At 40.9% G+C, this 144,179-nt stretch overlaps 4 protein-coding genes and 1 pseudogene across 5 annotated transcripts; all 5 read left to right on the top strand.

Annotated features, from left to right (window-relative positions):
- The first annotated feature begins 12,172 nt into the window (after positions 1-12,172).
- On the top strand, positions 12,173-14,712 carry CXCL10 (C-X-C motif chemokine ligand 10). Its single transcript, XM_081242908.1, has 4 exons — positions 12,173-12,288; positions 12,802-12,928; positions 13,159-13,248; positions 13,913-14,712. The coding sequence occupies exons 1-4, from the start codon at positions 12,228-12,230 to the stop codon at positions 13,944-13,946; spliced, it is 312 nt and encodes a 103-aa protein (XP_081099034.1). The 5' UTR covers positions 12,173-12,227; the 3' UTR covers positions 13,947-14,712.
- Positions 14,713-36,092: 21,380 nt separating this feature from the next.
- On the top strand, positions 36,093-42,380 carry CXCL9 (C-X-C motif chemokine ligand 9). Its single transcript, XM_081238777.1, has 4 exons — positions 36,093-36,304; positions 37,412-37,538; positions 38,806-38,890; positions 40,133-42,380. Exons 1-4 carry the CDS (start codon positions 36,241-36,243, stop codon positions 40,235-40,237), a joined length of 381 nt encoding a protein of 126 aa, XP_081094903.1. The 5' UTR covers positions 36,093-36,240; the 3' UTR covers positions 40,238-42,380.
- A 14,051-nt stretch (positions 42,381-56,431) lies between these two features.
- SDAD1 (SDA1 domain containing 1) lies at positions 56,432-83,026 on the top strand. The gene is made up of 22 exons (XM_081245106.1): positions 56,432-56,631; positions 60,021-60,125; positions 60,592-60,690; positions 62,692-62,802; positions 64,991-65,062; positions 65,151-65,251; positions 66,221-66,278; positions 66,811-66,885; positions 68,300-68,401; positions 69,987-70,056; positions 71,058-71,161; positions 72,784-72,841; positions 73,960-74,018; positions 74,631-74,707; positions 75,948-76,045; positions 76,152-76,228; positions 76,800-76,929; positions 78,414-78,508; positions 78,600-78,790; positions 78,898-78,982; positions 80,173-80,334; positions 82,146-83,026. The coding sequence occupies exons 1-22, from the start codon at positions 56,542-56,544 to the stop codon at positions 82,191-82,193; spliced, it is 2,067 nt and encodes a 688-aa protein (XP_081101232.1). The 5' UTR covers positions 56,432-56,541; the 3' UTR covers positions 82,194-83,026.
- Positions 83,027-87,641: 4,615 nt separating this feature from the next.
- LOC308622200 (mitochondrial import inner membrane translocase subunit Tim17-B-like) lies at positions 87,642-88,149 on the top strand (annotated as a pseudogene). The gene has a single exon. The product of its transcript is annotated as a mitochondrial import inner membrane translocase subunit Tim17-B-like (transcript).
- Positions 88,150-93,272: 5,123 nt separating this feature from the next.
- On the top strand, positions 93,273-115,459 carry NAAA (N-acylethanolamine acid amidase). The gene is made up of 10 exons (XM_081227852.1): positions 93,273-93,567; positions 94,215-94,379; positions 96,862-96,988; positions 100,196-100,286; positions 104,850-104,926; positions 109,268-109,440; positions 109,594-109,656; positions 110,406-110,472; positions 111,808-111,836; positions 115,352-115,459. Exons 1-10 carry the CDS (start codon positions 93,368-93,370, stop codon positions 115,425-115,427), a joined length of 1,068 nt encoding a protein of 355 aa, XP_081083978.1. The 5' UTR covers positions 93,273-93,367; the 3' UTR covers positions 115,428-115,459.
- Positions 115,460-144,179: the final 28,720 nt, after the last annotated feature.

Genomic DNA, 144,179 nt, shown 5'->3' with positions numbered 1-144,179 from the left:
AAAAGTCATCTGCATATTCTGCAAATAAGTCTCGCCTTTTGTTAGTTTCGTTCCTTCCTAAGTATTTTGTTTTTAAGTACTTATTGTTGCTTCTGTACATTTTTTATAAAATAACGTTAAAATTATTTTGTTATTGATGTAGAAAGCATAGTACATTGATCTTCTAGGTATCCACTTTGATAAATTCTATTATTTCTAAAACTTAGTAAATTGGGGGTGGGTGGTTTCTATGCAGAAAATCTTCTATGCAAAATTTTATTTCTTCCCTTCCAATTCTTATGGCTTGAATTTCTTTCTTTCTTCTTTTCTTTGTTTTTTTTTTTTCCAGGCTAGGACCTATATAGCTCAAAGAAGAGAAGTGAAAAATGGGCATGTGTGTCTTGTTTTGTAAATTCAGTGTACTCTTATTCATCAGAGATAAAACAGGTTACCTAAATAAGCCCTTTCCTAAGAGGGAAATGCTGCATGATTCCAGCCCTCAGTTCCACCAGGAGAGGCATGCTATGGCTGGTCAATGCTATAAACTAACAGACACATCTGATCACATGAATAACTACATCATCCAGAGAGAAAATACTATCTGTTGCACCTAGGAGATAAGCTGATACTTGGCCAGAGAGCTGGCTATATTTTTGAAATGTTGGCCAGTGAAAACTTCATTTAGACTTTTTAATAATAATTAATTATTTTTTAAATAATCTGTCATCTTTAGAATTCTGTCATACTTTAGAATTAGAGTATCTAATGTAGGTTAGATACCACAGTGCATATTTGAAAATAGGAAAACTGAAGCATAGATAGACCTAACAGTTTGTCCAAGACCATAGAGCAAGTGAGACACAAAACTATATACTGTTATCTGTAGATTCCCAGCCCATCTCATCATGCCATCAAGTGTGAGAAAAGCAAAATGCTGCAGGGTCTCAATATGCATACAAACAGAAGCTATTCTCAGGCTTTCCCAAGCATGATGATTTTAAGTATGCATCACCAGCTTTGCCCTGGTTGTGAATATTGAGACACATCAGTAACTCACAAGCATGTAGCCAGTATTACCACACTGTTAGCTAAGAGAATCTTTTTGCAACTCAGTCAAAACTATGAAAAGCAAAGCTTTGCCCTCCTCTCCCAGACTTTCCAAGGTGTAATGTAAATCAGCTGAGGGGATTCCCAGTCTACAGAAATCACTGAACTCCTCCAGCTCGCATTTTAGGAAATTTCTTCTAAGCACATTAGTTTCTCGGAAAAGCTTTTTTTCTGGGTCTGCAACAAGTCTGTTAGGGCAGACTGTTTCTTTTGGCCTGATGCCATAGTTAGAGTCTTAAACCAACAGCAAATGAAACTGAAACTAAAGATGGACTATTTCCTTGATTCTTGTTTTCTTTCAAAACTAGACTCAGATCAGTGAACACTAAAAAGTGAATATGGGCTTCCCTGGTGGTGCAGTGGTTAAGAATCCGCCTGCCAATGCAGGGGACGCGGGTTCGAGCCCTGGCCCGGGAAGATCCCACATGCCTTAGAGCAACTAAGCCCGTGTGCCACAACTACTGAGCCTGTGCTCTAGAGCCCGCGAGCCACAACTACTGAAGCCTGCGCGCCTAGAGCCCGTGCTCTGCAACAAGAGAAGTCACCACGATGAGAAGCCGGCGCACCGCAATGAAGAGTAGCCCCTGCTCACCGCAACTAGAGAAAGCCGGCGCACAGCAACTAAGACCCAGTGCAGCCAAAAATAAATAAATATATTTATTTATTTTTTAAAAAGTGAATATATCAAAAGCCTGGCAAAAATTAAAATATAAATTTTAAAAGAGTTAGAATTTAATTTTTATTCAAGTGGTTCAGGTAAGGTTGGCTGTGGATATAACAAGTAATAGTTGGCTTCCTGTTGTCTCTAAAGTTTGATTGTTTTCTGAATTCTTCTCCACATTGATCACACTTATAAGGTTTCTCTCCTGAGCAGATCCCTATTCAAAATAAGAGGAGAATGGTCCTTTGTTTTGATTCTGTTTTCACCAGAAAACAATCTGATAACTAATTCAACTTCCCAGGTACTCTGTTACTAGAAAAGTGTGACTTGGTTATCAGACCCAATCATTCCAGACACTGGAAGGTCCTCGTTATAAATGAATAAACTGGGACTTCCCTGGCAGTCCAGTGGTTAAGACTTCGCCTTCTGATGCAGGGGGTGTGGGTTCAACCCCGGGTCGGGGAGCTAAGATGCCACATACCTCATGGCCAAAAAACCAAAACATAAAACAGAAGCAATATTGTAACAAATTCAATAAGACTTTAAAATGGTCCACATTAAAAAAAAAGAATGAATAAACTGTCTTTTCAATTTGCATCTTAGATTCTTGTAGATTTGGTTAGCAGAATTAACTCTTTGAGAACATGTTTACCCTGGATGATTAGAATGTCATATTTTACATTTTCATGCTTATCCCTTAACTGTTTAGTGTAGTTATAGCTGCTTTTACAATTTTCTTTGTCTTTTTATCTACATACTGGCTTATTTAAGTAATCTTAAATCCTTCCTATATATTTGCCTTTCATTTTTTTTAAACCTTTTTTAAAAATTAATTTTATTTATGTATTTTTGGCTGCACTGGGTCTTCGCTGCTGTGCACAGGCCCTCCCCAGCTGCAGCGAGCAGAAGTCACTCCCCATTGCAGCCCGCAGGCCTCTCACTGTGGTGGGCCCCCTGCTGCGGAGCATGGGCTCCAGGCACACAGGCTCAGTAGTTGTGGCTTGCGGGCTCTAGAGCACAGGCTCAGTAGTTGTGGCGCACGGGCTTAGTTGCTCCGCAGCATGTGGGATCTTCCCGGGCCAAGGCTTGAACCCGTGTCCCCTGCATTGGCAGGCGGATTCTTAACCACTGAGCTTCCAGGGAAGCCCTATATTTGCCTTTCTTATTGGCATTCTCTCTTTCCCTTAGATTCTACTTCTTTTCCATTTAGAGAAGACCCTTCAACATTTCTTGTAGGGTATGTTTAGTATTGACGAATTCTTTCAGTTTCTGCTTGTCTGAGAAATTTTTTTATTTCTCCTTCTATCCTAAACGGTACTCTTGCTCAGTAGAGTATCCTGGGTTGCAGGTTTTCCATTTCAGCAGTTTCTGGACCTGTAAAACTGAGGACCAGATACTACAGAACCCTAACAAGGTATTACCATCCCTATGAGACTGTGCCAACCTGCCTGACTGGTTGGCTGGCATTGCTCAATACCATTTTTGGTGACACTTCTCTAATTGCATATGCTTTCCCTTCCTGGCCACTTGTCTTAAGTACAATCCATACTTTAAGGTTCATCTGAGCACTCCTGGTCTTAATGAATATAATCTCCTATGAACCCCCATAGTATTTATTGTCTATACCATTCATTTGTCACTGATCATAGAGTTTCTTTTGTTGATATTTATTGTTTCATATTTGTTGATCTTTCCAATTAGAATGCAAGTCCCATCAAGGACAGACAATGGATCTTATCCCTCCCAGTATCCCCTGAGATTAGCTTGGTTCCCTACACAAAGTACAGACATAATAATGAGAACAAGTACAACCCTCCTCATTCTTCTGCTTCCAAAACCACCCACAAACATATATGCAATATTCACTGAAGCGACTTGCATTCCTTCATTCATTCAATGCATAATTGCAGAGAACTTCCAATGAATAATTTAAAAGTTTTTAGGTGTACCACCCTTTATATATTTACCCCATAGTCCTAGGAATAAAGATTTTGACCTATGGCTAGCTGAGAATGCCTATATTGATTCTACCTATCTGAATCTGTGCTAACTTCTGGGGAAACTGTAGTTTTCTTAGGTTAAACTTGGTTCCTAAAGCTAGAGGAAACAGTAATACCCATGTCCTAATGTAAAAATGTGATGAGTCAATGGAAATTCTTTTTGAAGATGTATAACTCTTATTTGTGCCGCTGCTTAAAGTCTGGAAGAAATTTATACATCTATCCATCCATCCAATATTTACTGAATACCTTCCATATGCCCGGTGATGCTCTAGTTGCTGGGGATAAGCTCTGAGTAAGACTGATAAGGTCCCTGCTCTTTGGGGGCTTATATTTGAATGTGAAGAAATAGACATTAAAAAAATAAAAAGTAAACTAAGCAAATATCAGAGAGTGAGAAATGCCAGAGAATTAAAATAAGGTCATGGCTGCTCTAGATTGTTTGGTAAGAGAAAGTACTATAATATTTAGCTAATATCCAAACATCCAGAAGGAACCACCAAAACAAAGAACGGGGGAAAAGCATTCCAGATACAGAAAATTGCTAGTATAAAAGGCCTCTGTGACTGGAGTATAGTGGTTAAGAGGGAACAGTGTGAGATGAAGCTGGAGAAACCAGTAGCAGCTAGATCATAGAGGACCTAGTAAAACAGCATACAAAATTGGATTTAATTCTAAATATAACTGTAAGTTATTGGAGGGTCTTAAGCAGAGGAGTGACATGATGACTATGGGCTTTTAAATTTTATACTGGAGCATAGTTGATTAACGATGTTGTGTTAGTTTCAGGTGTACAGCAAAGTGATTCAGTTATACATATACATGTATCTACCATTTTTCAAATTCTTTTCCCATTTATGTTATTACAGAACATTGAGCCCTGTTCCCTGTGCTATACAGTAGGTCCTTGCTGGTTATCTATTTTAAATACAGCAGTGTGGAGATGTCCCTGGCAGTCCAATGGTTAAGACTCCCACACTTCCACTGCAGAGGACACAGGTTTGATCCCTGGTCAGGGAACTAAGATTCTGCGTGCCGCGTGGGCACGGCCAAAAACAAATAACTAGATGTGTGTGTGTATATATATAAATACATATATATATATATATATATATATATATATATATATGGCAGTTTGTACATGTCAATCCCGAACTCCAAATCTATCCCTTCCCCACAACCCTTCCCCCCTGGTAACCATAAGTTCGTTCTCTAAGTCTGTGAGTCTGTTTCTGTTTGGTAAATAAATTCATGCATATCTTTTTTTTTTTTAGATTCCCCATATAAGCGATAGCATATGACATTTGTCTTTCTCTGTCTGATGAACATCACTTAATACGATTATCTCCAGGTCCATCCATGTTGCTGCAAATAGCATTATTTCATTCTTTTATATGGCTGAGTAATATTCCATTGTATATATGCACCACATCTATTTTTTTTATTTTATTGGAGCATAGTTGCTTTACAATGTTATGTTAGTTTCTGCTATACAGTAAAGTGAATCAGCTTTACATATACATATATCCCCTCTTTTTTTGGATTTCCTTCCCCTTTACATCACCACACAGCACTGAGTAGAGTTCCCAGTGCTATACAATCGGTTCTCATTAGTTAGCTATTTTATACATAGTAGTGTATATATGTCAATCCCAATCTCCCAATCCACTCCACCTCCTCCTTCCCCACCTTGTTATCCACACATTTGTTCTCTATGTTTTTGTCTCTATTTCTGCTTTGCAAATAATTTCATCTACACCATTTTTCCAGATTCCACATATATGCGTTAATATGCAATATTTGTTTTTCTCTTTCTGACTTACTTCACTCTGTATGGCAGTCTCTAGGTCCATCCACATCTCTGCAGATGGCACAATTTCGTTCCTTTTTATGGCTGAGTAATATTCCACTGTATATATGCACCACATCTTCTTTATCCATTCCTCTGTTGATGGGCATTTAGGTTGCTTCCATGTCCTGGCTATTGTAAACAGTGTTGCAGTGAACACTGGGGTGCATGTATCTTTTTGAATTATGGTTTTCTCAGGAAATATGCCCAGGAGTGGGATTGCTGGATCATATGGTAGTTCTATTTTTAGTTTTTTAAGGAACCTCCATACTGTTCTCCATAATGGCTGTATCAATTTACATTCCCACCAACAGTGCAAGAGGGTTCCCTTTTCTCCACACCCTCTCCAGAATTTATTGTTTGCAGATTTTTTGATGATGGCCATTCTGATTGGTGTGAGGTATTACCTCATTATTGTTTTGATCTGCATTTCTCTAATAATTAGTGATGCTGAGAATCTTTTCATGCATTTGTTGGCCATCTGTATGTCTTCTTTGGAGAAATGTCTGCTTAGGTCTTCTGCCCATTTTTCTGATTGGGTTGTTTGTTTTTTTGATATTTAGCTGCATGAGCTGTTTGCATATTTTGGAGATTAATCCCTTGTCAGTTGCTTCATTTGCAAATATTTTCTCCCATTCTGAGGGTTGTCTTTTCATCTTGTTTATGGTTTCCTTTGCTGTGCAAAAGCTTGTAAGTTTAATTGGCCCCATTTGTTTATTTTTGTTTTTATTTTCATTACTCTAGGAGGTGGGTCAAAAAAAGATCTTGCTGCGATTTATGTCAAAGAGTGTTTTTCCTATGTTTTCCTCTAAGAGTTTTATAGTGTCTGGATTTACATTCAGGTCTTTAAGGCATTTTGAGTTTATTTTTGTGTATGTTGTTACAGAGTGTTCTAATTTCATTCTTTTAGATGTAGCTGTCCAGTTTTCCCAGTACCACTTATTGAAGAGACTGTCTTTTCTCCACTGTATATTCTTGCCCCCTTTGTCATAGATTAAATGACCATAGGTGCAAGGGTTTATCTCTGTGCTTTCTATCCTATACCATTGATCTATATGTCTGTTTTTGTGCCAGTACCATACTGTCTTGATTGCTGTAGCTTTGTAGTATAGTCTGAAGTCAGGAAGCCTGATTCCTCCAGCTCCATTTTTCTTTCTCAAGTTTGCTTTGCTATTCGGGATCTTTTGTGTCTCCATACAAATTCTAAGATTTTTTTGCTCTAGTTCTGTGAAAAATGCCATTGGTAATTTGATAGGGATTGCACTGAATCTGTAGATTGCCTTGGGTGTTACAGTCATTTTGACAATACTGATTCTTCCAATCCAAGAACATGGTATATCTTTCCATCTGTTTGTGTCATCTTCAATTTCTTTCATCAGTGTTTTATAGTTTTCAGAGTATAGGTCGTTTATCTCCTTAGGTAGGTTTATTCCTAGGTATCTTATTCTTTTTGATGTGATGGTAAATGGAATTGTTTCTTTAATTTCTCTTTCTGATCTTTCCTTGCTAGTGTATAGAAATGCAATAGATTTCTATGCATTAATTTTGTATCCTGCAACTTTACTAAATTCATTGCTGAGCTCTAGTAGTTTTCTGGTAGCATCCTTAGGATTTTCTATGTATAGTAGCATGTCATCTGCAAACAGTGACAGTTTTACTTCTTCTTTTCCAGTTTGGATTCCTTTTTTTTTTTTTTCTTGTCTGACTGGCCAGGCCCTGTCATATGCAGAAGCTGCTGGCTGCTCTTTAGCAGGGCCTGGCCACAAGACAGCTGGCTGCAGAACCCTAGAGAGTCCCAGCTCTAGCAGTGGCTCACTGGTAGGCAGAGTCAGATCCCAAAGACTGACTGTTGCCCAGCCACTGGCAAATGAAACCAGGTCCTGGGGTTAGTGCCTGACTACCGACAGGCAGAGCTGGTTCCTGGAGTCTGGCTGCAGGGCCCAGGGATCCCAGAGCTCATTTCAGATCATTGGTTGGAGGCCCAGTTTCTGACACAGTTTGGGGTCGAGGGTATCCTGAAGCTTGTGTTGGCCTGCTAGTGGACAGAGCCAGGACCCAGCTGTCAGGGTAGGATCTGGCCTGCTGTGGACAGGCTGGGTCTATAGGCTGTGGGATTCTAGTTTTCTTGTGTCTGGTGTCTGTTCCTTGGTTGGTGAGCCTTGTCTAGAAGTTAGTGCAGGTTTACTGGAGGGGAGGGCCAGTGCCTGCCCACTGGTAAAGCTAGGTATTGGCCCTCTGGTGGGCAGGGCCATATCTAGAGGCACGTCTAAAGGTGGCTGTGGACTCAGAAAGTCCTTAGGCAGCCTGTCTGCTGATGGTTAGGACTCTCCAAGACCAGAGGGTAGGTCTGGCCCAGGCTCCTATCAAATCACTGCTTTTTCCCTGGGTCCCAGTGCACATGAGATTTTGTGTGCACCCTTTAAGAGTAAACTCTCTACTTTCCCCAGTCCTGTGGGGCTCCTGAAATTAAGACCCACTGGCCTTCAATGCCAAATGCTCTAGCAGTTCGTCTTCCTGGTGCAAGACCCCCAGGCTGGGGAGCCTGACATGGAGCTCAGAACTCTCACTTGTATGGGAGAACTTCTGCAATATAATTATTCTCCAGTTTGTGGGTTGCACTCCAAGAGGTATGGGATTTGATTTTATCGTAAGTCCGCCCCTCCTACTCATCTCATTGTGGTCCCTTCTTTATATCTTTGTTGTATAAGATCTTTTCTGGTAGGTTCCAGTCTTTTTCATCGATGGTCGTTTTGCAGATAGTTGTGATCTTAGTGTGCTCATGAAAGGAGGTGAGCTCAGAGTCTTTCTACTCTGTTATATTGACTGCTCTCCAGAAAATGGATTTTTAAAAAGTATGATCCAACTGTACAGTTTTTACAAGAGGCATAGTTTATATTCACTGACATAAACAGGTTAAAAGTTAAATAACAGAAAAAGATATATCATGCTGACAATAACCAGAAGAGAGCTGAATTAGCTATATTTAATAGACCAGACAAAAAATTGTTAGTAGAGACAAAGGAAGGTAATTTATAATGATTCAGAAAGTCACAGCAGCTAAAAATAAGAATATAAAAACAATTTGGGAGGGGCTTCCCTGGTGGCGCAGTGGTTGAGAGTCCGCCTGCCGATGCAGGGGACACGGGTTCGTGCCCCTATCCCGGAAGATCCCACATGCCGCGGAGCGGCTGGGCCCGCGAGCCATGGCCGCGGAGCCTGTGTGTCCGGAGCCTGTGCTCCGCAACGGGAGAGGCCACAGCAGTGAGAGGCCCGCGTACAGCAAAAAAAAAAAAAAAAAAAAAAACAATTTGGGAGACATCTATATTTCTGATGAAAGAAAAGTTGAGTAGGCTGATGAATATAATCGAGGAATTGTCTAATTGCAGAAATAACAAGGTGCTGAATGATTAAATCTATTTGCAGTGTTTTAAAAATTGCAATAAAACCCAACCCTTAAAGAAACAAAATTTACATATTTTAACACAATTAGAATACAAATATCAGAACTAGGAAGAAATAAATGTCTTTTTCCCCCAGTCACAAAAATCTCAGGATCACAATGTTCAATATAATCTAAACTGGGACTTCCCTTGTGACGCAGTGGTTAAGAATCCGCCTGCCAATGCGTGGAACACGGGTTCGAGCCCTGGTCCGGGAAGATCCCACATGCCACAGAGCAACTAAGCCCCTGCGCTCTAAAGCCCATGCGCCACAACTACTGAAGCCCATGTGCCTAGAGCTCGTGCTCTGCAACAAGAGAAGCCACCACAGTGAGAAGCCCACACACCACAACAAAGAGTAGCCCCCACTCGCCACAACTAGAGAAAGCCCATGAGCAGAAATGCAGACCAATGCAGCCAAAAATTAATTAATTAATTAAAATAATTAATTAATAAAATGAATCCAACTGAACATCGTCTGTTTTAGGCAAGGAAACTACCTTTTAAAAATACGATAAGTAAATAAATGTGTATCTATATGAATGTTTACTAACACGTGTATATCTGTATACATGGGTTTAACATATATATACTACAGCATTTTTAATTTCAGTATGAATTCAGTGTAAGATCGATACATCTTAAACCTTTTCTAGGTGTTTAATTACTGAGGCATCAAAATAACATTAAAGATGGCTTCAGCCAATCAAGACAGAATGGAAATCAGAAATCCAAACCAAGAACAATGTTCTCTCTGAGAGGCAGCATAACAAAGTTGTTGAGAAAATGGACTCTAGCGTGGGTTACTGAGTAACAGGAGTCACTATTTAAGGAGTAAATAAGTCAATATTCATAAAGCACTTCAAACAATGCCTAGCATACAGTTAATGCTATGTAATACTTAATTAAAAATCAATTAAACAAATAAGAAATATTTTCTCATTAATAACAATCCACTAGCAGGCACCTACCTCAACTCTCCTTTTACTTTGCTATATAGACAGCATCTTAGCTGAGAACTGAGACACTAACAAAAGTAAAATTATCACCATGTATCTTTTTATTGTTTAATGTTGAACTGTTCAGTGCCTCTTCCATCCATGATGTCAGACATTTCCCCAAAAAATGTTTGGCATTTTTACTCACAGTCCAATTTTTATGCTGCACAAACAGCCGTGGGAGGGCCCTTCCATGTCACTGTCTCGCACAAACCTTTCCCTCATCAGAAGAAGGCCTTTTTACTGAGTGAAAGTCTTCTCGGCTCTATCAGTCTCTGCCTCACTTCCCCTCCTTCTGAGCTTCCAGTTTCCCCACAGTTAAGTCCACTCACTGACTTACCCACTGGGAAGCTTAGCTCTATCCAGTCCCTGGAACAGACCAACCTGGGATCCAGCAATTTCCACCTCCCCAAGCAACACCTCACTGCTCTGATGACAGATCTCCTGTACCTGAGGTTCCAAGTCTTATGTGTGTCCAGTTTTCAGATACGGGCTTTTATCTTGGCCTCTATGCCAAGCTGTAGGCCCGTCTCTGCCAGGTACACTAGTCTAACCCTAGGATGGCAGACCTACCTTTCCCTGGACTATCTCTACATTGCTGCAGCCTAGCTGACTATGAAAAGACCTCCCAAATACTTTCTTAGGTTCCAAGTATCACCGGCATCTGATGCCTGCATTTAGAATAGTATTTCATTTTGTATCCCCTGTTGCCAATCACTTGCAAAGAACACAACCAGACTATGTAACCCTTGGATATTGGTGACCTTCCAACATATGTTATACTACATGAGTATCACCTACTTCTTACTGATGGTGTCAGCCAAGTACTACTGAATGCTAAGATAAGAGGCCAAGTTTTGACCCTATTTGCCCAGTTGAAACTATGCTTATTTCAGTTATCAATGTTACCAGCTCAAAGGCTAACACTTTTTTGTCTTTGCTTTGCATGCGACATTCTCTTAGAGCTGTACCCATCTTAAATCAACCTCTCTATTTCCATTCTGTTATCCCATCTCTATTTATGCCCCTCTTTTAAGTTTATTTCCTCAAAAAGCATCTTTTGTTTTTTTGCAATAACCCTACTATAGCTACAAATCCTTTCCTTACTCCATTCTGGATATTGTCTTACGATGTTTTCATTCAGGGACTGATTATAATACATGAAACTTGTTTAATAACATACCAGAAATCAGATATCCAAATGAGTAGTGTTTTCCCTAGAAATAATTATGTTGGAATCTATTCACTTATCCTAATGATGTTATGAATAATCAGAGCACTTCTGGAATTCCTTGAACCTTGCCAGTTCTATATCTTTGACCTTGTCCAAGAAGACCAAACCTATTACTCTGTAATACTGATCAAACACTGCAGTGCTTGGCTAAACCACTGTTTCCAAAAATTAGATTTACCTCCAAAGGTTGAAAAATTGCTATTACTGTGGAATTTTAAAAAATTATCTAGCCTCTGAAAGTATTACCAAAATTTAAAATAAATGTTGGAAGAAAAGCATCACAGTTAGAATAAATGGGTGGCAACCTTTGTATGACCTAACATAGTTATCTAACCTTGAAGATTATTCTTCCACTTATAAAATAATTTCCTACCTTCTTACAGGATTACTGTAGAAATAAAATGAGAAAGTATACAACATCTCTGAAACACATAAAAAGTGAATAAATGTAAGATATTCCTATTCATGCCTTACTGCTGCAAATTTAAATGGATTCAAAACAAAATATTAAGGCTTACTTGTTTTAAAACTGTGTTTAAGACTTTAACTTGAGTTTAAGTTGACATTTGCATTTTTCAGGAGGTGCGAGATGAGAATCCAAGTTCCATTTTTTTAAAAACTATTTATATTTGCAGTAAAGTTATGTTTTTCTAGAAATAGTTCATGATTTAGAAAGTGAAACGTAGCTCACTCTTATTGAAACAGAGGAGGTGGAGGGAAATTCCATAACTCAGAAGCCACAATAAATACAAATAATATCTTTGATTCTGCAACATGGGACTTCCCCAAGGAAGAGACACAGGTTTTCTCAAGTCAACTGTAATGTTATCCAATCAGAGTTAGAGAGGGAACGTGCCTTTGCAAATAAATACTGCAACCTAGCCCGACGTTTTCAGAGACACTCCTCAACTGTTCAGGCAGTCTGAGCCTACTACAGAAGAACCTTCAGTTGCAGCACCATGAACCAAAGTGCCGTTCTTATTTTCTGCCTTATCCTTCTGACTCTGAGAGGAACTCAAGGTGAGGAACATCCAGGGATATTTAATTTGTAAGATCAGAAATAGGACTGGGTATAAACTCTTTAAGTGCAGAAATAATGTATTTGCAAAAGTTTTACAGCCTGCCTTTTAAATGAAGGGTAAATGAGCAGGGATTCCTTCTGGTCAGAGTTTATAGTCAGAGAAGTAAGTGGAATAAAAGAAAGAGAGAAGGAGGAAGGTGGGAGTGGAAGAGGAAGAGGGACAAGACAGAAAGTGTGAGGGAAGGAGGAGAAAGAGGATGAGACAGGTATCTCCTTAGTTAACTTAAGTAACTATATGACCTGGGCTCAAGGGTATGATCTCACAATCAACAAGCTGCAATTCCATTCTTTCAGAGAATCAACTAATTAATCATACAGAGCTATATGATCACAAATTGAGTATGTTATTACACAGAGGTCCAGGTTCAGCTAAGTACTACCCAATCCACATTAAATGCCTAAAATGAAAACTACGCTAACGTCGTCTGCTGTACCTGTTTCTTTTCCTGCAGAAATACCGCTCTCTAGGACTACACGCTGTACGTGTATCGAGATCAGTGATCGACCTGTTAATCCAAGGTCCTTAGAAAAACTTGAAGTGATTCCTGCAAGTCAATCTTGCCCACGTGTTGAGATCATGTGAGTAAAATCCCACCTAATGATCACCTCTCTGGTGGTAATCATACAACTAAATACATGATGATGATTACAAAAATCAGTAAAGGGTTTGTGATGATTCTAGGGCCTCTGTACAGCAAAGGGAAACATCTAAAGTGAAACCTAAATGTCTGACTTTAAAACTGTATATTCCATCTGTTTTATTGGCCCAATATTGTTTTAAATATTTTCACTCCTATTTACTTCTATAGTGCCACAATGAAAAAGAACAGGGAGAAAAGATGTCTTAATCCGGAGTCTAAGACCATCAAGAATTTACTGAAAGCAATTAGCAAGGAAAGGTAGGTTTGCTACTGCTTGCAGAAGAACTGCTCTTTAAGAAATGTTGATCTTGTGAAGTTAGAAATATCTGCATAAGGCTTTCCTGTGGAATTCTTGGCTTAAAACGGTGTACCACCATGCTTCCACTACCTCCATCTATTTATATACTGAGGTGTCATCTTGTGTGGTATCAAAAGTTACCCTGATTGGGCTTCCCTGGTGGCGCAGTGGTTGAGAGTCCGCCTGCCGATGCAGGGGACACGGGTTCGTGCCCCGGTCTGGGAAGATCCCACATGCCGCGGAGCGGTTGGGCCCGTGAGCCATGGCCGTTGAGCCTGCGCTCCGCAACGGGAGAGGCCACAACAGTGAGAGGCCCACGTACAGCAAAAAAAAAAAAAAAAAAAAAAAAAAAAAAAGTTACCCTGATTACTGTCTAGAAGTGTCAATAGGTCACTTTAACCTTAAAGCAGAGCTATAACTATCCAAGCAAAGATGCCGAATTTACCCCCAAGCTTTTCCTGGCCTTAAAAAAGCATCCCGTGTAACCCACAATCATTGCGTAGCATCAGGAAAGCTAACCACACACTTCACCTGAAGACTTAGGATTATCTATGAATTCAGCATGTTCCAAGCAGAATTCAGACTGAAGTCAGAGTCATTTACACTCTCCTTCTCTTCTTACAGGTCTAAAAGATCTCAAACAAAGAAAGAGGCATAATCACTGCACTACCGATAAGGATGGACCACAGAGAAGCTATCTCTGCCGTCATTTCCCTACACACAGTATATGTCAAGCCCTAATTGTCCGTGGATTGCAGTTCTCCTAAAAGGTGACCAACCACAGTCACCAAATTAGCTGCTGCTGCTACTGCTCCTGCACGGCGGTGGATGGCTCATCATCCTGAGCTGTTTGGGAGTAACTCTGCCCTGGCACTAGACTATAAGCTATGCTGAGGCGCTACATTCTTAATGAGTGTGCCAAGCCCTAGCCCTGCTACTGACAGCTTCCTCACCTTTTCTATCTTCTAAAGGGGGTTATGAAGGGGTCTTCCCCCTCTGGGCTTATCAGGGATCTTAGAATCTCAAATAACTAAAAGGTATTCAAAGCAACAAGACAATCTGCCTTTTAAAGAAAGATCTTTACTCCATGGGCTTCTACTGCCATCCCTCCAAGGGGCCCATATTCTTCCGGGTGTTATATACATAATTCCAAATACACAGAAGCAGCTAGAAATATCTGGAAATGTATATGAAAACAGTATTATTTAGTCAAAGACTACACAAAGTAGAATTCTTAGATGTATATGTTTCTTATATTGTTTTCAGTGTTTATGGAATAATTTGTGTAATTAAGTACTGCAATGGAAGAAATTTTTAAATTTAAATACATGTTCTGCGTGTTATGTAAGACAAATATGCTGAATGCTTTTCAAAATAAAAGTAATGTTCTCTCCTAGAAATATTAAGAAAGATTATTTAACTGTTTAGAGACCAAAACATAATAAAGTAATTATAACTAAGATGAAGTGTCTGGTGGGTCATTTGGGACATTCATTTCATAAAAAGCTTAGATTGGAGAATCCATAGCCTAGAGAAGAAGTAAGGATGGGTAGAGGACAAATGAGTTTAAGAATTACCATATTCCTTCCAACTATAGTCTCCTGGAAGGCCCATCATACAGGAGTCCTTCAGGACTTATGTGGCATAACAGACCTTGGCCTGAGCTTCAGATCATTAGAGCCAACTTTCTATGAGACATTTGCAACTCAACATCCCATGGAAACATCAAACTCCAAAATGTCTTAAATTAATTCCTCCCTCCCCCAGATCTATTTCTCCTCCTCTATTCTATATACTAGTTTAACAGCACCATCATCCATTCAGTTCCCCAAATGAGAATTCTAGGAGTAATTCTACACTCCTTCTTCTCCCTTGCCTCATATCCAATTTGTCATCAAGAAGGTATTTGCAATGCATTTAGTTGGCAAATTATTAGTATCTAAAACATATAGAGGGGACTTCCCTGGTGGTCCAGCGGTTAAGATGCCACGCTTCTAATGCAGGGGGCCCAGGTTCAATCCCTGGTCAGGGAAGCAGATCCAACACGCCGCATAAGGCAACTAAGACCCAGCACAGCCAAAATAAATAAATAAATAAAATATTTTAAAAAAATAAAACATATAGAGAACTCCTATGAATAAAAAAGGAAAAGATAGCTAGCTGAAAAACAGGAAACAAATGAATAGGAATTTCACAAAAGAAGAAAACACAAGCCCTTGACATATGAAAACATGCTCAATTTCATTAGTAATCAGGGACATGTACTTTCTTTTTTTTTTAACGTTTTTATTGGAGTATAATTGCTTTACAATGGTGTATTAGTTTCTGCTTTATAACAAAGTGAATCAGTTATACGTACACATATATCCCCATATCTCTTCCCTCTTGCATCTCCCTCCCTCCCACCCTCCCTATCCCACCCTTCTAGCTGGTCACAAAGCACAGAGCTGATCTCCCTGTGCTATGTGACTGCTTCCCACTAGCTATCTATTTCACATTTGGTAGTGTATATATGTCCATATATACACTACCACTCTCTCACTTTGTCCCAACTTACCCTTCCCCCTCCCAGTGTGCTCAACTCCATTCTCTAGTAGCTCTGTGCCTTTCTTCCTGTCTTGCCCCTAGGGTCTTCATGACCTTTTTTTTTTTTAGATTCCATATATATGTGTTAGCATATGATATTTGTTTTTCTCTCTCTGACTTACTTCACTCTGTATGACAGACTCTAGGTCCATCCACCTCACTACAAATACTTAATTTCATTTCTTTTTATGGCTGTGTAATATTCCATTGTATATATGTACCACATCTTCTTTATCCATTCATGTTTCGATGGACACTTAGGTTGCTTCCATGTCCTGGCTACTGTAAACAGAGCTGCAATGAACATTGTGGTACATGATGCTTTTTTTTCTTTGCGGTACGCGGGCCTCTCACTGCTGTGGTCTCTCCCGTTTCGGAGCACAGGCTCAGCGGCCATGACTCACGGGCCTAGCCGCTCCGTGGCACGTGGGATCTTCCTGGACCGGGGCATGAACCTGTGTCCCCTGCATCGGCAGGCAGACTCTCAACCAGTGCGCCACCAGGGAAGCCCACATGACGCTGTTTGAATTATGGTTTTCTCAGGGTATATGCCCAGTAGTGGGATTGCTGGGTCGTATGGTAGTTCTATTTTTAGTTTTTTAAGGAACCTCCATACTGTTCTCCATAGTGGCTGTATCAACTTACATTCCCACCAACAGTGCAAGAGTGTTCCCTTTTCTCCACATCCTCTCCAGCGTTTGTAGATTTTTTTTTTTTTTTTTGCGGTATGCGGGCCTCTCACTGTTGTGGCCTCTCCTGCTGTGGAGCACAGGCTCCGGACACGCAGGCTCAGCAGCCGTGGCTCACGGGCCCAGCCGCTCCACGGCATGTGGGATCCTCCCGGAATGGGGCACGAACCCGCGTCCCCTGCATCGGCAGGCGGACTCCCAACCACTGCACCACCAGGGAAACCCTGTTTGTAGATTTTTTGATGATGGCCATTCTGACCGGTGTGAGATGATATCTCATTGTAGTTTTGATTTGCATCTCTCTAATGATTAATGATGTCGAGCCCCCTTTCATGTGTTTGTTGGCAATCTGTATATCTTCTTTGGAGAAATGTCTATTTAGGTCTTCTGCCCATTTTTGGATTGGGTTGCTTTTTTGATATTGAGCTGCATGAGCTGCTTGTAAATTTTGGAGATTAATCCTTTGTCAGTTGCTTCATTTGCAAATATTTCCTCCCATTCTGAGGGTTGTCTTTTGGTCTTGTTTATGGTCTCCTTTGCTGTGCAAAACCCTTAAAGTTTCATTAGGTACCATTTGTTTATTTTTGTTTTTATTTCCATTTCTCTGGGAGGTAGGTCCAAAAGGATCTTGCTGTGATTTATGTCATAGAGTGTTCTGCCTATGTTTTCCTCTAAGAGTTTGATAGTTTCTGGCCTTACATTTAGGTCTTTAATCCATTTGGAGTTTATTTTTGTGTATGGTGTTAGGGAGGGTTCTAATTTCATTCTTTTACATGTAGCTGTCCAGTTTTCCCAGCACCACTTATTGAAGAGGCTGTCTTTTCTCCATTGTATACTCTTGCCTCCTTTATCAAAGATAAGGTGACCATACGTGCGTGGGTTTATCTCCGGGCTTTCTATACTGTTCCATTGATCTATATTTCTGTTTTTGTGCCAGTACCATAGTGTCTTGATTACTGTAGCTTTGAAGTATAGTCTGAAGTCCAGGAGCCTGATTCCTCCAGCTCTGTTCTTCTTTCTCAAGATTGCTTTGGCTATTTGGGGTCTTTTGTGTTTCAATACAAATTGTGAAATTTTTTGTTCTAGTTCTGTGAAAAATGCCAGTGGTAGTTTGATAGGGATTGCATTGAATCTGTAGATTGCTTTGGGTAGTAGAGTCACTTTCACAATGTTGATTCTTCCAATCCAAGAACATGGTATATATATCCATCTGTTCGTATCATCTTTAATTTCTTCATCTATGTCATAATTTTCTGCATACAGGTCTTTTGTCTCCTTAGGTAGGTTTATTCCTAGGTATTTTATTATTTTTGTTGCAGTGATAAATGGGAGTGTTTTCTTAATTTCACTTTCAGATTTTTCATCATTAGTGTATAGGAATGCAAGAGGTTTCTGTGCATTAATTTTGTATCCTGCAACTCTACCAAATTCATTGATTAGCTCTAGTAGTTTTCTGGTGGCATCTTTAGGATTCTCAGTGTATAGTATCATGTCATCTGCAAACAGTGACAGCTTTACTTCTTCTTTTCCAATTTGTATTCCTTTTATTTCTTTTTCTTCTCTGATTACCATGGCTAGGACTTCCAAAACTATGTTGAATAATAGTGGTGAGAGTGGACATCCTTGTCTTGTTCCTGATCTTAGAGGAATTGCTTTCAGTTTTTCACCATTGAGAATGATGTTTGCTGTGGGTTTGTTGCATATGGCCTTTATTATCTTGAGGTAGGTTCGCTCTATGCCCACTTTCTGGAGAGTTTTTATCATAAATGGGTGTTGAATTTTGTCAAAAGCTTTTTCTGCATCTATTGAGATGATCATATGGTTTTTATTCTTCTATTTGTTAATATGGTTTATCACATTGATTGATTTACATATATTGAACAATCTTTGCATCCCTGGGATAAATCCCACTCAATCATGGTGTATGATCCTTTTAATGTGCTGTTGGATTCTGTTTGCTAGTATTTTGTTGAGGATTTTTGCATCTATATTCATGAGTGATATTGGTCTGTAATTTTCTGTTTTTGTAGTATCTTTGCCTGGTTTTGGTATCAGGGTGATGGTGGCCTCATACAATGAGTTTGGGAGTGTTCCTTTTTCTGCAATTTTTTGGAAGAGTTTGAGAAGGATGGGTGTTAGCTCTTCTCTAAATGTTTGATAGAATTCACCTTTGAAGCCACCTGGTCCTGGACTTTTGTTTGTTGGAAGATTTTTCATCACACTTTCAATTTCAGTGCTTCTTATTGGTCTGTTCATATTTTCTATCTCTTCCTGGTTCAGTCGTGGAAGGTTATACCTTTCTAAGAATTTGTCCATTTCTTCCAGGTTGTCCATTTTACTGGCATAGAGTTGCTTATAGTAGTCTCTTAGGATGCTTTGTATTTCTGCGGTGTCTGTTGTAACTTCTCCTTTTTCATTTCTAATTTTATTGATTTGAGTCCTCTCCGTCTTTTTCTCAATGAGTCTGGCTAATGGTTTATCAATTTTGTTTATCTTCTCAAAGAACCAGCTTTAATTTTATTGATCTTTACTATTGTTTTATTGTTTCTATTTCATTTATTTCTGCTCTGATCTTTATGATTTCTTTCCTTCTGCTAACTTTGGGTTTTGTTTGTTCTTTCTGTAGTTCCTATAGCTGTAAGGTTAGATTGTTTATGTGAGATTTTTCTTGTTTCTTGAGGTAGGCTTGTATAACTATAAACTTCCCTCTTAGAACTGCTTTTGCTGCATCCCATAGGTTTTGGATCCTCGTGTTTTCATTGTCATTTGTCTCTAGGTATTTTTTGGTTTCCTCTTTGATTTCTTCAGTGATCTCTTGGTTATTTATTAACGTATTGTTTAGCCTCCATCTATTTCTGTTTTTTACGTTTTTTTCCCTGTAAGTCATTTCTAATCTCATAGTGTTGTGGTCAGAAAAGATGCTTGATATGATTTCAATTTTCTTAAATTTACTGAGGCTTGATTTGTGACCCAAGATGTGATCTATCCTGGAGAATGTCCTATGCACACTTGAGAAGAAAGTGTAATCTGCTGTTTTGCAATGGAATGTTCTATAAATATCAATTAAGTCCATCTTGCTTAATGTATCATTTAAAGCTTGTGTGTCCTTATTTTCATTTTGGATGATCTGTCCATTGGTGAAAGTGAGGTGTTAAAGTCCCGTACTATGATTGTGTTACTGTCAATTTCCCCTTTTATGGCTGTTAGTATTTGCCTTATGTATTGAGGTGCTCCTATGTTGGGTGCATAAATATTTACAATTGTTATATCTTCTTGGATTGATCCCTTGATCATTATGTAGTGTCCTTCTTTGTCTCTTGAAATAGTCTGTTTTAAAGTCTATTTTGTCTGATATGAGAATTGCTACTTCAGCTTTCTTTTGATTTCCATTTGCATGGAATATCTTTTTCCATTCCCTCACTTTCAGCCTGTATGTGTCCCTAGGTCTGAAGTGGGTCTCTTGTAGACAGCATATATATGGGTCTTGTTTTTGTATCCATTCAGCCAGTCAATGTCTTTTGGTTGGAGCATTTAATCCATTTACATTTAAGATAACTATCAGTATGTATGTTCCTATTCCCATTTTCTTAATTGTTTTGGGTTATTGCAGGTCTTTTCCTTCTCTTGTGTTTCTTGCCTAGAAAAGTTCCTTTAGCATTTGTTGTAAAACTGGTTTGGTTGTGCTGAATTCTCTTAGCTTTTGCTTGTCTGTAAAGATTTTAATTTCTCCGTCAAATCTGAATGAGATCCTTGCTGGATAGAGTAATCTTGGTTTTAAGTTTTTCCCTTTCATCACTTTAAGTATGTCCTGCCACTCCCTTCTGGCTTGCAGAGTTTCTGCTCAAAGATCAGCTGTTAACCTTATGGGGATTCCCTTATGTGTTATTTGTTGTTTTTCCCTTGCTACTTTTAATATTTTTCTTTTATTTAATTTTTGATAGTTTGATTAATATGTGTCTTGGCGTGTTTCTCCTTGGATTTATCCTGTATGGGACTCTCTGTGCTTCCTGGACTTGATTAACTTTTTCCTTTCCCATATTAGAGAAGTTTTCAACTATAATCATTTCAAATATTTTCTCAGTCCGTTTCTTTTTCTCTTCTTCTTCTGGGACCCCTGTAATTCGAATGTTGGTGCGTTTAATGTTGTCCCAGAGGTCTCTGAGACTGTCCTCAATTCTTTTCATTCTTTTTTCTTTATTCTGCTCTGCAGTAGTTATTTCCACTATTTTATCTTCCAGGTCATTTATCCGTTCTTCTGCCTCAGTTATTCTGCTACTTATCTGTTCTAGAGAATTTTTAATTTCACTTATTGTGTTGTTCATCATTGTTTGTTTTCTCTTTAGTTCTTCTAGGTCCTTGTTAAACGTTTCTTGTATTTTCTCCATTCTATTTCCAAGATTTTGGATCATCTCTACTATCATTATTCTGAATTCTTTTTCAGGTAGACTGCCTATTTCCTCTTCATTTGTTATGTCTGGTGGGTTTTTACCTTGCTCATTCATCTGCTGTTTCTTTGTCTTCTCATTTTGCTTAACTTACTGTGTTTGGGGTCTCCTTTTCTCAGGCTGCAAGTTCGTAGTTCCCATTTTTTTTGGTGTCTGCCCCCAGTGGCTAAGGTTGGTTCAGTAGGTTGTATAGGCTTCCTGGTGGAGGGGACTAGTGCCTGTGTTCTGGTGGATGAGGCTGGATCTTGTCTTTCTGGTGGGCAGGCCCACGTCTGGTGGTGGTTTTTGGGGTGTCTGTGACCTTATTTTGATTTTAGGCAGCCTCTCTGCTAATGGGTTGAGTTGTGTTCCTGTCTTGCTAGTTGTTTGGCATAGGGTGTCCGGCACTGTAGCTTGCTGGTCATTGAGTGGAGCTGGGTCTTGGCCTTGAGATGGAGATCTCTAGATTTTTGCTGTTTGATATTACGTGGAGCTGGGAAGTCTCTTATGGACCAATGCCCTGAACTTGGGTCTCCCACCTAAGAGGCACAGGCCTGACACCTGGCTGGAGCAACAAGAGCCTGTCATCCACATGGCACAGAATAAAAGGGAGGAAAAAAGAAAGAAAGAAAGAAAAAGAGAAAATAGTATAAAACAAAAAAGTTATTAAAGTAAAAAACAAAAAATAATTATTAAAAAAAATTTTTAAGTAAGTAAAAAGAAAGAAAGAACAACCAAACCAAAACACAAATCCACTAATGATAACAAGTGCTGAAAACTATACTAAAACAAAACAAAACAAAAAAACGGACAGACAGAACCCTAGAACAAATGGTAAAAGCAAAACTATGCAGACAAAATCACACACAGAAGCATACGCATACACACCCACAAAAAGAGAAAAAGGGGGAAAAAAAAATATATATATAGTTGCTCCCAAAGTCCACCTCCTCAATTTGGGATGATTCGCTGTCTATTCAGGTATTCCACAGATGCAGGGTACATCAAGTTGATTGTGGAGATTTAATCCACTGCTCCTGAGGCTGCTGGGATAGATTTTCCTTTCTCTTCTTTGTTCGCACAGCTCCTGGGGTTCAGCTTTGGATTTGGACCTGCCTCTGCATGTAGGTCGCCTGAGGGTGTCTGTTCTTCCCTCAGACAGGACGGGGTTAAAGGAGCAGCTGATTTGGGGGCTCTGGCTCACTCAGGGTGGGTGGAGGGAGGGGTACGGAATTCAAGGCGAGCCTGCAGTGTCAGAGGCTGGCATGATGGTGCACCAGCCTGAGGTGTGCCGTGCGTCCTCCCGGGGAAGTTGTCCCTGGATCATGGGACCCTGGCAATGGCGGGCTGCACAGGCTCCCGGGAGGGGATGTGTGGACAGTGACCTGCACTTGCACACTGGCTTCTTGGTGGCTGCAGTAGCAGCCTTAGCGTCTCATGCCCGTCTCTGGGGTCCACGTTGATAGCCGCGGCTCCCGCCCATCTCTGGAACTCCTTTAAGCAGCGCTCTTAATCCCCTCTGCTCGCGCACCAGGAAACAAAAAGGCAAGAAAAAGTCTCTTGCCTCTTCGGTAGCTCCAGACTTTTTCCCGGACTCCCTCCTGGCTAGCTGTGGTGCACTAGCCCCCTTCAGGCTGTGTTCACGCAACCAACCCCAGTCCTCTCCCTGGGATCCGATAGAAGCCCGAGCCTCAGCTCCCAGCCCCCGCCCGCCCCGGTGGGTGAGCAGACAAGCTTCTCGGGCTGGTGAGTGCTGGTCAGCAGCTATCCTCTGTGCGGGAATCTCCCCGCTTTGCCCTCCTCACCCCTGTTGCTGTGCTCTCCCCTGTGGCTCCGAAGCTTCCCCCCAGCCACCGCAGAGGAACATGTACTTTGGAATCATTATAATACACCATTTCATACCACCAGACTAGAAAAATGTTTTAAGTTGGGTAATAGCAAGTGTCAGGAAGGTATCTAGAAAATGAGGTACCTCTACTTCTGATGAAAGAGAAAATAGCTATAACTACCTTGAAAACCCATCTGGTATTATCTTATACAATTTAACATGTGCACACTCTATGCCTTAGCAATTATACTACTATGTAGACACCACAGATAAATTCTTGTATAGGATATTTATGAGAGAATGTTATAGCAACATTGTTTATAGTAGTAAAACTCTGGATATAAAGCCAAATGTTCATAAATAGAATGGTAAGTAAATTAGGGTATTTTAATTCAATGGAATATTATACAGCATGGAAATAAATGAAGTACAACTATATACATCAACATGGATGAATTTCAAAAATAATTTTGCACAAAAGAAGCATGTCACAGAAAAGTGCATGCAGCATGATTCCATTTACTATAAAGTTTTAAAATAGGCAAAGTTAACATTGTACAAAGACCCTTGAACACACAAGTTTGAATTATGTGGGTCCACTTACATGGGGATTTTTTTCAATACATACTATAGTACCACACGATCTGCAGTTGGCTGAATCCACAGATGTGGAACCACAGATATGGAGAGCTGACTGTAAAGTTATACATGGATTTTTGACTTAGGGGGAGAGGTCAGTACCCCAACCCCTACTTTGTTCAAGGGTCAAATGTTATTTAGCAGTAAAGACACATCTGATAAAAACAAAAAACAGAAGGAATGATAAAGTTCAGGATGGTGATTATTTCAGGAGGTGAGAAGGATATATAATCAGGGAAGAGCACATAAGGGGCTTCTGGACTACAGTAAAGTTCTATTTTTTACCTAGATAGTGGGTACATAAGAATTTGTTCTTTAATCTTTACCTATACACTTTTAATTTTTAAACACATGCTCTATTTTACATTAAAAAGGCAAAACAAACTAGCAAAGAAACAAAAAACTCCAGAATGTTACCAACTGTGAGATGTCTTCATGTATGTCAAACAACTTCACCCAGCAAAAATGAAAGAATAAGAGAGCTATCACTGGGGATGTGATGTGCAGCATGGTGACTATAGTTAATAATGCTGTACTGCACATTGGAAACTTGCTCAGAGAGTAAATCTTAAAAGTTCTCATCACAAGGAAAAAAACTGTAACTATGTGACAGATGTTAACTAGACTTACTGTGGTGATCATTTCACAATATACACAAATACTGAATCATTAGGTTCTAAATCTGAAGCTAATATTATATGTCAATTATACCTCAATAGGGGAAACTGAAAAAATAAATAAATAAAAATCTAATGCAATGTCAAAAAAGAGAGAGAAAGCGCGAATAGTAACACATTCTGGCATGTAACAAAGGAATACAGTATATGACCATTACTATGAAAACCTTAACTGGATTACAGCAAAACTGAAGAGGCAGAATTTCTCCTTCCTGCCCTCTCATTTTCTTTTTCTTTCTGACCCCATGAATCTATACAAAAGTTCCCTCTCTTATTCTCAACTGACTGTGAACTAATTTTCAGGAGGCATTAACCAATAGAGATTTAAATTGCTCTCTGTTCAAAAGCAGGGCATTCATTTAACAAACATTTATTTATCCTCATTATATACCAGGTTAAAAGAAATTACTACACTGTGAGTTTATAATTTACTATTAATGACAAAGACAAAGGTAAATAAATTTGAACTGAAAAAACTCCATGGACTGAAAAACTTCCAAATGTACAAAGAAAGCACAGAAAATCAGGGAAGCCTTTCCTGGGAAAGTGATGGCAAATCTGGAATTTGAAAGACGCATATATATCTGATAGGTAGAAGGATAAAAGTGAATTCTAGTAGAGGAAAGAGCATGTACAAAGACACAGGTGTGAATCAGCATATTCAATCTGGAAGAATGTAAGCTTAAAGTTAGAGGTATGGATATTGTGGGAAATGACATTGGAGAGACAGACAGGAATTAGATCATGAGAGCCTTTCTATTCTTAGTATGCCATCACCATCATTACTATTTATAAGCTATACACATATTATAAAACATACCCCCCAAAATGTACAATATTGCTAGACTATGCTGTAGTAACAAAGTTCTCAAAATATTAAAGACCTAACACAATGAAAGTTTATTTCTTGCTCACTCAAAGTTCCATGCAGGTTGGCAGGGCCTCTATGCTAACTCAAGAATATAGTCTCCCTCTATCTCAATCAAGGGTTGCCATGTCAGGAAGAGAAGGATGGAAGTGGCATACTGGCTCTTAAATACTATAGTCTACACTGCCTTGTCCAGAACAAGGTATTGCCTTACTTAATTGCCACGAGGGATATAAACTTGGAAGGGAAAGTGTACTTGTCTCCTCCACAAATAGAAAAAAAATTTTTTATGAGATTTTTTAAAATTATAATATAAGCCAGAAAACAAGGCTCATGCAGAAATCTAGTTCAGAAAGAGAAGTCTAGGCAGATATTTAAAAAAATAAAAGTCTCTATTCCTAAGGAAGTTAGATAAGAGGTGAAGAAGAAGGTCTTTTCTGAGCAAAAAGCTCTCTGTTTGATGTACACAAATAAAATTTGATGTAACAGTGAACAAAAGGGACATATCTACTGTATTACGGTCATGTTGTAAATCTCAGGGGGAGAACCTCTTTTTCTGGGGAAATAAATGGCCCACAGTGATCAATATGTTGCAAGCTGATTTAGGAACATTGGCCTCTTACAAGGAAGGGGAAATGGGAAAGAGAAAAATGATTGTAATTTTATCTCTCAATTTTCTTTGTCAGACCATACATAGTTAATTCACTGTCCCATATCTAGACGTTGATAACTGACTAACACTGTTCTTCCTCCATTCAGAGGCTTGCTGAGAACCTCAATAGAGCAGTAAGAATACAATACTTAATAAGTCATTAAGGCTTGTGTGGGCCTCTGTTTTCTCAAATAAAAGTGAAGTAGAAATAGAAATCTTCCAGAAATGTTGCTAAGAGAAATAACTGTCAAGAGTTAATTTAAATACTATTTCTATGGGATAGGATTATATATGATTTTATTTCTTTTTGATTCTATTTTCTAAGTTTTCTAAACAGAATACTTTTACTGTTTTTAATTAGAAGAAAAAAATTTAAGCAATTTTCAAAGACACTGAATTTTAAGTGTCAAGCTTAAAGGGCTAGGATTTATGTTCTCAGTGATCTTCATAAAACTAATCATCTCTGAAGAAAGATCTGAATTGAAAACAGTCATATACATACTAGAACTTCTCCATGCTAGGCTAAAACTTAATACCTTGTGTTGTAAATCATTGAACTATTAGTGAATGTATTTCAGGTCACCAGATAATAATGTGTATGTCGTCAGTCTCCCTGTTTACCCTCTTGCCTGCTACAGTTTATTCACTATACAACAGTAATTGCAATATTTATGAAACATAAATAAGATTATGTTTCTCCCCTGGTTTTATCCTTCCAATAGAATTCCACCACACTTCACATGAAATCCAAAATCCATCATAGTCTGTAAGGCTCTACATAAATCTCCCACCTCATTCCTACCACTCTCCACCCCTGCCTTTCTACTCCCTCCATACTGGCCTCCTACTGCTTCTCAAGTACAGCAAACATATACTCATCACTTCCAAAGCTTTCTTTATTCCTTATCTCTGCTCAAATATCACCTTCTCAGAGGCTTTCCTCACCAATCTATTGAAAATAGCACCATTTCTATCACTCTCTATCTCGTTACCCTCCTTTATAGCCTTTATCACTACATGTAAATACAGTTGACCCTTGACCATTGCAGGAGTTAGGCATGCCGACCTCCCTCCAGGCAGACAAAAATCCAAGTATAATTTTCTAGTTGGCCCTCCAGTTCCGAGGTTCCTCTGTACCCACAGTTCCACATCTCTGGTTTCAACCAACCACGGATCAGCATAATACTGTAGTGTTACTGAAAAAAATCTGCTTATAAGTGGGCTCATGCAGTTCAAACCTATGTTGTTCAAGGGTCAACTGTATATATTTAATTATCTGTTTATTCTCTATCCCCACAAAGTTGTATAAGAGCAGGGACTATACCTGCCTAACTTACCACTGTATCCTTGGTATCTACAAGAGTACTGGACCCACAGTCATGCTCAATAAATACTTGTTAACCAAATAAATAAATGAGTTACTGACATTTGCCATAGCTAGAATCCTTTGGAAATCAGTGTTCCCTCCAAGGACAGGACAACCTTCCAAAGACATTAGATAGTTCTTAAACCTTAGGAGAAAGTAAACTTGGAAATTAAGAGAAGCTTACTAGTTTTTTTGAATCATCAGATAGACACAGAAGGAATGGTGAGCTTCTCCCATTAAAATATACAATATGTGTACTGGCAAACTGTTTACTAGATGACAAGAGGTCCCTATTGGGAATGGAATTAAGGTTTTAAGCAGGAGTTTATATAACTTTCAAAAATAAAAGTGCTTTAAAACTAAGTCTAATGCTTTAATAGCAGCAATAGCTATTAAGAGAAGGGGAAATCCATGCCCCTCAGGGTTTCATTCTGAGAGATACTTCTTTCAAAATAAAAAATAACTTGTCTTATTTTCCTTGTGATACAGACAAGCATGTTGTTTACATATTATGCAACATTTTCCCAGGACACTCAAATCTAACTGGAGCCAGAATAACATGGCCATCTCATTTCCTAGGCTCAGATGCAAGAGAGAAACTCCCTCAGTTAACTTTAGAATGGGAAAAGAGGAGAAAAAAAGAAGGAGAAACTGAAAAAAGTTTAACATCAATCTGACCTTAAGGAGAGTTACAGAGTCTTTGCAGTGCCATCATTCCCAGAACAGAACACTTTTACCTTGGTCTGTGTGATTTTCAGGGCTCAACAATTCCCTAAAATTATAAGCAAATTGTACAAATGTGCACATATCTGTAGCCTTTACCAGATTCTCATAGAGCTCTGTAATCTCCAAATGGCTAAAAACCATGAGTCTGTCCTAATTCATCACAGACCTTGAACAGACCATATCAGTTTGCAGAGCATTCACTTCACGCCATAGGGACATCAGTATACGCACGTCATGTCTGGGTAAACTTACATGCAAATGACACTGGAAATCTTGGGCTACCTTGGGGATTTATTTAAGAAACCTGAGCTGACTTCAAGAGCTGGGCCCTAAAGGAGATATTAATAGTCATTATGTCAAAGGTATTCCTAGAATTTCAAGACTATCTGAACTATTTTATTAACCATAATACCACCCTTTTTTTTTTTCTTTTTTTTACTTCTAGAACCACTGAGGGCACAAACTTGCTCTGTTGTTAGAAATTAAAGACCTGGGACTTCCCCGGTGGCACAGTGGTTAAGAATCTGCCTGCCAATGCAGTCAACACAGGTTCAAGCCCTGGTCTGGGAAGATCCCACAGCCATGGAGCAACTAAGCCTGTGCACCGCAACTACTGAGCCTGCACTCTAGAGCCCACGAGCCACAACTACTGTGCCCGCATACCACAACTACTGAAGCCCATGCACCTAGAGTCCATGCTGTGCAACAGGAGAAGCCACCACAATAAGCCCACGCACCACAACAAAGAGTAACCCCCACTCACTGCAACTAGAGAAAGCCTGTGTGCAGCAACAAAGACCCAATGCAGCCAAAAATAAATAAATAAATATAAATAAATTTATTAAAAAGAAAAAGAGGAATCTAAGTCTGGAATAAATTATTAAAAAAAGAAATTAAAGACCTCCTTCAAATTATTATATGAGATGAAAGGGAAAGATTCTTGGAGGATTCTCAATTCAATCAAATTCAACTTAGTGAATACTTACTGTGCACCTACTACCTTCAACATCCAATGAGGCAAACAAAGACAACATGGTACCTCACCTTAAAATTATTATAATCTACAGGAAACAAAGCACATATATAAAGAAAATGTCACCAGCAACCAAAGGTAGGAAGCACTAATATTTAAATAACTGGTATTTTAAGTAATGCTGATCAATAAAGAAATCTATTATGTTGGAAGTGATAAACATCTTAGATGTAGTTAGTAGAAATACAATGTATTAAATTCAAAGGAATATATAAATATCACTAAAACCCTACAGAGATACAAATTAACTTTTTTCAAGATAAAATTAAAGAATGCTTATATTCTTGCAATCATGTGAGATGAACAGAGATCAAAGTCACATTTTGACTAAATGGAATAGGGATAAAATTAAGACTAAATCATAAATGTGCCACTCTAAATTGTGTAGATAATAGGACTTCTCATCTTATCAATGGTATTTTATTAAGAAAAGCCCACATAGGGCTTCCCTGGTGGCGCAGTGGTTGAGAGTCCGCCTGCCGATGCAGGGGACACGGGTTCGTGCCCCGGTCCGGGAAGATCCCACATGCCGCGGAGCAGCTGGGCCCGTGAGCCATGGCCGCTAAGCCTGCGCGTCCGGAGCCTGTGCTCCACAACGGGAGAGGCCACAATGGTGATAGGCCCGCGTACCGCAAAAAAAAAAAAAAATCCTATCTTTAAGTAAAGTCACATTCTGAGGTACTGGCAGTTAGAATTTCAACATATGAATTTGGGGCGACACTATTCAGCACATATAACGTGTTATACTTCAAAAAATTGTGTAAGAAACATGCAAGAAATGAAGGCAACAAAATAGAAAAAGCAGGTATTTTAACTGAAAATGGATTAAATCTTCCTATTCAAAATCTGTAAAGAAATGACATGGATTTATAAAGTCAACACCCTGACTCCACTTGACAAGTCATCCTGAAAAGGTTGAAGATGGAGATATTAAGCCAACACAAACTGTCAATAAGTAAAAAAACTGAAATAAGTACTGATCTCAGGCGTCCAGTTTCACATATTAAATGAATGAAAGTAAATACAAATGACAAGAGAATTGGGAAACTGGTATATCTATATACTGATGAAGGCATTACAAAATTAGTCCAATCTTTCTGACAAGCGAACTGTTAAAATGTTACAAAAGAGATAAAAATGTTTTTAACCTCTGTCTCTAAACTTCCAAAGAAGGAAAATATCCCAAGAAAGTAAAATCTCTAAAAAAATAAGAGTACTTGTTGTACTACTGAACCAAGGGAAACAACTACAATGCCCAGCACTGAGAAAAAACAGACTACAAATACCAAGAACCATTTTTAAAATGTATAAACTACACAGATACCGGGAAATGTTTATGTAAAATAAGATAAATTAAATGATGTTTTTTAGTGACAAGAGTCAGATTAGATACAGGTGTATATGTGTGGGTATGTGTTTGTGAATGTTCTCATGTCACTCCCTTGGGTAAAATCCTTCAATGTCTCCTCACCACACAGGGATTTACAAGGCCCTTCATCCTCTGGATCCTGCTACATTTCTAGCCTCATTTCTCACCACTCCCCCATTATCACTCTACCCTTCGCCCTTACCAAAGTTCTTGCAGTTTTTGCAGTTTCTAAAACTTAGCAGCACACTTTTTCATGCCTCCTGCTCAGAATGCTTCCCTGCCGCCCACCTTCCCCTAGTAACTAATTCCAACCAAATCTCCTTCCAGAACTAACTCAAACTGTTTGAGGCCATGAGCCAAAGTTGTGACCTTTCCTGCACCTCCAATCATTGTGTACAGTCCTTTATCATACCACTTCTTCTACAGTAATTGCTAATTTACATGCTGCTCTCTTTCACTCAACTATGAGCTCTTTGAGGGCAGAGACTGATGATTGTTCATATTTGTGTCCTAGAACGATCATAATAAAAGCCTGATGAATGAAATAATGATAAACAGTAAATGGAGGGTTTCAAGAACATGGATTTTTTTCCTTGTAAAGTTACTTAAAGTTACTTAGATAAGCAATCTGAACGTAAATCGCTTTAACGTGGATATGTTAAACAAAAATATGTTCTTCCTTTTCAGGATAACTTCTTTTCAAGTTAGGCAGCAGCTTCTTAATAACTATGGTTACATTTTATCAGACTATAAGCTGACTTGCCAAAAGTCATAGAGCAGAAACGTGTTACTGCCAGCATTCAGCTGCAGCTGTCCTTTAAATGATGTACTGACATTCCCTCTCAGGACAGTTTCTTCACATATTTTATCCACTCCATAAACTTTAGATAAGAAATTATAAACCAGGAGGCCAGATATTAAGATCAGTAAAGGAAGAACTTGCTCTTTTCTCTTCGTTACCTGAGACACAGACAGGACATGAACCCCACTCCACCCCTCACCCCCCTCCAGCTATGATGTGCTTCTAGGCAACTTCCCATACTGTAATACTTTGGAAGGAAGGAATGACTCCCTGCATGGGGAGAAAAGAGCAAAGAAGAAAAATCAGAATGCTAAGTAGGGGCTTCTGAGGCTTTCAAGAAATAAAGTCTTTTCAAGTCAGCATCCTTTAATACTAGCAATAGCTGCTGAGAGGAGGGGAAGTCCACGCGGCAAGAAATTCAAACAGGCCTGGGGGTTTCACTATGAGAGAAATTTACTTCCCCTTTCAAAGTAAAAGGGAAGACTCAGATTTTCACCGCAACAGGGTCACGCTGTGTATATAATCAAACAGACAGCACTGGCCCCATAACCAAACAGACGAAAGAGGGAGGCGGGCGAGCGCATGTGAAAACAGAACCCTGCTCTGCCCGGGAGGGTGACATCAGCATTTAGTGCCTCGGGGACAGGAGGCAAATGAGGTTAAAACTCCATCCAAAGGGAAACTGGCAATTATCTGTTAGTTTCGCGGGGCTTCTAATCCTTGGCTTCCTTCCCAGGGCTGTGAGAACTGCCCGCAGTGTCCTCTCCCCAGGTTTCTGTTTCCCCTAAATGCCCCATCTAGTCATAAACGCCCCTTCGGTGGGGTTTTCAGTCGTAAACGTGTTTCCTCTCAGCCTTGTCTGGACAATTTCCAATAGGAGGCCTGGGAAACAAGCGAGGAACGCGCCTCATCTGAGGGCGGCGGCTCCAGCCTTCAGGCCCAAGGGCCAAACCTGCTCCGCGCCGCCGCATGAGGAGCAGCCCGACCACTCGGCGGGGCCTCCGTCCTGCAGGCAACCGGAGAAAGTTCTCCACCTCCGGATAAAAAAAATAAGACTGGTCCTCGAGTGACTCCTAAATGACCCCAGCACCTCCTCCTCTCGTTCGGTAGACTTCCGTCCCAGTCACCGCGACCCAAGGCCGAACGACCCTCCTAGACCTGGCCCGGCGGCCTCCGCCGCAATGACCGGGCCCCTCCGAGGCCAAGAGCCCCGCCGGCCTCAGCCCAAGCCTCGCGTGGAAGCTGCAAACCGGACCCGCTCCCGGCGTCCTTCGGGGAAGCGCCACCCCCTCGGGTTGGGAGGTGAGGGTCGAGGGGACACGCAGGAGGCAGAGGGGAGAGATCCCGAGGCGCACAGCCACTACCTTTCTTCTCGACGTGCTTCACGGTGGGAGCGGCGCAGGGAGCGGAAACACCAGCAGGGCCACCAGCGGAGCAAGATGCCCCGGCTGCGACGGCAGCTTCCCCACCTATGGTTCTGTAAACTGACTGGCTGGGCATGAGCCGTGTGCTTACCCCTGCTGAGCCCGGAAGCGCCTCGCAAGCGCAGTGCGGAGCCAGGCCGGGGGCCTCGCTTCCCTCACTGGTTCCCTGCGCACGTGTTAACTGTGCGCCTACTGATGCGCACGTGTTAACTGTGCGCCTACTGAGTGCCAGGAACTGCGCTCGGCACTGCGCGCCGGCGTGGACCTTCACAAGCCTTCCCTGTTCTAGTGGTGGAAGGAGATGTTCACCGTAAGATAGCAGATAACGTAACATTGCCTTGCATGTCCTTTGAATGAGGAGAGGCGCATAGTGCCGTGAAATCACATGGTGGGGGACCTGACCAAGTCTGGGGATCAGGGAAGGCTCCGCAGGGGAAATGCTAACCTGGAAATCTTAAGGTGGGTAAATTACTAAGCAGTAGGATAGGGAGGCAGATTAGGCACAGCATTCCAGGCAGGGAACAGCATGAGCAAAAAGAGTGTGATGGGAAGAAGCATTGCCCCTCTGAGGAACTGAAGGAGGGAAAGCAGAGAGTTATGCAAGAAGAGACTTGAAAGGTGGGCACGGGCAGACCATTCTAGGCCTTGTTCTTTATCCTAAGAAGGTTCCATCTAACTTTCTTTGCTAGAAAAAATGGTCACTAGCTCTATGGTGTTTTGCAGTTGAAATTCCTTGTTACCATTAATTTCACCAACCTGTGAGGTTAGTAATAGTTTTCTCAGCTGAGGGAACTGAGGCTCATAGAAGTTAAGTATTTGGCACACAGATGTTAAGTAGCAAGGCTGGGACCTGAACCCAGCTCCACCCTACCCATGGTCACAGTCATTACCAAAAATTAAACATAACCAAATGAATAAGCTGTGTCAAAGATCACCACAAGTTTTCTTCAAAAAGAATTCTTAATATTGTATTTAAGCATAATAATCCATCTAGAAACCAGTCCAAAAATGTGCATTGTGTAACAGAAAATGCTAGTATCTGTTCCCCTCCTACTCTACGGCGTGCATTCTCAATGCGGGGGAGGAAGGATTGCCCTCAAGGAGACAGAAAATTGGTTCCTTGGGGGGCTAAAAAATCTTAGATATTACAATGACTTATGGTCCACCAAAGTTCAACCCTACCCAACAAAATTTTATTTCTTAATATTTAATTTTTCTCTTTAGGAAGAAATTAAATTAAATTTAGATTTTTGTTAATTTAAATTTGATCTAATTTATCTCAGGAGAAGCAATTATGAAAAAAAAAGGTTGAGAAACACTGTTCTACAGTAATGGAACCCTCAAATTTTAGTGGATGAACCAGAATAAAGATCACATTTCTTAACTTTCCCTGCAGCTAGCTGTGGCCATGTGAATAAATTCTTGTCCAGGGTATGGTTAAGTGATGTGAAGAAATGAGAGGCATGCCCTTTTTCTGCCTTCCCACCAAGCTGTACTTTGAAAGTGGACATGGTGGCAAGCCCCCGTTGGCCACTTGCATGAGGGCAGCAATGTAGAGATGGTGATAAAGCAACAAGATAGAAGGAGCCCGGGAGACCTCATGGAGACCTCAGAACCACCGTACAAGCCCTAGTCACCTGCCTCTGTTTGGGGAAACACAGTTTTATCTAGTTAGCCACTATTAATTTGGATTTTCATCACATGCAACTGATCCCTTACTCTTATTTTATTTTATTGTGGTAAAAAAACATGTAGTATCAAATTTACCATCTGAACCATTTCTAAATATGCAGTTCAGTAGTGTTAAGTATATTCACATTATTGTACAACAGATCTCTAGAACTTTTTCATCTTGCAACACTGAAACCCTAAACCCACTAAAGATTAATTTCATCTCACCCTTTCCCCCAGCCCTTGACACCCACCTTTCTACTTTCTGTTTCTAAGATTTGACTTTAGATACTTCCTATGACTATTTGTTCTTTTGTGACTGGTTTATTTTGCTGAGCTTAATATTCTCAAGGTTCATCCATGTTGTAGCATGTGACAAGATTTCCTTCTTTTTTAGGCTGCATAATATTACATTGCATGTATATACAACGTTTTCTTTATCCATTCATCTGTCAATGGACATTTGGGTTGCTTCATTTCTTAGCTATTGTGAATAATGCTGCGATGAGCATGGGTGTGCAAATATCTCTTTGAGATCCTGCTTTGAATTCTTTTGAACATATTCCCAGAAGTGGGATTGTTGGATCATATGGTAATTCTATTTTTAATTTTTGAGAAGCCTCTAATTTTTTTAAGGAACCTCTATATTGTTTTCCATAATGACTGCATCATTTTACATTCCCACCAACAGTGCACAAGGGTTCCAACTTTTCCACATCCTCACCAACACTTGTTATTTTCTGTTTTTTGATAGTGGCATCCTGGTGTGTATGAGGTGATAACTTGTGGGAAGCAGTCAGCCATGAGAGCAGGCTGTGGACGTGCCAGGCATGCCGCCGCTGCTCGAAGGGACTGTCCCTACTTGTTCCCCTCCTTGTTCCATTCCATGGGAGATAAATTACCAGGGCCCAGAGATCAAAAAGAATGTAAAATGAGACAAGCAAAGCTGTCTCCCCCCTGCACGTGCAGGTTATTTTTGATGATTCTGGGTTTATGGGTTTTCTCCCAGGGAAGTTAACCTTGAGCCGAGGCAGTCTTCAGATAATGTAAACCACCGTCTGGCAACCTTCCCTTTTCTAGTCTATATAATCTGCAACTGTAACGCAATAAAATTTGCCTTGCAACCAGCAGTTGTCTTGGTCCTTCTGACCCCATTCATCAATGCTATTTCAGTTCCTTACCCCTTCCCTTCTGGCTCTGATCGGTTTGGTCTTCTTCCGGCTGGTCCGCAGCAATAACTCATTGTGGTTTTGATTTGCATTTCCCTAACAATTAGTGACGTTGAACCTTTTTCATGTGCTTATTGCCCATTTGTATATCTTCTTTAGAGGAATATGTATTCGAGTCTGCCCATTTTTTAATCAGGTTATTTGGATTTTGTTGTAGAAGTTCCATATAATATTAACTCCTTATCAGATATATGTTTTGCAATTATTTGCTCCCATTCCATAGGTTGCTTTTTCACTCTGTTGATTGTTTTCTTTGATACACAGAAGTTTTTAAGTTTGATGTAGTACCCATTGTCTATTTTCAACTGATCCATTATTCTATCTATTTAAAAAAATAATAATCTGTAGCAGCAATGACATAAAAAACAAAAAGAGCCTACCACAGTAGAAAATGACCTAGTCCCTGAATTAATTAAGATGCCTTTAAATGTATTTTGATTGTTTAAGATTGTTGGGTAAGCAATATAAGAAAAAATAAATGTGGCCATATATTATACATAAAGATATTCTACAAATGGTAAGAAAATTTGAAGAGTGTTTTACTTATCTGGACTTTAATATTTCCCAACTGGAAACCACATCTCCAGCCCTTCTTGTATGATGTTATTATATTCATTATATAACTTATTCTTCATCAAGGTGAGCAGCTGTGAGTGTGCTAAAGACTGCCAGTGATGATGGTTTCACATCTCTTATGATAAACTACCCATTATTGTGAAATGGAAAGATATAAAGCATGCAGAAATTCCCTTGGATCAGAGAGTAGGGTTTCCCCCAGCACAATTAAGTTTGTGGTCAGTTTAGCTGGATCAGCTAAGACAACCAGCCAATCAGATTTTAGGAGGGAAATGGATTTCCTAAATAAATATGATTTCCAAGAGCATGTTCTCTAAAGAATTTCTCAGGCTTAAAATCTAATACAGGAGTGACTCAGTAGAACAAATACAGGAGCGACTCCATTCTACCACTATGAAGAAAAGTGGTGTTCCTCTCCTTTTGGGTATCATCTTCCTGACTCTGACTGGAGTTCAAGGTAAGGGATTCTGAGTTATATTGGGTTAGTAAACTCAGAGATGTGAACTGCTAGAAAAGTCTCTTGATTTGCCAGTAAAGGTAACTGCTTTGTGTGCATCAGAAAGTGATGTGAGTCAGTTGTGGTCAATTATCCAAAGTTCATATCTTGGACCTGCCAAGTCAAATACAAGTCTTCTCAGTCCATGTGTGTGAATTCCTGGCACAGAGTAAGTGTTCAATAAATGTTTGTTGAACTGGGTGATAATGAGATGGAAGACTTTGTCTCCTAAATTATTTTTGTCACCCTGACAGTGTTTCTTGATAAGTATGTCTGTGGTTAACCAATTAAGTATCCAATAATCAGAGAGGTTGTCCCTAATCTGTTTACTAACTACCTTTGTTATTTGGGGCAAATTAATGAACTTTTCTAGACTTCAGTTTCCTCAGCTGTAAAATGGAAATTTTATAGTTATGCTTTTTCTACCTACTGTACAATGTATGGCATATAGGAAGTACTGAGTAAATGTATGTTGAATAAATGAAAAAATTAAGGAATGAAGATAGTGTATTTTAAAGAATTTTCAAAAGTTTAAAGTGCTACTGAAAACCAAGGCAGTGGGAAAGATCAGGTTGGTGGTGGTAATTAGTTATTGTAAGTGGAGCTTTTTGTTGAAACGAGTACCAACTCCATTTCACTAAGGTCAGATAAAAAATGGCTTTGGGAGTTGCTTGAGATACTATCGTCTGCATAGCACACATGAATTAGGTATCTGTGTATCTGACCTGTGATAGACATTTATTGAATATTATAAAAATCCCTTTTCCTAAGGTTGTAAAATATGGTAGTTAAGAGTAATGCCTTTGGACCCAAAGAAACCTGAGCTGAGACCCTGCACTTGTCCCCTAAAAGCTGAAAGGCTTTGTTTTTTACTTAACTTCTCTGAACCTTGGATTGTTTATCTATGAAACGGAGATAACACCTACTCAAAATCTCGTGGTAATGATTAACAGACACTCAGTAAATGATAGTAATAATCATGACTAAGTCAAATGTATCATTTGGGTGGATCGCCTAAATTGAGACATTGCTCTAAATCGATGTTGTCTACCTCTCTTTTTCCCTTAGGAATTCCAACAATGAGGAATGGACGCTGTTCCTGCATCAACACCAGCCCGGGAAGGATCCATTCAAAATCCTTAAAGGACCTTAAACAATTTGCCCCAAGCCCTTCTTGTGAGAAAACTGAAATCATGTAAGTAAAAACTCATCCAACACATATGCTCCAGCAATAAGTTTAGTGTGAGTATTACCCTCAGAATACTTGCCCATTCAGACACTTAAAATGCAGATAGTTGCCCCTCCATAAATCCGGTCTACTTCTTCCTTTTCTTCTAAAAAAAACAAGAAATTTCTGGTAGAGATTAGGAACCAAAGATGACATGTTCATTGTAGAAAATGTTTAATGTAAATAACCCAAAAGAAGAAATTAAAAATCGTCTACAATCCTACCATTTAGTGATAGGTAGTGTTAAGCTCTCTGCATATAGTCTTCCAAATCTCTGTCATTGGCTTTGTGTGTACATATATAGACACTATATATATATATTTATACACACAATATATGTACACAAAAATAAAATCATACACTACATACTGTTTTGTAATCTGCTTTTACATTAACACTATATAATGAACATTTCCTGTCAGTAAATCTTCTGTAATAACATCATTTTTTCCTAATAATGTCTATTTTAATGGCCAAGTTTTATTCTGTCATGTGGACGTACCATAACTATATGACCAACACCTAAATGTAGGTTATTTCCAATTATTTTTGCTATTGAAAACAAACTGCTATTGTAGCAATATTGTATCTTTAATTCTTTCCTATTAGTAATACCTTTCTAGAGATTAGAATTGCTAGATTAAAGGATATGCCTATTGTAAGTTTTTTGAAACCTAAATCAAGGATGATGTATAGAATGACTACTCTTATTCTTAGATTAGACAGAAATTAAAGAAAAAAGTCTTTAAATGTTCCTGGAGAGTCTGATGTAATTTTAAAAATTCAACCAGTCTGTTAATCTTGTCTTAGGAAAACATTTTATTTATGTTTTAAGTTGTTTCACAAGAAAATTTAGCAAAATTCATGCTCATTTTCATTGTTTTGGGGGAAAAGAAAGTAGATATATTGGCAACTTTTCTATTTTATATTTTCACTTAAACATAAATAGCTTTTTCCAGCATAACAGAACCAATATTATCCTTAGATTTAAGTTTCTCCTATTGCATATACTGTTGGATTTTTTTAAATTTAGAGTTATGTGCTATCCTAGAAATGTATCTAAGTCCCCTCAGTCACTTAAAAAATGAAAAGGCAGGAAAAAGACTGGAAGTCTCAGATGCTTATGGTGATGACACAAATACATTTTTAATTGGGGAATTGAATTCTGTGGATAAGATGAAGCATTTAAATTATTAAAAGTAAAAAAAAAATCTTGTTGCTATTTCTTTGGTAGTGCTACAATGAAGAACGGGGATCAAACCTGTCTAAACCCAGATTCAACAGATGTGAAAGAATTGATTAAAGAGTGGGAGAAACAGGTTGGTGAAAAAAAGGAACAAAATTTTCTTTCTTTGAGAAATTAACTTTGGAAGACAAAGAATCATGTGGTTCCTTTAAGGATACATTCTTCATTCATGTTATTGTGCTCCTATTTCTTTCATAGAATGATGTCATCACCTTGAGGTGTAATGGTAGTCCTGCTTACAGTATCCCTTGTCTATCTCTCCCACTAGAATGTGTGTTCCATGAGGGTAGGGAGCTTGTCTTTCTTATCCAATACAATAAATGTGTATTGAATGGTAGACAGTGAGGATAGAAAGGAAATAAGGTAGGGAATTCCATGGTGGTCCAGTGGTTAAGACTTGGCACTTTCACTGCCAGGGCCCGGGTTCAATCCCTGGTTGGAGAACTACCACATGGCACAACCAAAAAAAAAAAAAAAAAAGGGTAATAAGATAAAGTCCCTTCCTGCTGTAGCAAATTTGCTAACAACTAATTATAGTACAATGTGAAAAATATAAAATAAATATATGTACAAGAATCTTGAAGATAATAGAAGAAGGAGTAATTAACTTTGCCAGAAGTGAGGGAACAGGAAGAAAGGGTTAAGGAAGACTTTTCATATCAGGTGACATTTGATTTGGGTCTTGAAGGATAAGTAGTTCACCAGGAGGGTAAGGACAGCATGAAAAACAAGACTAGAATCATGAGAGAGCTCACTGTGCTCCAGGAACCCCGGGTAATGTGGCTGGAGTTTGTGTGGAGGGAGTGAAGGGATTGAGATAGAAAAGTAGACCAGGCAAGGGGGAAGAACCCTGCATGGTGTGCTAAGGGGTTAAGTGTGAAGAGGGCCACAGAATATGTAGTTGGGCGCTTGGTTCTGGACTCTGACAGACTAGCAGTTCTGCCACATACTAGTTGTGCAACTTTGGGCAAGTCACCCGCTCCGAGCCTCAGTCTCCTCATCGGTAAACATTGGATGATAATAGTACCAACCTCAGAAAACTATAGTTGGGACAGGTGGGTCATAAGCAAGATTGGAGTGGGGGTAGTAATGAGCCCAGAAAATGGACAAAAGAGAACCAGTCAGAAGGCTACTGCCTCCGCATCAAAGTGAGTGAGATAGAATCAAAAAGAGCCCCTCTGAGACTGAAGCGACTTTAAACTGGTTCTGAGGATAAAGAAAGACCACAGTCTGGAGAGTCCAAATATAATATATAAGGAAGGAAAAATGGTAAGATAGAGAAACATTACCCTTTTTTTTTTCTGTCTCCTCACAGGTCAACCAAAAGAAAAAGCAAAAGAAAGGGAAAAAATATAAAAAAAACAAGAAAGTTCCAAAAGTTAAAAAATCTCTACATCCTCCTCAAAAGAAGACTACATGAGCTACCATTTTACCAGCAAGTATTTTGTGTTAAGAAGTTTCTTTTTAACTATACTGAAATAATTCCAAAAAGGAATGGCATCTTAATACATACCTTGTTGATTTGAACTAGAAAATTTAAAGCATTATTTTGAAATTTTAATTAAAGGTAGAAAGTTGCTTTTAAAATCCAAATGTGAAGAATTGTTAGAGGCTAGAGTTTGTCTTTGTTCTCCCATCTCTGACCAACTGAATTTCATCATGCTTAAGCCCACAATCTCAGTAACGCCCACATCTGAACAAATGTCCTCACAACCACATCCCACACACAAGAGCTGCCTGGGAGAACAGCTGTAGGCTTCCCAGGACTCCAGAGAATATCCTGAGGCACACGTCAGCAGGCCCCAGCCCGGCAGCATGCTGGTAAGCGGAGCAGTTTGGAATCGAGCTGGACCTCACCAAGCTGCCATAGCCATAAGTACCTGTATTTGAATCTGCCTGTGGGCCTCTCATACAATGCATCTGAGATATTCGTGCTTGTTGTTTCTGGGGATCACCACTGGAGAACACTAGCAATTGGCTTTCAGAACCTTCTGTCTGGTTTTGAGGCCATGTGACTCCATCTTGCCCGCCAGGGTAACCGCTTTATTCCTCACTGTTGCCTCTGCTTCAGTCAAGCCAGTTCCTCACCGTCCTACCACAATTCAGTGCCTGCCCCCTCTGCTATACAGGTCACGCTCTCACTCACCTGCGTCTACTGCTTTCTCACTCTTTCCCCAACACCCCACAGAAATACCTCCTTCTCTTCACTCATCCTCACTTGATTCAGTCTTTGAAGCTCATTTTAATCCTGCCTCTTAAATAAAATCTGGATACTTGGATTATTTTAAAACTCCTATTTCACTTGTGTTCAGTACCATACAGGTGAGCACTTAGTTGTTTTCTAATTATTTTTTGTCTGTTAATTTTAACTCTCCAACAAGATTGTCAGCTCCTTGAGGGCAGGGGACACAGTTTATTCCCCCGAATCTGCCACTGTGCCTAATATACTGTGGAACTAGGTTTCAAATAATTTGTTGATTGCAGTTGTTACAGGTAGGAGGGCAACCAGACCATCTCCTCAAAGCAGGAGCTGGCTATTTATTGGCTACTCCATTTATCTAACCCCTGGTAACATCTTCTACTCATTATCCTCAGGCCATTATCACTTTGGGGACTGGGGGTGATGCAACATCCTTGTTTTCTTCTGACAGGATGTTAACTTGGCCTCTCCAAAAGATAAAAAGGAAATGTTTAAATCACTTATGGATATTCTAAACTGTTGTCATTAAGCATACAGGATACTTAGAATCATAGAATCTTACAATGGGAAGGGGCTTTAGAGATCACCCAGTGCCCAGCCTTTCCCCACCCAATACAAAAATTCCTTCAATACCATTCCTGACAAGCCTCACTTTTCTATGATCTTATGAGAAAGCCACCAAGATCCTTTCAATAACTCATTTTAGGTAGATATGAATTTCACTATCAGTTTAACTTGTTTCAAAGTTTGTAAAGTATTGTCGTTATCGATTACCACACCAGCTCTCATGAAGAAAGGGGGCATTAAGTTACCAAGAGCTAGAGGGAGCAGTAAATCCTGTTATTGGAAGCATGGCTGGTGCCCAGTTAGCCTCTGCAGGGCTTGAAAACCCTCTTAAAGAGGAGATTCTGAGAACTGTGTAAGAGAGAATGTCTTTGGCCAGCATTTAAATCTATGCCTACTTTCCCAATTTTTGTCACTCCTTACACTGCAGATGATTTTCAGTGCTTTCCAGTGGTGATCCCAAACAACAGCTTAACTAATCACAAAACTCTTTAGCTCCTTTCATGTACCTCCCCCTGAAAAATCTAAATGTTTCATAGTCTGAGAGTCTGACCTAGTTACCTTGCATCTCACTGGTAAAGTGGACAGTGTATAACTGATACCCAAAGACCACATGTTTTGACTAAGTAGCTATGGCATATATATACATGATAATCATTCATCATTTATATATACATGTACACTATCTAAGCAAATAATTAAGTGCAAAGCCGTATTGACATATATACCCTGTACTTTGAAATAGTTTCTTTGTTAAAAGACAATGCTATCAATAAATGCACCACTGATCAGAAAACAAGTCTTGATTTTTTAACGTCTCAGACATGTACCTCAACTACTGCACGAGTAACAGTAATTCTCATGTGTCCTTATTCATTTGGTTTCATCTCAAATAAAGTGTAATTGAGATAAAGACATGGAAGCTCTTTAAAGTGCTCTTTGGAGACATAAAAAAACTTCAGCATAAAATTTGACAATACCTTATAACAACATTGACTTAACAAGAGTTTATGCGGAATGCAATTTATTTCCTAATCCTCAAGGGCAATGCTATTCCAATAAGAAATATACCCAGGAGACCAAAAATGTCCTGACTCTTTTCCATAACCTAAAACTATATATGTTTAAATATTATAAAGCCTCAAGGAGTTATGGAGACCCAAACATAGGATAAGTTATTCCAGAGTCCAGAAAACTTGGGCTGGAGGTATTATGCAGTATGGAGTCTCTAAGAAGGTTGGGAGTGGACAGAGACTACCAGCCTTGTACGTTTGAGATACACTGAGAGGCCAGATATGTGTGATATTTGGGCAGGTAGCAGCTGCTGATGGTGAACATGACAGAGCCCACAAGGACCTTAACCTGAGACACAGCAGTATGCTGTGGAGAGAGCTAAGATTCTGGCTTCTGAGATATCTGAGTTAAGATCAATCCCCCCACCCCTTATTAGCTGTGTGACCTTGGTACAAGCACACTTTTTAACCTCCCTGTACGCCAAGTTCCTCCTCCATGATTGTTGTGAGGAACAGGCCCAGCATAGATCTTGGTGCATAGCAAGTCCTCAGGGTCAGTCCCAGCCTCCCCCGACCATTTACCTCTGCTGCACTTTCTTCGCAATAGAGGGTGTTTCACATCTCATACACACAGAGAGATGTTTCCAGGACTGAAAAAAGAGGTTGGAGAAATGAGATCAAAAGCCTGCCTGACCAGTTCTCTGTATCTATATTTTTATACCCATAGTCCAGGCCATCAATGTCTCTTTCCTAGGCTACCTCAAGAGCTTACTCTTTTCTCTGCTGCTTCTTTTTCTCAACTTTTCTCTTGCTTCCTTACCATTCATGACAGCCAGAATGATCCTTTCAAAGCATCATTCACAGAAGACTGCCACCTTACTTAAAATCCTGTAATTTAGGATTGAGTCATACATACCAAGGCCTACCAAGCCCTACACGAGTTAGGCTCTGCCTGCTTCCCTGACCACGCTGCCTTCACTCTTCCCATCACTTATTGAGCCTCAGCCTCACCTCCTTTCTAACTCTGAAGTACACTGAGTTCATTTCCTTCTCAGGGCCTCTGCATATGCTGTTCCCTGCTAGGCTGGGTTGTGCTGTATCAAGTTGGTTAAGCTGGGAGCTCTGTTTCCCAAAATCCTCTTCCCTGTGAGGTTCTAGGTTAGAGTTAGCCAAAGAGGTATGTGTGTAAGATTTTGGAAGGCAGAAGTGAAGGAGTGGCCATTACACTTTTTTTTTTTTTTTTTTTTTTTTTTTTTTTTTGCGGTACGCGGGCCTCTCACTGTTGTGGCCTCTCCTGTTGCGGAGCACAGGCTCCAGATGCGCAGGCTCAGCGGCCATGGCTCACGGGCCTAGCCGCTCCGCGGCATGTGGGATCTTCCCGGACGGGGGCACGAACCCGTGTCCCCTGCATCAGCAGGCAGACTCTCAACCACTGCGCCACCAGGGAAGCCCGGCCATTACTCTTGATTAGATATAGTGACAGACACGGTGGATCCTGTGGATCCCAGCTTGCACTTGCTCTCCTCTGAGTTCACTTTGTCTTCATGACTGGTGGCCTTTTGACCAACAACGGTCCCAGGTCCTCCACCAGATGCTTGGAAGTGGACCTAGAGAGGCACTAGTTACATAGGAGCAATAGCTTCCCATAGGTTCCTAGCAATCCCAGTTTGGCAGCTGGACAGTCTTAGCTTCTTGGATTTTTCTCACAAACTCTTATGTGTATAAATGTCCCGGTGCTTCTGAAAGTTTGGTCAGTGAATCTTTCTCCAGTCCCTTGACTATCCTCCCAGACTTTCATTTCCCAAGATCCTCCCTCATCTGTGTAACATCTGACTCCTATAGTAAATCCTCTAATCCCTTAATATTCAGAGCAACTCTGCTTCCCTAACTGATACACCTGTGCCCGAAGCACTCTTCTTTGCACAGCTGTTCCTGCCTCTTCATTTGAATTTCAGCTTCAGTGTCACTTCAGTCTCCTTCCCTTATCACCCTTAGTGAAATAACCATCCTCTCCCCAGACCCTGTCTGTTGTAGTGCTTTCCAAAGTGGGATGTGTACACCCTATGGGGTAGATAAAATTAGAGTATTTATAACATATTTTGTCTGAAAAATAAGAAAGAAGTGAAGATTTACTATAAATCTGAAGTCAGCAATTGATACTGGCAGTTTCACTCAATGCATTTGTCAGGTGAGCCTGTGTCACATACTGATTTCCCGTGGAAAAAGTGAGACTTCCTTACCTGAGAGGTATTGACACGTGCCCTCATTCAGTCACTTTCTTCACTTTGCAACAATGGGTTGCCACTTATGTGGGCACAGTCCTCTATGGCTAACTCTAAACTAAGAACCAGGATCATGAGGATAATAAGACAGACTGCTAACTAAGCCAATCTTGACAAAATGGGCAAGTGGCTTTAAAAGATTCCTAAGCGGATTTCCCTGGTGGTCCAGTGGTTAAGACTCCACGCTCCCAATGCTTGGGGCCCGGGGTCAATCCCTGGTCAGGGAACTAGAACCCACATGCATGCCGCAACTAAGACCTGATGCAGCCAAATAAATAAATAAATATTTCTTAAAAAAGAAAAAGATTCCTACTAAGAAATTCACGTGGAAGGTAATAATAATAATGCAAACAAACTAACAAAAGAATAAAACATCCATACAGGGGATGCCTGTTCCAATTTTACCTAGAAGGCATACGATTTTTAAAAATCTGGTAGCTATGGTCTGTTTCATTCTCTTTTATCAGATAAATCAATCTAACTTCATAACAATCTAAAATTATCTTTTAAAAATATTTATATAGCTATTTCCTGTCCCCCACCCCACAACAAACAATAATTTTCTTGACTGCAGAAAAGTTTATTCTCTTCACCACTGCATCTATAGTGTCTAGAGCAGTGCCTGGCACTTAGGAAGCACTTAATATGTATTTTTTCAGTTGATTGACATATGCTTTACCTTAAATTTTCTTTCATGTCTTTTCCAAATCAATCTGAACTACTCTTGTCATGACATCTAAACTTACCATGCTCACTTCTGCCTTCAGCTTTGCTCATGCTCTTTTATTCACCTGCTCCACTCACCTCCCACCCCCATCTAACTGATTCCCACCTATATATGATTCAACTCTTGCTTTTCCATCCCAGAATGCTCCCAGTCACACTGAATTCCTCTCCCTGTGACTGCCCTGTTGTAAAGCGACCCTAACTCTTAGGAATTGTTCTCTGATTTAAAATTTAAATTATTTTGCTATACCAGAAAGCAGTTTGTATCAGAAGAAAATTTATATATTAGAGCAATGGGTATTCAGTGAAAATATTAAATCTGTAAGCTATATGTTTAAACTGAAATGCCAATGATCTCTCGGTCAGTTAATTAGGAGAAAGCTATTTGAGGTTCCTTTATCCCTCCTAGGAAGGTGCAAAGTTGCTTTCTTATTAGAAAGGAAGATAAAGAAAGAAACTGCAATCATAGGTGCTTTAGAATATGGTCACTGTATTTTGGCTGGTATAGAGAGGATGAAATTAGGTGAGAAGGGAACACAAGCAACCTTTCTTACATATAAGGAGTTAATTAGCTTCTAGGCCATCACCTGAGGCATTTTGAGGCAAGTTAATTTAAAGTTCCCAGGAGAGTTTTTGATCCTACATTTTAAGGAAGTAAGTAAATCACAAATGAGTAATCAAACCTAAGTCTGTGAATGAGAGTGTGAACTGGGGCAAATTGGTAAAAGATTACAGGGAAAGGTGTCAAGTTCTATAATACATAACTATTTGCTTTCTTTAAAAGTTTGCTATATAATGGACTTCCCTGGTGGCACAGTGGTTTACAATCCACCTGCCAATGCAGGGGACACGGGTTCGAGCCCTAGCCTGGGAAGATCACACATGCCACGGAGCAACTAAGCCCGTGCGCCACCACTACTGAGCCTTCGCTCTAGAGCCCGTGAGCCACAACTACTGAGCCTGCGTGCCACAACTACTGCAGCCTGTGCACCTAGAGCCCACGCTGTGCAACAAGAGAAGCCACTGCAATGAGAAGCCTGCGCACTGCAATGAAGAGTAGCCCCTGCTCACTACAACTAGAGAAAGCCTGCATGCAGCAATGAAGACCCGACACAGCCAAATTAATTAATTAATTAATTAATTAAAAAAGAAAAGTTTGCTATACAAATTTTAAAATCTCATCCTTTAAATATACTATTTCACTTTACTGTTTCAAGTTGACTATTTTCATAAGGAATTTTTTTGCTTAAAAAAAAGAAAAAAGTTGCTGGGACCTCTATCTTCAGGGAATGAGGCCATGGCCTCTGCCTTCTGTGTAGAGTGTAGGACCAAGTGGGCCCAGCCACCTACCATCAGCTTTTCTTAACCATCTGAGTTGACAACCTGAACTTCCAACAGAAGGAGGAACTAACATCAAAATCTATAAGTGTGAGAGGAGAAATGACAAAGTAAGTTATTAACAGAGAGGGAAAAAGTGTTGTTACTTAGAAAGAGTAATGCCAGCAATCACTTCTACAATATTAAAAGCAGCAGAACATACCTCAAGGCAGATGTCTCTTGTTTGGAGACTTTGATGGGGGCCAGACTGGCTGGGGGTTTTTATGGAATGGAAGTTAAAGCAAATGCAAGCTAAATTTCCCTGAATAGTAAGGGAATAGAAATTACCTCTGGCAGCTAGGCAGGGTGTTGGGAATTCTGGAACAGCAAAAAGAGAGGCAGAAGAAGGAGATGGGAGTAAAATGCCACTGTAAAAATGGCAGGAGGCTGGAGTAAAGGTATAGAAGACCAGTGAGAAATTTCCTTTGGTGGGATGACCAGCTTGCTTGTTTTCTTTTCTTTTTTTTTTTTTATAATTTTTATTGGAGTATAGTTGATTTACTTACTATACTTACTTTATTTATAGTTAATTAAATAAAAATGGAAGTTGGAACAATATATGACTACATACCCACCGAAATGGCTAAAATTGATAAAACAGACAATATGGCTTGTCTATGACAGTGCACAGCAACAGGAACTCTCATGCACTGTTAGTGGGGACAAAAATTGCTATTCCGTTTTGGTAAAACTATTTAGAATTAACCAAAAAGATGAACATCTAAGGGATGACCAGCTTTAAAACACTGCTGTGTAACACAGTTTGTTTTTTAAAAAATTTTATTGGAGTATAGTTGATTTACAATGTTGTGTTAGTTTCAGGTGTACAGCAAAGTGAATCAGTTTTATATATATATATATACATATATCCTCTCTTTTTTTTTTTAAGATTCTTTTCCCATACTGTATAGGCCATTACAGAGTATTGAGTAGAGTTCCCTGTGCTATATAACAGGTTTTTATTGGTTATCTATGTTATATATAGTAGTGTGTACATGTCAATCCCAATCTCCCAGTTTATCCCTCCCTGCCTTACACATTCAGTTTTTTTTCTTTTGAGCAGATATACTTATTTTTTTTATTTTATTTGTTTTTATTTTATTGTTTTTAAATTTTTTACAACTTTATTGGAGTATAATTGCTTCATAATGGTGTATTAGTTTCTGCTTTATAACAAAGTGAATCAGTTAAACATATACATCTGTTCCCATATCCCTTCCCTCTTGTGTCTCCCTCCCTCCCACCCTCCCTATCCCACCCCTCCAGGCGGTCACAAAGCACAGAGCTGATCTCCCTGTGCTATGCGGCTGCTTCCCACTAGCTATCTACCTTACGTTTGGTAGTGTATATATGTCCATGCCTCTCTCTCACTTTGTCACAGCTTACCCTTCCCCCTCCCCATATCCTCAAGTCCATTCTTAAGTAGGTCTGTGTCTTTATTTCTGTTTTACCCCTAGGTTCTTCATGACATTTGTTTTTTTCTTAAATATTCAGTTTTAAATGCCAGCCTGGCTGGGACTCTGAAAATATTGGGAACGATTTTAGATTTCTCATAATTGGGGGAATTAAGTCACTTTATTTGGATATTGAAGGTAACTCCAGACAAACAGAGAACTTCGGGCTGCTTGGGTTATGTGGCAGCCATGGAGGTGTGCTGCTTGGATCACCCTTCAACAAAGAACTTGCTGTTCAGCTGCAATAAGAGTGGTTAGCTGACCACAACCAACAGCAGCACCTTGGACTCACCCCAGATTTTGAGACCACGCTCTTACTGGGCAGCCTCCAGCCAATGACTGAGTATAGAAGAAATACTAGGGCCTGGTCGTTTCTGCCCAGATGGGCAGTCTTTCATCAGGAGCTCCCCACTGGATTGACTAAAACTTTGACAGATCTGTATCCAAGTCTGAGGCAGTCTCTGCTCAATTCTGCTTCCTCCCACTTTTATTTTTATAAAGGGTCCCACCAATAAACCTCTTGCACATCTGATTCTGTCTCAGTGCCTGCTTCCCAGAGAGCCCAAATGACACAGGTTACATATAATATACTTTTTATTTTAATCTATAAATATTAGCTTCTATTATCTTTATGATTACCTCCTATAACCCCAAACACAGACTTTTAACACTGGGAGAAACCTTCCAGATGGAAGGACAACCAAGAGCCTCAAAACCAAGAGACTGGGAGATATTTCTGATCCTGCCACTCATGAGCCATGTAGCCTTTTTAAAAATTGTTTTTTTCCTTTTTTTTGGCAGCTCCTTGTAGCATGCAGGATCTTAGTTCCCCGACCAGGGATCGAACCCATGCCCCATGCAGTGGAATCAGGGAGTCCTAACCACTGCACCGCCAGGGAATTTCCAATGGGCTGTGTAGCCTTAAGTCTCATGGCCTCTTCTTCATCTGCAAACTGAAGCATGAGAGACTATGATCTCTAAGGTTTCTCTAAGGGCTCCCCAAACATTATCCCTTTTCAGCTTTCTGCCCAGTACACCACAGTTTTTGCTAATTGGATACCTTAACTTGACCACCTTTTACAATGATGTTCCCTGTACTCCTTTAAATATATTTGTATTTTAAGATAAACTGCCATGGGGAACTAGTTTAGGACTGACGAAATGTGAGAAGCCCACTTCTCCAGTCTTAGATTATTTTGATAACATGAGATGGAAATTACAAGACTCGAAAAAGGTTTCGTTCTTTCTTTATTCCCTATCAAGAGCAATGCCAAGTAATGTCCAGGTAGTTCTCACATTGCTCTATCTTTCTGCCTGCTGGTGGGATTTTCCAATTGTCCAGTTACCCCTGTGGGTCCCTCAGGTTGGGGATAGCCAAAAGAGGGGATGTTATTCCTTTTGTAACTGAGACTCTGAGGATATAACCAGGAGAACGTTTCAGGGGAGGAGAGAGAGGTGGTCTTACCACTTTTATTTATTTCCTGAAATAAATAAGATCCTTGAGGTTGTAGATCCTCGAGGACATCCCTCCACAACTTTCTTGTCATTTGGGTTACAGAGGAACAGCTTTCTTCCTAAAAACTTATAGAAATTTTTTAAAAAGCAAGCAAGTATGATTTAGAAGCAAAGAAAAAAAAACAAAAGCAAAGAAAGAAACAGGGAATTTACACACATTACGTGTTCTCTCCCCTTATTGTAACTTGTCTTTTGAAAAAGGACCCCAAAATCTTATATCTTGCTTAAAAACTTTAAAAATACCATCCACAGCCTACCCTATTTCCCATGAAATAGAAAAATGATGTAGTGGTATCAGGAGATTTGGGGCCCCAAGAGGGAAAATTTCTTAATCAGTGAAAATCAGAAACACCCAAAGTCAATCACATTAATAGTCTTACACAGTCTAAATTAATCCAGCAGTAACAGTAGATTTTTACAGAATAAGGCAGTGAACAGCATCAGGTTCAGCTGGCACACCCAAGAAATCTGGCAAAAGGATAAAAGCAAGTCTTTGTTTCTGTTACCCATTATGAGATTAAATGGTGCTACAATGTGCAGTGGTCTACCTACAAAGGAGCTGGTTATCTCCTCTCTATTCACAAAATCATTCGCTCAAAGCCAACTGAAATCATGCTTTCAGGTTTAAGTGTAACCACATAGAATATATAAACCATTAGCTGGTTCTTGAGAAACATTTTGACTTTAAGAACTTGGCTACGGTGGTTTAAGAGAAAAAATCCAAGAAAGATGATGGAATTAGTCCCTATTGAATCTGAGGTTGATAGATTTGTCCAAAGGCCGACCCAATAGTCCTCACTGTCCACAAGGAGGAAAGGATAGATGGAATTATGGATAAAACTCACAATAAAGCTGGAAAAAGAGGAGGGAAAAGAAAGAACAATAAAAAAAAATGAAAAGAACTGATGAAAATATGAAAACTAAAAGTTCTTCCAATACAAGTTTCCTGCTGAGTTTGTATGTAGTCATTTTGTTAAATGGTATAATTTTCTTGTTAAAAAGAAAAGCATGAGCTCCCTCCAGTGGCTAATCTAACAATTTAAAAAAAATTTTAATTAGAAAAGAACGGACACATGCCTGTCTTTTCTGAACAGTCACCATCATTGGTTTCTAATGAGAGAGACAATAACTAGAATTCACATGTAAGTCACTCACTGATTTTGAGACAAATTTTGTCTGTAGATAGCTAAGATATTTTAAGTTCTTACTTAAATCACACAGTTGAAGAATTGGAAGACTAGAAATTGTTTATTCATTCCTTCAACAAATATTAACTGATTACCTACTATGTGCCATGCATTGCACCAAGTGTTGAGTATAGAGCAGTGAACAAGAAAAGGGACTTATTAAACTCATATTCTAGTGCAGAAAGACAGACAACAAACAATTAAGCTAGTGAATACATATTATGCCAGAGGCTTACAAGGTAATGGAAGAAATAAAGCAGGAGAAGGGAGTGTAGGGTGGGAGGCAGGATGGGAGGTCAGGCAAAGTCTCCCTAATAAGATGTCACTTGAGCAGAGAGCAGGAAAGTGAGGGAGCAAGATGTGTGGTGCTTAGGACAGAGGAGACAGAAAGTGTGAAGGCCCTGAGGCTTGACATGTTGAGGGAAGCTAAGAGGCCGTTTTCCTGTGCAGAGTGGACAAAGGGGGGCGTGATGGGAGGGGAGCTCAGAGAGGTAACGTGGGGTCCGGTTATAAATGGTCTTCTATGTTCCTGAAGGACTTTAGCTTTAAATCTGAGAGAGAAGGGAAGCTGGAGGAGTAACTGGATCTATTTAAGGATCCCTCTGGCCACCACTACAAGAAAATACACAACAGGGGCAAGGGAAGGAGCAGAGAGACCATTTGAAGGCCAATTACCACATATGTTTCTAGAAGGAGGGAGAGACCAACTGTATCCAATGCTGCAGGTAAGTTAAAGAATGAAAACTGACCACTGGACTTAGCAACATCAAGGTGATTGGTGATCTTGATAAAAACAGTTTCAGTGGAATGATGGAAGCAAAAGACTAACTGGCATTTCTTAAAAAGTTAAATATAAACCTATCATGTGATCTAGCCGTTCCACCCCTAGGCATTTACCAAGAGAAAAGGAAACATATATCCATAGAAAGAATTGAACGCGAGTATTGATAGCCCCAAACTGGACACAACCCAAATATTCAACAACAGGTGAACAGATAAACATATTGCAATATATCCATATGATGGAATACTACTAAAAAATAAAAGGGGCAAACTACTGATACAACATTGATGAATTTTTAAATAATTATAAGTGAAAGAAGTCTGACACAAAAGAATAGATACTGTATGATTCCATTTGTATAAAATTTCTGCCAGTGCAAACTTATCTGTGGTGACAGAAAGCAGATGTGTGTTTGTCTGGGGATGGTGCAGCACAAGGAAACTTGGGAATAATGGATATATTCATTACCCTGATTGTGATGATGATTTCATGGGTGCATACATGTATCAAAACTCATCAAATTGTACACTTTGTGGCCAGTTTCTTGTAAATTAATACCTTAATAAAGCTATAAAATAAGTAAACACATTAGCATAAAAAATAAAGGGTGGGACCTTATGTGGAAGCAGAGGACTTGGTCTTAGCTACGCTCAGGAATTTTCCATCCTATTTCGATGTGTATTTAGAAAATATAACCAGCACATCAAACCCATCATTCCCAGATATTACTGCTTTGGATAAGGTAAAATGAATAGCATATACTTAAGCATCAATTTGAAGAAAGATTCAGTTGATCATCATGTGAATCGTACATCCACATGGCAGTATAATAAAGTTATGAGGTTGGCATGAGAATTGGCTTTGTTCAACACTCTCATTTTATAAAGAAGGAAGGATTTCCTAAGGAATGCCACAAAGTTCTCTTAAATAAATTATACTAATAAACTCTTATGGAGATTACTACCTGTCCCAGTTGAGTTCTTGTTTTTTTATTCCCTGTGTATCCTCTCATCAAAACTGTACACATCCTTCAAGACATCTCAAATACATCATCCATCCTCATGAAGCCTTTCCTTATTCCTCAAAACAAACATGACCTCTCCTTCCTTTAGTCAGAGCCTTATTGTACCCAGCAAAGACTTGCTTGTAGTACTATCCATCTCACTAAGTTCTGACCAAGGAGATAGATGCAGAAGTATTATACATTATTGTTTGGGGGGAGTTCCCTGCTTTCCTAGTGGTTAGGATTCCAGTCTTTCACTGCTGTGGCCCGGGTTCAATCCCTGGTTGGGGAACTGAGATCCTGTAAGGCATGTGAGTGACTCGGCCACAAGAAAAAAAAAGTACTATATTGTTTGGAAATTTTGTAGGGCTAGTTCAGCTGGGAGGTGTACCATTTTGCCCTTCCCCACCTTCCTCCTTCCTACTAATGTACTTGGAATAAGATTTAATGGCTCAAGATTGGTGCTCAAGCTTCTGTCTAGACTATTACCAAAAAGGCACCCCAAGTAGAGATATAAGTCAAAAGAATGTGCTTCTTATGCAAACAATTTAAAATAGTCCTCTAGACTAGGCTCCTTCAAATAAGAAATTTTTAAGTCATTTGAATCCAGATATTATGATCCATTTTATAATTATAATAATAGGTTCTCTTTTGCAAAGGTGTAAAGGATAGTTTCTTTTCTAAAATAATTCACTTTAGGTTAAAAATCATTTGGGGATCAGAAAAAGATGGAAAGTTCCTTTGCCAATTCAAGACTAAATACAGAAGTGATACGGAGTTTTCTTGGTGTTGATCTGACTAATATACATTAAACATATGTACATAGCATTGCATATAATATAGCCATTATTTAACATTTAAAAGATACATATTTAGTTAGCCACTCTCAGCCTTAGTTTTCTCATCTATCAAAAAAAAATCCTGCTTCAGGGTGTTTGGGGGGTAAAATGAGCAGACCCATGTGCCCTCCTTAGATTAGCATGTAAAGCCTTTCATCATCAGGACTCCATAACCTCACTCGACTCATTTTCCTCAGCTCCTTCCTTGCTGCACACACCCCTCCCAACCATTAGTCACACCCAGACTTCTGGTCATCCTTTAATTCCACCAGACTTTTTCAAGCCTTTGCACCTTTACACTGGTTGCTTTCTTTATGTAGAAAGCCTTTCTTTTCCTTCTCCAAAAAAACTCCTCTTCTTCCAGAATTTCAATCAAATGGTACCATAACTGTGAAACATTCTGATTCCTCTGGCTATGTTGTCCTATTGCTTCCACTCCTCTATCGTAAGAACACATTTATTCATTTTAAGAGTACTTCTGGGCTTCCCTGGTGGCGCAGTGGTTAAGAATCCTCCTGCCAATGCAGGGGACACGGGTTTGAGCCCTGGTCCGGGAAGATCCCGCAGTTATGGAGCAAATAAGCCCGTGTACCATGACTACTGAGCCTACACTCTAGAGCCCGTGAGCCACATCTACTGAGCCCACGTGCCACAACCACTGAAGCCCACGCACCTAGAGCCTGTGTTCTGCAACAGGAGAAGCCACTGCAGTGAGAAACCCGTGCACCACAACTAGACAAAGCCTGAGCGCAGCAACAAAAACGCAATGCAGCCAAAAATAAATAAATAAATAAATAAATTTTTTAAAAAGTATTTTCTATTTCTCTCTCTTATTAGTCTGTGAGTTTCCTAAGGGTAAATGCCCACGCCTTATTTATTTTTGTACTGAAAACACTTAGTTGGTCCAGTGGTTAGGACTCTGCGCTTTCACTGCCAGCTGGGTTTGATCCTTCGTCTGGGAACTAAGATCCCGCAAGCCGCGTGGCACGGCCAAAAAAACCGGGAAAGCACACAAACAAAAAAACACTTACCCTAGTGCCTGACAGATTGTGAATACTGTAAAAGCTTGTGACATGGCCTGAATGTTTTACTCATAAGTCACATTTTAGTGACTTAAATATTCATAGTACATAAGCTTACGATTTTTTGTTTGTTTGTTTTGTGGTACGCGGGCCTCTCACTGTTGTGGCCTCTCCCATTGCGGAGCACAGGCTCCGGACGCGCAGGCTCAGCGGCCATGGCTCACGGGCCCAGACGCTCCGCGGCATGTGGGATCTTCCCAGACCGGGGCACGAACCCATGTCCCCTGCATCGGCAGGCGGACTCTCAACCACTGCGCCACCAGGGAAGCCCAAGCTTACGATTTTGACAGGAATTATATTAAATAGTTTCAGTATGTTTTGTTTTGAGGATGCCTTTTTTCTTACTAATCCAACCAACCAAAAACAATGTTTTTAATTTAAATCAGTGAAAGGGTTTTTTTAAAAAAAAAGATTTATTGCTTACATTTACTTCTTAATAATTTCACGAGTACCTGATTCAATGATTAATAAATAAAATAGTCATTCTCCAAATGTGGCAGAAAAACTAATAGTGGTTTGCACAGTGTGCTTGAATTTGCTTGTGCCTAGATGTGGTTACAGAGTTGCCTTGTTTTTGGCTCATTCCGACCTGGCCACAGATGACCTGGACTGAAGTTGGTGTTGTGTTAAATTGCTCATGTTAAGCAGGGGAATACCATGGTTCATCTACTGATGCCAGACCAGCTTCCCAGCTGACAACTGTTAGGCTACATTTTTCTTTCTCATCTATTTACAATCAAGACTGCCTGGATTGAAATCCCAGCTTCCTCACCTGCTATGAACTTAAGCAGTCAACTTGTCTGAACCTGTTTCCTCATCTGCAAAGTGTGGATAATTATAGTACATATTTTAGAGGGCTCTTCTCAGGATTAAATACAAGTGAAGGGCTTGAAACAGAGTGAGTGATCAAGTGTCTCTTTATATTAAAACACTCTATTTCATTCATTCATTCTCCACATATTTATTTTTGCACACCATGAAACTGTGGAAATGTAGTCTCTTCAAATTACCAGGATCTGAATTTAAAACTCTGGCTGAACAGTACTTACAAAGGTTATAACAATAGTTGGCTTTTAAATACAAATTCATTTGCATTTTAAAACAAACAACATGACTACATTTTATCCAGTTCACACCCTTTTCCCTTGGTTACATTGGGTTGAAACAATTAAAAACAACACAAGAACAGCTATTTAAGATATACAAGAAAACTAGTTTACACCCCTCGTTGACCTTTTTCCCCCTCTCCAAAATAGGAGAGCGCTAGCAACTCCCCAGGGATATTTTTAGCGTCTAACTTTAGGCTGCGAGTTTTTTAATAAAAACTATTAATTCTCATCTGTCTGTTTCATAAGAGTGTCAGGATGATGAAACAAACTAAGGTGTGTGAAGAAAGTCTTTGCATTTCAGATTATTTCAGGAACGCTAGACGGTAGCAGCGGTTGATCGAGGAAAAAAGCAAAAACCTCGTAAAAACCACTATAGAGTATTTCGCCGTGAGAGTAAGTTTGACACTCTGAGGCTCCCGTAGTCAAGCTCGCTTTAAGAGCCAAGATGGCGCCGCCGGCCGAGCTACCCATGTGCTGTTTCCGGTCGTACCCGGAAGCACGACTCCCAGCCGTAGCTGAGACTGTTGGCAATTGCCAGTGGTGTGGGTTTTCTTAAAACTGCTCGTCGCGGAGCCAGTCAGCAGCTAACATGTCTAGCAGAAACAATAACAAGCTGCCCAGCAACCTGCCGCAGTTACAGAATCTGATCAAGCGAGACCCGCCGGCTTACGTGGAGGAGGTAGGAATGCGGTGCGGTGAGGCTAGAAGCTGGGACGCGTCTGGTTGAGACAGTGGCTGGAGGGAGGCGTGGAGTGGAGCAGGGATCCTGGCTCGCCTCGAGTTCTGCTCTTAAGTTCAGGGGTTCCTCGAGAGGAGAAAGGGGGTTAAGGGAGAGACATGCCACAAGGTTCGTTCCCCACCTTTTGAAATCTGCTGCCCGTCTGGGTTTTCTGCCTGCTCCTTAGACCCTGCTGCCACAGAAACACCATTTAAAAGACCTCATTTTTGCTTTAGGGGTTATCTCCCGACCTCACTGAGGTCTAGAGACAAATGGTCCGCCCCCAACCTCTGACTTCCAGACAGGTTTCTCAAGCCTTTTCTTTTCTGAAACCCTTAAATGGAATTAGTCTGTAACAGTGGATGAAACTTTTGTTTAGATTGTTTCCCACCGACGTCTGTTTCCGGGAGCCCGCGCTCTGTGCCATGGACTGTGTTGGGAAGGAGGGAGTATTCTCAAGTATAAGGGACAGACATAAGAGCTTAGTATTATCTAGTTACAAAACAGGATTCAGTCTCATCGGAAGCTGGCATGACCTGGATGTGAGAATTTACCTCGGGAAAAGATGAAATTGAAAATTAGATTAGGTTCAGACCGTGAGGGGCTTTGTATACTGACCTCATACAAATTGTGAACATTAAGGGTTTTTGAGCCGAGAAGTGACAAAATGAAAGTGCTTGATTTTGCTACATTAATTTGGCAAGTGCTTTCTTCAGACACCCATTTTTCTGACCGGCATTAAACAGGTATTTGCTTCAGTTACTTGTATGTGCAGATGGCTAACACAATTATTCATCTTTTGATTGCCCTTCTCGTTTCCCTCCTCCCCCAGATTTTCACATAGAAATATTTATGTGAATACATTTTAACAAATGGCGGTCTCAGTGGTTTAGGTCACCAGTAGAGAGAGACTTTCCAAAGATTCAAGGGAGTGGAAACAAAGACTAAGGAACAAATACAAGAAGTTAAGTAATATAGGTGAGGCTTTGAGATGTGTGAAGCACTATAAACCATTAGACGAAGTAATAGCTGAGAGTCTGTACAGCGCTGTATTTAAAAGCATTGGTTTCAAAACTAACTCCGTATCCCGGCCCAACTGTTGACCAATTGTGTAACCAGAGAGGGTTAACCACTTGAGCCTATGTGTATTTTAATATGTGAGAAGGAGATAATACCTAGTTCAGAGGATTACTGTTTCATTCACTTAACAAATATTTATGCAAATTCACACATATTGTACCTACTGTGTGTTGGTATAATTCTCAGCACTCAGGATGCAATGATAAATAAGATACAAGAGCCTTCTTTTCTTGGACTTATGTTCTAGTGATGGAAAACATATAGTAGTAAGAATTCTGAAGAAAGTAAAACTGGATATGAATATGTTAGAATTGGAGGCTGTTCATTTGGCTCCCATGAACAGGGAAGGCTCGTCTGCTATGATATTGAGACAGATCAAGAGCATTCTAGATAGGGGGAATAAGAAGTGAAGAAGCTATTGGTGGAAAAGAAGTAGAGAGGCAGCCAGTGTGGCTAAAATGTAGTGAGCACAGAAAAGGGTAGTGTAAGATGATGTGCGAAATGCAGGCAGACAGAGGTGGAATGATGTGGGGCCTTTTAAAACACGGTAAGGAATTAAGATTTTACTCTTAGTGTGTTAGGGAGCCATTGAAGAGTTTTAAGCAGAGGTGTGACATGATCTGATTTATATTATTAAAAATTTATTCTGGAGGCTGTAGATAGAATGGATTGTAGAGCAGCAAGATTGGAAGCAGGGTAACTAATATGAGACCTGTCGGAATAGCCTAGGCAAGGGATGGTGATGCCACTGGAATTACCAACACAGGTGGAGAGAAGTGAACAGATTGGGACTAGCTCTACATGGAAATAGAGCTAGTAGGACTTCCTGGTGGAGTGAATATGAGGGATAAGGAAAAAAGAAGGAAGGAAGGATGGTTCAGGTTTTTTATTTCTGCATCTGGGTATTTGACAAATACTATTTAGTACTTGTTATGTACTAGGTACTGGGACTATGGTAGTGAGCAGTACAGATAAAAATACTTTTCTCATTAGATTACATTCTAGTCATCTAGGGGAAGAAGTGGGATAAGAATCTTGCCAGGAGCACACTGAGTTATGGAGCCCTCTCTTCACTTGTCAGTGGTGACGTGGAGTTAAGGGAGGTAGGGTCTTAACTGAAGCATGTAGGGACTGCAGGTCTCCCTCTTGATTCCTACTCTTGGAAAAAACTGGAGGCTTAGCAGTTTTGTTGGGAAAATCAGGGGTTATGTTTTTTGACTAGGCTAAGTTTAAGATGTCTGTTAGACATCTAAACAGGCAATTGGGTATATGAATTTGGAGCTCACTGAACCAGTTAGGGCTGGTAATATAAAGAAATACTCATTCTTTGGACTTCCATGGTGGCACAGTGGTTAAGACTCCATGCTCCCAATGCTGGGGGCCTGGGTTCAATCCCTGGTCAGGGAACTAGATCCCTCAGGCCACAACGAAGCTCCCACGTGCTGCAACTAAGACCTGGAGCAGCCAAATTAAAAAAAAAAAGAAAGAAAGAAAGAAAGAAAGAAATACTCATTCTCTTTCTGAGTGTCTCTCCCCATTCCCTTCCCTTCCCCCTCTCCTCCTTTCTCCCTACCACTCTTATCTAACACATATACACATAGTTTAAAGCCATGGCCTAGGCATGAGAGTAGCTGTAGGGTGTGGAACTGAGGCCTTGTGAGTTCCAACATTAGATTGTTGGGTTGTTGTTATGATTAAACATAATTAAATGAAATAATGTACATGATGAGTTTGGCACACAGCAAGTGCTGAATAAATGGAAGCTATTATTTCTGTGTGTCTATTGCTTTTGCCTGTTAACACATCTTATCTAGAACTCCAGGATAAAATCATAATTATTATTTAAAAGAAGAGGGGAATTTTGACTAGAGAGCTTTGTGTACGTGAATTATAATTTACATTTTCTGACTCACATATTTCTGCAGATATTAGTGCTCTATATACATGGACAATATAGTAGGGGGTCATTTAGATAGTGAATGGCAGTAGAGAGCCAGATCTGAGTTTTTGACTCTTGTTTCACTGTTCTTTATACCTTACTACCTAAATTTCTAATGATAAGGGAAAGGGTCTTTAGATTACCCAAAATGTGCGCAGATTTTTCAAAACTCATTTTGAAGAATTCTGATAAGGAAAACATAGTGTTTCTACATACCTTTGCCACATCTTTTTCTCAATGCCATTATCAAAGATTTCTAAGTAATTTTTAATTCTCTACTGAGAAAGTCTTATAACAGAAGGTGACCAATTTAAATTTTCTTTTTCTACAGTTTCTACAGCAGTATAATCACTACAAATCCAATGTGGAGATTTTCAAATTACAACCAAATAAACCCAGCAAAGAACTGGCAGAGCTGGTGATGTTTATGGCACAGGTAAGAAGATAACTTTTGAGTAAAACAAAGACCAGTTGTTGCACACAGCTTGCAGAATATTTTTCACTTACACCCAACCTCATTCCATTCGGGAATGGAAACTTAATTTTAAAAAGAAAATTAGTTTTCCCTTTTTGCAGATTTTATTTCCTCCTTATGTTCAGTTAGAGGATTTCACTAGAGCTTTTCACAGAACCAGCTGGAGCAAAAAAGCTTTCAAACTATTTGTTTTCTTCAAATTCATCATAAAAGCAGATTCTGAATCATGTCACCTACTTTACTAAGGCTAGAGGAAATATGAAAGGGGTCAGAGAGATTAGCATGTAGAAGAAAAAGAGATGGTTTGGAGCCATCTACTTCTATGAAACATAGCCTTTTATTCTCCTTTTGCAGAACATCCTTAATATGTGCATATGAATTATAGGAGAGAAAGAAAAACTTCAGAAGAGCCTTTGCTTTATTACAGATTGGTCACTGTTATCCAGAACATTTAAGTAACTTTCCTCAAGAGCTGAAAGATCTTCTCTCCTACAACCACACTGTCTTGGATCCAGATCTCCGAATGGTAGGACCAGTAGTTGGATTGATAAATTGTGCTGTGTTCACATGTGCGTATAATATGTGTTTAAAGGAGAACAGCCTGTCATCTAAACATCTTTCTAAAATGTAAATCAGTGTGTCACCCGTTCCTTAAAATCCTTCTGTGGCTTTTCATTTACACAGAATAAAACTCAAATTTATTAACTTAGCCTGTAAGTCCCTACATGATTTGCTTCCTTCCTGTGTTTTTGGCCTCACTTCCTTTTCTGCTGCACTCCTCTCTCTGATCTCTCAGTTCTGCCAGTATGCTAACCCTGCCAAGATGCTCTTTTCCCTTTTTTGATTAGGTGATTCCTTCTAGTCATTCAAATCTCAAATGCATGAAGAACCCTAATTATAACCTATAGTTTTTATAAAGCTTAGTTTAGACATGTATCTATTAATTAGCCAGTTTGAGCATTTAAACATTGTTACCTTAGTGATTGACATTGGGTCCTGTCTGGGATCCCCTTTACCAGGCCAGTGCTCCCATTTCCCCCACCCGCGGGGAATGTTGGCTGCTAATGGCCCCCAGCTGCCCTTTCTCTGGAGCACTGTCTTCAGCTAAATGGGAGCCCTAACACCTGGGAAGTGGCCCTCCCAGCCCACAGGTGGTATCTGAGTAACCCAGATGTTCAAAAGCCCAACCCTTCCCCAAGGTCCAACTTTGTGTTGCAGTTTGTGCTCCAGGGCTTCTCTGTAATCAGACTAAAGCTAGACTCCAGCCAAGGACACATCCTTGCCCAGCTTTTCTCTGCCGTATCCTGCTTCTTTTACTTCCCTTCTAGAAGAGAGCACACCCTGAACAAACCTCTGTAATAAATTGGGTTCTGCTTCTAGGGAACCCAACCAGAGGCATTTTCAAATTTTATGTATCAGCTTTTCAAACACCTTTACAGCTGGTAGAACTGACACAAATATTATGATCTCAAAACATACTAATATCCTTTACCAAAACTTATAAAAATGCTAAGTCTGTAGATGCAACTTTGTTTCTTATTCTTGCATTTTCCCAGGCTTTCTGTAATTCTTCAATGTTTATACTTCTCTAGGATTATCTTAATTTGATCAGGCCCCCCAAAAAAAAAAAGAAAAAAGAAAAGAATACCATCTCAGACAAGCCAAGGTTGGAGTCTCTGATTAACTCTCAGTTGGGACATGGGACCTGACAGCACGGCCTAACAGGCTTCCAACTTGAACCATAACAGAAGACTTTTACTTAGGTCAAGACTTAGGTCAAGTCCTTGTGGGCCATACAGATTTGAGATTTTGAGTGTGGAGACTTAGTGTCTTTCCAAGTAGTTAGGTCTTAAGTTTTGTGTGCTAACAGTACCCAACCGAATTGGTCTGCAGGCATTATTAAATAACTAAATGTGTGTGTGTGTTTCTTTATAGTGTCTTATGATGATTAGTGGGTTTTTAAAAATAATTAGGACGTTGCTAGGAAGCAAGGGGTTGAGTCTGTATAATTAGCATTCCTCTTTAGAGTGTACTTGTGAAAGTTGGTGGTAAGCAAGGGTGCTACAACTACCATTGGACCGTTCTTACTACAAACTGTATTTCAAAAGAATGCCTCGTAAGGTCACAAATTCAGTTTGATTATCCCAATTTAGTGTGTTATGTTATTGTAACCCACCTTTCTTATCTCTGTGGATTTACTGATCACTGCGTTTTTCTATGTTGACACTTCCTGGACCTCCTGTGTAAAGGAGCCCTCCTGCAGTCACTATGTATCAATTATATTGCCCTGTTTTATTTCCTTCCTGTATGAGGTATACCTGTTGATATGCTTACTTGCTTGCCTGTCCCTTCTTCTGCTCCACCCCCAGTGTAAGCTCCACGAGGGCAGAGTCTGACTGTTCTGTTCCCATGCCTAGAATAATGCCTAGTTAGTAGAAGACATTAAGTGCTTTTGGGATATACTTGCTCCATTTCCTTATCCTAACTTTATCATTATCTTATAGTATGTTTCTTTTTCCTTCCTGAGACATTTTGCAAAGCTTTGATCTTGCTGAGAAATAAGAATCTCATCAATCCGTCAAGTTTGCTAGAACTCTTCTTTGAACTTCTGCGTTGCCACGATAAGCTTCTTCGAAAGGTAAAGAGCAAAATCACTCCCCGCTCCGCTCCATATCTCATTCTTCCTTGCAGTGACATGAAACTTATAGCATTTGGAGTCTCTTGATGCTTCATACTATTGGATACAGCTAAGAATAATTTTGATAGGAAAAAAATTGACCATTGTGTGCATGCAATATAGTGGTGATAGCTAACATTTATTGTTTACTTTTTGCTAGGTTACCATTTTCAGAGCATTTTACGTATTCGTTTACTCACAAAGTGCCATGAGATAGGGGTTATTGTTGTTGTTATTTTATAGATGAAAAGGCTGAGGCACAGAGAGAGAGAGTGATGTTCCCAGGGTCACACAGCTTCTGAGTGGTGAGGCAGGAACATAAACCCAGGGAACCTGGCTCCAGAACCCAAGCCCTTTTCCACTGTGCTGTACTGACCAGCTAAATCAGAGCATGGACTGGACACTCGTGGCTGTAACCACTCCCACCCTCTTCCCCCCAAAACTGACTTTTTTTGTTATTAATATTTCCCTGTGACTTCGTTTTTGCTTGTATAAGTAAGACCAGAAGTTGAAGATTTATGAAATAATTTTAAGAAAGAGAAACTAAAGTTTACATACATTAACTTAAAAAAATTTTTTTTTTTTTTTCAAAATATTAAGACACTGCAACCATTTGATTTTAGCAGTTGTACTTCTTGGACTAACTTGTGAATAAAAGTGATCCAGGGAAGCATATTTTGGGTACCAATGATACTTGTAAAATTGCCAATATTGTCTTGCATGCAGTTAGGGGCTTGGACTTTCCTTTTTATTTTTTTAATTTATTTATTTTTGGCTGCGTTGGGTCTTCGTTGCTGTGTGTGGGCTTTCTCTAATTGCGGCGAGCGGGGGCTACTCTTTGTTGTGGTGCTTGCTTGGGCTTCTCATTGCGGTGGCTTCTCGTTGCGGAGCACGGGCTCTAGGGCACACGGGCTTCAGTAGTTGTGGCACACAGGCTCAGTAGTTGTGGCTCACGGGCTCTGGAGCGCAGGCTCAGGAGTTGTGGCACATGGGCTTAGTTGCTCCATGGCATGTGTGATCTTCCCAGACCAGGGCTCGAACCCATGTCCCCTGCATTGACAGGCGGATTCTTAACCACTGCGCCACCAGGGAAGCCCCGACTTTCCTTTGTAAAAACAAAACAAAAAAAGCAAATGTATTGAGATGTAATTCACATACAATGCATCCATTTAAATGTACAATTCAGGGGTTTTTAGTGTAGTCACAGAGTTTTGCAACCATCACCAGTCAGTTTTAGAACACTTATAGCACCCCCAAAAGAAACCCCATTCCCATTAGCAGTTACTTTCCATTTTCCCATCTGTCCCAGCCCAAGGCAACCACCAATGTACTTTTGGTCTCTATAGATTTGCCTACTCGGGATAGTTCGTGTAAATGGAATCATATAATATGTAATTGTCGGGCTTCCCTGGTGGCGCAGTGGTTGAGAATCTGCCTGCCAATGCAGGGAACACGAGTTCAAACCCTGGTCTGGGAGGATCCCACATGCCGCGGAGCAACTGGGCCCGTGAGCCGCAATTACTGAGCCTGCGCGTGCGATAAAGAGGGGCCCCCGCTTGCCACAACTAGAGAAAGCTCTCGCACAGAAACGAAGACCCAAAACAGCCATAAATAAATAAATAAATAAATAAAATTTTAAAAATAAAATAAAATATTTTTAAAAAATGTAATTGTTTTGTGACTGGCTTCTTTCACTTAGCATAATGTTTTCAAAGTTCATTCATGTTGTAGCGTGTCAGTGTTCATTACTTTTTGTTGCCAAATAATATTTCATTGTCTGGTTATACCACATTTTGTTTATCCACTCATCAATTAATGGACATTTGGGTTGTTTTCACTTTCTGGCTGTTATGAATAATGCAGCTATGAATATTTGTGTGAACATTGGTTGGAAATATATTTTCATTTCTTTTGGATATATAACCAGGAGTGGAAATGTTGGGTCATATAACTTCATATTTAACCTTTGAGGGTAACTTTCATTTTGCTTTACCTGCTTTTTTTTGTTTGTTTTATTTGTTTTTGGTCTCTTGTGATAGAATGAAAAGTGCGGAAAATTAAATCCTCCAGTACATTTATATTTCTCTCCAAATTAAGCAAGGTTAGAAATGTCGGTTAATGTGTATATGTTTTTGTTTCTTTTCCTCAGACTTTATATACTCATATTGTGACTGATATCAAGAATATAAATGCAAAACACAAGAACAATAAAGTGAATGTAGTAAGTACCCTTTTGTTTTCCATGTTTGCAGCATTGTACTACAGTATCGTGCAGTTTATTAAGTCTTCTTTCTCCTCTTTTTCTTCAGGTATTGCAGAATTTCATGTATACCATGTTAAGAGATAGCAATGCAACTGCAGCCAAGATATCTTTGGATGTGATGATTGAACTCTACAGAAGAAACATCTGGTAATACCTATGTACCTGTCTCTTTCGAAATAGTCTTTTTTTCATTTGTAATTACCACAGAACACATACACAAATATTTTTCTTGATTTTGAGCTCTTTAATATATCTCTGCCATAGATTAAGTTGGAAGTAGAAATATGGAGGCAATCCAAATGACTAATAACAATATTCACTACCATTTCTTGAGCACTTGCACTATGCCTTACCTCATTCAACCTTCAGAACAGTGTAATGCAGCTTATTTGGGATTATTCCCACCTTATAGGTAATGAAACCCATAGGTTCATAAGTTTAAGTTTAGTAGCTAGTAAAAGGCAGAATTGAAATTCAAACCCAATCTGTCTGACTGAAATCCGGGCTCTTTCTACTCAGCCTCTCTGAAGATTTTCAAATCAATTTACCTTATATACTTAAATTATCATGTTTCATAAACTTTGGCTTGTTGGTACAGTGTCCCAACTCATGTCTTTTGCTTTTCTTATTCACTAATTTTTTTAAAATATAAAAGTAATATTCGTTGCAGCAGAAGATTTGGAGAAGCTAGAAAGTTCTTTTTTTAATTATTGATAGTCCCACCCCCTAGGGATAATCAGTTAATATTTTATGATATTTCCTCCTGTCCTTTCTTTAATGTGAATTTTAAAGTATGGTTGGAATTTTGCTGTATTTTAGTTTTTTACTGGTTTTTTATTCCCCCCCCAGTTATCTTGAGCAGGTTTTATGTCATTAAAAATTCTTCAAAAAATACATCTGCATGGCTGCATAATTTTCTGACACAAGACTGGGCTAAAATTGAATTAAATGTTTGCCTGTAGTTGACTGTTTAGCAACCTGTGACTTTTTGAAATATTATAAACTATGAATTTTAACATGTCAGAAATATTTACGATTTATTTTGTGCCATTGTCTATGCTGTCAAATACAGTCGAATGAAAATTCACTTTAAAACACTCAACTGTCTTCCCCCAGGAATGATGCCAAAACTGTCAATGTGATCACCACAGCATGTTTCTCTAAGGTCACCAAGGTGAGCACGTGTATGGCTGTGTGAAGGCACTGTCTGTGAGTAGCCCGCTTCTCCAGCTAGAAGGTGAAGGAGATGGGTATGCGAGGAAGAAGTGGTGTGCGGATGTGCTGCTTGTGCTTAGGCTGCTTCCCTGGTTTATCTGCACTTTAGAGGAGTCACGCAAAATTATGAGTTTTTAAAATGCTTGGTATTAAATGATAGCCTTAGTGTTTATTTTATGTTTTCCTCTGTAATTCTTGACTGCTCTTTTATTGGACTCAGGCACAGCTGAAAGAAATTTAAGGACATGTTTGACTTTCTCTTAGAGGGGCTATATCACTTTTCTTGTGGGGAGATGTAGAAGTTCCTGACTTCCTACTTGAAGGATAACAACTGTGTAGAGCCGGGCTAAGACAGATGAGCCCAAATCCTACCATTCTTTGTTTTTTTTTTTCTTCAGATCCTAGTTCATATGCATGTGTAAAATATAGACAAAAGTATTTATTCTTTGTTGTAAGCTGGGATGAGTAATTGACTTTGAATTGGTCTTTAGATATTAGTTGCTGCTTTGACATTCTTCCTTGGAAAAGATGAAGAGGAGAAACAGGACAGTGACTCAGAATCTGAGGTTAGTTTAACCATAGATACTTCTGAACTTTACAGTTTAGCAGATTTTATTATTGTTTTCAGTACAGATTGTAAAAGTTGGAAAGAAACTTAGATGCTACCTTTATCCTTTATTGAGTTCTGCCATGCTGAGATTTTATTCTATTTAGAACTTGTCACTTACATTCAGAAAGATTGGTTAAGTAACTAATAAAACTTAGATTCATTCAACCTTGTTCTTAGTGCTAAAGCTATACCTATATCTCACTATATGAACTTAGAATAAAAATTACTGCCAATATATTTTTGGGGTAGAGTGTTGACATCATGGAAGTTTAGAGTGGAGAAACGGAGAAGGGCAGTACAGCATCTTTAAAAGGAAGAATCAGGATTTATGATGTCATGAAATTTTCTTCATTAAAAAATATTTTTTATTAATATTAAAAAGAAATTCTAAAAGGAATTCCCTTCCCATTTTAGCATTTTGGTAACAAGAATACTGGAATATGGGATAACACCTTTTGTTATTACTTTAGTAAATAATGTATGAACAATACATTCTTACTGTATAAAATTTCAGGTACTATAGATAAAAGTTATCTTGATCCTTTCTTATTGCCACTTCCCAGTTCCTTCTTCATAGATAACCATTTCGTTTCCCATGCATTTCTGTGTGGATGTGTATACATATTGTCTTATGTGTGTGGTCTGTTTTTAAAATATATATAAATAATATATGTATTATTTTACAACCTGCTTCCTTTGTGATGACATATATAGATGTACCAATGCATTTAGATATTCTTCTGTTAGTACATATAGATCTACCTCATTCTTTTAACCTCCACATAATATTTCAGAATATGGATGTACTATAGTTTAAGCATTTCCCTATTGATAAATATTTGTTTCCAGTTTCTTTTTTCAAATAAAAACAAAGTTTCATTCTGTCTGTATATTAATACTTCAATAAAAACTAAAAGCAAGGGGCTTCCCTGGTGGCGCAGTGGTTGAGAGTCTGCCTGCCGATGCCGGGGACACGGGTTCGTGCCCCGGTCCGGGAAGATCCCACATGCCACGGAGTGGCTGGGCCCATGAGCCATGGCCGCTGAGCCTGCGCGTCCAGAGCCTGCACGTCCGGAGCCTGTGCTCCGCAACGGGAGAGGCCACAACAGTGAGAGAGGCCAGCAGACCGCAAAAAAAAAAAAAAACTAAAAGCAAAATAAAAACAAAAGTCAGTGTTGCAGTGAAAACCTTTGTATGTGCCTGTTCCTGCAGATGGGCAAATTTGTTTTTTATTGAATTTTTAAAGTTGTGTTTATTTTTAATAGCTGCATGCAAAGAGTATAAGTACAAAGAAGTGATTGAAAGGGTTATTCCTTGCTTCTATGCAGATTTTCCTTGTTTATAGTTTTACAAAGTAGTTTATTCTTCAGGATGAAGGACCAACAGCAAGAGACCTGCTAGTGCAGTATGCCACAGGGAAGAAAAGCTCCAAAAACAAGAAAAAGTTGGAAAAGGCCATGAAAGTCCTCAAGGTGAGACTTGTACCTCGGAAATGAGATAGGAATCATTAGAATGCAGAATATGTGGTCTTTAGAAAAGCTTTTAAGCATTTGGAATAGAGAAAAGACTTAGAAAGACTTTTGAAAGTCTTAGAAATGTGTGATGACTTTTTAAGCACTAATTTTTTAGATGAATAAATGTTCTCAGCTCTAGCAAGATCTGTGGCTTGAATAAATTAATTTGATTAAATTCATTTGTTTTGATCACGATGTCTTCTCAGAAGAGTATGCAAATGAAGTACATTTTGTTTTGTAATAATTATTTGAAAGTCATTAATTTGGTCCTTGTGTGTTTTTTAATGTTCCCATTTCCAAAGTCTCACAGGTGCTAATAGCTAGAACATATCCAAGGTTTAATTTTTTATTTTTGGCCGCGTTGGGTCTTTGTTGCTGTGCACAGGCTTTCTATAGTTGCGGCGAGCGGGCGCTACTCTTCGTTGCAGTGCGCAGGCTTCTCATTGCAGTGGCTCCTCTTGTTACGGAGCACGGGCTCTGGGCACCCAGGCTTCAGTAGTTTTGGTGTGCGGGCTCAGTAGTTGTGGCGCACAGGCTTAGTTGCTTTGAGGCATGTGTGATTTTCCCAGACCAGGGATCGAACCCGTGTCCCCTGCATTGGCAGGCGGATTCTTAACCACTGCGCCACCAGGGAAGTCCCCAAGGTTTAATCTTATAAACCACCTTTAGGGGCTTCCCTGGTGGCGCAGTGGTTGAGAATCTGCCTGCTAATGCAGGGGACACGGGTTCGAGCCCTGGTCTGAGAGGATCCCACGTGCCACAGAGCGACTGGGCCCATGAGCCACAACTACTGAGCCTGCGCGTCTGGAGCCTGTGCTCCGCAACGGGAGAGGCCGCCATAGTGAGAGGCCCACGCACCGCAATGAAGAGTGGCCCCTGCTTGCCACAACTAGAGAAAGCCCTCGCACAGAAACGAAGACCCAACACAGCAAAAATAAATAAATTAATTAATAAACTCCTACCCCAACATCTTCTTTAAAAACAAAAACAAAAAACCACCTTCTGGTTCTTCTAGTTGAAAAAAAGGTTTTTGGAACAAAGATTTTTTTTCTTTTTAATTAGTGTGATGGGGACTTCCCTGGTGGTCCAGTGGTAAAGAATCCGCCTTCCAATGCAGGAGATGTGGGTTCAGTTGCTGGTTGGGGAACTAAGATCCCACGTGCTACGAGGCAACTAAGCCTGCATGCCACAACTATTGAGCTCACGTGCCTCAATGAGAGAGCCCTTGTGCTGCAAACTACAGAGCCCACATGCTCTGGAGCCCATGCACCACAACTAGAGAGAGAAAACCCACGTGCCACAGCTAGAGAGAAACCCAAGAAGACTGCATGCCATAACGAAAAGATCCCGCATGCCTAAACAAAAGATCCAGTGTGCTGCAACTAAGACCCGACGCAGCCAAAAAAAATAAGGAAAATAAATAAAATAAATATAAATAGTGTAATGGAGTTGATAACAGCCTTTAGCACATTAGCACATTTAATCCCAAGGGCCTCTTCACTGTAATTCAGAATGTAAATGTTTTCCTCTCCCTTTCTTTCAGAAACAAAAGAAGAAGAAAAAACCGGAGGTGTTTAACTTTTCAGCTATTCACTTGATTCATGATCCCCAAGGTACTATAATTATGACCTCCCAAGTTCCTTGTTGGCTTTACCTGCCTATTTAGATTCCTACCTTCAAGGTTACCAGGGAATATAAAATCCTTGGCACTTAATAGACAATCAGTAAATGCTTAGTTGTTATCTATTGGTTGTAGCCTAGAGAATTCTAGTCCAAAGCAGTGATTCCCAATCCACAGCAAAATAAGAAAAACATGGAGGAACAGCTCTCTTTGCAATTCATGTCTTTAATAACACAGTACTTGTACTATAAGACATTGTGCTTGACCAAATGAAAAATTGACAATCTTTTATTAGTCCCTTTTTTTTAAACTGGTATGTGGAAACCAAGTTTGGGAAACCCTGTTCTAGAACACTAGTTCTCAAACTAGAGTGCACATTGGAATCACTTGGGGAATTTATAAAACTATACTGGTACTTGGGTCTTGTTATTCCCAGAGACCGATTAGGTGATATGGGGTATGGCTGGGCAGTGGGGCTTTTAAATGCTCTCTGTATTTTAGTTTTAGTTTGCTGACCCTTCCTCTAGGTCAGTGTTTCTCGGACTTTAAGGCACATACTGATCACCTTGGGATCCTGTTAAAGTACAGATTCTGTCTGATTCAGTAGGTCTGGGGGTGGGGCCTGCAGTTCAGTATTTCTAACAAGCTATTAGGTGGACAGCTGCTGGTGGTCTGCAGACCACACTTTGAGAAGCAGGGCCCCAGAGAACTATAAGTGGAGCATCTGTCAACAGTAACTCAAGGTGTTGATACTAAAAATCTTGGAAATCCTTAAGACTTAACTTTGGGCACCATTGAAGGTATATTTGCCTGTGTGTGAGTCTTTTCACCTTCAGTTATGCCGCTGTGTTTACCATCCTGGTTCTGCAGAGTGATTTCAGGCACAGCCATACCAGAGTCAGTGATCAAACTACTGCTTTTCTCTACACCTGTTAGATTATGTTGTGTAGACCATGGGCCCACAGTATACTTCTCTGATATTCTCCTTTCCAGATTTTGCAGAAAAACTACTGAAGCAGCTAGAGAGCTCTAAGGAGAGGTTTGAAGTGAAGATGATGCTCATGAACCTCATCTCCAGATTGGTGGGAATTCACGAGGTTTGAATTACATTATGTTTCTCTCGATGGATATTAGAAGTAGAATTTTTCTTGGTAAAAGGACACAAAGGTAGAGCAGTGGCTTAATTTTATCCTCCCAAACCATTTAAACCCATACAGTTTTACAAAGGGATAAAATCTTTCACTCTGAAAATAGCTGTCTTTGTCGCTTTGTTTTCTTATCAGTTAGTATGGATGTTGAATTGTACATGTATTCAGTTTATGGACAGACTATTTTTGTTCTGTTTTTCTACTTTTTATTTTATCTATGTTTCACTTATACATTTTCCTGAGCCAACAGAGCCCACATATTTTTATCAACTGTTATTACATTTCACAGTTTACCCCTTCATAGCTTTCCTGACTTCCAGCCCACTCTAGCAGGAGGATCATGTTTGCAAAGCTGAATTCTCTGGTCATTCACTTTATATTAAATTAGATTGCAAGAGCTCCTTGGTGGTATAATGTATATATATTGTGTATACATATGGAAACCTCACACATACTCAGACTAACTGCCATTGTAGAAAAGGAGGGATTCCCAGAAATTCAGCCCATGAAGAAATGACCATTGAAGTTGTTCTCTATAGTGCTGTTCTGATCATCACTGAATGTGTTGCTTTCTTCAAAAAAAAAAAAAAAAAAAAAACAAGAAGTAAAACAGGCTCCTTCATTGAAAATCAAACAGTATAGACATATATCAAGTTAAAAATGAATAAATGCACTTATTCCATTTCTCTAAGAAAAACTTAACATTTTGGTGAATAAATTGCTTTTTCTACATGGGCTGCAGTTCTAAAGCAGGATTACCAGGTCAATTCTTGTTACATTTGTGCAGTAATTTCAAGTCACACCTGAATTTGAGCTCAATGGAAAAGCAAAAGTGATTCTCAATTCAAGCATGGTTTGATGGAAATGATACTGGAGTTTCACAACTGGCTACAATTGAACACCCATCTCTGTATTGAACACAAGTCTTCCCTTTTACTTCTCTGGTCCTGGTTTTGCTCTGTGGCTAAAATAGAAAAAAATTTATTCTCACATGATGAACTTTGAAGAAGACCAGGCCATCTCCAAAGTTTCTCTTCTTGAAGTTAAAGATTACAATTGCTTTAATAACTGGATCCTTGTCTCCTTTATCTAGGTAGACTCCAGAGTGTTAGTGGTTTCTGTCTAAAATATGGAGCTCAGAATAATTCCTCCAGTGTGGTTGGACTGGTATCCCATAACAGAACTAGACTGGGTTTTTTGGTGATCAGAGTACACTAGGCACTATTCAGATTTGAGTTACTATTATCTTTGAAGACTAAAAAATTGGTTCTGCAGCCACACTAATTTAAAAGTAGAAGAAAGTTGCTTTTTGACTGCCTTTTCACCCCCTGGTTTATTCTGTGTACACTTTCTTCTTCCTTGACATTATAGGATAGCAACAAGGCCTTCCTTTCTTTGGTTAATACAGCACATTGAATCATCCTGTAGCATGAATGCTTGTTGAGAAAAAAAGAAAGTAAAAAAATGATTCCCAGTTAGTTGAGCTTGGTGATATAATTGCATCATGGAGAAATAAAACTCCACAGCTCAACTAGATATATATTAAAGTCAGTGCATTCTTCTTTCCACAGCTTTTTCTCTTCAACTTCTACCCCTTTGTGCAGAGGTTTCTGCAGCCCCACCAAAGAGGTAAGGCTTCCACTTGCCATGTTCCTTTGATGGCCTTGGGGTTAACCATCCAGAGTCTTTTGTCCTGGAATTAATACTAAAGACAAGAGTTAGGAGTGAAGTGTGTTCTGCTTCAGAGACAAGGAGAGAAACCTGTATGTTTTCTTTCCAGATTCTGCCATGAGGTAATTGTTCTGCTTTAAGAAATAATTATTTGAGGGGGGGAAAAAACACCGAAACAAAATGTTGGTTTCTCAAAGCAAGTCTTTTTGTAATACTATAAATACTCATGTGAAAAATTCTAAAAAAGAATTTTGACTATTTATTGTAACTTCATTTTAGATACCAGGGTTTAACTTACTGCTTTCATTGCCCTCATTTATATTCTTAATTAAAAGCAACATGAAAGCAGGAAGGAAGAGATGGTTGTTTTTGCATTTGAACTTGAACCAAGGTAGGAAAGAAATGAACGTCATTGAACATTCAACATGGGCCAAGCACTGTGCTAAGTACTTTACATACAGTCATCTCATTTAATCCTCACTTCAATCCTGAAAGAAGTAGAAAGAAAAAACAAAAGACCAAGATCACTCAGCAAATAATGGCTGTTTAGGCTTCACCTCACTTCTTCGTGTTGCCAGAGGCCTTGTTCTTTATCCATACTGCCCCTTTAAAGGGAGAGTGTGTGTATATATGTGTTGTATTTATTCATTTATTGAGTGAGTGCTAGTCTGAGCACTGCATTAGACACCAGTGAACACAAAGTAACATCCTCACCTTCATAGAGCTTACATTCTAGAGGAAGATCCACAGAGTGCTGTGTATAATATGTCCAGGTGACAGTAAGTATTTTGAGGAAAAAGGAAGCAGGTGAGGACAGTAGGGAGTGCTGGGGTGGGTTCTGTCTAGATTATGTGGTCAGGAAATCATTTTGATAATTAGTGTGAGCACTAATTTTATGCTGTTAAGCAGGGCCAGGAGGAAGCGAGGCAGTGAGCTAGGCAGATGTCGGGGGTTGGGTGTTGGGGCGGAGTAAGCAGCAGGAGCATGATGGCCAGCGTGTGCTGGCCATGTTTGCTGTGGTCCTGAGGGCAGGGCAATAAACTGACTGTGGCCTTTCCCATCTCTGACATTTTTAGAAGTAACGAAGATCCTTCTGTTTGCTGCACAGGCATCTCATCACTTAGTACCTCCAGAGGTGAGAACTCTTCAACTTTACTTCTGTCAGTATCTAGTGCCTCTGTAGCCCTTCCACTAAGTATATCATGGTGGCCTTTCCCACAGGGATTACTGTCCTCCCTGCCTTTTTTAAACTGAGTAGAAGAGACACTAGCTCTTAAGGAGATATCCATAGAAGTTTACTCATAGAAGTAAAAACATTTTACTGTAGAAAGTAAAGTGTATTTTGGACAAGTTGTTGAGAATTCTGGTTTTGTTTAATTGCCAAATTTTATGCTGGGGAGGCAAGAATATCAGTGAATTTATAGTGATTATTATTCAAAACTGATCGTTTCTTTCTTTGATTAAAATAGTGTTGGATGATCGTGGGTCAAAGCAATTTTTAATCCATGTTGAAAACTAATATTAAAGGCGAGCCTAATTTAATCTGAGGATAGCTAAGAAGAAGGCTAAAACCCAAAGTGGAATATTTTTCTCTCAGTCTTCCTCAGTCTTGATCCCTCCAACTCCCAAACCGAAGGTGGAGGGCTGTTTCTCCACTGTAATAGTTTATGGTCCCTTCATCGTCAAGCGTTTGAGTAGGTGTAGACGTTTTACCAGCACTCATATCCTTTCTCTCCCTCCCGTTCAGATCACGCAGTCATTGCTCATGACTGTGGCCAACAATTTTGTTACCGACAAGAACTCTGGAGAGGTCATGACAGTAGGGTATGTAGAATGTGGCTATAGGCAGTGGGTATGGTTGTAACGCACTGGGTTTGCTTTCCATTACCAAGATGTAAAATTTCATCTATAATGTGCTCTCTGCAAAAACAGTTTAAAGTACACTTCAGTCTTCTCAGCAGGCTTGGTATTTTTAATTTATTGGTCAGAACTTTGAGCCAGAGAAAAGATATTTGCCCTTCTAATCAACGTTTTATTTTTTAACTCGCTTTCCCTCTTTCAAATGAATGCTTGTGTGGCAACCTAAATGTTTTTCTTCTGTCTTCTACCCTGAATTCCTATCTTCCCTAGAACAAATGATTCGTTATGGAATCATTTTTTAATCCCAAGGTGGTTCAGTGGCCCTTTTGATTAATTCAAAAGCACTTAATGAGTGTGAGCACTAATTTAAGGACGACTGATCTGTCCTGATAACTAAGCAGTATGCTGAACAGCTGCTTTTTATCTCCCTTGGAAACTATTGCTGGGATAACAGCCCTAAAGACCTTTAACTTTTCCTTATTTGACCGGGTACTGTCTCCCCTAGAGTTGGCGAATAAACGCTGCTGTCATATACAGGCACACTTCCTTTTATTGCCCTTTGCTATATTGCTCTTCACAGATACTGCGTTGTTTTACAAATTGAAGGTTTGTGGCAACTTTGTGCGGAGCAAGTCTATCGGTGACATTTTTGCAGCAGCAGTGGCTCACTTCATGCCTCTGTAACATTTTGGTAATTCTCACAATATTTCAAACTCTCCACCAGCAAAAAGATTATGCCTCACTGAAGGCTCAGATGAAGGTTACATTTTTAGCAATAAAGTACTTTTTAATTAAGTTATGTACTTTTTAAGACATAATGCTATTGTACACTTAGTAGACTACAGTATAGTTAAACATAACTTTTGTATGTACTAGGAAACCAAAAAATATCTGTGACTCACTTTATTGCAGTGGTCTGGAACCAAACCTGCAATATCTCTGAGGTATGCCTGTATTTTACAGAGATGACACTGTTTCTTATTCTTCTAGTAGAGGAAATGGCAGTAAACTGTCTGGAATCAAAGCCCTCTGAGGCTCCCCAACCTCACACTCTACCATGCTGCAGTTTTAGAGACCTAAGACCTATAAAACCCAACTTACATTCCTTTTGATTTAGTCTTTTTAGAAAATATTCTTAGGTTGAACCACATGAAACTGCTGGGGGTTTTTTGTTTGTTTTAATTTATTTTTTTCCTTTTTTTAGAATCAATGCTATAAAAGAAATAACAGCTCGATGTCCTCTAGCCATGACTGAAGAACTTCTCCAAGACCTGGCTCAGTATAAAACACACAAAGATAAGAGTAAGTGGTGTGTTATTCTCAGTAGATCAAAGAGTACAGAGTAACTCGTTTTTACCTCAGTAGACTCTTTGCTCTGAAGTTTCTAATTAAAGGTATTATTTTCCAGATGTGATGATGTCTGCTAGAACTTTGATTCAGCTCTTCCGAACACTGAATCCTCAGATGTTACAAAAGAAATTCCGGGTAGGTGAAGCATACATATGTTGATCAAGGATTTGGTCTCAGAAAGTAAGGGTAATTTCCTACAATTTGAGTTTGAGTATTTCTGATGCTTCCAGTAGGAGTATTGGTGATACATGTAGTTTTATTCTTTAAGCTCAGAATAAAATTGATTGAATACTGTTGCTTAACTGTTTTATAGTTGGTATATGCTCTTTGAAGATGAATGACTCTTATAGACCTGTTAGACTGTTTGAAGTCAGTAACTGATGCCAGTATTGAACAGGCTGTTCCCTAACCAGATACTACCTCTTTCAAGTTGGGACAAAGAAAGATGCATGTATGTAACAGAAGGAGAGATCTCAAGACTTAACTGAAGTTTCCTGAGGTGGATCAGAAGAAAGCAAGAAAACAGTGGGCAAAGTTCTGGCTGGGGGATTTACTTTGACCCAAGACATTGGTGGACTGTTTTTGTCATTCGATTGCTTCCATTTTTTGTGATTCTCCCTCTCAATTCATAATCCTAGAGAATCCTTTTCGTGAATAATGTTTTGCAGTTTAAGGACCTCATTAAAAACTACTTCCTTTCCTTTAGGGTAAGCCTACAGAGGCCTCCATAGAAGCAAGAGTGCAAGAATATGGAGAACTAGATGCTAAAGATTACATTCCAGGAGCAGAAGTTCTGGAAGTTGAAAAAGAAGAAAAAAGTGCTGAAGATGATGAAGGTTCATTTTTGTTTCACCATTATTCAGGACAAAATCACTCCTGCTATATCTGTATTGATCTTGAAATCTTTATACTGTTTGGACATTCATTCAGCAGATGTTTCCTGAGTAATGACTGTGTGCCACGCCCTGTTACGGGCACTAAAGGTCAAATGGGCATGGTCCTGCTCTGAGAGAATTTACATTCTGGTGTAGGAAATGCCTTTTCATGTCCTTCAGATTGGCTTCCCCTTATCAAGGGCATGCTGTTTGACACTTGGGAAAGATAATGGGTTTCTTTTGTTGCCTAGAAAAAATAATGAAGATTAGTCTATAGCAGTCCTCCTGTTGAAGGAGAATGCTTGTTGAACTGGTCGAAGAATGCTTGAGGAACTCCATTCTCATTTCCAGGGTTAGCATTTACTGCCTTGGTCGCTAGGGTCCTGTCTTCTTCCCGTTCATTCCTTCATTATTTCAACAAAACTTTCGTAAGCATTAGCTATGAGCCAGCCACTGTCAAAGCAAAGATGAATGATATGGTTCTTGTCCTTGAGGGTCTTTCATAAACAGCTAATAAATCATTAACAGGATTTATGATTGGAGTGGGGTATAAGGGCTGGAGAGAGGTCAGGTCCACCTCAGAGGTTCAACAAAGGCTTCAAGGAAATGGTGACCCATGAGCCGTATTTGGAATGATTAGTGAGCAATGGTAGTAGAGTGGAGACTTTCCAGGCAAGCTGTGAGCAAAGTACTGAAGGTTCAGGAAACTATTAGAATGTAGGATACAAGGTGATGCACAGAAAGCGATGAGGCTAGAGATAGAGGTGGGGCCTCACGTGAGTGGCTGTGTAGGCCAGGCCTAAGAGCTGGGACGCTGTCTTACAGAACATGGGCATCTGCTGAGAGACTGCAGGTAGCCTTCATTTTGAAAGCTTACTGTGGTGGCTCCGTTAGGAACTCCGATACCTCTTTACTGAGGTGTCTCCAAGGTTCTTACACAACCAAAAGTTTCTACCTTGGTTCTCTGAATGACTTGTTTCTAACTAATTTCTCAAACGTGCAAATGTGCTTAGACAAGTTAAATAACTTGTATGTGGCCACTGTAAATGTACAGGTACAGTTCTGATGGACATGGCTAGTTTGGTGGAAGGAACGTGGGCTCTAGAGTCATACATGATTTTCCTAATGTCAGTGGAGGCTGCATTTCTGGCAGTGTGGCCCGGGGCAGGTTACTTAATCCTGGACTCTGTTCCTCTTGTGTTGAGTCACGAGAGTTAGAGAAAGATTGCAAAGTTTGGGCTCACGGTGGATAATTGATCAGGGCTTATTCTCTGTTCCTTGACTTAATTAAATTGATATGGTTTATTTAACAATAATATTGCTCAGTTCTTGGTAAGCATCTATTTGAGGTTCATTACCTAAGTTTTCTTTTGCTTGATTTATCTCAATGTACCATGAACACTCAACATAAAGTGGGTGCTAATGGTGTGCTCTTTTTCACACAGATGAGTGGGAAAACACCAGTCTCAGTGATGAGGCAGTTTCCGATGGCGAATGGGTTGACGTGCACCATTCTTGCGATGAAGAACAGAAAGAAATCGTAAGTCCTCAAATGTCCTTTTCTCAGTGTTGAGGGGTCACGCCCTCACTGGAGCTAATAGCCGTTTAAGCCTGTGTTGTGTCCTTTCAAGTCTGAGAAGCTGAACAGCATGCCCTTGGAGGAGCGGAAAGCCAAAGCTGCAGCCGTCAGCACTAGCCGAGTGTTAAGTCAGGAAGACTTCCAGAAAATCCGAATGGCCCAAATGAGGAAGGAACTCGACGCTGCCCCTGGGAAAGCCCAAAAGAGGAAGTACATTGAAATAGACAGTGATGAGGAGCCCCGGTAAGACAGTGTGTACACCAGGTCTTCAGTCAGCTCACGTGATTATGAAAGTATTAGGAAAAGGAATTCCATCCTTGTTACATATTACATTTTTTCCTTCACCCCAGGGGTGAGTTACTTTCTCTTCGGGACATTGAACGCCTTCATAAAAAGCCAAAGTCTGACAAGGAGACAAGACTCGCAACTGCAGTGGTGAGTGGGGCATGTCATTGCCTAGTTGTTTGAACAGAAAGCAGATAAAGTGAAATATGACTCAGAACTTGTATAGGCACAGAACTGCAGGGTTTTTTGGCTGCATTGGGTCTTCGTTACTGCACGCGAGCTTTCTCTAGTTGCGGTGAGCGGGGGCTACTCTGCGTTGAGATGCGCGGGCTTCCCATTGCAGTGGCTTCTATTGTTGTGGAGCACAGGCTCTAGGCGCACGGGCTTTAGCAGTTGCAGCGCATGGGCTCAGTAGTTGTGGCTCGCGGGCTCTAGAGCGCAGGCTCAGAAGTCGTGTGACGCAGCAGCTTAGTTGCTCCGCGGCATGTGGGATCTTCCCGGACCAGGGATTGAACCCGTGTGCCCTGCGTTGGCAGGCAGATTCTTAACCACTGCGCCACCAGGGAAGTCCCTACAGTATTTTATTTTAATGTTTTAAATAAAAGTATAATTAACATAGATTAAAAGGCACAGATAAGAGGTGTTCAGTTAGATGAGTTTTAACAACTTGATAGCCACGTATGTAACCACTGTCTAAGACAAGCTGTAGAGCCCAGAAAGGCACCGTTATATGTTCACGGTCTCAGGGAGGCTCAGTACATTTACCAGAGCTATGAGAAAAGCAGGGGAATGTTTAAGTCATTAAAGAAAAGCCAGCGACAGAGCTGCCTCAGGCAAGTCCTGTGGCTGTTTGCGACTGCAGCCTGCCTACCTTTCCAGATTCATTTTCTCTACCTTGATTTGTTTCAGACGCCATTCCAAATGGGCTCCGCATTACCCTCTATTCCACTTGTACTGACACTTGTTTAGATAAGTTTGAAAACCCATGTTCCTTCTCCACCGCAACTTTGCATATACTATTCCTACCTGAAATGCTCTACCCTTCCCTCCTTTCCTCACCAGGAAGGCCTTCATCCTGCAAAAAACAGCTTACAGGGTCTCCCTCTCTCAGAGACTCCTCTGGCCTCTAAGAAACCTTTTCTTCCACTGAGCTCCCCTTGCCCCATTACAACACATCATGGTCATTTCTTCCCCTGGACTGAACTGAGTCTCTGGGGAGCAGTGACTGTGTGTTCCCTCCACCTTAGTGTCCTTGGCATCCAGTGGAGCTGGCACAGAGGAGACGTGTATGTTGATGAGATAACTCCTGCAGTGATATTTTTGTGTGTGTGTGCTGATAGGCTGGAAAAACAGACCGAAAAGAATTTGTGAGGAGGAAAACCAAAATGAATCCATTTTCCAGTTCCACGAATAAGGAGAAGAAAAAACAGAAGAACTTCATGATGATGCGGTATAGTCATAACGTCCGGTCAAAAAATAAGCGTTCCTTCCGAGAAAAGCAGGTGAGCTCAACTTGAAGCTTGACTGGGTAGAGTGGTATTGTTGTTCTAAGACTTCTCTACATTTGAGTGGAGTTGTGCCTTCTAAAACCTTGTATTGTGTGTGTCTTAGGATTAATGGGGTGCATTATTGGAGAGCATGGAGAGGTGGAAAGCGGTCAGGGCTTGTAAATCCTAGGCTTGACTTTGTTGAGATTCAGCTGTGTGACCAAAAGGGAGGCCATTTTCCTCCTCTATAAATAAAGGAGTTTAAACTAGATGAGCTCTGAGGTCCATTCCTATGCTAAAATTCTCTTGACATTGCATCTGTGAAATAAATCAAAATTAACTGAATAATAATTTTTGAGTGTTTCTTATATGGTACTTTTTTCCAAAAAGCAATCATTATGTGTGGTAATATCTCATTAACAGTTTCAGGAAAGCAGTACAAACTAACAGTTCTGTTGTTGGCATGATCCTTTCTCTGTGTACCCTTTTGCAAAGCCATTATGTTTACAGACCTTTGGAATTGCATTTTATCCATTTTCAGTCTTTGATTGGTAGTCCTGGGCTGCTCTGTTGGCTTGCTTATTTCATAATTCATTGTAGTAAAACAAACTTATGTTTTTATATCCTCCTCTACTGCCAGTGTACCAGAGTGTATATCTAAATGTACTAGGAAGAATCTCTAGGAGGTCAGGTCAAGGGTAAAATAGTGCCACATTCTGAACCAGTGTTCCTAAATTGCAAGCCAAGGATGAGCCTGCCTGGCCTGAATGTGACAGCCAGCTCTCCAGGGCAGGGCTCCATCGGTGTGGGAACCAAGTCAGTATGAGTAACTCTGTTTATTTAATCTTTCTAGTTGTAAGCTCTTCAACCATGTTATGTAAGTAATAAAGTGGCAGTAATTTTGATTAGAATTTGTTGCAAGTTTAGGTGAAAGGAAAGGTGCTGTTAAATAGTCTGACTTTTGCCAATTCAATTTAAATGCATGGTTGAATTGATTAAATTCATTAGTTTATCCTTCCCCTGCCCTTTATAAGATTTTTGGGTCGAGGAAATAATGATCATCCAGTTGGCAGGCCTTGCTTCGTTTTGAGGTTTTTGTGACCTTGCTGCATTTTATCTAGGGGTGTTCCCCCAGCCCCTACTTCCTCTTATTTTTTTAGCATGCCTTTTTTTGGCATGATAGAGAAGCCTTGCTTTGTTCCTGTACCTCTTTCAGTATAAAATAGTTCTCTCAAAGATGAAAGAATTTTGTAAGAGGAAGTTAGCTCACTGGATATGTGCTAGTTCATGTGAACAATATGAACAGATACTGTGATTAAACTGTACAAATGAGAAAATAAGACATAGATAGCTGAATCTGAGAAATACCTTCTTAGGTGTACAAATTAGGTTAAAATGAACTGGTTGATTTTGTTTTCCTACCATAAGCATCCCAGTTATTCTGCATATCTACAAAGACATACCAAGACCCAGATCTGAGCTAAAGGCAAGAAGTCAATAACTTAAAGTCATAAAATTCAAAAAGCTTCATTAGAGCCAGGCAACTTCCACCCCCAAAAATGCTCTAAAGTTTCTAGGACTCAAAGAGTGGTGGGTGCTTGCGAATTAATGGAATAATATCCATCACACACTTAAGATGTATACATTGACCTTGGTTATCTTTATAATTTGGGTTTATTCTTAATAATCTTTTATTTAATATTCTGTTGTTTTCTTTCGGGAACTGTTAAGACTTTATAAGGATGTTCATAGGTTCGCTGTGAACATTGGTCCTGTGGTCTTTTTCTGTAGATCATATTTACATTTTTTTCTTTTTTATCTTCCAGCTGGCGTTACGAGATGCTCTCTTGAAAAAGAGAAAAAGAATGAAGTAACTTCCAAGCAAGTTTTCCATTCCAGGGAGAATGCTAAATTCCTGTCATTACTCTGAAAACTAGTACATTAAGAATGTTTACATTAAAAAGTCCAAAAGCACTATATTGTGAAAACCAGAGTAAACTTGGTAGCTTCTGGTGTTCTTATTTTAGAGATGGGTAGGGGTGGGAATATTTGAAATGTAAACAGTAGTGGTGTTGTAAAATCATTTTCATTTAGTGTTCATGCAAAAAATATAGAGAGAGAGAGAAAGAGAGAGTGCCTATTAGTTGTCACTGAAGATATAAAATTGAATGAGCCACAACTCCTCACTCAAGGTATTTATAGCCTATGTGTAGGATGGGGCGAGGGGCAAGTATGTATCTGTGTACTTACAGTGTTGTATAAATAGTTCTCTAGTAGAGATAGGTTCATGCTTCTATGGGGTCACAGAGGACTAACTCTGCAGGGGATGGGAGTTATATATTCTCTTAAAACAGGACAATGTTACAAGAGTAAGAGGATCTTACTTGTAAATAGGCTTACCTGCTGAAAACAGGTCCCTGCTGTACAGATTTTGGGTAGACAGTATAGCTTTTTTAGTCCATCCATCCAAAAGATATAATTTTTTTTTTTAATGCCAGATACAGGCTTTTTGGTTAAAACCTCGCTTTTTACATTGCCTTACGTATAAATAGTAATCTTGGAGTGGCTTCAGTTCATCATTTGGGCTGCTCATTCTTCCATAGAGGAAAAAGAAATTAGATTGGTTTCCTCAGCCTTCCTTCACCCTGTAATATTTTCATCCCGCCGTTTGCCTTGTTTCACTCAATAAAAGGTTTCTAATGTCAAATAGGTACTCTGTGTGCTGAGTGGTGTGTGTTGTCTCCCTTCACTAGGTGTGCTTGAGTAGATTTCAGGGGTCACCGTATGAGAGCCGTGGTCAGCTGTTTGCAAGTTGTTGTGTTTGGAAATAGTTTGGTGCTCTTTGTCTCAGATTTCTTAGGTAGTGTGGTAGTTGGGAAAATTGCTTCAAGCTAGAGGAAAAGGCAATTTTCTGCCCACTCAGCAGCTTCTGAAACCACTTTTCTTACTCCTTTTCCAGCATCTTCTGTTCACTTTCTCAGTTCAACTTCAGTTTTATTTGAATGAAACTTTGTGACTTTTCCTAAGACGCCCCATACCACTGGGGATTAGTTATGAAGACCTTGTGGTTTACTGATTAAATTGCACTGGCCTAGTGAGAGGAGCGAGCCCTCAGTCAACCCCCAGCAACTTCAGTGTTTCACAGGAAGTGTCCGATGAATGTTTCAGACCGGAAACTCCTCTCTTCTCTCTTTGCCTTTTTTTTTTTTGCGGTGCGCGGGCCTCTCACTGTTGTGGCCTCTCCCGCTGCAGAGCACAGCCCTCTTTGCATTTTTGAACTGGGTGTCTCCTTATGTGTCTAGCTCTAGAGAGAAGTATATAAAATTCAAAATGGCCTAGCACCTAGGGTCTGTAGCTTTGTGTGTGAATTGTGATGATGCCTGGAACTTCCATCCTTCCCCTAGACTTTCCCACCCCACTTAGCTGCCAAGAGCCCAGTCCATTCTGTGTTCTGACTTCTGTTCTTCTACTGTTCTTAACTGAGGTTTATATGGAAGCTAGGTATCTGGCTTTAAAAGCTATAGCCTTCACTTCTACTTCTTTAATCCTGTAGTAGGTTCCTTTTATTATTTTATAAGTCTTCTCTTGAGAATATTCTGTTTACTCTAAATTTGGAGGTCAGATCCTCACAAGGATGCTGCCAGCAAAGGCAGAGTAACCTTCAGGGTGACTTTTACATTGAAGAAGTCACCAGGGTTTGAACTTCAGCTTTTTAGTCTCAAATTTTTGTCAACACTGAGAATGGGTCCATTTCAGGGATGAATTCACATTGTCCAAATTCATAATATATATAAAGTAATGTGTAAATCTAGAATACTGATATATATGTGATCTTAGCAAGTTCTACTAGAAAAGAAGCTCCTCAGAAGGCAGACTTCAATGCTGTTTGATGCTAGTTCAGTGCCCAGTATGTAGGTGCTCAACAAATATTTGAATACCTGATATAACTCCTGTCTGTATTCTCTCTGTAAATAAAATACCACCTAGGGCTTCCCTGGTGGCGCAGTGGTTATGAATCCGCCTGGGGCTTCCCTGGTGGCGCAGTGGTTGAGAGTCCGCCTGCCGATGTAGGGGACGTGGGTTTGTGCCCCAGTCCGGGGGGATCCCACATGCTGCGGAGCGGCTGGGCCCGTGAGCCATGGCCGCTGAGCCTGCGCGTCCGGAGCCTGTGCTCCGCAACGGGAGAGGCCACAACAGTGAGAGGCCCGCGTACTGCAAAAAAAAAAGAAAAAGAAAAAGAAATCCGCCTGCCAATGCAGGAGACACAGGTTCGAGCCCTGGTCCGGGAAGATCCCACATGCCGCAGAGCAACTAAGCCCGTGCACCACAACTACTGAGCCTGAGCTCTGGAGCCTGCGAACCACAACTACTGAGCCCTTATGCCACAACTACTGAAGCCCGTGCCTAGAGCCCGTGCTGTGCAACAAGAAGCCACCACAATGAGAAGCCCGTGCACCGCAACGAAGACTAGCCCCTGCTCGCCACAACTAGAGAAAGCCTGTGCACAGCAACGAAGATGCAACGAAGGCCCAACGCAGCCAAAAATAAAAATAAACAAAATACCACCTACCTCTGATTGTTTTGAGAACTTTGACAACTAACGTTTATAAGCACTTAACATGGTATTTGCCACAAAGAAAGCATTCAGTAAATTTCTCATCAAAGATTAGATATCTATTAAGGTTTTTCTGTTCTTGTTTTTTTGCTTAATTTACTTGAAACAATTGCCATTGCTACAAATACTTGTTTTACCCCTTATCCATTTAGGGGGAACTAGTTTGAAATATAAAAATGTCTATTGAATGCTCACTGTGTGCAAAGTGCTCTGCTAGAAGCTGTGTGTGTTGCAAACACAATGTTCCTGCTATATAGAAACTTTTAATCCAGTGAAGGAAATAGACTTACAAAATGACTGTATAAAAAAGGCACAGCACAGGGCTCGGGGCATCGGTGAAATGCCTGTTTGCTAACACACTGATACTTAACAAATGAACAGGGCAGCAGTAGGAGATAAATTCCTGAATCATAAAAGAAAGGGTTTAAAAGTTGGTGTAATTTTTTTAAAACATGATTAATATAAATTTTGTTTTCATTACCTCATATCCTAATTCTTTGAAAATTTATAATCTATATAGTGTTACATGGCAACTCAGTATTAACCAGAATGTTTAATCAGAATATTCTGTTCTTCAAACTATTTTAGATAAACACATTTTTAACTTCTATCAAGTGGCATCCTTTCATTGTATAAAAATAAAACTAAAAATTGACTACTGCTTACGTATTTTTAGAATGTATTTTTAAAAGATCTTGAATATCAATAGGAAGGTAAAGCACTGACATGGTGCCTTTTCTCTTTTATAAGAAAATGACCTTTTCCTTCCCTATTACAGAGTCTTTGATATGCAAGTTAAGAACTGAGAGCATAGCTAATTCTGTACTATTTAAATACCATATATTTGTATATAGCACATACCTGAGGTGGTAATTTTACTTCCTTCTGCAGATTCTGCTTTTGTTGTTTTGTCAATCCAGAAATGGAAGAATAAACTATGATTTATCCACAGGATGGAATATTATGCAACCATTAAAATATTTACAATAGGAAATGCTTATTATAAAAGAACAAAATATAAAAATACTTATAGTGTAATCCAATTACACTTGTAAGAATATGGGGAATAATAAAAGCCCAAGAAGAAAGCCACCAAATAGTAAAGTGATTTTCTTTGGTATTGAGATCACATGTAAGGGTTTTTTTTCTTTCTAGTTTGCTTTCTCAGTCTTTTACAGTACCTGTGTTTTTATTTGTGTTATTGTGTAAGAAGAAAAATAACTTATTTGAGGCTGGAGAATAATGTACCTTAAGACTCATGAATTTTTTTTTTTTTTTTAAATCACAAGAGGAATGCACCTTAAAAGCAAGGCAAGGATTGATTTGAAAATACTCCAGAGGAGTTATAGTCTCACCCTCTTCCACTGGTTTATTGATGGTGCTAGTCATCCTTAGTTTGACACCCTCTGAATCTAGTCAGCAATACCCAGTGCTAAGAGAGTGCTGAGTTAGTACAATTCTTAGGGAAAATAATTAGTGCTGTGTACCAAGAGCCTTTAAAACTAGTCATAATATTTGACTCAAACCCACTTTGAGAGTCTAATCAAAGAAAATGGTCCAAAATATGGCAGCCCAAAAGGTGTGTTTGGGTGTGTTTCTGCTGCAAGTAACAGAGTATATCTAAAAATAGTCGGGCTTCCCTGGCGGTCCAGTGGTAAAGAATCCGCCTTCCAATGCAGGGGACGAGGGTTCGATCCCTGGTCGGGGAACTAGGTTACCACGTGCCGCAGGGCAGCTAAGCCCTTGCGCCACAACTCCTGAGCTCGCGCACCTCGACTAGAGAGCCCTCGTGCTGCAAACTACAGAGTCCACATGCCCTGGAACCCTCACGCCACAACTAAAGAGAGAAGAACCTGCAGGCCACAACTAGAGAGAAGCCCGCACGCCACAACAAAGAGCCCACTCGCTGCAATGAAAGATCCCGCATGCCTCTCAACGAAGATCCCAGGTGCTGCAACTAAGCCCTGACGCAGCCAATAAATAAAAAAAAAATAGTCTAACCAGATTGGAGTCTCACATAAGTCTGGAGGTAAACAGTTGCTGGCCTGGGTTCAGCTGCTCAGTGACGCCTTCGAGATCTTGGGCTCCTTTTCTGCTTTGTCATTCTTAGTGTGTTGGAGCCACACACTAAGATTTGAATGCCAACTGACAGCTGTATGACCACAGGCAAGTTACTCAACATTTCTGTGCCCATGTCTCCTTGTCTGTACAATGGAGCTGATAATACCTTACCTTCATAAACATTTCTTCTAAGTTTAAGGCAACAAGAAGGGGCATTGTCACATGTATCCCTTTTACTAGGAAAGCAAAAAGCTTTTCCAGGATCCCTGCAACAGCCTTCCCTTAAGTCTCATTAGCCAGAATTGGGTTATATGGCTACGCTACCAACAGTGGAAGCCGTGAAAGCAGGAAACAGGATTGTTGACCCGCTCAACTTAAATGGACTGTAACAACCCCAACAGAACTGGGCTTCTGTTCACAATGAAGAGAGGGAAGTATTTAGTAGATTTGGGGTAGGCAACCGGCAATGTCTACCACAAGCTAACTGTAGGGAAATAGCCATTGCAACATAATTTATAGCGGCAAAAATGGGTGCAAGAAAATATATCAAAATATGGGACTAGTTAAGCAACCTTGGATGGAATATCCAGCCATTAAGCACTTTGATAGAGTTATTTTAAAAATAAGGTATAGGGCGCCATGGAGGAGTACGGTTGGGAGCCTTGCCCATGGTGAGTTGTGGATGACTGCGGTGGAGCCTTCACTATGGGTGTAATCGGCGGTGGAGTCTTCCAGGCCATTAAGGGCTTCCGCAATGCCCCTGTCGGAATTCGGCACTGAATGAGAGGCAGTGTCAAAGCTGTGAGGATCCGAGCCCCTCAGATTGGAGGTAGCTTCGCGGTGCGGGGGAGCCTTTTCTCCACCATAAACTGCGGTCTGGTGTGGCTGCGGGGCAAGGAAGATCCCTGGAACTCCATCACCAGTGGAGCATTGACCGGGGCTGTGCTGGCTGCCTGCAGTGGCCCATTGGCCACGGTGGGCTCAGCAATGATGGGAGGCATTCTGTTGGCCCTCATCGAGGATGCTGGCATCCTCCTCACTCGCAGCAGTTCTACACTGCACCCCCATTCCTGGAGGACCCCAGCCAGCTGCCCCCTAGGGAGGGTACCCCAGCCCCAGGCTACCCCAGCTATCGGCAATACCACTGAGGAAGTGACCGCCTGTCACCACCACCGTGGGAGCTCCTCCTCGGTTCCCTCCCTGATGATCTACCTCAAAGGGAGGGCTGGCTCTCAGTTGGTCCTGGGACCCTCCAGAGAGGGCCTCTACTCTGTTGCCTTATCCCAGGTTTGGGGTGGGGCACCCCAGCTACCTTGATGGATGGGTCCCTTCTCGCTCAGGCACCCCAGCCCCCATTCATATGTAACAAGCTCTCACCTCAGTCCCTTTGCATGGCACCCTGATGAGTATTTAAAGCCAGTTTTGAAATGCCAAAAAAATAATAATAATAATAAGGTATGAACACTACAGCAATGTGAAAAATACTATGCCATTATTTTCAAAAGCCAAGTATCAGTGTAACGTGATTTTAAGACAAACATTTTTCACATTTTTAATTCATGAAATTGGGATGCATCTTAAAATTTTTGCAGCCAAATGACAGTCTTGACATAGTTGTACATTCATGCACATTCATGAACTTGGTCTGAAAATCTAAAGTTGACATTTGCTTAGATCAAGCAAGGACCAGCATCAAAACTTGCAGAAGGGAAGTCAGTAGCTGGTAAGAAAATTCCAGAAAAAAAAAAAGTGGAGGGCCTCCCTGGTGGCGCAGTGGTTGAGAGTCCGCCTGCCGGTGCAGGGGATACGGGTTCGTGCCCCGGTCTGGGAGGATCCCATATGCCGCGGAGCGGCTGGGCCCGTGGGCCGTGGCCGCTGGGCCTGCGCGTCCGGAGCCTGTGCTCCGCGACGGGAGAGGCCACGGGAGTGAGAGGCCCGCATACCGCAAAAAGAAAAAAAAAAAAAAAAGTGGAACATTTTTCTGAAATTTTCAGTTCTTTATTGATGTATAATACATACTTGAAGAAACAAGTATCGTTAAATGTACTTAAACTCAATGAATTTTCACAAGTTGAATACATCCCTGGTTATCAGCAACCAGATCAAGAAACAATATTACCAACACCTCAGAAGTCCCCTTTTGAGTGGAGAACTCAAGAAATGCTGCAACACCAAGGTTCTTAATGACACAAGTGTGTTATGGAAAAACACGGGCATCTAGGATGTCAGCCAAGTCAAACAGACTCACAAGAGTCTGATTTTGAATGCAAAGAACCTTATGCCATATGTTAACCAATTTGTTTTGCTTCCTCAACCATGTACAAGAGCAGGTATTTTATTTTTAAATGTATGTGACAAAAGACTTATAATTCTTTCAATACATACACATTTTAAAATTCTAATAAGAAAGCACTGTGTTGTAGTTTAAATGTCAGCAAGTTTCTCTTTAAGATACCAAAAATAATGGTGCTTTCTTACAACTTACAATTTTGTGAGTATAATATGCAATATGAAAATAGTGTGGTGCGAATATAGCTGATTGGGTTTTCTTTTCTCTACGTATTAAGCATGTATTAGGAGAACCAATAGGGGATATATATATCTTATATATCCTATGTATATGAGGAGATTTATCATAGGATTTGGTTCAGGAGATTATAGAGGCCGAGAAATCCTGTAACCAGCTGTCTGCAAGCTGGAGAACTGGGGAAGCCAGTGGTATAATTCAGTCCAAATCTGAAGGCCTGAGAATCAGGAGTGCCAATGGCCCCCCCTTTTTTTTTTAAATATAAAACACCTCTAGTTCCATTCTTATAACAAGATCCAATTTTGGTATACCTAGTATTCCTATTATTTAGATAGTAAGATCAGATCCAGGAGTGCTTTAAGAGGGAATTTGGCTAAGGGGTAAAGGAAAATTAAGACGACGTGGGAACCTAATTGTGGAAAGTGTTACAGGAGGGGAAGTATAAAAGGATGACAAGAAAACTAAGAATAAATTATGATACTTCACAACTTACTTTAAGGATACTTGAATCTTCCTCTTTTTAAAAATTTTAGAAACATTTTACCATTTTAATTGTGATATTTTTAAACATATAGAAAATAATGAAACAATCCATCTCCTAGATTTATTCAATATTAATTTTTACCTTTTTTGGTTTGTTTTAAAGAAATAGAGTGTTAAGAGTATAACTGAAGTCCCACTCAGCCATTTTCTCCCTTTCTCAGGGATAACTACTATTTTGCAGTTGATGCCTATTATTCCATTAGGTTTTTTTTTTTTTACTATATTTGTGCATGTATATGTGTGTGTGTGTGTGTGTAATAAAAGTATCATTGAGTATCTTAAAGTTTTACATATATAGTATCATTGTATATATCCTTTTGCTGACTGTAACTCAACATTAGATTCTTGATAAATGAAGATTCTATCATTTAACTGTTGTAATAGTTTTCCATTATTTATCCATAAATCCACAATTTATCATTACCCTACCGAAGAGCAGTTAGGTTTTTTCACTTTTTTGCCATTTAAAAATTCTGCTATAAATATCCATGTGCAAGTTTTTGTGTGGGCCTGAGTTTTCAATTCCTTTGGGTAAATACCAAAGAGAGTGATTGCTAAATCACATGGTAAAAGTATGTTACGTTTTGTAAGAAATCACCAAACTATCTTCCTTCTAGCTTCCCAGTTCCAAAGCCACACCCACGGTTCTAGGTATTTGGTATCACTCCACTTGCATTACCCAGATCTGTACTAGTTATCTATTGCTGCATAACAAAACACCAAAAAATTTAGTGGCTTAAAGCAATGAACATTATTTCACAGTTTCTGTGGGTCAGGAATTTCAGGTGGCTTAGCTGGGGCTAGAGAATCCACTCCCCAAATGGCTTATTCATACTACTGTTAGTAAGAAGAAGCCTCAGTTCCTCTCCAGCTCTTGGTAGAAGGTCTCAGTTCCTCAAGTTAGGGACCTTTTCATAAGTCTTCTTTAGTGTCCTCAGAACACGACAGCTGGCTTCCTTCAGGGTGAGCAATCTGAGAGAGAGTGCAAGGAGTCCAAAATGTCTTTTGTGACCTAGTCTTGGAAGTCAGACACCATTACTTCTTTGGCTATATTCTACATGTTAGAAGCAAATCACTAAATGTAACCCACAGTCAAGAGGAGGGGAATTAGGCTCCACCATTGGGAGGGAGGCGTATTGAAGAATATGTAGATCTATTTTAAAACTACCATACTACTTTTTTTTTTTTTTTTTTTTTTAATTTGGCTGCCCCGGGCCTTAGTTGTGGCATGCAGGATCTAGTTCCCTGATCAGGGATTGAACCCCGGGCCCTCTGCATTGGGAGCGCGGAGACTCAACCACTGGACCACCAGGAAAGTCCCCACACTACTTTTAAACTGAACAAAATGAGATGCAAGCTATAAAAACATTATATCCCATGTTTCTGATATATCATCTACCTTCTTGCACGCTCCACAGAAGTATCTTTTAAACTGTAGATTCAGTTCCATAAATAAACCATGAAATCAGTGTATAGCATCTCTGAAATCTGCACAGCCTATAGAAGCAGCAGAAGGGAGAGGGCTCATGGTTTTGTTATTCCAGATCTCCCTTTAATCTTTGTTTTAAACGGTCCTATAACATATGTATAACTTTTTAATAATAGAGGAATAGATTTTATGAAATTATATTTAGTTAAGCTTAATTGTGAATGACACCTATTTTACCACACTGTAGATTTGTTCATTCAATACATTTTATCATGGTTGTTTTAAAAATCCTGCATTTGTTTTTAATTTTTATCTTTTTAATGTCACTCTTGAAGTGACAGGAAGTCACTTTTTTTTTTTTTCAATGCAAACACATCTCTTTGAACCCAGCTAATCTGTTTGCTCCCTTGGTGATTCTCTCAATGCACCTATGGCTTAAGCAGGCAACTGCTGTTACTCAGGCTTTGCAAATCAGCAAATTAACACCTGGGTCTTAAATTTTACAGAAAGACCAGGAAGAAATGGGAACAGAGGCTTGAAACTTTAGCCCAATGACATGTAAGCCACAAAAATGGGAAAAGTCAGTGGAATCTAAAATATGGTGCAAATGAACCTATCTACGAAACAGAACTAGAGAACAGACTTGTGGTTGCCAGGAGGAGGAGGGTGCAGGAAGGATGGATTGGGGGTTTGGGATGAGCAGATGCAAACTATTATATAAAGGATGGATAAACAACAAGGCCCTACTGTACAGCACAGGGAACTATCTTCAATATCCTGTGATAAACCATAATGGAGAGGAATATAAAAAAGCATATATATACGTGTATAACTGAATCACTTTGCTGTACAGCATAAATTAACACATTATAAGTCAACTATACTTCAATTTTAAAAAAGAGAAAAAATCAGAGGTAGTGATGGTGTATTCTAGTTGGGGGAGGGGGCTGAAAAAAGCGAACTTTCCAAGTTTCCCCTACACACTTACTCTACCTAAGGACGACCGTGCTAACCATTAAAGAATGTTCCACCCTTATTAAGTCTGGTGATTTTCCTGAGCCTAACACCTTTTGTCTCCCAAACTGGGAAGGCGAAAAGGTGAGGCTGCTTCAGGTTAATGATTGTGAAAGTGGAATTTGGATTTTGACAGTCTGGCTTTGAGCCTAGCTCACCAGCGATGTGACCGCGGGCAAATTACATAACACTCCTCATCAGGAAAACAGGGATGAGTCAGGAGAACGTATCTTCTGGCTTGTTTTGATGGTCAAATGACACAGAGTGGGCAAAACACTTTGCACGTAAATGTTAGCTACCTTTTTAGCTTTTTTAAAGTAACTGAAAAGAAGTGGGACTGCTGAACTGAAAAAGCTCTCCTTCCCCTTATAAAATCCAGATAAACCTTTGAAGAATTTAAATAAGAGCAAATGAGGCGGGAGTGGGAAGGCCCTTCCTACCGCAATAGGACTCTCCTGGCTCCCTCTTCGCCGCTGAAAACCATTTTCGTAAACGCCCTCCAGGCCGCCGATTACGCTCTCTCGGCCCACGTGGGTGGGATGGGGCGGAGACTCGGGGGCTAGAAGCTAGCGGCCGCATTTAGCGCCCCCGGGGGACCTGGAGCAGGGCGGCACCCTTGGCCGGGGGCGGGGGCAGGGGCGTGGCACGGAGGCACTGGGGCGAGAAGCGCAGATGTTAGACTTGGGGAGGTGGCTCCCCTCACCGTTCCGGGTCCCGCGTGACTAGCCGGGCCAAGCGGCGCGCGGGCTCCGCCTCCAGCCCTCCCCGCTCCGCCCAGGCTCCGCCTCCTCCTCTTCCTCCAGCGCTTCCCCAGTGCGCGGGCAGCGGCCGCAGGGGTCCAACTGAGGCCGCCTAAGTTATGAGAGCCGCCGGTCCGAGTACGCGCACGGCCCTGGCTCTCCTGCTGCTGGCCGGGGCCGGGGTGTCGGCCGCCGCCTCGTCCCCCGCCCCGCCGCTCTTCAACGTGAGCCTGGACGTGGCCCCCGAGCTGCGCTGGCTGCCAGTGCTGCAGCACTTCGACCGCGACTTCTTGCGCGCCTCTATGGCGCGTATCATCGGGTGAGCGTAGGACAGGGGGAGCGGGCGGGCGGGGGTCGGAGAGAGGCAAAGCCCGGATGCTTGCTGCCAAGTGTGCGTCAAACTGAGATTTGTGACCCTCCCCTCCCTCTCGTACAGCCTTGCCCTCCACCCCATGCCGCTCACCCCGGGCGTCTGGCGTGTACGGGGGTGGCGGGGACCAGAGCTGGCATTTGCTAGTGCCCCAGGCAGCGCCGGGGCTGGGGATGATCCCGCGCAGCTGGTTTGACTTTCAAGTTCGGTGTCTCCAGTGGCACGCCAGTCCACCAGCCATTCTGGATCAGGGTGGCGCGCGGGTTGTCTCCCGGGCTGTCGCCCCGGCTGGCTGCTCAGCTACTGAGTAGGGGACGCAGCCCCGCACCCCTAGCAGGCCTCATGGGCCCCCAGGCCCACCCCTTTGGGAACCACTCTCGGTCGCCCTACTTCCCTCTCTCGGAGTGTTCTTTTCTCTTCTGGACACTGCGTTTTGGGTGATGCCTGCTGGACCTGGACTGTGAGCTCTCTGGGTAAGCGAGGCACCTAGAACTCACTCCTAAGGATGAGTGCTTTAGGTACCCTCTCCCCCAGTACACACACACCCCTCCGAACCTCTGATCAGATCAGACACTCTCGTGGTTCTTCATTTCTAGGGATAATGTCCCCAAATGGGTCCTCGCATTGATCCGAAAGGCGGTCTGGGAGCTGGAGCTCTTCCTGCCCCAGCCCTTCACCGACGAGATCCGCGGCCAGTGCGACGCTCTGAACTTCAACCTGGCCGACTGCATCCTCCTTAACCTGGCCTACGAGTCCACCGCGTGAGTGCCCCGCGCAAGCGCGGATTAACTTGAGACTTGACCCGGATTCCTGCCACATCTGAGTGGAAGGAGACATGTTTTCAGTGTAATAAAAGCAGGGTGGTGACCGGGCTGCCCAGAAACCACCAGTGCTTCCTCTTTGCTTCTCTGGGTAAAGCTGAGCAGCAGATTATGAGCTTCGAGAAGGAAAGCAGCTTCTCTGACCTCAACACTGAACTGTTCCTCTACCTGAAGTCCCCTTTTCTCCCTTCATCAATCCAGGTAGCATCCCACTTTTGAAACTCTGCTCAACATGTACTTTCCCAGGAAGGTCTTGGAATAATCCCACTCAAGTTAATCCAATGACTGTCCAGCCTTATAATGCAGGGGGCTGTGCCAGCATTCATTTGTCCCCCTGCATTTGACTTTCCATGTTCATCATGGCTAGCGATCATGGTTCCTCTTTTTCAGCCTTTTGCCTCCAGGGCTGGGGTCACAGGCTACACTGTTCTGGCTAGTAGGGGCAAGCCAGTATTTGGTACCTGGAGTGGACATGATCAACTGTGGCACACACACGGGAAAGCAATACGGAGTGTGTGGTTGATCCCAGACAAAGTGCAGGGAGAGCCTCAAGTCTGTTGGCTCAGTAACAGGTCCTGGAATTAAGAGAGATTTGACTTGGTTTCTGTCTTCAGGACTTACTGTTTTGCCACCAGACCGGACTCATTAGTAACATCTTGTAGATACTTACAGCTTCTCGCTGCCGAAAGATGTTTAAAAAAATTTTTTTTCCTGTGGATAATGAAACTTTACTGCCTGCTGCCATCTTCCAGAACATCTAGGTAGAGTAGGTTAAGAAGCACTGTGACTGCCTTCCTCTTCAGGGAAATATTTTAAGACACAGATGTGTTAAAGTGCCTTTCAATTGACCTAAGTTAATTTTGCCATTCCTCGCCTCCTACCCCCATCTTTTTCCTATTCTGACATGTGGTTTTCTCAGTGAAAAAAATCAATTTATTTTCATTTTCCTCTTCCTTTGTTGGAGTCACTGTATTCAAATCAACTAGAGCAAAAATTCTAGTAAAAAAAATTCTAACTTTTGGATTTGATATTAAGGTATATACTGAATCGCCTGGCAAGAAAAAGCACCATCAGACTCCACTAGCATTAACAAAGGAAATGTTTTGTCCTCATTTCTGGTATAAGGCTTTTTGAATCAGATTAAGTAAGACTAGCGACGCTTTATTGAGCCTACTGGGTATGAGGCACTGGAGATTGTATTACCTTTTGTGATGTGGAAACCAAGCCTCAGAGGGGACAATTTGCTGAAAGTCAGGTGCACGGTGAGTGGTCAGAGTTGCTGCTAAAAGCGCGTGTCCCCAGCACAGTGCAGTGCATCTCCCAAAGCAGAGCCTGGCTCCCTAGTTGTTCCCTGTGCTTGTGGGCCACTTCACACCAAAACATTTGGGCATGACATGAAAGAATTGTCTCTCCAGTTTTGAAAAATCACCTTTGAGAGTCTACAAACTTTGCTTTAGCTACTTCCAGTGTTTGATCAGTTTGCTTCTTGACGTGAACTCTTTGAAAATCAGAGACCTTGGAAAAAATTAAAACCTGACCAAGCTTCCTTTTTTAAACAAACAGAAAAGGAGGTAACATTTGTTTTCTCTTAATTATAAAGACAATATGTAATCATAGAAAATTAGTAAATACAGAAAAGTATAAAGAAAATTAACCACAATCCTGTTACTCAGAAATGACTATCCATCCTTCAGGATATTTCGCGCGCGTGCGTGCGTGCGTGTGTGTGTACATATCTTTCCCCGTCCCAGAATTGGACATGATGTATTCAAGTATTTTTTACATAACATTACATATTCTCAGAGACTATGAACCTTTAGACATCTTAACAAACCTCTTCGTCTTTTCCTCAAAATATATCTCTCTGGCTGGGAGTTCTTAAAAGATCCTTTTCTCTTATTAGCTCTCTGCAGGGAGCTTTAAGGGGGACAGGAAAAGTGGCAAGCCCCTAAATAGTTCACCCTTTTTCCAAGGAGACAAAGTGAAACAATTTGTGGAGCAAAATAGTTAGTTTCCATGGTGCTTGCTCTCAGAAATCCAGAGAAGAGAGGGTTGAGTTTGAGCCAGCCTTGAATGGTGTATTAAATAGACTACATACTGCCAAGCAGAGGACTAAGCAAATTTCAGTGAACTCGCTGAGCCCAGAATGAGTCCGTTTCAGATTTAGATTTAGGATGAAATTTGCATTCAATATGTTTTCAATGTCCTGTGTGCTGAGGGCAGAGGTCTAGTAACACTGAACAAATGCTGTTGAGTTGTGTCCAGTTGTCTTTTTCATCTTGAATTATGATCCACAGGGATTATATAGCATATGTGTCTGTTATAAGGAAGAAAGCTGTTTTAATTTGAGGACTTATTTTTAAAAGGAAGAACTCATTTCCTTTTTCTTGTTCACTTATGTTGAATTTTTCCCTTTTCCCAGATTCTGCACCAGTATTGTGGCTCAGGACTCCAAAGGCAACATTTATCATGGCCGGAATCTGGATTACTCTTTTGGAAATTTCTTACGCAAGTTGACAGTGGATGTGCAGTTCATAAAGAATGGGCAGGTATAGTCCGTACAGTGTAAGATTCAGAAATCAGAGAGACTTGCCAACCCAAGTTAGCCGTCACTTGGATGGTCTGCAGCATAACTGTGTTATCAATTTAAGATACAAAAAAAATCAATCTCCTGGAAAAACAAAACCATGAGAGAGATTTACATCAAGTATGCTTGTAGAAACAAGGGTCATTTATTATTATTGAGAATCTACTTACAGAGGTCAATCAGTTTTCCCTAGGGAAATTTCTATGGGTGTATAATCGGTCTCCATTTATGATGCTAAATCAGCTCTTTCCTTTGCTTTCCCACGTTCAGGCTGCTTCTAGCATAGAGGGGCTGGGTAGTGTAATGTCTAGGAACACCTAATTTTGGGATCTGACAGTCTTGGGTTTGAAGTTTGCTTCTGTCACTCCTTTGTGAGCTTGGGAAATTACTTAAACCCATTTTGCAGATTACAGCCCAGATAAATAGTGGCCAAATAATAAATAGTCCTTCACTCTAAAAGTATAATTGACCCACACTACTCTTACTTTTGATCTTTAAGAAATTATACATATATATCATTTTATTTTCATCATAGTTCCTTTAAAAGTACAACCTAGTATGTAGTATTGTCACATTTCTGTGTAAATATCTAGAGAGATAGCAGTAATCAGTGTTCATTGTGTACACAAAGCGTGTCATTGCATGAAACAGAACAGAGAATGCAAAAGTCAGATCTTGGCTTTGGTGGGGGGACACTGTTTAAGGACTTTATTTAGTTCTTTGCATTTAGGGGTTGAGTCACAAATACTAGAAACTCATTCACTAAATACTCAGTTGGTCATCTGCTTTTACAAACAAAAACTTTCTCATAAAACATTCAAACAGTACAGAAATATTTAAGGTGAAAGTTTCTACTTTCCCAGTTTCATTCCTTTACTTCACCACAATTACCAATTTAATTTGTAGCTGAAGATTTACTTCAAAAATGGTTTTAAGTGATAGCAATGACAGAATATCCATGAAAATAAATTCTGAAAGGACAGCTGCTAAAATGTTAGTAATTATTACTGAATAATAATAGGGGACAATAATTATTTTTACTACTTTATGCTTTTCTCCATTATTCTACAGTGAGCAAAAATTCTTAAAAATCAACAAAAGATTAAATGCAATAAAAATAATTTCAACTGTTCCCTCTAGACTCACCCTAACTAACAGGTGTTGCTTCACTTGTTTCTGTTTCTCCTGGAGCTCTCATGGGAAATGGTCTATTGGTGTGGCTTATCTCAGTGCTCAGGCTATTATTACCGAATTTAACAGTTTACACTTGGGTATTGTCTTTCTGCTGAGGGCTCATGGCTAGTAAATTGCTTTGCTAAATTAAGAACAGGTTATTCATCCAATAATTAAGCCCTTATTCTTATCTAGCGTTCATGGTTTTAAAAGTACTTTCAGATACAGGAACTCCTTTGGTCTTCATGCTAGCCCTGCGAGGCAGGCTCAAGTCAACATTTCTGTCCTCATTTTTCAGATGAAAGGGCCGAGACTTACGGAGACTAACTTGCTCCACATCACACGAGGAGATGAGGCAGAGGTCGGACAAAACCCAGGCCTTCAGCCTTCAAGTAGCTGGCTCCCCAAAACTCAGATTGTAAATTAGAGTCTCCTGCCCCAGCTAGGGCTTTGTTTATGTTAACTGACCTGGCACAGACGGTTGGAAGGCGTAGACATTTAGAAATACAGTTTTTCACAGCTACAAGATACAATATCATACAAATAATATCTTATAATTATTTGTAGTTATGTGTTATAAACTATCTTGGAAACTACCAGGGATTTTGATTTTTGTAACTTTAATTTGCTGGCTCTTCAAGAGTAACACTGATGTGAGGGTTGGTGTGCCATGTGAATGAAGTGACTGTGTGATTACTTTTTCCCCTATAGTTATGTTTTATAAGGGCTTTAGTAGTGAGGTAGACTTATTTCTGTTTTACCGCCGTGAATGGAAATGGGGAAAATTCATGGAAGACCCTCATTGAGTCTCAGGGAAGAGGTCCTTTATGAAATTAAGACCATTGCATTTTCCCCTTGTAATTTAGCCACTTTATTTTACAACCAGACGAGGTAGAAATAAACAATTAAATGAAAAGTTACTGACTTAAAATTCAGATTTCTAGGAAAAAAGTAAGCTAGGCCCGTTCATTTCTCAAAATACAGAAGTATTAGTTCATCTTTACCGAACCATGTGAGCTGGGTGTCTGGTATCTGAAATAACTGATAGAGTTTGTTTTTCTCCTCAGGGATATAGTGGTGTCTTGTAATCATTAGAGTTCATTTCCTTCATTTAAAGTGCGAGCAAAGCAAAAAAAAGAAAAAGAAAAGTGGGTGTGATCCCAACAACTCATGGAATAATCATGAGGATTAAATGAAAGATGTATGTAAAAGAATTTTTTAATATTTAAAATTTAAATTTGATTATTACTGACAAACCGTCTCACTTGTTTCCCCTTACTTCAACAGAGCTTGTAAGATGCATGATATTAACCTCTTATAATCGAGTCAACATAAGTTTTTAAATGGAAGCCCATTTGCTACTTCTAGGATGGAGCTTCTTAACTTTTTTCTGCGAGGAGCCCTTTGATGAAGCTTATTGATCCCTTCTCAAAATAATGTTTCATAAATACATAAAATTCATGAGATTGTGAAGAAACCAGTTATGTTGAAATACAGCCATTTCAATATTATACTTTTTCTTAACACGTTAACTGGTAAAACTTAGCAGTGTGTCTAGAAACTACCATAAATTCAGAGTAGTGATAAGTATAACTGATATTTCAAGATATGTATGTATACCATATCAACATAGGTATGATGCCATTATGTATGTGAAAATACTTGAATTTCTCCTGGTGATGGAGTCACACGCACTGCTATGACTACATGAGTTCTTGCATGCATGCATTACAGAGGGAGTAAAATTTCAGTGAGAGGCTAGTGAAAATAAAGATGTACCTTTTTTTTTTTTTTTTCCATCTGAGGTCACAGATCCACTGACTTCTATCCATGGACCCCCAAAGTTTAATCTTCTAGAAGGCTATTTCAGAGTTTTTATTCTATTATGTTGGAACTTGTAAGAAAAAAACAATCCATGAAGTTGTGGGACAAAACAGGCGATTTCAATGTACATTTGGTTGGAGTGTTGAGATGATGCCTTATTTCTTGATTTCAGGTTGCCTTCACAGGAACCACTTTTATTGGCTATGTAGGATTATGGACTGGTCAGAGTCCACACAAGTTTACTGTTTCTGGCGACGAACGAGGTAATCAAAACAAACTCCCAAGCACTTTTAGCCCTATCCCTGTTCAGTTTTATCCAAGTACTTCATTCACTCACCCAACAGAACATATGGAACACCTTCCACGCTACATGCTTCCATTCTAGTGGGGGAAGGTGGGCAGTGTGCAAGTAAGCAATGAAGATTATTTCAGCTACTGATAAATGCTACCAAGAAAGTAAAACAGAAAGATGTGATAGAGAATGAAGGAGGGCGTGCAGCAGGTGCTGCAGGTATAAGGTCAGGGAAGGCCTGACTCACATGATCCAGGTGTGCAGAAGCTGGGGGAGGACCATTCCTGGTGCATTCCAGACACAAAAGACTGTGTAATGTGGTTACAGGGTGGAGTAAGTGGGGAGTGACAGTATGTGGGAAACGGTCGGCCTTGAGAGCAAGCTGCGGACATGCCAGGCATGCCACTGCTGCTCGAAGGGACTGTGCCTACTTGTTCCCCTCCTTGTTTCATTCCATGGGAGATAAATCACCAGGGCCCAGAAATCAGAAAGAATGTAAAATGAGACAAGCAAAGCTCTCTCCCCCCTACACGTGCAGGTTATTTTGGATGATTCTGGGCTTATGGGTTTCCTCCCAGGGAAGTTAACCTTGAAGCCGAGACAGTCTGTAGATGATGTAACCCACCATCTGGCAACCAACCTCCCTTTTTCTAGTCTATATAATCTGCAACTATAGCATAATAAAATTTGCCTTGCAACCATCAGTTGTCTTGGTCCTTCTGACCCCATTCGTTGGTGCTATTTCAGTTCCTTACCCCTTCCCTTCTGACCCTGGGCGGTGAAATCCTCTTTCTCCGGCTGGTCCGCGGCAACAGTAGAGACAGAGAGGAAGGCTGAGGCCATGGTGCAGGGTCATGAGGGGGAGTTTGGGTTTTAAGCAAAATGGAAGCCCTAGGAAGAGTTTAGGCCAGGGAGTGAACAGATCTGTTTTACCTTTATATTCTTAACTATCATTGGCTGCTTTGTAGAGACTAGATCATGTTGGGTTAAGATGGAAGCAGAAGACTGTCTGGAAGCTATTGCAGTAATCAGAGGATATATGGTGGCATTATACAAGTAAAACACTTTAAGGTTTTCTGTGCACTTACCCCTAAGTTTTCTCATTAGGCCCTCACAACAGTCCTATTAGATAGGCCTGGCTGATATTATTAACCGCATCCATTATGCAAAGGAGGAAACTAAGGCTGCAAGATAAAAGGACAGCTAGTTGATGGGAGAGATGGTTCTCAAATTGATCTCCTGGGTCCTTGCCTGGTTGCTCTATTAAATAACCCCACTGCCATCCCCTAAATCTCAGGGGACACCACTCAGTTTCCCAATATGTGGGAAACCCTGAGATAAGCCAGCTTTGGTCTCTGTCCTCAGGAATTGCAGCTGAATAAAGGAGAAAGACAGGTACATGGAGCCTCTTAAAGTGTAGTGTTGGTCATCTGATGAACCCCTGATCAACTTGTTGTTTCCTTTGATGTATTCTTATCTTTTTACATAGGCTGGACCAGGAAGATGCTGATTAAGGATATATCAATGTCCAAGGGACTCAGTTCTTTATCCTCATGTATTTCTTCATCATTTTCTCAAATGGCAGCTGTGAGTGAGACTAATTCTCAACCAGTGGTACCCAAACCACAGCATGACAGTTACTGAAGTTTTACAGAGAATGACTGTAAACGTGTAAACAAAAGGGGCTTTGTTTCCATCATTTTGTGACTCAAATTATTTAACTGATAGATATGGTATGAGCAGTTTAAAAGTAACTGAGTTATTCTTTTACATACACATTTAATTAAATACTGTCAGATTTCTTTAAAAAAATTTTTTTAGACCTTAAGCTAACGAAAACTAGTTATATCTTCAGTCTGCGAAGACTGAGTTAAAATGCCTGAATGATAAAATAACATCTCTTCATTAATAGCGCTAATTAAGATCTTCAATTAAGTTTCTGGATATTATGGAGAGGGCCAACAGTGCCTTTAGTATATGAATAAGGATAAGAAAAGGAGGAGGACTAACAAATGGCATAGAGTTGGGGGGACCTAACCACCTGTGGATAAGATCTCAGACCCCAGAGCCAGGCCGCCTGGGCTTATACCTTGGTGTTGTCACTTGCTAGCTGGTGATCATGACCAAGGTGCTTAACCTTTCTGTGCCTCAGTTTCTTCATCTGAAAAACAGAGACGATAATAGCCACTGTAGGATGAAATGAGTTCGTGTATGTAAGGTATCTAGAGCAATGCCTGGCACAGAGCAAGGGCCATAGACGTATCTGTGATTGTTGTTGCATCTCTGGGCTGGCCCTCTTCTGAGCCCCAGATTGAAGTGTCCAACTACCTGCTCAGCATCTCCACGTTGATGTCTCCTAGGCATCCCAAACTTAACATGTTCAAGCACATCTCTTGCTCTTTTCTTTTCCCCTTTCCCTGCCCTTAGTAACCTCCTCCACCCAAAGTTACACCTCTCCTAATTTTCCATGTCTCAGGGAATGGCACTTCTCCTGAACCACTTGCTACCAGGAGAATCCTTTGACCCCTCGGTCCCTAAGTTTTGTCAGCTCTACCACCAAAACGAGACTCTCCCTGTCCGTTCTCTCCACCTTCCCTGCTAGGCTATCACACCTGTGCTGCTACCTAGCTGTCCATCTGATCTCCCCACTACTGTTCTCACCCTCCTGTACTTTCTCCACCCTGCAGCTGCATGATCAGGTTGTTCCCTTGCTTAAAACCTACCATGACTTGCCATTTCTTCTTTCTTTCTTTAAAAAAAAAATATTTATTTATTTATTTATTGGCTGCGTAGTTGAGGCACATGGGATCTTTTGTTGCAGCGCGTGGGCTCTTGGTTGTGGTACGTGGGCTCCTCTCTAGTTGTGATGCACGGGCTCCAGAGCCCACGGGCTCAGTAGTTGCAGCGCACGGGCTTAGTTGCCCCGCGGCATGTGGGATCTTAGCTCCCCGACCAGGGATCAAACTGGCGTCCCCCGCATTGCAAGGTGGATTCTCAACCACTGGACCACCAGGGAAGTCCCTGACTTTCCATTTTACATGACAAATCCAGAGCCCTGACTGTGACCTCAAAACTCTACATGATCGGGCTTCCCTGGTGGCGCAGTGGTTGAGAGTCTGCCTGACGATTCAGGGGACGCGGGTTCGTGCCCCAGTCTGGGAAGATCCCACATGCCGTGGAGCGGCTGGGCCCGTGAGCCATGGCTGCTGAGCCTGCGCGTCTGGAGCCTGTGCTCCGCAACGGGAGAGGCCACAACAGTGAGAGGCACGCGTACCGCAAACAAACAAACAAACAAAAAACAACAACAAAAAAAACTCTACGTGATCACCTCCAGCACCTCATTTATGCTTCTCCTTCTCCCTCACTCCACCTGGACCTCACTGGCGTTCTTTTTTTTCTTGACAGCTGCCAAGCTTGTTCCTGCCTTAGGCTTGACACCTATGCCTTCTGTCTGGAATGCTCTGCCCGCCTTAGCTAGATGTCCACAACTCAGAGGGGCTATCCTTACGCTCCTCTCAGAGGAGTCCTCTCTTGTCACTCATGATTACATTCTTGTTTTACTTTATTATGGTTATCAAAACCTTGTTATTTAATGGTACACTAGTTTCTTCTGGTTACTGTTAAATTCCAAGGGTCTGGACCAAGTCTGGATATGGTGGCTAGTAGATGCTTATTTCTTGAATGAAATGCCTATTGCTTGAATGAAAATTTTTCTTTGGAAATACCCTACAGATAATTTTAAAGATGTTAAAAAGCATTAAAATAAATGAGCCCAAATCTTACTTAAAGTTCTTTAATATATACGTGCTCTACAGTCTTCCAAATACTGTGTTTTTATATAAATTTATTTATTTTATTTTAATTTATTTTTGGCTGCTTTGGGTCTTTGTTGCTGCACCCGGGCTTTCTCTACTTGTGGCGAGCGGGGCTACTCTTTGTTGCAGTGCACAGGCTTCTCATTGTGGTGTCTTGTTGCAGAGCACAGGCTCTAGGTGCACAGACTTCAGCAGTTGTGGCTCGCGGGCTCTAGCGCAGGCTCAGTAGTTGTGGCGCACAGGCTTAGCTGCTCTGCTGCAGGTGGGATCTTCCCGGACCAGGACTCAAACCCGTGTCCCCTGCATTGGCAGGCGGATTCTTAACCACTGCACCACCAGGGAAGCCCTTCCAAATACCACTGAGTCACTTTTCTTATTAGCTACATAATTTCATTTTGCATGAAGTAATATAATAGAGTGATTTCCTTTAACATAATTATCATTGTTTCCAGGTAGAAGACTATATATACACACACATACATACACACATATGAAATACACATATACATACATATACACTCACACATATACATGTTTATATGTTGCCATAAAATTTGGGCTTCATCTTTGAAAACTGGTTGCTAATAAAATCACTCTTCATCCACCACCATTTCTCCCACATCAACTTGTACTATGGGAAAGAAACAAGATTTAGGAATTTTAAAACGTGGCTCTGGGGCAGCAACTCGAGCATATACTTATTGTTCCATCCTTGGCAGATAAAGGCTGGTGGTGGGAGAATATGATTGCTGCCCTTTTTCAGAGACACTCACCGGTCAGCTGGGTGATCCGCACTGTGAGTATTTTTACTGTCGAGCCCACATCACCCTAATGTCATGTTCTAAACTGTGTTCATGTTATGATGCTGTGTCATTTAACAATGTTGTTTTTAATGTAAGAAGCTCCTGACAAGAATAAGCATTTAAAGGTTTACAAAATGCCTATCACCTTTTCTGATAATAAGTACCAAAGATAAAGCGGGACAGTAGTTAAAGTGTTAAGGACAGATTTTTATCAGTAGTATAATATTGCAATAGGGAAAATTGTCCAGCGTGAATGGAACTTAATTTCTACTTGACTGAATATTTTAAAGGGAGAATGAGGGAATGGGGAGGGGGTGAGGGGAGCACAGTAGAATCAGAGAAGTGAAAAATAAGCAAAAGTAGAAAGGAAGGAGTTGTCCATGTGAAGTAAGTCAGCCTCCTACCCTCCCGCAGAGACTGCGACATAGGGGCCCTATCTTCAGGTATTAGCTGTAAATTCTTTGGGAAGCCTTGAGTTTTTTCAGGCAGGCACTGTAAGGGGGCTGCAGTCATCGTAAGAATGCGGCCTTGAGCTGTCAGAAGCTGTGATAGTGTTTGTCCAAGTCTTTATAGGCTGAGGTTAAGGCATAGTTGAGAAGAGGGCTCCAGGAGCCTGGATAGAGTTCGGTCACGAAGAGAATCTTTGTCATAGGCTAGAGTTTTCCACAATAGCTAATTGAGATAAAGGATATGTTTTTCTACAGATATAGATGTGCCTTCCTTTTAGAATCTCCAATTGCAGATATCTTAATCTCCATTTGCAAGTATCTGAATTAGCAAAACAAATGCATTAGAAGGTAGCTCTACACACAACAAAAGGAACATCAGCTTTAGGTTTGCTACTAGTCAGCAGGGTTCCAGGCCACATATAAGTTGTAGTCTGACCACAGAAAGCACATTTTCAGGAGCACATCTCTGGTGAAAGGATCTGGCCCTGCCTGGGTTTAGCCTTTTTGGCCCTTCCTTGTCCTGCTCTAAATGATCAAGCCCCTGTGGACTTGAAATACTCCTAAACTTTTTTTCTTATATAAATTTTTTTATTTACTTACTTTTGGCCGTGTTGGGTCTTCGTTGCTGCGTACGGGCTTTCTCTAGTTGCGACGAGCGGGGGGTTACTCTTCGTTGCGGTTCACGGACTTCTCATCGTGGTGGCTTTTCTTGTTGCGGAGGACGGGCTCTAGGCGCATGGGCTTCAGTAGTTGCAGCACACGGGCTCAGTAGTTGTGGCTCGTGGGCCTTAGAGCACAGGCTCAGTAGTTGTGGCGCACAGGCTTAGTTGCTCCGCGGCATGTGGGATCTTCCTGGACCGGGGCTCGAACCCTTGTCCCCTGCATTGGCAGGCAGATTCTCAACCACTGTGCCAAAAAGGAAGCCCTCTCCTAAATGTTTTACTTAAATATTCCCTAAAGATGTTGACAAACTATGCATCTTTCACATATTTTTAAAGATGACTTCTAAAGTATTTCATCATAAGATTAAAAAGCTGCAGAAATCCAGTGTATTGTACATGTTGACATTTAAAAATATAACTATAATTTAAAATCTATCCAGGGGAGGGACTTCCCTGGTGGTCCAGTGGTTAAGGCTCTGTGCTCCCAATGCAGGGGGTCCGGCTTCGATCCCTGGTCAGGGAACTAGATCCCACATGCCACAACCAAAGATCCTACATGCCACAAGTAAGATCTGGTGCAGCCACACAAATCAATCAATCAATCAATCAGTCAATCTAGGGGAATCTAAACACCAGTGATTTAAAAAATTTTTAGATATAATTTACATACAATGAAATGCACAGATATTAAGGGTTTAATTCAGTGTGTTTTAACAATTTTACACACTCATTTATCCATCCATGTAACCACCAACAAAACAAGATATAGAATGTATCAACTACAAAAAAAAAAGCACAATATGAGAGCTGTGAGTTGTTTTATTTGGGGCAAAATGAGGACTATAGTCTGGGAGACAGCATTTCACATAGCTCTGAGAAACTGCTTCAGAGAGGTAGGGGGTTATAGGTCAGTGTTATATATGATTTTAGTGAAGAGGATATGTGTAGTCAGGCACACATGTTGGCTGAGGCTCACTGCTGGTCACAAGGAGCAGATGTCACCATTAATGATTTTAGTGCTTTTCTAGGTACGAGGAGATGCAAGAACTGGGCTCATAAAATCTTCTCCTGAAAATATCTAACTATCTGAAGACCTGTTCTGCCAGTTTTTCCCAGAGCACAGAGTGCTTTATTCCTGATCTCCACCCTGAACTCCTTTCAGGATGTGTTGAAGGTCAGCGACTGCAGTGGCTAGTGACCTAATCCTTGTAGAGGCAGATGGTGAGTGACCATGTTTAGTTGGCCGACATTTCCAAATGTCCCTGGAAATTTCCCTAGTGCTCCTTTCCGGTCAATTTCTAACCTCCTCCAACACCCAACCTTCCCCAGTCACCACTCCGACTTCTATCACTATAGGAAGTTTTGCCTGTTCTAGAATTCGTATACATGAAATCATAGTATATGGACTCTTTTTCTTTCACTCAGCATAATGTTTTTCAGATTCATCCTTGCTTGTATCACTAGCTCATTCCTTTTTTTTATTGAAGAAGATTCAATTATATGAGTATACCACAATTCATCCATTTCATTGTTGATAGGCATTGGGTTGTTTCCAGTTTGGGGCTATTGTGAATAAGGCTGCTGTAGAAATTCTTGTACAAGTCTTTTTGTAAACATATATCCATTTCAGTTGGTTATGAAGTACTTAAGAGTGGAATTGTTGGGTCATAAGGTAGACATATATTTAATTGAGGTAATGCCATACAAGTCACATGCCATACAATTCATCTATCTAAAGTATACAACTCACTGGTTTTTAGTGTACTTAACAGAGTTGTGCAGCCATCACTAGTCAGTTTTAGAACATCTTAATTTCCCTAAAGAGAAACTCTGTACTCATTAGCAGTCACTGCCCATTTCCTCCATTCCCTGAGATAGATAAGGTACCCGTCTCCCCCTGAGTGTGCCACTTGGGTGAATGAAATCAGGCACCACTGCCTTCAGTATTTCTTACTGATGTTCTTTTGCATTGTTCTCATAGAATTCTGTTAGAGGCGATGAAGTCTTAGATAGTAGTTGGGGGATGCTATAGGTGATGTAATCCAAAAACTATTCCATCACTCCTATTGCCTCACTTATAATTTTGCTGAGTTTAGAACAAACCAACTCAAGTCTAACTCCCCCACCCTAACAGTGATATATATAAGGCAGGGAACCATCCGCAGAGCTTGCCGTGGTTAATGGTTTATGGTGTTGAACGATGGCACCTTTGCAGACACCAATGTTTTGGATTGTTCTTTTGTTTGACCCTCTCCCCGCCCGTGACACTGTGCTTTGGCACTATTCAGGATGGGTGAGCAGGATGGCTGTCCTTTCCAAAAGTGGTGGAAGAGTGTTGGTGAAGGTATAGGTGGGAGGGGCTGGCCCTCTACCCAGGACGTTCTCTAGCAGATGAGCTTGAGGAAGGAGCACACGTGGAAGCTGAATATTTGGAAAGTGATCCTCTTAACCATCCATGCCGCAGACCTATGGAAGTGTTGATGAAGCCCAGTTCAGTTTGATGTTCTAATGCAGCACGCTGTCTTTCATCTCCAGCCCTTTGCCAGTCTATTCCATTGAGCTACAACTCTCTTCCCCATGCCCACTCCCAACCCCACAACCATGGTTTTCTCTGGTCTGACTTCTGTTTGTCTCTCTGACCTCAGCTCATGCGATACCTTCCTGAGGGACCTTCTCAATGGCCTGGGTAAGGATGGGTCCCCTGCTGTGACTTCCACAGCATCTCCTTCTCCTGTGTTGACACTTACATTGTGTCACTATTGCCTGTTGACTTTACTCTCATCTTTGGAAGTCTGGGGAGAACAAGGACTGGGTCCATCATATTCACGGCTCTGTTCCCACACCAGCACAGTGCCTAGCACATAGCAGGCATTCAGGAAATATCTGCTAAAAGAACAAATGAATGAAGAAGCATGGGGAGATCTGCGAGGGTGATCTGCCTCGAAATCATGCAGCCTGTGTTTGGTGAGCTGGGTCTCTCACCAAAGAGAACTTGTCAAAGTTCTCTTCTTTTGTGAGAAAAACCCTGCTGCTGTTGGCTTTCCATCGAGGCTTTTTCCATCTCAGGAGCCCTGATGACAAGAGAATGTGGTCACAGAAGTTCAAGATTATAGCCATGGCTTAATATAGCAGGAGAGTGTGCTTTGGACCAGCTGTCCATCAGTTGGTGTGGATAACTGCCCCGTATGATGATGCTAATGCAGGTTTGTTTTTTTTTGTTCAGACCCTGAGTGAATCAGAAAACTTTGAAGCAGCTGTTTACAAATTGGCCAAGGCTCCCCTTATTGCTGATGTTTATTACATTGTTGGTGGCACATTCCCCCGGGAGGGAGTGGTCATCACAAGGAACAGAGATGGCCCAGCAGACATATGGCCTCTAGATCCTTTAAATGGAGCGTGAGTAGAATTAAAGGCTCTGGTCATTTTGTATCAGTAATCTTTTTTTTTCTTTAATTGGTGAAACGAGGTATTTTTTAATTTTTCTATACTTTTTCTTTAGCTGTGTCCCAAATGACCTTGGCTAAGACAAGATGATGTGCTGTGTTGCAGGTGGTTCCGAGTTGAGACAAATTATGACCATTGGAAGCCAGTGCCTAAGAGAGATGACCGAAGGTAGTCTCTAACCACTTCCTGGTTTGCAGTGTTTTCTTGCGGTCAGGAGAATGTGCTCCTCTTGCTACGGGAACTGGAGAGGACTATAGATGCTGTCCCCTCCCAGAAAATGTACCTTAGCCCTTGGCCAGGATGGGAGAGTTTGGTATGTGGTGGAGAGCATGGCAAGGACCTTCTTGGCAGATGGCTGGGTGTTGGGAAGACAAGGTTGGTTCTTGCCTCAGGGTCAGGAGTTCTAGATTCCACCACTAGCTCTGCTGATGACTCACTGGGTGGCCTCTTGGGCCTCTGTTCACCCATCTGTAAAAGGAAAGGATGGAACAAGGTTCATGGTTTTCTATGTGAGACTTTTTGGGAAGGAAAACATTTCCCTGCACTTAAATAAATAAACTTTTTGGGGGCTTTAATTTCCCTTCTAATTTTGAAAATTCTATAATTATAAGTCAGTGCGTCCCCAAAAGGCAAGTAGTTATATATTTTTCCTTGGCTTTACTGACCTGTGTGTTTGGTGGCAACTGTTCAATTCACAGAAAACATTTTCATCATCCTGGCTTCCTTGAGCAGATGGGGTTGAATTAATTCCACATGGTGATTTGAGACAAGGTAGCAAACATGCATGGGGGCCAGAGTCTGTTTGGGGGAAAGGGAGATAATGAGGCTAGGCCTTGCATTGAGCCTCCCAAAATGAGAGCTTGTGGGACTCAGAGTTTCCTGAAGTGCCAAGTAACCTTTGACCATTGTCCTTACAGAACACCTGCCATCAAAGCTCTTAATGCCACGGGCCAGGGAAACCTCAGCCTGGAGACGCTCTTTCAGGTAACTTGTGTCACGATGTCTAGCTTTTACCCAGGATGTTTGGTGTCTTTCTCAATAGTGATTTAAAAAAAAAAATTCTTCTGAAATCAAGCAATATTAGAGTAGAAGTTTTACCTGGTTGAAAACATTTAAAAGAAAAACATTTTCTGAACTTGTAACCATTGAGGTTAAGGTATCATCTTCACCTGAGTTTTTCTGCATGTTAAAAAAAAAAAGCGTAGTTGTAACGTGTTCATTTGTTTAAAAGAAAAAAAAGAGAAAGGTTTCAAAAGTCTAACTCTGTCACCCCAAGATACACCAAAGTGTTCAGTGGTTATTTTATTCCTATTGATATTCTGCGTGTATTTCTCCTACCTTTTAATAGTCTTTTATTATTATTATTATTTTACTGAGGTATAGTTGATGTACAATGTTACATAAATTTCAGGTGTACAACATAGTGATTTACAATTTTTAAAGGTTATATTCTATTTATAATTATTATAAGATATTGGCTGTATTTCCTGTGTTGTACCATATAATATATTTGTAGCTAATTTTATACATAATAGTTTTGTTTCGGTTTTTGGGTTTTTTTTGGCTGCATTGGGTCTTTGTTGCTGTGCACGGGCTTTCTCTAGTTGCGGCGAGCGGGGGCTACTCTTCGTTGTGGTGCGCAGGCTTCTCATTGCAGTGGCTTCTCTTGTTGCAGAGCACAGGGCACATGGCACATGGACTTCAGTAGTTGTGGCACGCGGGTTCAGTAGTTGTGGCTCACGGCCTCTAGAACACAGGCTTTGTAGTTGTGGTGCATGGGCTTAGTTGCTCCATGGCATGTGGCATCTTCCTGGACCAGGGGTCGAACCCGTGTCCCCTGCATTGGCAGGCGGATTCTTAACCACTGCCCCATCAGGGAAGTCCCTATGCATAGTAGTTTGTACCTCTCAATCCCATACCCCTAATTTGCCCCTCTCCTCCTCCTCCTCTCCCACTAGTTTGTTCTCTATATCTGTGAGTCTGTTTCTGTTTGCTATATATATTCACTTGTATTGTTTTTAGATTCCACATATAGATGATAGCATACAGCATTTGTCTTTCTCTGTCTGACTTACTTCACTAAGCATATTGCCCTCCAAGTCCATCCATGCTGTGTAAATGGCAAAATTTTATTCTTTTTTGTGGCTGAGTAATATTCCATTGTATATATACACCACATCTTCTTTATCCATTCATCTGTTGATGGACACTTAGGTTGCTTCCGTATCTTGGCTATTGTGAATAGTGCTGATATGAACATTGGGGTGCATGAATCTTTTCGAATTTCTAATCATTTTTAATATGATTTCTCCTATGCAGGTTTTGTCAGTGTTTCCGGTTTATAACAAGTAAGTGACATGTTAAGCACGTCTGTTCATACATCACCCTGGCACAGTAGACTCTCTCCTGCACTCTTTGGCTCAGCAGGGATCTGAGGGCTCCCACAGAGCAGGTTTTCTAGGTGCTATGGATCCAGCCATGACAAAACAGACTCTTTGCTCTCCTAGGACCAGCATTCTACTGGCAGGGAGGGACAGATAAACAAATGTAGCAAAAGTCAGGTGAGGAGTCCATGGAGAAAAACAAAGGTGAGGAGGATAGAGTGATCTGGAAGGAGGAGGGCATGACATGCTCATCCTAAATCCGTCTGTTACCTGGGGACCACCTTCGCTGCTTGGGAGCTCCTTAATTTCACTGTTAGTACTAAGCTTTAGATACCTTTGGCTTTCCTTTATCTTCCCGGGGAGTTTCTGCTACCCCCGTGCTCATTTCACAGCTGATTCAGTGCCTAAGTTAATGTTTCCCTTTTAGCCTGTGCCCTTGATAGTAGCATTCTGTGAGCAATGGCTTCTTGGGGCTACAGCCTGGGATTTTACCCACCTCCTTTTTTTTGAGGTGAACCGCTGGGCCAGGCTGCCACTGCCACTGCCACAGGAAGTGGTTAGTTAAGCTTGAGACGCAGACCCCACCAAACTTGTACAGGGAACTCTGAAGGTCCGCCGTCACCATCACAGCACGGCTGAATAGGCCAAGAGCCCGCACTTCGTGGCCGCATGCCCCTCAAGGTGTTGCCTGATCGCCTTCTCTGTGCCCAAGACCAGCTCAGTGAGGTAGGGCCTAAAATAGAAGAGGCAGCAAGTCATCACAGAGTCTTATCTCCTTCTTTTACCTCCATAAATTCCAAAACCCAGCATTTCCTACTTTCTCAACATCCTTCTTTCTTCAAGGCAAGAATATCAAAAATGGTATTCTTCAAGAAATAGCCTAATATGGATAAAACTTGTAAAGGGATTTTTAGTTTCAAATACCCAATTGATTTTTTTCTTTGAAATGATCCTCTTTCACACAAATATAAAACAGTAGTTTTCCTGACGGCCTCTAGATTAACTTTTGTATATTTGGGTGCTCTAAGATTCCTTAGGTACAATGACATTTTCAAAACTGGTGTTACTCTGTTCACTTTGCACTGTAATAGGAATATATCTCTTTGAAATTTTTTTCTTTAAGTATGTCCAGATAAAAAGATTATTGCTAAAAAATTAATTCCATAAACGATATTCTAACAGCTAAAACAATCTTCTACAGAAAAGCAGATCAGTATTTCCCACTCTAACAAATGAGCTAGTTGGGTCACAAATGATACCTAGCACTATGCTAGTGAACTAGTTCTTTGAGGGCAGAGAGAGCAAAAACAAAAGACTCTCCTGATTTGTAGCATTTATTGATTTCCTTGGTGTAAATACCCACCCTGGCCTATTTCAAGCTTACAGTTGGCTCATAAACTTCCTGCATATTTAACCATTGACTCTCACCAGCCTGTAGGAGTTAGCTCCAACTCACCATTACCCTTTCCAGATGGGCACAATTTTCCCTTTTTAATAGTCATTTAAAAAATAGTTAACCTATTTTTGTGTTCTTATAGTTTCTTAAATAGTTATATAAATGATAAATATTTCATTTAAAGATTAATAGTATAATCAAATAGTTTTTATATTTATTTTAATAAAGCATTTTCCATGCTGTGAACAGCCCTTATAATTTTAAATAGCTGCATCATAACCAATTGAATGTAGTATAATTGAATTAAAGATCCTCCAGTTGTTAGTTTTTTCTCTATTAAAACTCTGAAATAAATATATTTGTACATTTCCCCCCTGTTTTTGTATTATTTTCCTTGGCTGAATTCCCAGAAGTAGGATTACTGACTTAAAGGCTATGAATGTTTAAATGGCAAATGTTTTGTCGAAATAGAATTGTCAGAAGTTATAAACAGTTTACCAAGAAGCATTTTTCTTTATTGTATAATTGAAAACCCAACAGGATCTACATTTAAGTGATTATCACCAGTGAACCAGAAATAACACAGATCCCTGACTCTCAGGCCTTTTACATGTAATGATTACCATCAGCTACGTCTGTTCAGTGTGTGAGGTTAATATTTAGAAATGTCTGAACAGAAGCAAGGATCTCTATGCTGCCCCCTTGTGCTGTGCTACAAAATTACAGTCCCCTGCCCTGACTCCATCCTCTGCTGTGGCTATAAGCAGAGACAGTATTAAAACAGTGATGGAGAACAGAATTATGACTAAAGGGCTTCCCTGGTGGTGCAGTGGTTAAGAATCCGCCTGCCAATGCAAGGGACACAGGTTTGAGCCCTGGTCCAGGAAGATCCCACATGCTACGGAGCAACTAAACCCCTGCACCACAGCTACTGAGCCTGCACTCTAGAGCCTGCGAGCCACAACTACTGAACCCGCGTGCCACAACTACTGAAGCCCGCACACCTAGAGCCCATGCTTCACAACAAGAGAAGCCACCGCAATGAGAAGCTGGCAACGAAGAGTAGCCCACGCTCGCCGCAACTACAGAGAGCCTGTGCGCAGCAATGAAGACCCAACGCAGCCAAAAAAAAAATTTTTTTTTTAATTAAAAAAAATTATGACTAAAGTAAATAAGCAGCTGAGGTCCTGTTCAGGGAACCTTTGTTCCCCTTGGATAAGCTTTTCATGTTCTCATAGTGCTGTCTTCAGCCCAGTGTTTGATTCAGCTGTGGGGTGCCAGTGCCTATTCCTAAACTGCCCCGCTCCCAATGCTTTGAGCAGGCATCCCAGCTGGTGTCTGGGGCAAAAGGTAGTCGAAGGGAGTGAAGGGTAGGAGCCTCAGTGTGTATGTGCATGCGTATGTGCATGTGCACAAGTTATTTGGGTCTCTTGCTCTGCAGAATGTTGAGTAAGTGACATTGTACTTTTCGTCCTTAGATCTGGGCCAGTGGACCCCCTGTCTTGATCCCTGAGCTTTCGGGGCCCCACTCTGGCCTTCCTCTGACTCTCCCATGATATAAAGAATCCACTCAGAGTCTGGCCCAAGTACCCAGAACCCTGGAATTCTCGTCCTGAACAGCACCCAAGCCATTTCCAGGGCTTGTGTGGTCCACTTCCCTGGGTGTTGGTCTCCTGATGGCGGTGTGCAGCCTTCATGGACGTCCTGTGCCTGGTGGTGGCCAAGGGATGGCTGTTTGCTGGGGGTGGTGCGTGAAGCCTAGATGAGTGTCCACATATATGCCATATGTGGGGTGGGCAGAGCAGGGCTGCAGGCCAAGGCCAGCTCTCCCTCATTGCCACAGTGTGGAACTCTGGGGAGTCTGAGAATTTTGAACTTGGCCTTCCACAGTGTTGTCAACATAGGAAAGAACACTTGTGTGGTTGCTTTTGAATTATAACTTTTAAATAGCCTGACATGTGGGTCTCTATTTGTATTCTTGTCCTGGGTCCCAAGTATTAGGAAAAGAGCTTCGGATTTTTTTTTCCCCTCTTTGGAATATTAGAGAAAATGATGTATATGTAAAAATTCCTCTCATTTTCAGCTACACAGTTTATACTACGGTAATGAGTGCTGCCAGCCCAGACAAGTACATGACTAGGATCAGAAACGCGAGTTAAAAGCAGAGAGTGAATTCACCTATGCTATGAAGGTTTGCTAAAGTTTTTTTTTTTTGGTGGGGGGAGGGCAGCGGTTAGGGATGGGGGAAGGAGGACATAGGCTGGTATTTCTCCTAGAAGATAGTAGCATCCTTAACATTATACAGGCATCTGACAGGCATTGAGTGTATGGTTGTTATTTGTGTCATGTTAATGTCACTCTTAAGTATTTATTTTGAATTGTTTCTATGAAAGCTAGTCTTCTGGTGCTCAGTGCCCTTTGCCCCTGATTAAAACCTGCTTTCAGGGCAAAGCGTTACCTCTTCACTTACGCAGAGGGGAAAATATCTGGTAAGACCTGTGTGTCTCCAAAGTCACAGTGAGGCAGGCCCAGCTCCTTTGCAGGATCAGACAGACACTGAAGGACCCAGGACACTCAAAATTTATTTCAGGCATCAATGAGGCCATAGGTGAGAGGAAAGACATGAGGAAAAAAGCAGGAGTCCTTTCTGCTGTCCCTAAAATCAAATCATCTTGGCAGCCACCTATTGGCAGGCCACCTATTCCTATTGCAGGGATCTCCTGGAGTTTATAAACCTAGCCTGATGTTTTGTTCATTCACTTATGGGGATGTTTAAAATCAGTGTTTAAATTAAGCACATTTTTTTTCCTTACAGATGATCTTTTTAAATGAAATTTTTGAAGAGCTGCACTTTAAAAAATAAAGTGAAAAGATTATACTTTATGACCAATACAGGCTCTTTCCTCATTAAACTTTTCAACCTTGTGAAGTGGGGGCAGGAGGATGAGTTTGGAGCATGTTGTGGTAAAGTGGGGTAATAGCTGTCCTCATTCACCTTCCTTCAGTGCTTGCCTTGACCATCTCTTAGCTTCTTCTGTTCTGGCTTTAACAACTCAAATATAATCGGTCTCAGAGGGCGAGCCATATCCTCGGGCTTTATTCCCAGCTTCTCACCATTACTTAACAGCTATTTTGTCATACCTCAGTTTATAAAGAAATGAGCAGGCAAGACCTCTTTGTTCATTATGAAGTGCTTCTGGAAGAGTCTGCCAAACTTAAATAAAATTAACAACAACTATTATTAAGCAAAGATGAGTTTAGCAGAGGGAATAGCAGAGGAATTACAATTCGGGACAAGCAAACCATGGCAAACCATAGGCAAATCTGAGGAACAAAGGGAAGGTTAGCATTTATTGGAATCTGGGAGGAAACCGGGGTGTGGTTTTTCTTTTTTTTTTTTTTGGTGGTATTTGGGCCTCTCACTGTTGTGGCCTCTCCTGTTGCGGAGCACAGGCTCCGGACGTGCAGGCTCAGCGGCCATGGCTCACGGGCCCAGCCGCTCCGTGGCATGTGAGATCTTCCTGGACCGGGGCACGAACCCGCGTCCCCTGCATAGGCAGGCGGACTCTCAACCACTGCGCCACTAGGGAAGCCCGGGAGTGTTGTTTTGAATAAAAGTTCATTAGAGGAGAACAAGAGTTCAGGGTTCTTGCAGCTTCACGTTGGTTGTAAGTGACGGTCCGTTTGCTGTTACTGAGAAATGCAAAAATCATTCTTCCTCCTGGCTGTGTGAGTTGAAACCAAGGATAAGAACTCTCCTTTTGTGGCTTTCCCACTCCATTTAAAATCAAGTATGCTTTATCCATTTTCACATTTCTCCTTTTTGATCAAGATCTTTCTCTGAAAGCATAACTGATGCAGCATCAGGTTGGTTTTTTTCTTTTGGTTGAAATTTTTTTGTCTGTGTCCCTCATTGCTGGGAAGGACCTTTCCTGGGAGTTATGTTGGGGAGAAAGAGCAAGTAGCATTTGGAAACCGCAGGGCCACATTTGAGCAACACAGAAGGTACAAGGAGGAGCTCTCAGGTGTCTCCCATTCTTAAATGATGTCTTATCAAGGTTGTAAGCCTTGGAGATCATCTCAAAGCACTGAGCTGACATAATACTGTTTGGTGCATCATTTCTGCAGATGTTTGACAGGCAACAGGTACAAAGGTTTTTTTCTGTTTTGTTTTTTTACATATTTATTGGAATATAATTGCTTTACAATGGTGTGTTAGTTTCTGCTTTACAACAAAGTGAATCAGTTATACATATACATATGTTCCCATATCTCTTCCCTCTTGCATCTCCCTCCCTCCCACCCTCCCTATCCCAACCTGCTAGGTGGTCACAAAGCACCCAGCTGATCTCCCTGTGCTATGTGGCTTCTTCCCACTAGCTATCTATTTTACACTTGGTAGTGTATATATGTCCATGCCACTCTCTCACTTTGTCCCAGCTTACCCTTCCCCCTCCCTATATCCTCAAGTCCATTCTCTAGTAGATCTGTGTCTTTATTCCCGTCTTATCCCTAGGTTCTTCATGACATTTTTTTTCTTAGATTCCATATATATGGAATCATGGTATATGATCCTTTCAGTGTGCTGTTGGGTTCTGTTTGCTAGTATTTTGTTGAGGATTTTTGCATCTATGTTCATCAGTGATATTGGCCTGTAATTTCTTTGTGACGTCTTTGTCTGGTTTTGGTATCAAGGTGATGGTGGCCTCGTAGAATGAGTTTGGGAGTGTTCCTCCCTTTGCTATATTTTGGAAGAGTTTGAGAAGGATGGGTGTTAGCTCTTCTCTAAATGTTTGATAGAATTCCCCTGTGAAGCCATCTGGTCCTGGGCTTTTGTTTGTTGGAAGATTTTTTATCACAGTTTCAATTTCAGTGCTTGTGATTGGTCTGTTCATATTTTCTGTTTCTTCCTGATTCAGTCTTGGCAGGTTGTGCATTTCTAAGAATTTGTCCATTTCTTCCAGGTTGTCCATTTTATTGGCACAGAGTCGCTTGTAGTAATCTCTCATGAACCTTTGTATTTCTGCAGTGTCAGTTGTTACTTCTCCTTTTTCATTTCTAATTCTATTGATCTGAATCTTCTCCCTTTTTTTCTTGATGAGTCTGGCTAATGGTTTATCAATTTTGTTTATCTTCTCAAAGAACCAGCTTTTAGTTTTATTGATCTTTGCTATTGTTTCCTTCATTTGTTTTTCATTTATTTCTGATCTGATCTTTATGATTTCTTTCCTTCTGCTAACTTTGGGGGTTTTTTGTTCTTCTTTCTCTAATTGTTTTAGGCTCAAGGTTAGGTTGTTTATTTGAGATGTTTCCTGTTTCTTAAGGTAGGATTGTATTGCTATAAACTTCCCTCTTAGAACTGCTTTTGCTGCATGCCATAGGTTTTGGGTCGTCGTGTCTCCATTGTCATTTGTTTCTAGGTATTTTTTGATTTCCTCTTTGATTTCTTCAGTGATCACTTCGTTATTAAGTAGTGTATTGTTTAGGGTCCATGTGTTTGTATTTTTTACAGATCTTTTCCTGTAATTGATATCTAGTCTCATAGCGTTGTGGTTGGAAAAGATACTTGATACAATTTCAATTTTCTTAAATTTACCAGGGCTTGATTTGTGACCCAAGATATGATCTATCCTTGAGAATGTTCCATGAGCACTTGAGAAAAATGTGTATTCTGTTGCTTTTGGATAGAATGTCCTATAAATATCAATTAAGTCCATCTTGCTTAATGTATCATTTAAAGCTTGTGTTTCCTTATTTATTTTCATTTTGGATGATCTGTCCATTGGTGAAAGTGGGGTGTTAAAGTCCCCTACCATGAATGTGTTACTGTCAATTTCCCCTTTTATGGCTGTTAGCATTTGCCTTATGTATTGAGGTGCTCCTATGTTGGATGCATAAATATTTACAATTGTTATATCTTCTTCTTGGAATGCTCCCTTGATCATTGTGTAGTGTCCTTCTTTGTCTCTTGTAATCATCTTTATTTTAAAGTCTGTTTTGTCTGATATGAGAATGGCTACTGTAGCTTTCTTTTGATTTCCATTTGCATGGAATATCTTTTTCCATCCCCTCACTTCCAGTCTGTATGTGTCCCTAGCTCTGAAGTGGGTCTCTTGTAGACAGCCTGTATATGGGTCTTGTTTTTGTATCCATTCAGCCAGTCTCTGTCTTTTGGTGGGAGCATTTAATCCCTTTACTTTTAAGGTAATTATCGATATGTATGTTCCTATTACCATTTTCTTAATTGTTTTGGGTTTGTTTTTGTAAGTCTTTTCCTTCTGTTGTGTTTCTTGCCTAGAGAAGTTCCTTTAGCATTTGTTGTAAAGCTGGTTTGGTGGTGCTGAACTCTCTCAGCTTTTGCTTGTCTGTAAACGTTTTAATTTCTCCATCAAATCTGAATGAGATCCTTGCTGGGTAGAGTAATCTTGGTTGTAGGTTTTTCTCCTTCATTACTTTAAATATGTCCTTCCACTCCCTTCTGGCTTGCAGAGTTTCTGCTCAAAGATCAGCTGTTAACCTTATGGGGATTCCCTTGTGTGTTATTTGTCGTTTTTCCCTTGCTGCTTTTAATATGTTTTCTTTGTATTTAATTTTTGACAGTTTAATATGTGTCTTGGCATGTTTCTCCTTGGATTTATCCTGTATGGGACTCTCTGTGCTTCCTGGACTTGATTAACTATTTCCTTTCCCATATTAGGGAAGTTTTCAACTATAGTCTCTTCAAATATTTTCTCAGTCCCTTTCTTTTTCTCTTCTTCTTCTGGGACCCCTATAATTCGAATGTTGGTGTGTTTAATGTTGTCCCAGAGGTCTCTGAGACTGTCCTCAATTCTTTTCATTCTTTTTTCTTTATTCTGCTCTGCAGTAGTTATTTCCACTATTTTATCTTCCAGGTCACTTATCCATTCTTCTGCCTCAGTTATTCTGCTATTGATCCCTTCTAGAGTATTTTTAATTTCATTTACTGTGTTGTTCATCGTTGCTTGTTTCCTCTTTAGTTCTTCTAGGTCCTTGTTAAATGTTTCTTGCATTTTCTTTATTCTATTTCCAAGATTTTGGATCATCTTTACTATCATTATTCTGAATTCTTTTTCAGGTAGACTGCCTATTTCCTCTTCATTTGTTAGGCCTGGTGGGTTTTTATCTTGCTCCTTCTTCTGCTGTGTGTTTTTGTGTCTTCTCATTTTGCTTATCTTACTGTGTTTGGGGTCTCCTTTTTGCAGGCTGCAGGTTCGTAGTTCCCGTTGTTTTTGGTGTCTGTCCCCAGTGGCTAACGTTGGTTCAGTGGGTTGTGTAGGCTTCCTGGTGGAGGGGACTAGTGCCTGTGTTCTGGTGGATGAGGCTGGATCTTGTCTTTCTGCTGGGCAAGTCCATGTCTGGTGGTGTGTTTTGGGGTGTCTGTGGCCTTAATTATGTTTTTAGGCAGCCTCTCTGCTAATGGGTGGGGTTGTGTTTCTGTCTTGCTAGTTGTTTTGCATAGGGTGTCCAGCACTGTAGCTTGCTGGTCATTGAGTGAAGCTGGGTGTTGGTGTTGAGATGGAGATCTCTGGGAAGTTTTTGCCATTTGATATTACATGGAGCTGGGAGGTCTCTTGTGGACCAGTGTCCTGAAGTTGGCTCTCCCACTTCAGAGGCACAGCACTCACTCCTGGCTGCAGCACCAAGAGCCTTTCATCCACACGGCTCAGAATAAAACGGAGAAAAAGAAAGAAACAAAGAAAGAAAGAGAGAGAGAGAGAGGAAGAAAGAAAGAGAAAGAAAGAAAAGAAAGGAGGGAGGGAGGGAGGTCAGAAGGAAGATAAAGTAAAGTAAGATAAAAGAAAATAAAGTTATTAAAATAAAAAATAATTATTAAGAAAAAAATATTTTGAAGTAAAAAAGAAAAACAAAAATCGGACAGACAGAACCCTAGGACAAATGGTGAAAGCAAAGCTATACAGACAAAATCTCCCATAGAAGCATACACAGACACACTCACAAAAAGAGGAAAAGGGGAAAAAATAATATATCTTGCTCTCAAAGCCCACCTCCTCAATTTGGGATGATTCGTTGTCTATTCAGGTATTCCTACCGATGCAGGGTACATCACGTTGATTGTGGAGATTTAATCCGGTGCTCCTGAGGCTGCTGGGAGATATTTCCCTTTCTCTTCTTTGTTCGCACAGCTCTCGGGGCTCAGCTTTGGATTTGGCCTCGTCTCTGCGTGTAGGTGGCCGGAGGGCGTCTGTTCTTCCCTCAGACAGGACAGGGTTAAAGGAGCACCTGCTTCGGGGGCTCTGGCTCACTCAGGCCGGGGGGAGGGAGGGGTATGGATGCGGGGTGAGCCCGCGGGGGCAGAGGCCAGCGTGACATTGCACCAGCCTGAGGAGCACCATGCATTCTCCCGGGGAAGTTGTCCCTGGATCCCGGGACCCTGGCAGTGGCGGGCTGCACGGGCTCCCGAGAGGGGAGGTGTGGATAGTGACCTATGCTCGCACACAGGCTTCTTGGTGGCGGCAGCAGCAGCCTTAGCGTCTCATGCCCGTCTCTGGGGTCCGCTGATAGCCGCGGCTCCCGCCCATCTCTGGAGCTCCTTTAAGCAGTGCTCTTAATCCCCTCTCCTCTGGTACAAAGTTTTAAAATGATTATACAAGTCAAAATTAAAAGTAATATGACAAATCCAGTTTGTATAATTGTCCTAAAGATTGAAGGACCATGGGGAATCAGTTGAAACTTGTAATCAGTGTACTTGTTCCCTGATTTTATGTAATTGAGTTTCTACTTCCCTGAAGAAAATTATCCATGTGCAGCAAGTTGTTCTTGCTGCCAGCATATACTACCTTGTTCTACTAGGAGTTAGCTAAGGGCAATTTGTCTAATACCACCTTAGCTAAGGAATTGTGGTATTAATTAAAGAAACCTCAGCTAAAATTGGAGCGGAGACAGACCTGTAGGGGGAGTCCCCCAACCAGTGCATCATCGATTACGCCAAACAGGAAGAGATATGCACCTGTATCTCAGACAGGAAGGTGTTGCCTACTCTACTATCCAGCAGGAAGAAGAAAACTTGCCGTCTGATGACAGCCCAGCCAATCAGCCGGTAGCTGCCCAACCAATGAGAAGCCTCCGTACTTTGGACCCCTAGCCTCCTGCAGTGAACTCTTTCGTTATTACAGTCTATCCCAGCTCCCTCTTTTCCCTATGAAAGCAAACTCCTCTTTCCTGTTTTCCGGATTTGTCTATGGTCTGCTATAGTTTGCATATCCTGAATTGTAATTCCTGTGGCTATTCCCAAATAAACTTGCTTTTGCTAGCGAAAAAACTGGCTCTTCTATTACTAAAGTTGACAGAATCTAAGCCTGTTGTTGGGCAGCTGTTGCTTTAGGGGTGGAATCAGCTGTGTAACTTAGGATAATGGATAGATTTCTAATCATGTGCTCATTGATGTGTACTCCAAACCAAGAAAGGAGGAAAGATCTGCCAAGGAGACAGACCCAGAGTCATGGACCCTGTTGGGCACTTAACATTAGGTTCTTTGAAGTGGGCTTAAGGGGTTGGCCCAGAGATTGGTTTCAGATCGGTTATGAATGGATAGTGGAACAACTAGATATCCTAACGAGAATTGCCCTCCCATTCGCCAACTATCCAGACATTTATAAACCCAGGGCTGATGCCATCCTTCACAAACGAAGATGAAACCGGATGAGCACAAAGGACTCCAGCTAAGTGGCATTGTTTATTGGTGAATTTGTGGGAATGGAGCTATTGGCGTTTGTCAGCCAGGGGTCAGTGATGTTTTGAGAGCATTCTGAGAGGATTCCTCCAAGCCGAGAAGTCCATTCGCTAACGTGATTGCACAGGGTAATTGGGTTTAAGGTGTTTTGGGGACAAAGACTGTGAAAGTAAGGGCGTGAGTGGGGTGATTGTAGTAGCGTAATTTTAAGTTTATCGGGAGTGGTACCATCATTGCTACAGTCAGTGGGGGTGTTCAGGATGAAACGGCGTCGGGAGGGATGTTGACAGAAATTTCACTCTGGAGTTAACATTGAGGGGAAATGGAGTGAAATTAGCAGTGGCATTAGGGACAAATGAAAAATTGGTCACGGGATGGACTAGAGAGTTACTGCTGTTGTGTACAGATTTGAGTTTCTGGTGACAAACCCAACCATCAGATGTTTCCCTCTGTTGCAAACAGATTCAGAAGTGCAGGGAAGATCATTGTCTTTCCAAGAAAGAAAGCGGGGAAATAAGGTAAGAAACAATGGGGAAAAGGTATACAGGCTTGGTCTGGTCATCTTGGGAAAGCTGTCTTCTTTATCTGTCATCTGTTTCAGTTCCTGAAACCTTTACTTTTAGGTCATCAGATGGTACACAGGTCCATTCAGGGTTTGGTGCTTTCTTTAGATGTGATACATGATCTGAGAGTCTGTTTCCTGGATCTTGGCAGTATGCGGACTGGTTAACAACAGTTGATAAGGGCCCTTCCAGCAAGGTTGGAGGGATGTCTTTGAAGATGTCTCTTCCAGGAGACGAAATCTGTAGGTTGTAAGGGAGGATGCTGAAGACCTTTGTCTCCCAGGAGCATGCTGTGAAAAGATTGTTCTACTAAATCATGGTTATTTTCAACAGAAACAATTAAGTCTTTAAAATATTCAAGTATATACTCTTTTATTAGCTGTAGATCAAAAGAAGCAGGAGCTAGCAGCATTGAGAATCCTCTGATTATCTCAAAGTGTGAGAATTTATGGGTTGCAAAAAGGGTAGATAGACCTAAGATTTAGAAGAACCAGTGGCAGTGACTTTGGCCAGGGTGTTTGAAGAGTCTCTAGAAATTTTGCCAATACACTCTTAATGGTGCGATTCATGTGTTCGACTGGCCCTGGGATTTTGTCTGGGAAGCACAGGGAAAGTGTTGTAGAACTGCCAGACAGCACAGACTTGTCCAAGCACCTGGCTGGTAAAGTGAATTCCCCAGTCACCATGAAGTTAGAGGTGGGGTTCGCTGGGTAGGGATAATTTTTTTTTAATGGCTTTTTTTTTCTTTAATTTTATTTTTGGCTGTGTTGGGTCTTTGTTGCTGTGCGCAGGCTCTTCTCTGGTTGCAGCGAGCAGGGGCTACTCTTCGTTGCGGTGTGCAGGCTTCTCATTATGGTGGCTTCTCCTGTTTCAGAGCACGGGCTCCAGGCACATGGGCTTCAGTAGTTGTGGCACTTGGGCTCAGTAGTTGTGGCTCGCGGGCTCTACAGCGCAGGCTCAGTAGTTGTGGTGCACGAGTTTAGTTGCTCTGCGGCTAAGCAACTATTGTATATTAGAACCGTGTCCCCTGCATTGGCAGGCGGATTCTTAACCACTGCACTGTCAGGAAAGCCAGGGATAATCTTTTCTAATAGAATTTTAGCCACAGGAGAGGCAGTGGCCCATCTACGAGGGAAAGCTTCAGTTCAGTGAGAAAATATACAACCATTGCCAAAACATATTTATATCCATGAGATGGGGGAAGCTGTAGGAAATCCGTTGCCAAACCTCTAATGGTCTATTGGGTAATTTAAAGTTGTGGGGTAGTGTGGATAGGTTCCCCCAGCATTGTATTTTGGATGCATGTGGCAAATAAAGTGCTTTTAGTGTCTTTATTAATATTTTCCCACCAGTATTGATTCATAAAGTTTATCATTTTATCAGTAGATCAGTGATTCAATGCATATACAGTACAGTTGACTCTTGAACAACACAGGGGTGAGGGCATTGATCCCCCTGCACAGCTTATAACATCTGCTTATAACTTTACAGGTGGCCCTCCGTATCTGAGATTCTGCATCAGCCAACTGCAGATCATGTAATACCGTAGTATGTATTTATTGGAAAAAATCCACATATAAGTGGACCCTTGCTGTTCAATCCTGTGTTGTTCAAGGGTCAACTGTAGTCAGTAATGGGAATTTTAGAGTCTCTGGCAGGACTGGATCGTCATTCGGCCCAAACCAGAGCTCTTTCTTTTTATCAAACCAACAGTAATTAGATTTCCAATATTGTTTTTCCTTTTCTGTGGCCAGTTGTTGGGTATCTCTAGTCAACTTGTCTAGATTATCACTTGGGGGAACATCTTTTTGGAGCATGACAGTGGTTTGGTTGTTGGTTCCTGTGAGAGCAGCATTCTTTTTAAAAATAAATTTATTTATTTATTTATTTTTGGGTGCGTTGGGTCTTCATTTCTGTGCGAGGGCTTTCTCTAGTTGGGCGAGCGGGGTCCACTCTTCATCGTGGTGAGCAGGCCTCTCACTGTCGTGGCCTCTCTTGTTGTGGAGCACAGGCTCCAGATGCGCAGGCTCAGTAGTTGTGGCTCATGGACCTAGTTGCTCCGCGGCATGTGGGATCTTCCCGGACCGGGGCACGAACCCGTGTCCCCTGCATTGGCAGGCGGATTCTCAACCACTGCGCCACCAGGGAAGCCCAGAGAAGCATTTTTAGTATAGATATCAGTGAGGTGGTTCTCTTTAGCTTCCGGGGAGTCAAGTTTAGAATGCCCAGAACTTTAATAATAGAGTGGCTGGTAGAAGTATGGCATCTAATAAATCTTGAATATATGGGCCATTTTAAGTTTTATCCCCGTTAGACGTAAGGAAATCTCTCTGCTTCCATAACATTCCAAAGCTACTCCAAAAGTGTTTCTACTGTCTGTATGAATATTTGCCGTTTTGCCCATGGCTGAACTATAGGCTTGAGTAAGAGCGTATCATTCAGCCTGTTGTGCTGAGGTAGCCAAAGGCAAAGGTGCTGCCTTGATAACTTCCAAAGAAGTTGCAATTGCATATCCAGCACAGTATTCACCATTTTCATCTTTTAAATAAGAACCATCAGTAAACCATGAAGAATCAACATTTGTTAAAGGGGTTTCTTGCAAGCCGTAATAGGGAGTCAAGAGATGGTCTGTCAGAGTTAGTCATGAGGAGTTTCATCCATAGAGGAGCAAAGAAGGGTGGCAAGGTTAGGGATATTACAGTAAGCAAGAGTGATATGGGGTGCAGTTAACAGGAGCATTTCATAGGGAGTAAGACGTCTTGCTGAAAGATGTTGGATATGGTTGGAATTCAGAAGGGCTTTCAACAGCATGAGGAACAAAGATGGTCAGAGAGGAACCCTTGAGTGTTTCTTGGTCGGCCTTTACTAAAAGAGCAGTGGCAGGAATGACTCAGAGGCAAGAGGGTATCCTTGTGCCACAGGGTCTAGCTGCTGACTGTGATACCCTATTGGTGATGGTGATCTCCATGTTTCTAACTAAGCACCCTGAGGGCATTTCCTTCCTTTTCATAGACCTAGAGGAAAACGGGGAGTTGATAATTAGTGTCCAAGGGCACAGAGGTTCATTAAGCTTTCCTTCAGGGTTTTAAACCTAGATCATTGTGATCTTCCCAAATAATAGGATCAGGCTTAGTGTTTTTCAACAAGATATATATAGAGGCTGAACCATGAGAGAAAAATATGAAACCCTGTTATGATAATAACCAGCTAACCCAAGAAAGCCTCGTAATTGGCATTTAGTTTTGGGCTTTAGGAAATTCAGGATGCCATGGAGCCTTTCTGGATCTATGTGTAGTCCTTGTTCTGAAATCAGATGTCCTAAAAAGCAGACTTGAGTTTGAACAAACTGTAACTTCTCCTTAGAGACCCTGTGTCTCTTTGAGGCTAAAAGCTTTAGTAGATGGATGCTGTCTTCCCGTGAGGAGGCCTGGGAAGGGGAGCAGAGAAGCAAATCATCTACATATTGTAATAGTTTAGAACCTCTAGGAAATTTTACATCATCTAAATAAGCTTTTAGGGTTTGTGAGAAACAAGAAGGACTTTTAGTTAAACCTTGGGGCATTACTGTTCAGATGTATTGTTGTCCTTCCCAATTAAAGGCAAAGAGATATTGATGAGCCTTATCCACGGGGATGCTAAAGAAGGCACTACACAAAGCAATAATCACAGTGAAAAGCTTACTTTCAGTAGGGATGGGAGATGATAAGGTGTGAGGTTTGGGAACAACAAGGTGAAGAGGGATGACAATATTGTTTACAGTATGGAGGTCTTGGACAAATTTATCTGTGGCCATTGGGTTTCCTGGTAGGTGAAATAAGGGTATTGCAGGGACTGATACAAGGGATTATAAACCACTGGGCTTTATAATCCTCTGTTATTGGTCTGATTCCCTGTAAGCACTCTTTATTTGTAGGGTATTGATTAATTCTGAGGAAAGGCTTTGAGGGAACAATTTGGGGGTGTTTTTTGGCCATCACTTTATTTTATTTTATTTATTTATTTATTCTTTTGCGGTACGTGGGCCTCTCACTGTTGTGGCCTCTCCCGTTGCAGACCACAGGCTCCGGACACGCAGGCTCAGAGGCCATGGCTCACGGGCCTAGCTGCTCCGCGGCATGTGGGATCTTCCCGGACCGGGGCACGAACCCATGTCGCCTGCATCGGCAGGCAGACTCTCAACCACTGCGCCACCAGGGAAGCCCCTATTTTATTTTTTAATTAAGTTATAGTTGATTTACAACATTGTATACGTTTTAGGTGTATAACATAGTGATTCACAATTTTTAAAGGTTATACGCCATTTATAGTTATTATAAAATACTGGCTATATTACCCATGTTGTACAATATATCCTTGTAGCTTATTTTATACCTAGTACTTTGTGTGGGTGTGGGTTAGCCGGTTTGCTAAATTAACCAAGTCCATTACGAACATAGTTTCCCATCTTATTCTAATTCTCTTTGCCAAAAGAGAGAGGTCTCAGTTTAGCTCATTAATGAACGTAGAGTTAAAGCCCACCCATGTGGATTCGACATCCATGGGGAGACCAGAATTTTCCTTAAAAATAATCTGGAGTTGACTATAATAGTCATGCATGGGTTCATTTTTTTTTTTTTTTTTTTTTTTTTTTTTTTTTTTTCTTTTTGCGGTATGCGGGCCTCTCACTGTTGTGGCCTCTCCCGTTGCGGAGCACAGGCTCCGGACGCGCAGGCCCAGAGGCCATGGCTCACGGGCCCAGCCGCTCCGCGGCATATGGGATCCTCCCAGACCGGGGCACGAACCCGTATCCCCTGCATCGGCAGGCGGACTCTCAACCACTGCGCCACCAGGGAGGCCCCATGGGTTCATTTTTTAATTTTTTTTATTTTTATTGGAGTATAGTTTCTTTACAATGTTGTGTTAGTTTCTAATGTACAGCAAAATGAATCAGCCATACATATACATATATCCCCTCCTTTTTGGACTTCCTTCCCATTCAGGTCAGCACAGTACATTAAGTAGATAGAGTTCCTTGTGCTATGCAGTATGTTCTCATCAGTTATCTTTTTTATGCATAGTATCAATTGTGTATATGTGTCAATCCCAATCTCCCAATTCCTCCCACCCCCCCTTTTTCCCCTTGGTATCCATACATTTGTTTTCTCTGTCTGTGTCTCTATTTCTGCTTTGCAAATAGGATCACCTATACCATTTCTAGATTCCACACATACACATTAATATACAATATTTGTTTTTCTCTTTCTGACTTACTTCACTCTGTATAACAATCTCTAAATCCATCCACGTCTCTACAAATGACCCAATTTTGTTCCTTTTTATGACTGAGTAATATTCCATTGTGTATATGTACCACATCTCCTTTATCCTTTCCTCTGTTTTTTTTTTTTAATTTATATTTTTAGCTGCATTGGGTCTTCATTGCTGTGCGTGGGCTTTCTCTAGTTGTGGAGAGTGGGGGCTAGTCTTTGTCATGGTGTGTGGGCTTCTCATTGTGGGGGCTTCTCTTGTTGTGGAGCACAGGCTCTAGGTGCACAGGCTTCAGTAGTTGAACTGCGTGGTCTCAGTAGTTGTGGCTTTCGGGCTCTAGAGTGCATGCTCAGTAGTTGTGGCACATGGGCTTAGCTGCTCTGTGGCATGTGGGATCTTCCTGGACCAGGGATTGAAGCCATGTCCCCTGCCTTGGCAAGTGGATCCTTAACCACTGCGCCACCAGGGAAGTCCCTCCATTCCTCTGTTAATGGACATTTAGAGAGAAACCCACACACCTATGGTCACCTAATCTATGACAAAGGAGGCAAGAATATACAATGGAGAAAAGACAGCCTCTTCAATAAGTGGTGCTGAGAAAACTGGACAGCTTCATGTAAAAGAATGACATTAGAACACTCCATAATACCATACACAAAAATAAACTCAAAATGGATTAAAGACCTGAATATAAGGCCAGACACTATAAAACTCTTAGAGGAAAACATAGGCAGAACACTCTTTGACATAAATTTCAGCAAGATCTTTTTTGACCCACCTCCTAGGGTAATGAAAATAAAAACAAACCAATGGGACCTCATTGGGTTTTTAAATGCAGGCCTGAATTTTGTTCCAATCAACAGCTTTCAGGAAACTCTAGGGATTGCTAAGTAGAGTCCCTTAGCAATTGCCTGAGCCTGATCACAAAATAGGGCAGGGGGTTAATCTCCCATTTGTTATTCTAGAGATTTTTCAAGACGTGACCAATTAGCAGTTTTCATCCAATGTTGGGTTCCACCTTTGCCAAAAAGCATGTGGACTAGTTGATATTAAGTCTGAGAAACCAGGTTGAAAAGTCTGGACAATTATATTAAATTCCTCAGTGAATTTATGAGGAGCTTCAGTAACTTTAAGAAAACCTTTGACTATGGTTTGTAGTTCAGTCTTAGTTCAGGGAACATAGGAAATTAGGAGCTTAGCATTAGGATCCTAGGAGGGTTTGATTTTTAAAGGTGCAGGTTTTAATGGGTTGAGATGAGGAGGAAGTAGGGAGAGGTTCAGAGAACAAGGGAAGTTCAATGATAGGGTTGAAATGAAAAAGAGGAGGATACAAAGAGGAAAGAACAGGCACAGTAGGGAAAGGAGAAGTTAGCACAGGAAGTGAAAGGGGAGAAGAGGCCTCTCATGCTTTTTTTACATTCTTTTAATTTTTTATTTGCCTCAATCATAAGTAGTATTTTGTAAAGAGGCAGCTTTAGAGTCCTGATTGCACTTGGAAGCCTTGAGGTACCATTTAAAATAGGCATCCCATTCACTTTATTGTGCTTTAGAGCCATGGTCTTCTGTTTTAGTTCTGAGAAAAACAGGTTTGGGGAGGTCAAAAGTTCCCCACAACGGCCACTGAAGTTCTAAACGATCTTTGGTTAGGCTGGTCCATTTAGTTAAAAATGAGCATGAGGGTCAAGATGGCGTACTAGGAGGACGTGGAATTCATGTCTCCTCACAACTAGGGCACCTACGAGGCACTGGTGGGGGACCACGGACACCTAAGGGGACAGGAGGAACCCCCAGGGACCGAGTAGGACGTGGGGCATGGGGGGAGTGAGGGGGGAGGAGAAGTGGAGGCGGGACAGGACTAGCGCCCCTGAGGGGTGGCTGGGGGAGGGGAAGAGGTCCCACACCTGAAGGGGGAAATTGGGGAACCATTGGGAGGGCAGAGGGTCAAAGGGGGAGTGTGGCCAGGTTTCCCCTGCCTACGTGGACACCCAGGAACCTGTTGAGATCCCAGGCCTGATCCTCTGCCCACCTAGGCCCCCTCCAGCAGCATGGGTCCTGAGGGAGTGGGAGGGGGGAAGGGGGAGCAAAAGTAAAGGCCAGACCTCTGGGACCGGCACCCCTGAGGGGTGGCTGGGGGAGGAGAGAAGTTCCTATACCCAGTGGGACCCACCCATGGTTAGGGGTCCAGCGGCGACAGAGGAGACCCTGGGGGAGACAGTGGGGGAGGAGGAGCGTGAAGGAATGGAAGGGAACAGGGCCAGTGCGTTCCCTGTCTACTTAGGCACTGGGGAGCCTGTTGGGCTCCGGGCCCTAACCCTCTGCCCTCGGAGCCTCCCTCCTGCTGTGCAGAGCCCAAACCCCGCCCCTACGCCACCAGGGCCTTTGCTCTACACTCGGAGACCCCTCTGAGACCCCCTCCAACCAGCTGGGCCTAAACCCCACCCACACACCCTCACCCAGGGCCCTACCTCCAAACTCTGGAACTCCACACTCCAGAGGCCCTCCTTTCCACGTGCTGCCTCTCCCCTTCCACGCAGGTCCTAAGCAGAGGCCCCCTGCACCACCATGCTTTCACATCACCCCCCACCCGCCTAGGTCCCGCCCCACCCTAAACCCCAGCCCTGCCTAAGTTCCACCCCCGTAGCCAAGGCTTTTTTTTTTCTTTTCTTTTTTCCTCTTGTAGATTGGGGTTCTGTTTTACCTTGTTGATTCATTGTTTTTGATTCTTTTCTATTTTTATTTTTCCTAATAAATCTTGTATTTTTCTAATTTTATTTTATTCTTTATATTTTGTTAGGGATCTCTCCTTTTGGCTTGTTGCCCTTGCCCCCCCCCTTTTTTTTCTTTTTTCTGATGTGGTTTTATTTTACCTTGTTGCAGTTGTTTCATTTACAGTTCCATTTTTCCTAATATATTTGTTATCTTTCTAATTTTATTTTGTTTTTTATTCTTTGATATTGTACTGCTTTTTTTCTCTTTTTAAAAAAAATTTATTTATTTTTGGCTGCATTGCGTCTTCGTTGCTGTGCGTCGGCTTTCTCTAGTTGTGGCGAGGGGAGGTACTCTTTGTTGTGGTGCATGGGCTTCTCATTGCGGTGGCTTCTCCTGTTGCGGAGCATGGTCTCTAGGCACGCAGACTTCAGTAGTTGCAGCACGCAGGCTCAGTAGTTGTGGCTCGTGGGCTCTAGAGTGCAGGCTCAGTAGTTGTGGCACACGGACTTAGTTGCTCCGCAGCATGTGGGATCTTCCCGGACGAGGGCTCAAACCCATGTCCCCTCCATTAGCAAGAGGATTCTTAACCACTGCGCCACCAGGGAAGCCCCCCATTTTTTCTTTCTTCTTTTTTTTTTTTTTTCTTTAACAACTCCACGAAGCTTGTGGCATCTTGGTTCCCAGGCCGGAGGGCGGGACTGAGCTCCTGTGGTGGGAGCTCCAAGTCCAAAACGCTGGACTAACAGAGAACCTCAGACCCCAGGGAATATCGATCGGAGTGAGGCCTCCCGGAGGTCCTCATCTCAGCACCAAGACACAGTTCTATCCAACTGCCTGCAGGCTCCAGTGCTGGACGTCTCAGGCCAAACAACCAGTAAGACAGGAATACAGCACCAGCCATCAAAAAAAAAAAAAAGTATGTTACGGACGAAGGAGCAAGGCAAAAACCTACAAGACCAAATAAATAAAAACGAAATAGGTAACCTACCTGAAAAAGAATTCAGAGTAATGATAGTATAGATAATCCAAGATTTCGGAAACAGAATGGAGAAAATACAAGAAACATTTAACAAGGATCTAGAAGAACTAAAGAGCAAACAAACAGTGATGAACAACACGATTACTGAACTTAAAAATACTCTAGAAGGAATCAATAACAATAACTGAGGCAGAAGAACAGATAAGTGAGCTGGAAGAAAAAATGGTGGAAATAATGTCCAGGGAGCATAATAAAGAAAAAAGAATGAAAAGAATCGAAAACAGTCTCAGAGACTTCTGGGACAATGTTAAACACACCAACATTTGAATTATAGGGGTCCCAGAAGAAGAAGAGAAAAAGAAAGGGCCTGAGAAAATATTTGAAGAGATTATAGTTGAAACCTTCCCTAACATGGGAAAGGAAATAGTCATCAAGTCCAGGAAGCACAGAGAGTACTACACAGGTTAAACCCAAAGAGAAACATGCCGAGACACATATTAATCAAACTATCAAAAATTAAATACAAAGAAAAAATATTAAAAGCAGCAAGGGAAAAGGAACAAATAACATACGAGGGAATCCCCATAAGGTTAACAGCTGATTTTTCAGCAGAAACTCTGCAAGACAGAAGGGAGTGGCAGGACATATTTAAAGTGATCAAAGGGAAAAATCTACAACCAAGATGATCCAGCAAGGATCTGATTCAGATTCAATGGAGAAATTAAAACCTTAACAGATAAGCAAAAGTTAAGAGAATTCAGCACCACCAAAACAGCTTTACAGTAAATGCTAAAGGAACTTCTCTAGGCAGGAAACACAAGAGAAGGAAAGACCTACAAAAACAAACCCAACACAATTAAGAAAATAGTAATAAGAACATACATATTGATAATTATCTTAAATGTAAATGGATTAAATGCTCCAACCAAAAGACATAGACTGGCCGAATGGATACAAAAAGAAGACCCGTACATATGCTGTCTACAAGAGACCCACTTCAGACCTAGGTACACATACAGACTGAAATTGAGGGGATGGAAAAAGATATTCCATGTAAATGGAAATCAAAAGAAAGCTGGAGTAGCCATTCTCATATCAGAAAAAATAGACTTTAAAACAAAGACTATTACAAGAGACAAAGAAGGACACTACATAATCAAGGGAGCATTCCAAGAAGAAGATATAATAATTTGAAATATTTATGCATCCAACATAGGAGCACCTGAATACATAAGGCAAATGCTAACAGCCATGAAAGGGGAAATTGACAGTAACAGAATAATAGTAGGGGGCTTCCCTGGTGGTGCAGTGGTTGAGAGTCCGCCTGCCGATGCAGGGGACACGGGTTCGTGCTGCAGTCCGGGAGGATCCCACATGCCACGGAGCGGCTGGGCCCGTGAGCCATGGCTGCTGAGCCTGCGCATCCGGAGCCTGTGCTCTGCAATGGGAGAGGCCACAGCAGTGAGAGGCCTGCGTACCACAAAAAAGAAATAATAGTAGGGGACTTTAACACCCCACTTTCACCAATGGACAGATCATCCAAAATGAATATAAATAAGGAAACACAAGCTTTAAGTTACACATTAAACAAGATGGACTTAATTGATATTATTAGGGCATTCCATCCAAAAACAACAGAATACACATTTTTCTCAAGTGCTCATGGAACATTCTCCAGGATAGATCATATCTTGGGTCACAAATCAAGCCTTGGTAAATATAAGAAAATTGAAATTGTATCAAGTATCTTTTCCAGCCACAACGCTATGAGACTAGATATCAATTACAGGAAAAAAATCTGTAAAAAATACAAACACATGGAGGCTATACAATACACTACTAAATAACCAAGAGGTCACTGAAGAAATCAAAGAGGAAATTTAAAAATACCTAGAAACAAATGGCAATGAAAACACGATGACCAAAACCTATGGCATGCAGCACAAGCAGTTCTAAGAACTTTATAGCAATACAATCCTACCTCAAGAAACAAGAAACATCTCAAATAAACAACCTAACCTTACACCTAAAGCAATTAGAGAAAGAAGAACAAAAAACCCCAAAGGTAGCAGAGGGAAAGAAATCATAAAGATAAGATCAGAAATAAATGGAAAAGAAATGAAACAATAGCAAAGATCAATAAAACTAAAAGCTGGTTCTTTGAGAAGATAAACAAAATTGATAAACCATTAGCCAGACTCACCAAGAAAAAAAGGGAGGAGACTCAAATCAATAAAATGAGAAATGAAAAAGGAGAAGTAACAACTGACACTGCAGAAATACAAAGAATCATGAGAGATTACTGCAAGCAACTATATGCCAATAAAATGGACAACCGGGAAGAAATGGACAAATTCTTAGGAAAGCACCACCTTCCAAGACTGAACTAGGAAGAAATAGAAAATATAAACAGACCAATCACAAGCACTGAAATTGAAACTCTGATTAAGATCTTCCAACAAACAAAAGTCCAGGAACAGATGGCTTCACAGGCGAATTCTATCAAACAATTAGAGAAGATCTAACACTTATCCTTCTCAAACTCTTCCAAAACAGAGCAGAGGGGGGAAGACTCCCAAACTCATTCTATGAGGCCACCATCACCCTGATACCAAAGACAAAGATGTCACAAAGAAGGAGAACTACAGGCCAATAACACTGATGAAGATAGATGCAAAAATCCTCAACAAAATACTAGCAAACAGAATCCAACAGCACATTAAAGGATCATACAGCATGATCAAGTGGGGTTTATCCCAGGGATGCAAGGATTCTTCAGTATATGCAAATCAATCAATGTGATAAATGATATTAACAAATTGAAGGAGAAAAACCATATGATCATCTCAATAGATGCAGAAAAAGCTTTCAACAAAATTCAACACCCATTTATGATAAAACTCTCCAGAAAGTGGGCATAGAGGGAACCTACCTCAACATAATATAGTCCATATATGACAAACCCACAGCCAACATTGTCCTCAATGGTGAAAAACTGAAACCATTTCCTCTAAGATCAGGAAGAAGACAAGGGTACCCAGTCTCACCACTGTTATTCAACATAGCTTTGGAAGTTTTAGCCACAGCAATCAGAGAAGAAAAAGAAATAAAAAGGAATCCAAATCGGAAAAGAAGGAAAACTGTCACTGTTTGCAGATGACATGATACTATACATGGAGAATCCTAAAGATGCTACCAGAAAACTACTAGAGCTAATCAATGAATTTGGTAAAGTAGCAGGGTACAAAATTAATGTACAGAAATCTCTTGCATTCCTATACACTAATGATGAAAAATCTGAAAGAGAAATTAAGGAAACACTCCCATTTACCATTGCAACAAAGAGATAAAATACCTAGGAATAAACCTACCTAAGGAGACAAAAAAACCTGTATGCAGAAAACTATAAGACACTGATGAAAGAAATCAAAGATTATACAAACAGATGGAGAGATATACCATGTTCTTGGATTGGAAGAATCAACATTGTGAAAATGACTATACTATCCAAAGCCATCTACAGATTCAGTGCAATCCCTATGAAACTACAAACGGCGTTTTTCCCAGAACTAGAACAAAAAATTGCACAATTTTTATGGAAACACAAAAGACCCCGAATAGCCAAACAATCTTGAGAAAGAAAAGTGGAGCTGGAGGAATCAGACTCCTGGACCTCATATTACTACAGAGCTACAGTAATCAAGACAATATGATACTGGCACAAAAACAGAAATATAGGTCAATGGAACAGGATAGAAAGCCCAGAGATAAACCCACGCACATATGGTCACCTTATCTTTGATAACGGAGGCAAGAACATACAATGGAGAAAAGACAGCCTCTTTAATAAGTGGTGCTGGGAAAACTGGACAGCTACATATAAAAGAATGAAAGTAGAACACTTCCTAACACCATACACAAAAATAAGCTGAAAATGGATTAAAGACCTAAATGTAAGGGTAGACACTATAAAACTCTTAGAGGAAAACATAGGCTGAACACTCTATGACATAAATCACAGCAAGATCCTTTTTGACCCACCTCCCAGAGAAATGGAAATAAGAACAAAAATAAACAAATGGGACCTAATGAAACTTCAAAGCTTTTGCACAGCAAAGGAAACCATAAACAAGACGAAAAGACAACCCTCAGAATGGGAGACAATATTTGCAAACGAAGCAACTGACAAAGGATTAATCTCCAAAATATACAAGCAGCTCATGCAGCTCAATATCAAAAAAACATACAACCCAATCCAAAAATGGGCAGAAGACCTAAACAGACATTTCTCCAAAGAAGATATACAGATGGCCAACAAACACATGAAAAGATGCTCAACATCACCAATCATGAGAGAAATGCAAATCCAAACTACAATGAGGTTTCATCTCACACCAGTCAGAATGGCCATCATCAAAAAAAATCTACAAACAATAAATGGTGGAGAGGGTGTGGAGAAAAGGGAACCCTCTTGCAGCGTTGGTGGGAATGTAAATTGGTACAGTCACTATGGAGAATAGTATGGAGGTTCCTTAAAAAATTAAAAATAGAACTACCGTATGAGCCAGCAATGCCACTACTGGGCATATACCCTGAGAAAACCATAATTCAGAAAGAGTCTGGGCTTCCCTGGTGGCGCAGTGGTTGAGAATCTGCCTGCCAATGCAGGGGACACGGGTTCGAGCCCTGGTCCGGGAAGATCCCACATGCCGTGGAGCAGCTGGGCCCGTGGGCCACAACTGCTGAGCCTGCACGTCTGGAGCCTGTGCTCCGCAACAAGAGAGGCCGCGACAGTGAGAGGCCTGTGCACCGCGATGAAGAGTGGTCCCCACTTGCCACAACTAGAGAAAGCCCTCGCACAGAAACGAAGACCCAACACAGCTAAAAATAAATTAATAAAAAAAAAAAAAAAAAAAAAAAAAAAGAAAGAGTCATGTACTACAGTGTTCATTGCAGCACTATTTACAATAGCTGGGACATGGAAGCAACCTAAGTGTCCATTGACACATGAATGGATAAAGAAGATGTGGCACATATATATAATGGAATATTAGCCATGAAAAGAAACACAATTGAGTTATTTGTAGTGAGGTGGATGGACGTAGAATCTGTCATACAGAGTGAAGTAAGAGAAAAACAAACATCGTATGCTAACCTATACATATGGAATCTAAAAAAAAAAATGGTTCTAATGAACCTAGGAGCAGGAGAGGAATAAAGACACAGTTGTAGAGAATGGACTTGAGGACATGGGGAGAGGGAAGGGTAAGCTCAGACGAAGTCAGAGAGTATCACTGACATATATACACTACCAAATGTAAAATAGATAGCTAGTGGAAAGTAGCTGCATGGCACAGGGAGATCAGCTCGGTGCTTTGTGACCACCTAGAGGGTTAGGAGAGGGAGAGTGGGAGGGAGGTGCAAGAGGGAGAGGATTTGGGGCTATATGTATACGTATAGCTGATTCAGTTTGTTATACAGCAGAAACTAACAACACTGTAAAGCAATTATACTCCAATAAAGATGTTTAAAAAAATGAGCAGGAGCAAGGACTGTAGTTTTTAAACATAAAACTGGCCAGGATCCCAGAAAGAGAACCAACCTAAGAGTCTTTAGAGGACTGGGATCCCATAGCTCAAAAACAGAGACACTGTAGAAGAAAACTGAGTATTCATCAAAGAGGACGATGCCTTTATGAAAACACTCTGAATAAATTTGGAGGGCTGGACCAAAAGGAGGGAGCTCAAATCCAAGAGCATACTTATTTAGCTGAAAGGAAGAAGATGACTCATGGAAGTGTTGCAGGAAGGGGGACCCCTTCCAGGGCACGAGAGCGGGCCCTTGTCTAACACTCAGAAATGAATTGTTTGAGGAGACACACGTGCTGACAAAGCAAGAGACTTTATGGGGAAGGGGTGCATGGGTGGTGAGCAGCAGGGTAAGGGAACCCAGGAGAACTGCCACGTGGCTCACAGTCTTGGGTTTTATGGGAATGGGGTTAGTTTCTGGGTTGTCTCTGGCCAATCACTGACTCAGGGTCCTTCCTGGTGGCATGTGCATCACTCAGCAAAGATGGATTACAGTGAGAAGGATTCTGGGAGGTTGATAGGACATATGGACTGGATTCTCCTCTCTCCTTTTGACCTTTCCTGAATTCTACCAGTTGGTGGTAGCTTGTTAGTTTTGCATTCCTTACCAGGACCTCCTGTTTAAAATAACTCATGCAGCTGGTTACTGTGGTGCCTGGCCAGGGCGGGTGGTTTTAGTCAGTGGTTCCCTAACAGAAGCAGAGATTACAGGGGCTCAAGTGGGTACTACACACAGTTCCAAGGATTGTTAGTTCCTCAGGCGTTCAGTTGAGTCGAATCCTATCTGACACCATATAATGTCAACCTGAAACAAATTTAACAGTGGTTCTTATTAAGCAAAGATGAGTTTATTTGGGAATAGCAGAAGAATTGCAATTTGGGGCCAGCGAACTATGGTGAACCATAAGCAAGTCCGAGGAGACAAAGTGGAGGTTAGCTTTTATTAGAATCTGGGAGGAAATTGGGGAGTGTTGTTTAGAACAGAAGTCCATTGGAGGAGAACAAGAGTTTGGGCTTGTGGTGGTTTGACATTGGTTTCAAGTGGTTGGCAGTTTGCTGTTACTGAGGAATGTGGAAATCTTTCTGCTGGCTGTGTAAGTTGAGACGAGGTGTGAGAGCTCTTCCTTCATGATTTCCCGACTCCATTTTATTTTATTTTTTTATTTTAAAAATAAATTTATTTATTATATTTGACTGTGTTGGGTCTTCGTTGCTGCACACGGGCTTTCTCTAGTTGCAGCGATCGGGGGCTACTCTTCGTTGCAGTGTGCGGGCTTCTCATTGTCGTGGCTTCTCTTGTTGCAGAGCACGGGCTGTAGGCACGTGGGCTTCAGTAGTTGTGGCTTTCAGGCTCTAGAGTGCAGGCTCAGTAGTTGTGGCGCACGGGCTTAGTTGCTCCACGGCATGTGGGATCTTCCCAGACCAGGGCTCGAACCCATGTCCCCTGCATTGGCAGGTGGATTCTTAACCACTGTGCCACCAGGGAAGTTCCCCGAAACCATTTTAAATTGGGGCTCCATTATCCAGTTTCACAAGTCTGAGAAAAAAGCTTCTTCTAAAAGAAATGGAGAACTGTTGTTTGAATAGAGCCTGTTTGAATGTTTGTTAGTCTGACCTTTGGTCATATATTTCTATGTGATGGAATTCTCAATTTATATTTTTATTTTATTTTTTATTTTTTTATCTTTATTGGAGTATACTTGCTTTACAATATTGTGTTAGTTTCTGCTGTACTCAATTTTTAATAATGTTTCTAATTGAAAAAACTGTTAGACCTTTATTCTAAGTAGCTACTTCTTTTTTCTTAAGTAGCTACTTTCTTACTGCTTTTTGAAAGCAATATGAAGCCAAATTATTTCTGATTGTCACTTATAGTTAGTTAACAAAATGCTGAAAGAGATGTTGGAAAGGAGATTAAAATTTTTTCCCAAGATTCTCAGTGTGGTATTCTCCCTATTTCTTATCCCTGAAGTTGTATGGCTCTGAACAGCTGTCCTGAGGAAGCAGCTCTCATACACGATATGTTATTAACTGTCAGGATTCAAAGGAGTGCACAACTGCTTTGTAGAATTTGATATTTTTCATACAAACATGACAGAAACTTCTTTGAGGATGGAGTCAGAAAGGTTAAAAGCATGAACAAAAGAGTTTTGATTGTATGTTCTTGTGTCAGTGTACCAGTGGAACAAATTTGGAAAATGGAATGTCTAGAGGAAAATGTTAGCTCGGTACAGATCATCCCTGCCCCACCATACTGCACACCTCTCTAGTGGACCAGAATATTCATGTTTCTTATCAGATTGTGTTGGGTCAGCATTGTTAAATTTCCATTATCCGGGGACTTCCATGGTGGTCCAGTGGTTGAGACTCCAAGCGTCCACTGCAGGGGGCTCGGGTTCGATCCCTGGTCAGTGAACTAAGATCCCGCATGCTGCACGGTGTGGCCAAAAAAAAAAAAAAAAAAAAAGTTTCCATCATCCAATGCCCTTTTAAAAATCAAATATCAAAAGTAGTTTTACCTTTCTTACAAGGCACACTGCAATTGAGACTAGAAATTTCTACTCATTAGTCACATTCCTTTCTTCTTTTCTTGAAAATATACCATGATCTTTGGATGAGAATTTGGAGAATACCCTAAGTTTAACCAGGCAAAGGGAAGCCATTGAGGGCTTTTAAGCAGGAATGTGATTTAGGTAATCTAAATTTCTGGTGGCTTTTAAGATCTTTGTCAGTTGTGCCTCGTGGTTTGACTCTTATGTGTCTAGATGCAGATTCTGTATATTTATCCTGTTTGGGATTTGTTGTGCTCTCCAAATTTCAAATTTATGTCTTTTATTCAATGGAGAATACTCAGTTATCATCTCTATAAGAACTGTTTTCCTACATCCTCTTGTCTTTTCTCCTGAACTCTAAGTATGTGTGTTACACCTTCTATCCTTTTTGTCTCTTAGTCCTTCTAGTGTTTTGGGGGGAAAAATGAGAGGAGTGGATTTCTCTCTCAGTGATATACTCCAGGTAATTTAAAAGATGTTTTTCCTATAAGTCAGATTTTTTTTCAATGAACTTATTTTTTTAATATTGAGTTTAAATTTTTAATTTAATTTTGTTTTGTTTTGTTTTTTTTGGCTGTGCCTTGTGGCTTGCAGTATCTTAGTTCCCCGACCAGAGATTGAACCTGGGCCCCCAGCAGTGGAAGCGCTGAGTCCTAACCACTGGACCACCAGGGAATTCCCAAATTTTTTATTTTAGATGGTCTATTTAGATGGTCTACTTTTTCAAACCTTCCAGGATCTTTTTTTGATAACATTTTGTCCCTTGCTTTGATATCTTTTGTTAAGCTTCTTAACCCATATACTTACTTTATATTCTGCTTCTAAATTCCATCATCAAGTCCTTGGGTGTCTGATTTTACTATTTGATTTTCTGACTCTCCCTCTTGAAGGTTTCTGTGGTGTTTTGTAATTTTGGATTGTGAACTTTTGTTCCTCTGGAAATCCGGAAGGCCTGGGTTGATGTTGTGCCCTCCAGAGAGGATGTGTGTTTGTTAATTTCTCAGCTTGTGGTTTCTTAGAACACTCAGGTAGTATAAATTGAAGCCTCAATTTATATTGTTTGAGGGCGAGCCTGTGGTTACAAATTCCCAGAGATAAGCCCTGCTCCCTGATGAGACATTTCAACTCTTCATCTTGTAGGTACCCAAGGCTTTGTTCCTTTATCCTCCACCTCTCAAGGCAATTGTCACAGAACCAAAGGTTCAAGCTTACTAGGACTAGCAGATGTCCTCAGAACCACCATGGCATCAATGCCTCCTTACCTCCCAAGTTTCCTCTCTATTTCCTATTCTCCTTTACTCCCTTTATTCTCTCTGATTTTACTTCCTCACTTGCAAGCTCAGCTAAGCATTATTCATTTAAGAAGATATTTCTTTATCGTGTCTAGTTTTGTAGTGGGAATGTTTTTTCAAGATAATTACTCCTCCAAAATATCCAGAAATGAAATAGCTGTATGAGCAATTTTTATTTTTTAAAGTTCACTCTGTGTCTGGTATGGAGAGTAAGTTGGATGGGGCCGATAATGGAAAAGTGAAAAACAGTTAGGTTAACATTATAATAGAACAGATAAGAAATACAGAGGGATTGCAAGATGTGTATACAACCTAAATGTCCATTGACACATTAATGGATAAAGAAAATGTGATATGTACATACAATGGAATATTATCCAGCCTTAAAAAAGAAGGAAATCCTGCCTATGTGACAACATGGATACACCTTGAAGGCATTATGCTAAGTGAAATAAGTCAGTCACAGAGGAAAAAATACTGCATGATTCCACTTAAGTGAGTTGATGGGGTTTAGGACATGTGACCCCAAAATACCACACCTTGACATATTGAATATTTTAAGCTAAAGGAGTTTGAAAAAATGTCAGAAGCAGGAAGATCACTCTGCCCTCCTCCCGTCCTTGCCCTTCTTCCCTGAAACAGGTCATAAAATGCTCATGTGCTAAGTTTCCCCCACTTTACTACAATTCCCTCACCCTCCTGAACCTCTCATATTCCTCCACCGTGGTACACTCTTCATCAAATCCAGCATAAAATACTCAGGTCTAACTGTTTCTTTGGATCTTCATTTTCTTATGAAGGCTCCTATGTCATGTACAACTACATTAAATAAATTTGTATACTTTCCGTATACTTTCCCCCTGTTAATCCATCTTTGTCAGTTTAATTTTCAGACCCAGCCAGTGACCTTAAAAGGGCCGAGAAAAGATTTTTCCTCCATTGTAAGGTATCTAAAATAGAGTCATAGAATCCAGGGGTTAGGAAGAAGGGGAAATGGGAAGTTGCTAGTCAAGGGGTATAAAGTTTCAGTTCTGCAAGATGAATAGGTTTTAGAGAACTGTTGTACAACACTGTGCTCACAGTTAACAATACTGTATTATACACTTACATTTTTCAAGAGGATAGAGCTCATATTAAGTGTTCTTATCACATAAAAAAAGCAAAAAAACCCCAAAAGAATTGTTTTAATAAAAAAGAAGAAGCCTTGGCCTATGGTGATCATATAGAAGATGGAGAGAGCTGATTTTTTTTAAATGCCCTATCTTTTAAAGTACACAAGTAACATAGTATTATAAAAATAAGCCAGACAGGGAATTCCCTGGCAGTCACAGTGGTTAAGACTCTGTGCTTCCACTGCTAGGGGCCCGGGTTCAATCCCTGGTCGGGCAATTAAGATCCTGCAAACTGTGCAGCATGGCCACAAAAAAAAAAAAAAAAGAAAATTAAAATAATAATAAATGAACCAGTCAACAGTGTAATCCATTGCTTCTCCTCCCCACTCAGAGCTAGCACTCTCCCCTAGAGATGACTTCTGTCTATATTCATTAAGACTTTTTAGGTATTTATATGTTTTATGTAGATTTGATTTTTATTCAGGTATGGTGAGGCCAACAGATCAGGATTGCCATTGAAAAGGTAGCTGATTACCCACAGTTCCCGAAAGGAGGGAGGTCCACCACAGCCGCTATGCAGGGCCACAGGAGAGAACACTGAGGTTGGTTGGTCGCAGGCGGAGAGAGATGGGGAAGCTGTGTGCAGGAGCCTTTTTGTGGTTTTTGAGAGGAAGAATGTCTGCTGACACAGGGTAATGGGCTAAACAGGTCTAAAATCGGCTAGTTTGAATAATTTCATTGGCTCCCTCATCTAGAAGCTGCCCCTAGTTGTCTGGTACTGGCCTTGGGTGGGTAGGGCTGTGGGAATAGTGGCCCTGAGTGTAAAAGCCAATAAAGGAGGCAGTTGCGGATATGGGTCTGGGCTGGGTGGTTTGCACATGAAAATTGCACTCGCAGCCCTTTGCTGTCTCTAGGAATCAGCTAACCCTGGGAGAGGTGGGCCCTCTCTGGTTAGCAAAGCCCCAAGATGCCAAAGTATCAATACAGAAACTAGGAAATGTTTCACTGTACAAAATAATTTTTTTCTTCCAAATTGAGGTTATATTTCAGCAGGTTGCCTTTTTCACATAGCACAAAATATGAACATCTCTTTATGACAGGATATTGATCTACATTTTTTAAATGACTACATAGTATTCCGAATGTACAATAACTTA

The sequence above is a fragment of the Mesoplodon bidens genome (genome assembly GCF_964165515.1).
Source record: "Mesoplodon bidens genome assembly, chromosome: 1".
Classification (NCBI taxonomy): domain Eukaryota; kingdom Metazoa; phylum Chordata; class Mammalia; order Artiodactyla; family Ziphiidae; genus Mesoplodon; species Mesoplodon bidens.
Note: the sequence above shows the minus strand (reverse complement) of the source record. Positions and strands in the feature narration are given on the sequence as shown.

What these genes read in the sequence shown, in the direction of transcription:
- NAAA (XM_081227852.1), top strand. Translation starts at nt 93,368, where the DNA reads ATGAGAGCCGCCGGTCCGAGTACGCGCACGGCCCTGGCTCTCCTGCTG. An exon ending in CTAGATCCTTTAAATGGAGC is followed by an intron (nt 109,441 to 109,593) that starts GTGAGTAGAATT and finishes GCTGTGTTGCAG; the next exon opens with GTGGTTCCGAGTTGAGACAA. An exon ending in GCCTGGAGACGCTCTTTCAG is followed by an intron (nt 110,473 to 111,807) that starts GTAACTTGTGTC and finishes TCTCCTATGCAG; the next exon opens with GTTTTGTCAGTGTTTCCGGT.
- CXCL10 (XM_081242908.1), top strand. Translation starts at nt 12,228, where the DNA reads ATGAACCAAAGTGCCGTTCTTATTTTCTGCCTTATCCTTCTGACTCTG. An exon ending in TGCCCACGTGTTGAGATCAT is followed by an intron (nt 12,929 to 13,158) that starts GTGAGTAAAATC and finishes TTACTTCTATAG; the next exon opens with TGCCACAATGAAAAAGAACA. An exon ending in AAAGCAATTAGCAAGGAAAG is followed by an intron (nt 13,249 to 13,912) that starts GTAGGTTTGCTA and finishes CTCTTCTTACAG; the next exon opens with GTCTAAAAGATCTCAAACAA.
- SDAD1 (XM_081245106.1), top strand. Translation starts at nt 56,542, where the DNA reads ATGTCTAGCAGAAACAATAACAAGCTGCCCAGCAACCTGCCGCAGTTA. An exon ending in AGAACAATAAAGTGAATGTA is followed by an intron (nt 65,063 to 65,150) that starts GTAAGTACCCTT and finishes CTTTTTCTTCAG; the next exon opens with GTATTGCAGAATTTCATGTA. An exon ending in TAAAACACACAAAGATAAGA is followed by an intron (nt 76,046 to 76,151) that starts GTAAGTGGTGTG and finishes ATTATTTTCCAG; the next exon opens with ATGTGATGATGTCTGCTAGA.
- CXCL9 (XM_081238777.1), top strand. Translation starts at nt 36,241, where the DNA reads ATGAAGAAAAGTGGTGTTCCTCTCCTTTTGGGTATCATCTTCCTGACT. An exon ending in GACTCTGACTGGAGTTCAAG is followed by an intron (nt 36,305 to 37,411) that starts GTAAGGGATTCT and finishes TTTTTCCCTTAG; the next exon opens with GAATTCCAACAATGAGGAAT. An exon ending in TTAAAGAGTGGGAGAAACAG is followed by an intron (nt 38,891 to 40,132) that starts GTTGGTGAAAAA and finishes GTCTCCTCACAG; the next exon opens with GTCAACCAAAAGAAAAAGCA.